Source organism: Salvelinus sp. IW2-2015, linkage group LG13, assembly GCF_002910315.2.
Source record: "Salvelinus sp. IW2-2015 linkage group LG13, ASM291031v2, whole genome shotgun sequence".
Lineage (NCBI taxonomy): Eukaryota > Metazoa > Chordata > Actinopteri > Salmoniformes > Salmonidae > Salvelinus > Salvelinus sp. IW2-2015.
The window spans coordinates 9,410,802-9,554,980 of record NC_036853.1 but is presented as its reverse complement, the minus strand read 5'-3'; the positions used below and the strand labels follow the sequence as shown (position 1 = coordinate 9,554,980).

Below are 144,179 nucleotides of genomic sequence, written 5' to 3'. Positions count from 1 at the left end.
GTATCCTATTGGTTCCCTAACTAATTAGGAAGCTCAAATGAGCCAGATAAGGTTCACGCGCATCATTCATAATATGAAGTTATTTACCAGCAGAGATAATATGATTATTTTCCATAGTATCAGGTCAACATGGTAGCCCTATTAGGTTGTGTCAGAGGAAGACCCTAAAAATGTCTAAAGACTACAGCCACCCAAGTCATAGACTGTTCTCTCTGCTACTGCACGGGAAGAGGTACTGATGCACCAAGTCTGGAACCAACAGGACCCTGAACAGTTTTTACCCCCAAGCCATAAGACTGCTAAACAGATCATTAAATAGTTAACCAAATAGCTAACCGGACTATATGCATTGACCCTTTTTGCACTAACTGTTTTGACTCATCACAGACACTGCTGCTACCGTTTACTATCTGTCACTTTATTCCTAGTTATATGTACATATCTACCTCAGTTACCTCATAGCCCTGCACATAGACTCAGTACTGATGCCCCTTGTATATAGCCAAGTTATTACCTCGTACCCCTGCACATCGACTCAGTACTGGTGCCCCTTATATATAGCCAAGTTATTACCTTGTACCCCTGTACATTGACTCAGTACTGGTACCCCTTATATATAGCCAAGTTATTACCTCGTACCCCTGTACATTGACTCAGTACTGGTACCCCTTATATATAGCCAAGTTATTACCTCGTACCCCTGCACATCGACTCAGTACTGGTGCCCCTTATATATAGCCAAGTTATTACCTCGTACCCCTGCACATAGACTCAGTACTGGTACCCCTTATATATAGCCAAGTTATTACCTCGTACCACTGCACATTGACTCAGTACTGGTACCCCTTGTATAAGTTATTGTTTCTCATTATGTATCTATTATTACGTGTTTAACGTTCCTATTATTTCTCTATTTTCTTTATCTCTGCATTGTTGGGAAGGGACCTTTTTGTAAGCATTTCACTGTTCGTGTACACCTGTTGTTTGCGAAGTATATGACAAATACAATTTTATTTAATTTATTACATTGTAATTACACACTGACAACATGGAGAGTCAGTTCAAATGTGTTTTAAAAGTTGACCAGTGGCGGTTGGAAGCCATCCAAAAGGTTGTGGGTCTTTATATTATGTGGCAATTTCTCACTCAAACCAAGACATGAGAGTACCAGCAAGACCACTTATGTATGACCTCTAGTTTGACCTTTGTTCTACTTATTTTATGGTAAGGCTGCCACCTATAGGTGATATAGGTCACACACACATGTCACACACACCTTGTCCTTAGTTTTTTTCAGTGGTGTTCATAATTTCGATATTTCGATTGAGATATTCTTAAATAATGATAAAATAGAAATCTGACCAAACATAAAAGTTATTATTCTCCCTAGAGAATAAATGATACAGGTTAAATGCCCAATGCAGCCATTTTTACCTCAATATCAAATCATTTCTGGGTAACAATTAAGTACCTTACTGTGATTGTTTTCAATTAAAATGGTCAAAAATAAACAAAAATATCTTCTTAGCAAAGAGCAATTTCTCAAGCAAGAATTTAGCTAGAACTGTCTGGTAGTGGTCTGAGTGGGGAGGGGAAAACTGAAAACTAGCTGTTATTAGCAGCGAGGTTTGAAATTCTCTTTCTTATTGGTAAATCAACTAATTTACCGCCTGGTGATGCCAGCAGGCAGGCCAAAACTCCATCCCACCAAAAACTGTAATGTCTTATGTTTCACCGAGCCGTGGCTGAACGACGACACGGATAATATAGAGCTGACTGGGATTTCTGTGCATCAGTAGGACAGAACAGCTACGTCTGGTAAGACGGGGGTGCGGGTGTGTGTCTACGTGTCAATAAGAGCTGGTGCGCCATGTATAATATTAAAAAGTCTCAAAGTATTTCTCGCCTGAGGTAGAGTACCTCATGATATGCTGTAGACCACACTATCTACCAAGAGAGTTTTCATCTATATTATTCGTAGCTGTCTATTTACAAACCGATGCTGGCACTAAGACCGCACCCAACGAGCTGTATAAGGCCATAAGCAAACAAGAAAATGCTCATCCAGAAGCGTTAGTGGCCGGGGACTTTAATGCAGGCAAACTTAAATCAGTTTTACCTCATTTCTACCAGCATGTCACATGTGCAACCAGAGGGGAAAAAACTCTAGACCACCTTTACTCCACACATACAAACCTCTCCCTTGCACTCCATTTGGAAAATCTGACCATAATTCTACCCTCCTGATTCCTTCTTACAAGAAAAAATAAAGCAGGAAGTACCAGTGACTCGCTCAATACGGAAGTGGATGCTATGTTACAGGACTGTTTTGCTAGCACAGACTGGAATATGTTCCGAGTATACCACCTCAGTCACAGGCTTCATCAATAAGTGCATCAATGACGTTTTCCCCACAGTGACCGTGCATAAATATCCCAACTAGAAGCCATGGATTACAGGCAACATCCACACCGAGCTAAAGGCTAGAGCTGCTGCTTTCAAGGGCCAGGACACTAATCTGGACGTTTATTTGAAATCCTGCTCTCAGATGAACCATCAAACAGGCAAAGCCTCAATACAGGACAAAGATTGAATCCTACTACACCGGCTCTGACGCTCATCGGATATGGTAGAGATTGCAAACTATTATGGACTACAAAGGGAAACCCAGCCGCGAGCTGCCCAGTGAATCGAGCCTACCAAATGAGCTAAATGCCTTTTATGCTCGCTTCGAGGCAAGCAACACTGAAGCATGCATGAGAGCACCAACTGTTCTGGAGGACTGTGTGATCACGCTCTCCGTAGTCGATGTGAACAAGACCTTTAAACAGGTCAACATTCACAAGGCCGCGTGGCCAGATGGATTACCAGGACATGTACTCAGAGCATGCGCTGACCAACTGGCAAGTGTCTTCACTGACATTTTCAAACTCTCCCTGACTGAGTCTGTAATACCTATATGTTTCAAGTAGACCACCATAGTCCCTATGCCCATAGTCCCTATGTCCACCGCGCCATAGCATTCACGCCGGTAGCCATTAAGTGCTTTGAAAGGCTGGTCATGACTCACATCAACACCATCATCCCGGAAACACTAGACCCACTCCAATTTGCATATCGGCCCAACAGATCCACTGATGACGCAATCTCAATCGCACTCCACGCTGCCCTTTCCCACCTGGACAAAAGGAACACATATGTGGGAATTCTGTTCATTGACTACAGCTCAGCATTCAACACCATAGTGCCCACAAAGCTCATCACGAAGCTAAGGACCCTGGGACTAAACACCGTCCTCTGCATCCGGATCCTGGACTTCCTGACGGGCAGTCCCCAGGTGGTAAGGGTAGGCAACAACACATCTGCCACACTGATCCTCAACACTGGGGCCCGTCATGGTTGCGTGCTTAGTCCCCTCCTGTACTCCCTCTTCACCCACGACTAAGTGGCCAAGCACGACTCCAACACCATCATTAGGTTTTCTGACAACACAACAGTGGTAGGCCTGACAGCCTATAGGGAGGAGGTCAGAGACCTGGCAGTGTGATGCCAGGACAACAACCTCTCCCTCAATGTGAGCAAGACAAAGGAGCTCATCGTGGTCTATAGGAAAAGGAGGCCCGAACAGGCCCCCATTAACATTGATGGAGCTATAGTGGAGCGGGTTGAGAGTTTCAAGTTCCTTGCTGTCCACACTATCATTGTCCAAACACACCAAGACAGTTGTGAAGAGGGGACAACAATTATTTTTCCCCCTCAGGAGACTGAAAAGATTTGGCATGGGTCCCCAGATCCTCAAAGTTTTACAGCTGCTCCATCGAGAGCATCCTGACCGGTTGCATTACTCCTGGTATGGCAACTGCTCGGCATCCAACGATAAGGTGCTACAGAGGGTAGTACGTACTGCCCAGTACATCACTGGGGACAAGCTTCCTGCCATCCAGGACCTACATACTAGGCAGTGTCAAATGAAGGCCCAAAAAATTGTCAGAGACCAGTCACCCAAGTCATAGACTGTTCTCTCTGCTACCACACGGCAAGCGGTACCGGAGTGCCAAGTCTAGGTCCAAAACGCTCCTTAAACCTGTTTGGGTGCATGAACCGCTAGCGGGACACCTACGACAACATCCGGTGAAATTGCAGAGCGCGAAATTCAAAATACAAAAATCGTAATATTAAACATTCATGAAAATACAAGTGTCATACATCATTTAAAAGCTTAACTTATTGTTAATCCAACCCCGTTGTCAGATTTCAAAAAGGCTTTACGGCGAAAGCATACCATGCGATTATCTGAGGACAGCGCCCCACATCAAAATACTTTTTCAACCAGCACAGGCGTCACAAAATCACAAATAGCGATTAAATAAATCCCTTACCTTTGAAGATCTTCATCTGTTTGCAATCCCAAGGGTCCCAGCTACACAATGAATGGTCGCTTTGTTCGATAAAGTCCTTCTTTATATCCAAAGTCTGTTTAGTTGGTGCCAATTATATCAGTAATCCACTCGTTCAACATGCATACAAACGAATCCAAAAAGTTACCGGTAAAGTTAGTCCAAACAAGTCAAACGATGTTTCTAATTAATCCTCAGGTACTCTAATATCTAAAAAACGATAATATTTAAGACGGAGAGTAGTATGTTCAATAGGGAAGATAAATAACGAGGAGCGCACACCTCATTCACGCTTCAACAACACTACGTTTCTAATGAGAGACACCTTGGAAAAACTACTACTTGCTCATTTTTCAAAAAACAAGCCTGAAACCCTTTCTAAAGATTGTTGACATCTAGTGGAAGCCATAGGTACTGCAATCTGGATCCTATCTATTTGTATATCCCATAGGCTAGCATTGAAATGGCCTGTGACCTAAAAAAAAACAATCTGGATGGATTTTCCTCGGGTTTCGCCTGCCATATCAGTTCTGTTATACTCACAGACATCATTTTAACAGTTTTAGAAACTTCAGAGTGTTTTCTATCCAATTATATGCATATCATAGCTTCTGGGCCTGAGTAACAGGCAGTTAACTTTGGGCACGTCAGTCATCCAAAATTCCGAACAATAACCAGTATGCTATAGAAGTTTTAACAGCTTCTACCCTCAGCCATAAGACTGCTGAACAACTAATCAAATGGCCACCCAGACTATTTACATTGCACCCCCCCCCCCCCCCGTTTTACACCCCTGCTACTCGCTGTTTATTATCTATTGCATAGTCACTTTACCCATACCTACATGTACAGATTACCTCGACTAACCTGTACTCCTGCATATTGACTCTGTACTGGTAACACCTGTATATAGCCTCGTTATTGTTACTTTACTGTGTTACTTTTTATTTGATTTTTTACTTTAGTTTATTTAGTAAATATTTTCTTAACTCTATTTCTTGAACTGTATTGTTGTAAGGAAGCATTTCACGGTAATGTCTACACCTGTTGTATTCGGCGCATTTGACAAATATTGATGTCATCTGTTAAAACCACTTCAATCAGTATATAGATGAAGGGAAGGAGACAGGTTAAAGAAGGATTTTTAAGCCTTGAAACATGGATTGTGTATCATTCAGAGGGTGACTGGGCAAGACAAAATATTTAAGTGACTTTGAACTGAGTATGGTAGTAGGTGCGAGGTGCACTGGTTTGGGTGTGTCATGAACTGCAACACTGCCGGGTATTCAAGCTCAGCAGTTCCCCATGTGTATCGAGAATGGTCCACCACCCAACGGACATCTAGCCAACTTGACAAAACTGTTTCGACACCTTGTAGAGTCAATGCCCCAACGAATTGAGACTGTTCTGAGGGCCAAAGGGTGTTCAACGCAATATTAGGAAGGTGTTCCTAATGTTTTGTGCACTCAGTACAAATTGCACAAATATTATGTTTACTATTATATTTCCTTAACAAATAATGTTCTACACTCCTTTCAATACATAAAAAACCTAATTGTCTTGTTTCTAAATCGACTCTTCGATTAATTAGTAGTCGTCTATCCTTGCCTATACTCTGCTCCTTTCTGTTCGATTAGCTTTGTCTTTTTCAAGATGGCAGCCTAGCGTGGAGAAGTGTTGTGCAGTTATGTAAACATGTCACTATTGAGACTGTGTGCCTTATCGAAGTGTCTGAGTGGTCGAATATTGTTTGAAAGAAGTCTTCGTCGTGTGTCAAATGCTGGCCATTGCCACTACTTTCTTACACTCCGGAATAACGTTGAAAGACGAATATCAGGTAAATGTTGTGGTCCCTTGCGCTAGCTAACTTGTTAAGTCAACGGGACGAGTGCTCAAGCATGCAGGATTCATATTTCATACAGTGTTGTCAGACCTGGAAAGCGCACGGAATATCACTTGTGATATGTCTCAATGTATACAGCTTGTTTGTAATGATGCATGATAAACGTTAGATAAATTAACTGACCAGCCACCCCCTAAATCCTGTCGTGTTTTTTGTAGCCATGCAGCTAGCTAACGTTAGTTAGTGAACTTTGAAACAGTTAGCTAGCTATCATCATGGGTAACGTTACATTACTTAGACATCAGAGGTCGTTGGCTAATAAATGCCAATATATACATTTATTTTTAAGACGTTGCTAATCCATACTAAATGGCAAATGAATTGACTCAAGTCAACCATTTACCTATGAGTTGGAATGTTTTGAAATGGCACATTTTGTCCATGAGCCAGATCCCCCAGATTTGGGGCGTCATGTCTCATAGTGATTTTTTTTAAAGGTCCATGTCCCTAGAGTTGGAAAATGTGTGATAGCAGTGCAGCAATGGTAGCTTTCTGTGTTAACACTCTTTCATACCTCCATCCCATTCATTTTTTCCAATAGGGATTTTAACCTATGAGAAAATGTCAGTATACAACAAGTTATTGCTCGCTTATTATACCCTTTAATCATTGGGCATTTTTTATTCACAACTATCCATCAGACACATTTTCAGGTAATTTCAGGTTAACAGAACTTTGACCTCTAGGGTATATACACAGTTGAAATCTGAAGTTTACATACACCTTAGCCAAATAAATTTTAACTCAGTTTTTCACAATTCCTAACACGTAATCCTAGTAAAAATTCCCTGTCTTAGGTCAGTTAGGATCACCACTTTTTTTTAAGAATGTGAAATGTCAGAATAATAGATTTATTTAATTCAGCTTTTCTTTCATCACATTCCCAGTGGGTCATAAGTTTACATACACTCAATTAGTATTTGGTACCGTTGCCTTTAAATTGCTTAACTTGGGTCAAAAATTTCAGGTAGCATTCCACAAGCTTCCCACAATAAGTTGTGTGAATTTTGGCCCATTCCTCCTGACAGAGCTGGTGTAACTGAGTCAGGTTGTAGGCCTCCATGCTCGCACACACTTTTTCAGTTTCTGCCCACAAATTTTCTATAGGATCGAGGTCAGGGCTTTTTTAGACATTTTGCCACAACTTTGGAAGTATGCTTGGGGTCATTGTCCATTTGGAAGACCAAGCTTTAACTTCCTGACTGATGTCTTGAGATGTTGCTTCAATATATCCACATCATTTTCCTCCCTCATGATGCCATCTATTTTGTGAAGTGCACCAGTCCCTCCTGCAGCAAAGCACCCCCACAACATGATGCTGCCACCCCTGTGCTTCACAGTTCGGATGGTGTTCTTTGGCTTGCAAGCCTCCCCCTTTTTCCTCTAAACATAAAGATGGTCATTATGGTCAAACAGTTCTATTTTTGTTTCATCAGACCAGAGGACATTTCTCCAAAAAGTACGATCTTTGTCCCCATGTGCAGTTGCAAACCGTAGTCTGGCTTTTTTATTGCGGTTTTGGAGTAGTGGCTTCTTCCGTGCTGAGCGGAATTTCGGGTTATGTCGATATAGGACTCGTTTTACTGTGGATATAGATACTTTTGTACCTGTTTCCTCCAGCATCTTCACAAGGTCCTTTGCTGTTGTTCTGGGATTGATTTGCACTTTTCGCACCGAAGTACGTTCATCTCTAGGAGAAAGAACACATCTCCTTCCTGAGCGGTATGACGGCTGCGTGGTCCCATGGTGTTTATACTTGCGTACTAAGGACGAACCATACTTGCAGAGGTCTACACAGAGGTCTTGGTTGATTTCTTTCATTTTCCCATGATGTCAATGCAAAGAGGCACTCAGTTTGAAGGTAGGCCTTGAAATACATCCACAGGTACACCTCCAATTGACTCAAATGATGTCTATTAGCCTATCAGAAGCTTCTAAAGCCATGAGATAATTTTCTGGAATTTTCCAAGCTGTTTAAAGGCACAGTCAACTTAGTGTATGTAAACTTCTGACCCACTGGAATTGTGATGCAGTGAGTTATATATTAAATAATCTGTCTGTAAACAATTGTTGGAAAAATTACTTTTCATGCACAAAGTAGATGTCCTAACTGACTTGCCAAAACTATAGTTTGTTTACAAGGAATTTGTGGAGTGGTTGAAAAATTTGTTTTAATGACTCCAACCTAAGTGTATGTAAACTCCCGACTTCAACTGTATCAGAATTACCTGTATAAATGGCTTTAAATCAGAAACCCTGATACATTTTAAATGTATAACAAGTGGTTCTGAAAGGTCATGAAATCACATTTGAAATGATATGTAATATAACCAACTTTGATAGCACCAGCTACAACTATTGTTTTGTAAAATCACCCATATTGTGCCATTAATATTAGAATGTTTGGAGCTTAGCCATAGAAATCCATGTAATGAGGCAGCTATGTTTTTGGGTTGTGTGCAATTTGGTGCTTATTTCACTTAAGTTACAATCCAAAAACATAGCTGCCTCATTACATGGATTTCTATGGCTACACTTCAAACATTCTAATATTAATGGCACAATATGGGTGCCATTTTGTATGGGTGCTCCAGCTCCTTCAAGTTGGATGGGTCCCGCTGGTGTACAGCAGTCTTTAAGTCATACCACAGATTCTCAATTGGATTGAGGTCTGGGCTTTGACTAGCCATTCCAAGACATTTAAATGTTTCCCCTTAAACCAGTTGAGTGTTGCTTTAGAAGTATGCTTATGGTCATTGTCCTGCTGGAAGGTGAACCTCCGTCCCAGTCTGAAATCTCTGGAAGAGTGAAACCGGTTTCCCTCAAGAATTTCCCTGTATTTAGCACCATCATTCCTTCAATTCTGACCAGTTTCCCAGTCCCTGCCAATGGAAAAACACCCCCACAGCATGATGCTGCCACCACCATGCTTCACTGTTGTGATGGTGTTCTCGCGGTGATGAGTAGTCTTGGGTTTGCGCCAGACATAGCTCAATTTTAGTCTCATCTGACCAGAGTACCTATTCCCATATGTTTGGGGAGTCTCCCACATGTCTTTTGGCGAGCACCAAACGTGTTTGCTTATTTTCTTCTTTAAGCAATGGCTTTTTTCTGGCCACTTTTCCGTAAAGCCAAGCTCTGTGGAGTGTACGGCTTAATGTAGTCCTATGGACAGATACTCCAATCTCTGCTGTGGAGCTTTGCAGCACCTTCAGGGTTATCTTTGGTCTCTTTGATGCATCTCTGATTAATGCCCTCCTTGCCTGGTCTGTGAGTTTTGGTGGGCGGCTGTCTCTTGGCAGGTTTGTTGTGGTGCCATATTCTTTAAAAATTTTTATAATGGATTTAATGGTTCTCCGTTGGATGTTCAAAGTTTCTGATATTTTTTTATAACCCAACCCTGATCTGTTCTTCTCCACAACTTTGTCCCTGACCTGTTCGGAGAGCTCCTTGGTATTCATGGTGCCGCTTGCTTAGTGATGTTGCAGACTCTGGGGCCTTTCAGAACAGGTGTATGTATACTGAGATCATGTGACAGATCATGTGACACTTAGATTGCACACAGGTGGACTTTATTTAACTAATTATGTGACCTCTAAAGGTAATTGGTTGCACCAGATCTTATTTAGGGACTTCAGAGCGTAGGGGGTGTGCACACCCCACTTTTCATATGCACACCCCACTTTTCCCCAAATTTTTTTTTTTGATTTTTATTATTCTTATTTATTTCACTTCACCGATTTGGACTATTTTGCGTATGTCCATTATAGAGGTCGACCGATTAATCGGAATGGCCGATTAATTAGGGCCGATTTCAAGTTTCCATAACAATCGGAAATCGGTATTTTTGGACACCGATTTGGCCGTTCTTTTTTTTTTACTCCTTTATTTAACTAGTCAAGTCAGTTAAGAACACATTCTTATTTTCAATGACGGCCTAGGAACGGTGGGTTAACTGCCTTGTTCAGGGGCAGAACGACAGATTTTTACCTTGTCAGCTCGGGGATTCAATCTTGCAACCCTACAGTTAACTAGTCCAATGCTCTAACCACCTACCTCTCATTGCTCTCCACGAGGAGCCTGCCTGTTACGCGAATGCAGTAGAAGCCAAGGTAAGTTGCTAGCTAGCATTAAACTTATCTTATAAAAAACAATCAATCAATCATAATTACTAGTTAACTACACATGGTTGATGATATTACTAGTTTATTTAGCGTGTCCTGCGTTGCATATAATCGATGCGGTGCGCATTCGTGGAAAAAGGACTGTCGTTGCTCCAACGTGTACCTAACCATAAACATCAATAATAAACGTTTTGTTTTCGAAATTATAGTTTCCGGATTCGACCATATTAATGACCAAAGGCTCGTATTTCTGTGTGTTATTATGTTATAATTAAGTCTATGATTTGATATTTGATAGAGCAGTCTGACTGAGCGATGGTAGGCAGCAGCAGGCTCGTAAGCATTCATTCAAACAGCACTTTCGTGCGTTTTGCCAGCAGCTCTTCACTGTGCTTCAAGCATTGCGCTGTTTATGACTTCAAGCCTATCAACTCCCGAGATTAGGCTGGTGTAACCAATGTGAAATGGCTAGCTAGTTAGTGGGGTGCGCGCTAATAGCGTTTCAAACGTCACTCGCTCTGACGGACGGAAGCTATACTGTTACACTGGCAATACTAAAGTGCCTATAAGAACATCCAATAGTCAAAGGTATATGGAATACAAATGGTATAGAGAGAAATAGTCCTATAAATACTATTTTAACTACAACCTAAAACCTTGGAATATTGAAGTCTCATGTTAAAAGGAACTACCAGCTTTCATATGTTCTCATGTTCTGAGCAAGGAACTTAAACGTTAGCTTTTTTACATGGCACATATTGCACTTTTACTTTCTTCTTCAACACTTTGTTTTTGCATTATTTAAACCAAATTGAAGATGTTTCATTATTTATTTGAGGCTAAATGGATTTTTATTGATGTATTATATTAAGTTAAAATATGTGTTCATTCAGTATTGTTGTAATTGTCATTATTACAAATAAAAAATAAAATCGGCCGATTAATTGGTATCGGCCTTTTTTGGTCCTCCAAGTATCGGTATCGGCGTTGAAAAATCATAATCGGTCGACCTCTAGTCCATTACATGAAATCCCTTTACAAACCATTTAAATTACAGGTTGTAATGCAACATAATAGGAAAAACTCCAAGGGGGATGAATACTTTTGCAAGGCACTGTATATAGTAATTCTCACAACAATCTTCTTACAGATCCACCATGGACATCACAACGAAGCCATTTCTCAGCTCTGATCCCAAAGAAAGAGGATGGGAAAAAACGAGTATGGGAACAATCTCAGCTGTTAGATGGTATGTAATAAATTCCTTTCATCATGCATGTGATCCCTCAAATGCCTTTACATGTTTGTTTTCTATTATATCACAATGCTAGTATTTTCTCTGTTTCGTTCTTTTTTCCAGTGCTTGAAGCCAGAATCCAGCAACTCCAATCTGACATTGTTTTAGATGTCCAACATGCAAAGGTACAATTTGTCAACGCTTCCAAGTCGGGGAGAGGGGCTTCTTCAGGGAAGAGTCACAAAAATGTTTCTGGGGTGAGGACTGAGTTGCCCAAGGTGGAACATACTATTAGTAAGGGAGGGGGCAAAGATGCTTCAGCCTCCAAATCCCGCTGGATGGAGAAACTGATTCAGGAGAAGACGACTAAAACAAAGAAACTGAACCTGAAGCTAGGCATAGAAGATAAACCTGTGAAAAGCAGAAAAGGAAAACTGATGCTACCAGGTACCGCACAAAAAAACATATCGACAAAAGCAGGAAAAAAGACTGCATCGACCTCTAAAAAGAGCAAGACTCTGAAAAACCAAGAGCCAACTGCAAACCAAGCACACACTATGGCAGATGCACCGGTTGCTGCTGCAACTGTGCCTATTAGAAAAGCCAAAGGAAAGGGGAAAGCCTCAAAGGAGCCGGCTCCTGAGTTGTCTGAGGCCAGGGACCAGGAGCTGGCTGAGGTGGAGAGGAAGGCGGAGGCCAAGGCCCAGGAGCTGTCTGAGGTGGAGAAGTTGGAGAGGAAGCTTAACCAGTGGGCTATGTCGGCCAGCCCGGAGCTCGTGCAGGATAACAGCGAGGCCAGGATGTACGAGGGCGTCCAGCTTAGTGTGCATTGCTACCTGGAGGCCTGTGTGGTCTGTGGCGACATTGACCGAGCCCAGCGCCTCCTGCTCACTCACCACCGCATGATCAGCCGACGCAACCTGCTCAACATAGGACTCTACAACGTCATGATGAGGGTCTGGGCCAAGAAGGTAAGTGCTGCTCACTCTTGTATTAGAATTCTACAATTCTAATACTTTGTCTACACAAGTCTCTAAATTCTGCATTACCTCCTTATTCTCCATGTGGACTGAGCACGTAGGCCAGCTGTGTGTGGAGAGGTGTTATGGGTGCCAGCGAAGCGTCTTTCCTGGAAGTGAGGAGGCGCTAGGCAGGCATCCTGAATGAGAAGTCTCCATTGATGAGTGATATTGCATTTAGGCCAGTGGTGGTGTCGGTGACTGCATGCTTCCTCCAGACAGATTTATTGCATGACATTTAGCATGGCGGCACACATTGTGTATACTGATATGTGTATTGATGTGTTTACAGGGCTCATCTGTGAAAGAGACCATGGTCTCAGCATGACTCACTGTCAAAATAAATGTTAATATAGACCTAGTCCTGGAAGAGGGAGAGAGATCTCGCTATATCTTAATGAATGTCCCTATCTGATGTAGGCCAGGACAATCTGCTGGCTGACTATACAGAGACCGCGCCAAATGGATTTCAGTCAGGCCAAATGGATTGTGATTGATACTGTATGTGTTTGTATGTGTTAACTTCTCTAGGGTACGGGGCAGCATTCGGAATTTTGGATGAAAAGCATGCCCAAATTAAACTGCCTGCTACTCGGGCCCAGAAGATATGATATGCATACAACTGGTAGATTTGGATAGAAAACACTCTAAAGTTTCCAAAACTGTTAAAATAGTGTCTGTGAGTATAACAGAACTGATTTGGCAGGTGAAAACCTGAGAAAAATCCATTCAGGAATTCGTTTTATTTTTGGTTTTGTGGTTTTCTATGCAATGCCATGACAGTATCCATTGACTTATGACTCAAATTGCACGTCCTGTGGCTTCCACTAGATGTCAACAGTCTTTAGAAATGGTTTCAGGCTTGTATTCTGAAAAATGAGGGAATAAGAGCAGTCTGAATGAGTGGACCTGCCGTGTCACAGAGATTTTTCATGCGCGCGACCAGAGAGAGTGCCTTTCTTGTTTATCTTTTATATTGACGACGTTATTGTCCGGTTGAAATATTATCGATTATTTAGGCTAATAACAACCTGAGGGTTGAATATAAACATCGTTCGACATGTTTCTATGAACTTTACGGATACATTTGTCTGCCTGTTTTGACTGCGTTTGAGCCTGTGGATTACTGAAGAAAACGCGTGAACAAAACTGAGGTTTTTGGATATAAAGAGACTTCATCGAACAAAAGGAACATTTATTGAGTAAATGAATGTCTTCTGAGTGCACCCATATGAAGATCATTAAAGGTAAGGGATTAATTTTATCTCTATTTCTGACTTGTGTAACTCTTCTACTTGGCTGGTTACTGTTTGTAATGATTTGTCTGCTGGGCAATGTTCTCAAATAATCGTAAGGTATGCTTTCGCCGTAAAGCATTTTTTAAATCTGACACCGTGGTTGGATTCACAAGAAGTTAATCTTTCAACCTATGTAAAATATGTTTTGTTTTCTGAATTTTTACAATTAGTATTTTTGTATTTGAATTTGGTGCCCTGCAGTTTCACTGGCTGTTGAAGAGGTGGGACGCTAACGTCTCACGTACCCTAGAGAGGTTTTAACAACCTGCTGTCAGTAATTTGATTATGCTTATTGGACAAGGATATAACAGTCTGTTTGGAGGCTTGGTGGAACTCAATTTGTAAATGTCAATATGCTGACTAGAACGTTAGGCTAATTCATTCAAAAGGAGATAAAAAAAAATATCTGCAAAAACTGGCTGGTAATGGATTCATGACACAGACTGTTCTATCAGATTTGGTTTCTAGCCTTGTTGTGTAGAACTGCAGGTTGTTTGAATACAGAGTCACGGCAGAGAATCCTGAGTCAGTCTTGGTCAGTATGCGGTTGTGGTGAAAGTGATTTCCTTTTGAGTGGTCTTTCAGACTAACATGACGCTGACCCTCTTGTCTCTGGCTATCCCGCCCTACTCTGCTGTCCCCCCTGAGGATGTCACCCTATGCAGTGTGGCCCAATGACAGAGCATGTTGCAGAGCAGTAGGGGTGGATAGGGCCAGCTGGTTGGTCCATCGATCACTGTATGGTGATACCAATGACATTGTTGTTCTGCACTGGTGCTCTCCTGCTCCCTCTTCAGCCCAGCCATCTTTCTCTCACACTGTTCTTCCTCCCCTTCCCCTGTTCGTCTCAAGTTCCCCCTCTCTTTCTGTCTCTAGTCATACTGTATCTCCTGGCCTGATGTGGGTTCCATTGTCCACAGTGGCACTGTGCCTGGTGGCTAGCATCCTTTTAAAGCACATCTCATTCCTACAGAACTAAAGTTTATCTTCAGCTTGCACAATTCAGCTATGTCGCTCTCTTGCTCGTCATCTCCCTGCGAGCTGATAGCAGTGTAATCCCCGCCCCTGTCTCTTTATTCCTCCAGACCACACTGAGAGAACAAGGCCTAATCTCCTCTTTGTTCAAGAGACACTGAGAAAATGACATGTTAAACAGTACAGGGAGTCTTTAATGGCCATTCCAATCTCTCTCCCGTATTCCGTTTGGTTCTGTGAATGCTATTTAATTACTGTCTTGCAGAAAGCTGTGGAGGGCAAAGGAATACTCTCTCATTGATGACAAATCTTCCCCCCTCCGATACCTCATCCCTTTGTCACTGTCGCAGTATTCTGTTGTTCTCCATTAGAGGGCAGTGCTAACACAAGTCCACCAGGGACCTCTGTTACCTCGGTTACATCGAGGTGTTACACATCACATGCCACAGCATAACTTTTCCTTCCTACTGACAGACGGCATTCATACAGTGCTCTGAAACAGTCACATATAGGAGCAATTGACCTCAACCCCAGAGTAGAGTAGGGTAGACGACTCACCTCATCATGGTCTAAGACACTGCATCTCAGTGCTAGAGGTGTCACTGCAGTACCTGGTTCGAATCCAGGCTGCATCACATCCGGCCGTGATTGGGAGTCCCATAGGGCGGCGCACAATTGGCCCAGCGTCGTCCGGGATTTGCCGGGGTAGGCCGTCATTGTAAATAAGAATTTGTTCTTAACTGACTTGCCTACTTAAATAAAGCTTCAAAAAAAAAATGGTTTAATCCCATGAGTAGAGTAAAATAGATGAATTCTTGAATCTATAGTAACTAGACTGGACTAGAATGAAATAGAACAGAACACTATTTCCAGCATGCCATGCGGCCATGCTGTCTGACACACAACATGCCCTTTCTCAGACATTCAGGTTGACTTAGCTTCGTAGTACACTTCAGCTTTGTCTCTTGCTTAGTTCCCAAAGGCTCCATCGGATATCCAACGGGCCGCTTTGAATTAGCCAGGCCTTAGTTTCCTCAATCCCTCTTCAGCTTCAGTTGTTGCTCCATACACTACATTTTGTATTCCACTGGCTGTGTGCACATCGCTATCTCCTGAATTCAACAGTCCAGTCATGGCAGGTATGGAGTCTCAGGATGACCATCATTTGAATTAAAATGACACAACGTGCTCTGTGACCGGTCTGTGGACTGCCTGATATTTCCAATGCTTCTGGGGCAAAAATTATGTTTGTTATGCTGGCATTGTCAATCAGCATAATAAAGCCATGCATATGATATCGGAGCCGAGGTGCTTTAAATATAATTAAGTCACCATGGGGCCACAGTAAACTAGATCCGACATTAGGCCTCGTTCACCTTCTGAAGACCAAGGTCAAAAAGTTGACTTCTATGTTTTTTATGCTGATGAAAGTACATGCCTAACTTTTTACTTCAAGCAAATAAGATAATATTACCAGAAGATTATCAACACTTGTAATCCATCCATTGCCTTTATCCGTCCCCAAGGCACTCATCTGTAAGTAATGGCTATTTGAAAGAAATATGCAAAATGCAACTTTCTAGGGAGTACTGACTGAGGTTTGCTATCTTGTCTCTGACATTTTTCCCCCTGTCTGTCCTCAGGGTCCTGCGTCAGATGAAAGAAGATGGCCTGTGTGTGGAAGAGCTGTTCAGATGCTGTGTGTTAAGGCAGGATGAGAGGGACATGGTGCTGAGGGCCATCCACACCGTGGAACCAGACTTTCAACCCAGCATCAACACTGTCCTGCACACTTGCTCCTCACCGCTGGTCAAAGACTTCTACACAGAGGTAGGACACATGTCAACATATGAGTCGAGTAGACACGTCAACCCATCTGTGGAGGATGCAGAATTGAGACTTGGCTTTTATTACTTGATCGGACCTGTCCTTTATGTTCGTTTTTTGCTTATGAAGCGTTTTGAGAGATCTATTATGAAAAGTGCTATATACATCAAATAAATTATTATTTATTATGAATCGAGTAAAATGTAATCATTATTGAATCTATAGTGACTGGACTAGACAGAAATAGAATAGAACACTCTTTCCATTGTTGGAGACAGAAATGTGTCTCTCTGTCCCTCTCGCTGTCATGCAGCCATGCTGTCTGACACATAACGTGTTTTTTCTCAGTCTAGGGGTGTATACGTCTTGCAACAGAAACCGTTTATTGTTTATGAACCAAACAGAGCAAATTGAACGAAACGTGGAGGGACCTACCTGAATTTGAGCAATATAAACTCGTTTTTGTTGCAAAACGTTTCCGTTTGGCGTAAACGGTTTTGCAACATACTAAACGTTTCGCAACAATCAGCGTAATAAATTCACCCCAGGCCTGGAGGGTTCTCTGGAAGCAGTGGTTGGACTGTGTCATGTGTTTGTCCTATAACAATCTCTATGTAATCATGGTGCAGTATCCAGCAGCATACCACCCTGCATCCCACTGCTCGCTTGCCTCTGAAGCTAAGCAGAGTTGGTCCCTGGATGGGAGATCAGATGCTGCTGGAAGTGGTGTTGGAGGGCCAGTAGGAAGCACTCTTTCCTCTGGTCTAAAAAAATTTAATCCCAATGCCCCATGACAGGGACTGGGGACATGACCCTGCGTAAGGTGCCGTCTTTCGGATGGGACGTTAAACGGGTGTCCTGAATCTCTGTGGTCACTAAGGATCCCATGGCACTTATCATAAGAGTAGGGGTGTTAACCCTGGTGTCCTGGCTAAATTCCCAATCTGGTCCTTCTACCATCATGGTCACCTAATCATCCCCAGCTTCCAATTGGCTCATTCATCCTCCCTCCTCTCCCCTGTAACTATTCCCCAGGTTGTTGTTGTAAATGAGAATGTGTTCTCAGTCAACTTACATGATAATAAGGGTTAAATAAATAAAATACATTTACAGAGCGACTTACAGGAGCAATTACAACCAAATCCAACTTTATTTGTCACGTGCCGAATACAACATGTGTAGACCTTACTGTGAAATACTTACTTACAAGCCCTTAACCAACTGCAGTTTGAGAAAGTGTTCAAATATTTACCAACTAAAGTAAAAAAAATAATAAAAAGTAACACAATAAAATAGCAATAACGAGGCTATATACAGGGGGTACTGAGTCAATGTTCTGGGTTACAGGTTAGTTGAGGTAATTTGTACGTGGAGGTAGGGGTAAAGTGACTATGCATAGATAATAAACAGCGAGTAGCAGAAGTGTTAAAAACAAATGGGGGGATGGCCATTTGATGAATTGTTCAGCAGTCTTATGGCTAGTGGGTAGAAGCTCTTAAGGAGCCTTTTGGTCCTAGACTTGTCGCAGCGCTACCGCTTGGCGTGCGGTAGCAGAGAGAACAGTCTATGACTTGGGTGACTGGAGTCTTTAACACATTTTTGGGGCTTTTTTCTGACACTGCCTAGTATATAGGTCCTGGATGTTGTTGCCTACCCTTACCACCTGGGGGCGACCCATCAGGAAGTCCAGGATCCAGTTGCAGAGGCAGGTGTTTAGTCCCAGAGTCCTTAGCTTAGTGTTGAGCCTTGTGGGCACTATGGTGTCGAACGCTGAGCTGTAGTCAGTGAACAGCATTCTCACATAGGCATTCCTTTTGTCCAGGTGGGAAAGGGCAGTGTGAAGTGCGATTTGAGTCATCTGTGGATCTGTTGGGGCGGTATGTGAATTGGAGTGGGTCTAGGGTATCCGGGATGATGCTGTTGTGAGCCATGACCAGCCTTTCAAAGCACTTCATGGTTACTGACGTGATAACTACGGGGTGGTAATCATTTAGGCAGGTTACCTTCGCTTCCTTGTGCACAGGGACTATGGTGGTCTGCTTGAAACATGTAGGTATTACAGACTCGGTCAGGGAGAGGATGAAAATGTCAGTGAAGACACTTGCCAGTTGGTCAGTGCATACTTTGAGTACACGTCCTGGTAATCCATCTGGCCCCGCAGCTTTGTGAATGTTGATCTGTGTTAAAGTCTTGCTCACATTGGCCACCGAGAGCGTTATCACACCATTGTCCTGAACAGCTGGTGCTCTCATGCGTGCTTCAGTGTTGCTTGCCGCGAAGCGAGCATAAAAGGCATTTAGCGTGTCTGGTAGGCTTGCGTCACTGGGCAGCTCGCGGCTGGGTTTCCCTTTGTAGTCCGTAATAGTTTTCAAGCCCTGCCACATCCGACGAGAGTCAGAACCGGTGTAGGAGTCAATCTTAATCCTGTATTGACGCTTTGCCTGTTTGATGGTTCGTCTGAGGGCATAGTGGGATTTCTGTTAGGGTTAAGTGGTGCTGCTATGCTTTCTCACACGATTCACTTTTTGCCATACAGGATGTATCTTTAGCTGTGCTTGTACCATGGGGAGAGAAGGAGTTGTTTTTTAACTCAGTGCCAAGTTTTCATAACACCGTCTCACGGGAAGTCGAAACTGCACATTAGAATAATATATATACTAGTACTATTTGCAAATTAGATGTGCAGAAATGCAGTTTGATCTAGTGTTAGGAGATGCTGTGTTCTCCTGTGAGGGGGATATTACATTTCTATCATTATGAGCCAACTCATTAATCTTGGTGCCCTACTGCACTTGATCTATGGTTTAGCTGACAGTTCTGCCTTTGCCAGGGGTCCTAGCTAGAAGAGAGAGTGAGAAGGAAAGGGAGGGAAGCTTGGTAGTTGTCCCATTCCGGTCCATGCTGGCTCTGCTCCGTCTCTGGACAATCTCTGCCCCTGGGCAGAAACAAGTGTCTGACACACTTCTACACACGCAAACAACAATACACATGAACATACTTATTATTCAGTCCTCTCTCATGGCCCAGCATGAACTGCCATAGAAGCACTGAAACAGAATGTTATAACATAAGAGTGTCCGCTAAATGACTAAAATGTAAATATATGCGTCCAAATACATCAGTGTATATACTGTAGTTCCTCAGCAGCAAAGCTTGCTCTTTAAGTAAGACTAGTATTGTGCCATGCTTTAGTGCCTTAGAGCCAGTGACCAAGTGACTTATCACCCGCGGAAACATTAGTTTTATTTTCGCTGCCGTTCAAGCGGCCTCTCCTTTGCGGACATATTTAGTGTGTCTTCCTGTGTCTCCCGGGTTAATAAAGAGACACCGTACATCAACCCTTCTATGAAGTGTTAACTGATAATACCCAGATGTCCTTGCACAGGTCACGGACGCCCACTTTCAATAATAAATTACAACATGAAAAAGTACACAGGCCCTCTCAGTATGTAGGCCTACTCAGTACCCTTCTCACTGGACCACTTAGCCAGCTGTGTGTTTATATAATGAGATATATGTGCCGCCACTTTCTATGAGCTTTTTAATTGGGTGCCAGCCAGACCTTTGGTGTGGGTTAAGCTTAAAGCAGCAGCATGTAAAGATGCAGTATAAGCATATTTATTTTTTAATTGGCCACGGGAGGGTGATGGGATGGATGTTAATTTGCATAGCTACTGGCTGTTAATTGAGGCTCTGGGTATGGTTTGCGTTAGTTTGGGCCCTCGTGTCCTCTTTATTTCTCTCTGTCAGGTGACTGCAGGCACAGGGGGAATGGTGGCATGGGCCTGCCTTAGTCCATTTAGTGCCTTTACTCCAAGCACCAAACACACAGACAGAGACACACACAGAGACCGACAGACAGAACTACACTGACCGTAAATGTGTTACCATCCAATTATAGATGTAAACATAGGAATATTCATACTCCTTTGTAAACGCATATCATTTGATTTTCAGTTTGATCTCAGAAATGAAATGCCAAGCAGTCAAGGTACCAGCCCACAGTAATTGATGGAGCACACAGATGTGACTACACCTTATTACGCCGAGCATAATGAGCCATCTGTTTACTTTATAGTCTTGTGGAGCTGAATGTCTAGTGATTAAGCCTGGGTCATGTTCTGTGTGTTGGCAGCAGACTAAGCGTTTAGTGCAGGGTTCCCCAACTGGCCAAATTTGGCCCGCGGGTGATTTTATTTGGCACCCCAAGTTTTCTGAGCAATTTTTGTGGGGTGTAAATACACCAGCACATCAGCTCCAAGTGATTTTGAATTTTGGAAATCTGTTCCAAAGTTTTCCCACACATAATAGAGAGGTATACACTCAGTGGCCAGTTTATTAGGTACACCCATCTAGTACTGGGTCGGACCCCCCCTTTGCCTCCAGAACAACCTGAATTATTCAGGGCATGGACGTGTTCCACAATTGGTATCAAGGGACCGAACGTGTGGCAGGAAAACATTCCACTCACCATCCTGTACCGTTGACACCAGGCAGGATGGGTCCATGCACTTTGCTTACTGCTTACGCCAAATCCTGTCTCTGCCATCAGCATGATGCAACAGGAATTGAGATTCGTCGGACAAGGCAATGTTTTTCCACTCAATTGTCCAGTGTTGATCGTGTGCCCACTGGAACCGCTTCTTTTAGTTTTTTTTAAACATTTTTGTCATTTAGCAGACTCTCTTATCCAGAGTGACTTACAGTAGTGAGTGCATACATTTTCAGATATTTGTTCGTACTGGTCCCCCATGGGAATTGAACTCACAACCCTGGCGTTGCAAGTGCCATGTTCTACCAACTGAGTCACAGGACTGACTTACCGACTTAGCTGATAGGAGTGGAACCCGGTGTGGTCGTCTGCTGCAATAGCCCATCTGTGACAAGGACCGACGAGTGTTGCGTTCCGAGATGCCGTTCTGCACACTCCTGTTGTACTGCGCCGTTATTTGCCTGTTTGTGGCCCGCCTGCTAGCTTGCACAATTCTTGCCATTCTCCTTCGACCTCTCTCATCAACAAGCTGTTTTCGCCTACAGGACTGCCGCTGACTGGATGTTTTTTTTAGTTGGTTTCACAATTCTCCGTGAACCCTAGACACTGTCGTGTGTGAAAAGCCCAGGACGATCATACCACGCTCAAAGTCGCTTAGGTCACTTGTTTTTCCCATTCTAACGTTCAATCAAACAGTTACCGGATGCATGTCTGCCTCCTTTTTATAGCAAGCCATGGGAACGTGACTCACGGTCTATAGGAGCGAACCATTTTTGTGAACAGGGTTGTGTACATAATAAATTGGCCACTGAGTGTATGCGATTGTATACAAATGTAAGAAAAGTTTGAGATTATGGTTTAGTCAAATATTATATCTGTTTGGGCATCTTGCGGTCAATTTGCAGTCTACAAATGATTTGTAATTGTGTTCCTGCCCCTTGACCATCCGCTAAAGAAAAAATTTACCCTCGGCTGAATCTAGTTGATAATCCCTGGTCTAGTAATTAAGGCTGCGTAATGCTCTGTGTGTTGGCAGCTGACTGCACTGTCAACACACACTTAACGACGCACCCTGACCTGACCAAACCCTCCCCATCACCACACACTCATATTATTCAGAATACACACACGCACTGGCTAGGACTGTACACACACACACAGAGAGCCTGGACAAACACGCTCGAATGTGCACACACGCATTCCAAAATAGCTATCTGAGTATTCTCAATGTATCTAATATTGATTCTGATAATAGACATTAGGTCTAATGTATGCTCCCTTCCAGTGTCTCTCTCCTGTGATGTAAAAGTCTCTCCCTGGAAAACCCTGTCTGTGTACGGCCTCTCTGAACCCTCTGACCTGTGTGTGTTTCAGAGGGCAGATGCTAACTACCCCAAGTTGGCCTTCAGCCTGGAGGAACTGCGGGAGAGGTTCAGCCGTCAGCTGAGTATGGAGCAGGCCAGCACCATCACCATTCACTCTGTGGAGGCCATGAAGCCTGTTACCCCACACATGGCCAAGATGGTAAACAAACTGCCCCACCCACCTAGACGTATAGTTTGGCCAAACTGAAATATACTACTATAGTTGTATGGGATAGTGACACACTGAAATATACTATGCTTTGTTTTGTTTTTAATGGCCCTGAAATGAGCAATTATTGGAGTTGTATAAGATCTCAAATCGCTTTACATTGAAGGGGTGGAATTGTATTTAATCCATTGCCAATGACAAAATCATATTTTCATTACGTTGATTTTTATTTAATTTTTTTATGTTCCATCAGTGTCAGCAGAGAGAGAAGTTTATCTCCAGACATCAGTCAAAACTTTAAATGTAATGCTTTGAGGCCTCTCCTGTTATCTCAGTGATCTGGGGCCAGGCATTTACGGTTTAAACTCTCCCTGCATCTCCAGACAGTGTTTCAGACTGGGAGCAGGAGGACGAGGGTCCCTGGTGGTCTGCAACATTTACAGCGGAATGATAATGTACAGCAGAATGATAATGTATTTTGATGGGGCTCTCCTGAGGAGGGGGCGGAGTCATCTAGAGTCCAGGTCAGCCTATCTGCTCTGTGTCAGCTGGGCTCTCCTCCTGGCATGGTCAGGCAATATGACAGTCCCCTAGATGGAGGGTTGACCCAGTTTCACAACCTGGCTGGAGACCTGTTCTGTTCGATCACAATATCTGAATCGGAACACATGCTGAATACCACAGATGGTTATTGGCTAGCTAGTCGAGTCCAAATGAGTTATAAGGTGTGTGTTGTTTAACTTGACATCAACTTTGAACTCATATCCAAAGTGGATCTAAGGCAGAACTTGCTTATGGACCATAGTTCATCATGTTTTCATCCACCAGAACCACACAGTACCATGCAGTATTACCGTGCTGATGGTGGTGTATGTGAATGTTTCAGAGGCCTCTACTGGCAGAGCAGCGGATGGTGTGGCACGAAGCCCTAGTTGGGGCCCTGAGGGAGAGCAATATGATCCTGGCCAGCATCACCCCGAAGGCCGTCAGACTCAGCCTCTACCCCTACCTCTGTCTGATGGACCAAAAGGACTATGTAGACATCATGATCCAGGTATAAAGCTATTATTATCATCATTATTATTATTATATAACCCACTTAATCCTCTCAACTATCTCTGACCTTGGGTCATATACACTGAGTGTACAAAACATGACATAGACTGACCAGGTTAAAGCTATGATCCCTTATTGATGTCACTTGTTAAATCCACTTCAATAAGTGTAGATGAAGGTGAAGAGACAGGTTAAAGAAGGGTTTTTAAGCCTTGAGACAGGGATTGTGTGTGTGTGACATTCAGAGGGTGAATGGGCAAGACAAAAGATTTAAGTGCCTTTGAACGGGGTGTGGTATTAGGTGCCAGGTGCACCGGTTTGTGTCAAGAACTGCAACGCTGCTGTTTTTTTTCACGCTCAACAGTTTCCCGTGTGTATCAAGAATGGTCCACCACTCAAAGGACATCCAGCTAACTTATCACAACTGTGGGAAGCATTGGAGTCAATATGGGCCAGCATCCCTGTGGAACGCTTTTGACACCTTGTGTGCAACTCAATATTAGGGAGGTGTTCCTAATGTTTTGTACACTCAATGCATATACTGTGTCTCTGTTGGTTCAATTCTTATTTTTCTGAGTGGTATCAAATTGTCTGAGCTGGTTGACAAATTATATGAACGTTCTAACGTTTAATTTGGCGTTCTGTGTTTGGACCCTTCAGGTAAAGCCCACTGCATCCCAGCAGTATGTTGGACCTTGACTCGTTTAGACCTCTGATGTATCTAGAGTTCTAAAGTCAGGTTTATTTAGCATCTTTGTAGCGTGATATCAAATGTAATGCTATAAAATACAGATGATCCTAATAATGTTGATATTTGTCAGAGTCTGTCTAACTTGCCATCCAGTGGGGAGTCTCTCCACATCCTGGCCAAGGAGCTGGGAAACAGGGTCCACAACAAGTTCTGCATCCGCCTGAAGAGCCACAACCAGATGGTGGAAGCTGGAGTCGGATTATAGCTCTGGTCCCTCCCTGCTGGGGGACAATACCCAATGGCCCCACACGGTGATGGTGGAGCTGGGCACCTACCTGGTGGACCTCATGGTCAAGCACATGAAGGTGAACAGCGACATCCTCAACCCTGCCTATGACAGGAAGTTCATCCCTGTCCTCTACCACATGTATACTTTCCGCAGTAACAAACAGGTAAATCGTACACTACATTTTGAAGTGATTTATGCCAGTAATTTTTTTCATCAGATTTCCAAGGCTTCGGGTCATTTTCGTGACATCTCATTTTGGTGTCATGACTTAGTCTTCACATTGATATTTTATGAGCGAAATCAGTTAGTGCAGCAGTGAGAAGGTGCCATAACATAACAGGCTACCTTGGTTTTGGAAAGGGCTGTCTGTTATAGCTGCTATGTCTGTCCCTTCAGCTCTCCTCTCACAGCCCAGCTCCCTCATATTATTCTCTGCCTGCACGGTCCGGGCTCATAAGCATATGAATAATAAAACCGCTTTCCCTGCAAGAGTGGACGGCGGTGCAGTTGACTAAAAGCCAATTTATGCTTCGTCTGTAAATGTGGTCAGAGGCTCCGTATGGAGGGTGTGATGCAGTTGCTCCGTACCACATCGCTGTGTGCCTCCCACATTTGTTTATAATGCGGAGGGCTCCGTATCACTCCGCATTGACTTGATTGGTTGACGGGAGGTCCTGTATAAACACAAACTCACTTCCTTGACAATTTTCTTCACAACAGCTCTACTCAACAGCTCTACGAAGCGTAATAATTATGAATTCCCTGACTTCTGTACAGGATGTGTCACTGTATATGCTGCACAGCCAATGCAGATGTCGGATTGACCATGCAGCGCATTTAAGATGTGTGGCTTCCGAAATAATCACTTTTTTTACTGTCCCCTTAATTGGCTGGCTGATTGACTGCTCTGGGATAACTGACAAGGAAATGAAGACACTTTCTATTTTGTCCTCTGAGCCTCGTTCCTGGTGTAAAAGAAGTGCCTGCCGGCATCCTAATCCGCTGTGGGTTTCAAAGCTGGCCTCTGGCCACTCCTCCCTCTGCTGTGCTGGCTCAGGGGGGTAGAGGGTAGGGCAGCAGGGGTGCAGCCTAATGATTTTTACAGCATGCAGAGTTGTTAGGCTGCACAATGCTTCTCTCATTTATTTTTCATGGAATATCTGCTTGGTTGATGGACTGGATTTGTTATATCTCTGGTTGAAGGACTGAATCTGTTGTCTCTGTGTGTGTTAGACTACACTGTTGGTTTATACAGTATGTTTTCTACAATGCTGTGTCTCTGTGGGTTTGGTTGGTGAAACCTTTCAGGTAGTAGCTAATTAGTCTCCGGCTGTCACACGTGATTAAAACTGCTATGAACCAGTTGCCTTAGCTGGTAACCACAGTATTTACATCATCACAATTACACTTAGTCAGGAAATAAATCAGCCGCATGCGCTCTCCACCAGAAGCCATGGTTAATGTGGTGGCGTTGTCACAGCAAATAAGGCTGCCTGTTTTACTGAAGCTTAATTAAAACGTTCAGCTCTGCTTTTGAGCAGACATTTGATTGGACTGGTACTGTACCTGTGTTTTTGTATTTCATGTATTTAATTGGATCTCTCGTGTTGTGATTGGCTGCAGGTCGGCTTCATCAAGCCGCACCCCATCCTAACACAGATGCAGCAGGAAGCCATGGAGACCACGCTGACCTTTGACTCCTACGTGATGCCCATGCTGTGCCCGCCCATGCCCTGGACCTCGGCCAAGTTCGGCGCCTACCTCCTCACCCCCACCAAGATGATGCGCACGGTGGTTGGCGCCAACCAGCATGAGATCCTGCTGGAGAAGTGCCAAGATGCTGACCTGCATGCCGTGCTTGACTCCCTCAACCAGTTGGGCAACGCGGCCTGGAGGATCAACCAGCCCCTGCATGCCGTGCTTGACTCCCTCAACTCAGCGTGGCAACGCGGCCTGGAGGATCAACCAGCCCCTGCATGCCGTGCTTGACTCCCTCAACCAGTTGGGCAACGCGGCCTGGAGGATCAACCAGCCCCTGCATGCCGTGCTTGACTCCCTCAACCAGTGGGCAACGCGGCCTGGAGGTCAACCAGCCCTGCATGCCGTGCTTGACTCCCTCAACCAGCTGGGCAACGCGGCCTGGAGGATCAACCAGCCCCTGCATGCCGTGCTTGACTCCCTCAACCAGCTGGGCAACGCGGCCTGGAGGATCAACCAGCCCCCTGCATGCCGTGCTTGACTCCCTCAACCAGCTGGGCAACGCGGCCTGGAGGATCAACCAGCCCCTGCATGCCGTGCTTGACTCCCTCAACCAGCTGGGCAACGCGGCCTGGAGGATCAACCAGCCCCTGCTGGACATCATCATCTCCATCTTCAACGATAAGGGCAATGAGAAGCTGGACGTCCCGCCGCCCAACTCCGAGGCCCCCAAGATCCTCCGCTACAGCCAGCAGGACTTGGCCACCTACTCCTGAAGAGGGAGCTGATCATGGCTAAGAAGAAGTGCAGTGAGATGCCTCAGGATGGATGCCCTCTATAAACTCTCCATCGCCAACCACAGGTCTTCTGGTTCCCCCACAACATGGACTTCCGCGGGCGGACGTACCCGTGCCCGCCCTACTTCAACCACCTGGGCAGCGATGTGACCAGGGCCATCCTGGTGTCTGCGGAGGGGAAGCGCCTGAGGCCGGGCGGTCTGAAATGGCTGAAGATCCACCTGTTCAACCTGACAGGCTTGAAGAAACGCAGCTCGCTGGCCGGCAGGTTGGAGTACGCCAACACAATCATGGACGACATCCTGGACTCTGGAGACAACCACCTCAACGTCAGTCTGCTAACAATGTGTCCTGTTTGTTATCATACTGTTACAGCTCATAGATTGTGGTTGTAATATTCTACCCACTGAGAGATAATCTAACCATTGATCTGTGGTATCTGATACTGTATTGTCTGTGGTTGTGTGTGTGTTTCCACGGCAGGGTAAGAAGTGGTGGCAGAATGCAGATGAACCCTGGCAAGCCTTGGCCTGCTGTATGGAGATAGCCAACGCTGTCAGATCACCTGACCCCACACACTTCATCTCCCACTTTCCTGTACATCAGGTAATGACACTGACCTCTAACCCCCACCCCTTGACCCTCCATTTAGATCTGAAAGGATTAGATAGGTATATACAATACGGTCATAGCTCCATATTACCCTCTGAATAGGTGAAAGTTTTGCTATATTGCATACTCCTAGGGTCTAGGGGTCCATTTTGTTTAGCTCCCCTCTAAAGGTTCTCCAATTTACAACCTCTTAACAGGCGGTGTCTCACTTACGCGCTATACTGTTATTTTAGAGGCCTCATCAAAGTTAACAAGGCAACAGCTCCCCTGACACCATTTTGGTGAAATGGTTGTTTTGTCACTTGACTTTGTGCTCAGTCACTGCCCTGTCTGGTCCATCCTAAACGGTGTGTTCAGACATCAGTTAACCTTTCTGTTGGTTGGGCTCTAGCTATGTAGAGCTGAGCAGCTCATTGACCTCGTCTGTCTGTGCTTCTTCAGGACTCATCCATGGCCTCGATTAAGCTTTTATTTGCCACCCCAATAAAAGTGTCTTATTTATATTTCTCTCGTCACTCCCTCCTTCCTCCCCTCAGGATGGTTCGTGTAATGGTCTCCAGCACTACGCAGCCCTGGGTCGGGACGTGATCGGTGCCACCTCTGTGAACCTAATTCCCTGTGAGGTGCCCCAGGATGTCTACAGCGGGGTGGCACAGCAGGTCAGTCAGCCTGGGCACCAGAGGGCGCCAGTGGGCAGTGGCGGGGAGATTGTATTGCTCTGCCCCTACCACCTATAATGTAGAATTAACACACAAGGTCGAAACAGTTGCTGAAATCCGTAGTTTATCAATTAATAAATAATGTTGTACTTGAAGAGTGTCTCATTATCGAGCTTGCTTCTTTATTTATCTGGGTGGTTGGATACCTAGTGAACAACAGTGTACTTTTTCCTTTGCACTTAGCACAGTCTACAATAACAGCACCTGCTCTCCTCAGACTAGTCAGAGCAGGCTTTACTTTACCTCTCACCCCAGGCCTCCCTGAGCCCCAGTCCCTGCAGCGCAGAAGGCACAGCCCAAGGATTTTGCGCTGACCAAGCTACATATTTTAGAATGGAGACAATTTGAGCCTGTTGATTTAAGCACCGGTGAGAGCGGAGAGCCACCCCTGAGGAACGCTTATTAGAAATCAGATGATGAAATCAGCTCCGCTCTGAGTCTTGGAGGACAAACACCTCCAGTACATACAGGGCACCAATCATCAAGGCAACAATGTTTACAGGAAGGATACACCTGGTGTGTCTTTAAGGTGATTGCAGTTCATTGATTTAGACTGTTCACTTGTAGAACTACTACAGCAGGTTCTGTACAGGCTATACAGCAAACTGCTGCTAAAGCCACTGGCCCGTTGAGTCAGATGTGTGATAACTGTGTCATTCACTGACAGTCTAAATCAATGTACTGTCTGCAGCACAATGTGGTTCTCTTATGCTCCCATGTTATGCTATGGGACTGTCAGAGTTAATGTATGATACTCTTGAGTCCGTGCGGTTCCCTTTGGACAAGATGACAGTCAGACTGTGTTTGGTGCTCTGTGTGTTTTCTAGGTGGAGGAGTTCCGTGCGCGGGACTCAGAGAAGGGTCTGAAGATCGCCCAGGTGCTGGAGGGCTTCATCAGCAGGAAGGTGGTGAAGCAGACTGTGATGACGGTGGTGCACGGCGTGACGCGCTACGGAGGACGCCTCCAGATAGAGAAGAGGCTCAAGGAGGTCGATGACTTCCCCAAGGTACGGCCTACCAGTCATCTATGTAATTGTTGGTTTTTGATGTGACTAGCTGTGGCCTTTCTGGATGAATAGTATCACATAATTATCTCCTATAACATACAACTGTGTTACGAGAAATGTGACACGTGCCATACTGACGGCTGTGAGACGTCTTAAACTGTATCTGTCTATATTAGCCATTGATTTTATTATTCTTTAGCTACGTCACATAAGCACACAGACCTATTATAATACGGTAGTAACCTAATCTTATAATGTGTGTTTCCCGTCTAACAGCCAGGGAAATTGTCTCATTAGTTGAACAGGGAATCTGGGAACAATGTAATGGGACATTTTTATTACTGTGAAAACCGCCTTATCCCATTGAAATGCAGTTGTTTGGCAGCCATATTGGAAAAAGGCTTCTGTGGGGTTAGAGTGAATTCTGTGATATACCTGTATCTACAAATCTTTTTAAAACGCTGTTTATTTTTTAAATCTTTATTTAACTAGACAAGTCAGTTAAGAACAAACTCTTATTTTCAATGACGGCCTAGGAACAGTAGGTTAACTGCCTTGTTCAGGGGCAGACCGACAGAATTTTACCTTGTCAGCTCAGGAATTTGATCTTGCAACCTTTCGGTTACTAGTCCAAAGCTCTAACCACTAGGCTACCTGCCGCCCCAATGTGACGTTCACAAAGCACTGTAATGTGACGTTCATACTTCTGATATCCATTTAGTTGAGCGCAGCAATATCATCATGAATTTATACCTTTTCTTTTCAGTCGAATTTTACACCAAAATCGTTTATCTATAAAAATGGTGATGGTCATAACCTACTGCAGCCATGCTCAATAGGCGGACCGCAGGCCGGATCCAGACCCCACAATGGGGTCAATACGATTCGGTTCGGGATTCGACTCCTGGTATCATATGAACATACATGTAAAATTGCAGGCAATATGTAACTTTTTGGGGGACACGACCAGTTCTTAACTGACTTGCCTAGTTAAATAAATACATTCTCATTGAATGCAAGTCTAAGAAGCGACAGATCTGTTCTATGTGCGCTATTTCTATGCTTCCCATTAAGTTTCATTTTTGAGTCTTTTACTTTCAGTTTTGTACACCATCTTCAAGCAGCTGAAAATACAATATTTTTGGTTATGGAAAATATATTTCACAACGGTTTAGATGGTACAATGATTCTCTACACTATACTTGCTTGTTTTGTCACAAACTACATTTAGGCGAACTATTAGAATTGCAGCAACCAGGAAATGTCAGAGCGATTTCTGCATAGTGCATCTTTAAAACTGCAAATGTTTTCTCTTTGCAAACAAGAGGGGTGTGAACAGTTCGGGGTTGCGAGGTGGCGGTTTGTTACCCCCCCTATTCAAATCAACCCAGGAATTATTTTATGGAACAGCACATAATTTACCTTGTGGGGTTCCTCTGGATTCTGTGCTTGGTCTTTTACTCATTTCGATTATGTGCCTATAAATAAATATACATGTGTTGCATTTGGATATATGTATTGTCCTGCCATTGAGATTGTGTTGTGATTGCAGGAGTACGTATGGGATGCCTCTCACTACCTGGTCCAACAGGTGTTCAGCAGTCTGAAGGAGATGTTCACCGGCACCAGAGATCCAGGTACCCTGCGTTGACACACATTACTAATATATCCATTTACCTGCTGCATATACCAGCTCCACAGTTGACCCAGCACTTATTATTAACGACTATAGTTTGCTTTACTATTAGCACAGTAGCCGTGCTCGTTCATCATATGCATTAAATGCTCATACTCATGCATTAAAACCATTAGAGAAAGAATGATCCGGGTAGCTTTACGGTGAGGGCACACAGCCCCAGCTCAAATGAAATATTCCCCCTTCATCTTGCTCCAGCTCCCGGTTCGTCTCTAAATTGGTCAGGTCCTGCTGGGTCTACACAGCAGTCTCAAGAAGAGCGCAGCGGTGGCTAGATACAGTACATGATCAATCCCTCTCTCTTCCCCTCCTCCCTGTACCTGGCTGGGAGTTCCTGGATGAAGGAGGGGGAGAGGAGAGGTAGGATGATTAGGAGGGGAAAGAGGGCCAGAAAGCAGGCAGACAGTCTGATTAATGGGCCAGCTTTGGGCCTGCCTGCTAGCTGGGTCGTGTGGCTCAGTTGGGAGAGCATGGCACTTGTAATGCCAGGGTTGTGGATTCGATTGCCATGGGGACCAGTATAAAAATGTACAAACTCACTACTTTAAGTCTCTGGATAAGAGCGTCTGATAAATGACTAAAATGTGAAATGTAAATATTAGTCTCCTACACTGAGGCTGTGGATGAGGACCTCTAGGACTCTAATGCTCTCTCTTGAATGGAAGTGATATATGTCAGGCTCAGCAACAGCCAGGCCAGCACTGTTCTGTTATATCTATGCTAGAGTTATATTGTCTGCAAGCAACAACGTTCCACCTGTTTCTTTGAAAACTCTCCATTTGTTTGCACGGATAGATATAATCACGGAAGAAACTGCATCTAAGTTTAAACTGATCATACTTCCAAGCTGCTGAGAGAATGTAATGTGTCTATATTCTCACATTTTCCTAAATTTCACAAACATCTTTATTTGAGCACAAATGTACTGTGGGTGATGGAAGTGAATTGAATCCCCTAGCTCTGTGTATCTACAGTAGCTGGCAGCAGAGGAGTAGAATGCTGTGACCTGTGAGTGGTGTTTCAAGTATCCTACTTTCACTCAGTAGCTACCTCTCCTTCCATTGGCTGACCCGTGGCGGTGCACTCTGTTTCAGGACTGGCTGACGGAGAGCGCCAGGCTCATCGCTAAATCGGGCAACACGGTGGAGTGGGTGACGCCCCTGGGCCTGCCCATCATTCAACCCTACCACCGGACCCGGACGCAGATGGTAAAACTAAATGTCGCTTACTCAAGATGTTGCTTAGTTAGAGCACAGAGAAGCATGAAAGTAACTCTCCAGTGTTTCCAGATATCTGGATATTAGATATCTAATATAACCTAAATTAATGACAATATAAAAAAAGGTATTTAAGTATGTTCTAAAGCAGCTTTTCTGTGTTGGAATGGTGTGGGCGTACTTCAACAACAGCATGGTATGGGCGTCTAATGGTCATTAAAAATATTCATGCGAGTAGGCCGCTGATTGGCCAGCTCATCCTCCATAAGGAAATAGTAAGCATTTTTGAAACTGTCTGTTTGAGATACAAGTTTGAGGTGGGGTTTTTGAAGTGTTTTTGTTTTCTCCAATGTATGCTTTGACCACATACGAGTATAGGATGAGTCAACAACATTATTTGGCTATGAGTTAACAGAATATTAACTTTTAAGTCTTTCACTGGACAGTTGAACGTCTTACACCCAAGCAGCGAGCCTTCCTTTTTTGTCCCGCTACACTTGTCCACAGTAACGTTACCCTGTACCGCTGCGCTGGTATACGAGCGCGTACATGTCAAACATAGTCCATTTCAAAGGGAAATATGAGAGTATTTATACATTATATGTTTTATAGCTTAATCAATCTGGCTGTGGTCACCATTAATGCCAGTCACATGTCCACTGGAGAGATCATGAAAATAACAAGCAAACTAAGGTCCCTTTTCCCCCTAATTGACCCACCTGGCAGACAGCTTATTGTTTGGCTATTGGTGTGTCTTGAACTGGTAGAGGGGCCTGAAAGCAGTAACCAATTACAGGGCTCTCTTCACCTCACTTGACCTCTGCTGACAGACAGGGGGAGGAAACCTCTGAAAGCTCCATCTCTCAAGTTATCCTCGGCACTTCAGGTCTCTATCAGCTGTTTCCTGGCCTGTCTCTGTCCCGGCTCAGTGCACTGCCACCTTGAGCAGGGCACCTCGCTCCTCTACTGTTCTGTGTGTGTGTGTGTGTTTCTGTATAAGCACTTTGTGACATCTGCTGATGTAAAAATGGCTTTAGAAATTGATTTGAAAGTGATGGGCTCCATTTTTCACCTCAGCCTGGTCAAAAGCCTCTCTTCTGTGACAGTGCCTAAAGTTGCTAGCGGTGTGTTTCTGCTCTGTCAATAGATGTTGTTGAGATATTGAGCACTAGTTAGAATCACTCCTAGGGGTCAAACTCTTTCTTAACATGTCTCAGTAGGCTTGTATTTAGCATACTAGCTCAAGTCAGGTTTTTACCAGTAATGAATGTCCTATTGTCATGTCTGTTACCTCTGAGCACTTGTAGGTCAATCAGAGGCATTCAATTAAAATGGACTCCACATTAATTTGATCTTCCATCAATTTGTTAGAAATAAGGACCAATTTGGGTGGTGGAAGTCTAATCCTAATCCAGTGTCCCCACCACAATTTCATTGAGTGAAATGACATCATCAAACCTACCTGACTCACTCATGTCCTCCCTTTTCCCCTCATGTCTGCTGCGGCTGAAGAGTACCATCCAGGACCTAAGTCTCCAGATCACCCATGACTCTAAACAGTAAGTTCTTCTCCATCCCACTGTTTTCCACCAGCTGCCTTATCTGCTTGGTCTGTTTCACTAGCGTTCCCGGAAATCTCGCAATGTTGTACCTCTGGGTTTAGGAACTCTGTGGCATGATGCTTCTTCATTGTCTCTGTGTGAATATCTGGGCTCTACAGTGCGACCATTTTACTCATGTGCCTAAAAATAGATGTGTGCGAACTGAAAAAGTAGCGTGAGCACATGTGTGAGTTGTCATACAGCATATAGCAAAAACATCCTGCCGTAACTATTTTCAAACTATTTCTGCTGTTTTGTTTTATAGCTGGTAGCTAATCACACAAAAAATCACATAAATAAGAATGATTTCTTATTTCTATGCAAAGAACTACGTAGAGTCCCATATATCCCACCTCGCACAGCAACAGTGCCTGGGTCACTGAGTGAAACACTGAAATATGTTTTTTTTTAGAAGCGCACAGGAATAGAAGTTGATATAATTTACACTAAAGTCTACTAAAGTGTGAATTTATCCTTGTATTTCTTAGCTATTTACATCATTTGTTCACTAGGTTGTTCAATGTTAGTTTGAGCTTGCTCAACTGCTACAAGCAAAGATGGACCTCTCAGACAGACATGCGAATCCCACGTTACCAAGGTAAAGGCCCGCACCTTAAAGGGGGAGATGAACATTTTTGTCTCACCCAGGTGACTCAAATGTACTTTCGTTGTGCTCCTAAATGTGGTCCTTGTTAAAAATGTCAGCGTAGAGCCTTGAATTTGCACATGTCATGTAGCCTAAGCGTTAATGATGAGTCAAAATCCACTTAGCCTTATTATTTTTTTCTGGTATATTCATTGATTTTCTTTCGCATTAAATATAGCAGCTCCCTTTTGAGCGTTAAGCTGTTTAATAGTTTTATTCATATCGGCCACAGAAAGCGAGATCACACAGTGATCCGGAACAACAGGGGCATTTATGCAAGACTCAGTGTTATTTTCTTCGACACGAGTATAAAAGGCATTTAGCTCGTTTGGGAGTTCTGCGTCACTGTGCATTTCACGGCTGGGTTTCCCTTTGTAATCCGTTATTGTCTTCAAGTGTCGGAGCCGGAGGAAAATGTCCATCGGAGGTCGTAGCGGGCTTTCTTGTATGCGTCCGTGTCCCATTCCTTGTAAGCGGCCCGTGACTGATGTGGTAAAGTCCTCAATGGACATTTACATTTCTCCAACCTTTCAGTTGGAAGACAGTAGCCAAAACAGCTGCAAAGACGGCAATATGTTTTCCTTTCTCGCCCACACCCAATTAGCTGTGGGCTTACACAGGACATCTAAAGGAAGTGGAAGTATAGAGTGCAGTTGTGTTTGCGAGCTGCCTTTATCAGTTGAACATCAGATTTTTTCCCCTTTGTTATTAATTCATACTGACCTACCTGTGCACTGATCCGTGGACTAAGACACTGGCTTTTCAGGTGCTTGCGTCATCAGGTGCTTGTGACTTAATTGTGTGTGGGTGCACGAGAGAGACCCACTATATGTGTGTGACTGTGCGCTTTCTCTGTGAACAACTGTTTTTTGTTTTCTGTCCACAGGAAGCCAGACACAGTGAAACAGAAGAATGCCTTCCCTCCTAACTTCATCCACTTTCTGGACTCCACACACATGATGCTGACTGCTCTCTACTGCTACAGGTACACTAAGTACTGACCTCTCACCTCAGAGGACGGACCTCTGATCACATTCCCTACCACACTCTATCACCATTCAGCTGATGCACTGTCTGCTCTCAAGACCCATCTGAATAACAATTTCTGTTTGATCCCATAAACTGTTGTCATAGTATGTCACGTTGATTCAAATCTCAGTATGTCTCACAGGCTGTGTAACCTCATATTACCGTGTCCAATTTCCACCACGATTACCTTCCACGGCGTCTAGCCCTATGTCTCATGTTTCTACTCTGTGTGCTCCTCTAGCGCCGGCCTGACGTTCGTGTCCGTCCACGACTGCTTCTGGACCCACGCCCTTACAGTCGACACGATGAACAAGGTACTTTAGTACAGTACAATCCTCACCTTCATTACTGTGACTTTTACGGTCTTAGCACACAGCTCCCCTGTATCCTACCTTTTTATAGGCCTTCCCTGATGTCAATTACTTTACACCACTGTCTGCCTGGCCCTTAATACATGCCGTTACAGCTATTGGCAGGCAGCGCCATATGTCCCGGTGTTGCGTCCTATCACAGAGGGCCCTTACGGAGTGGCTGTGTTTCCCTGCCCCTCAGGACATCGAGGTGTCAACAAGAGTAAATGGTTTCCACTAGATAACACAGCCACAAAGTCTAAATTTACTATATCGTCAAAAAATTCTGAAAACAAAGAGTTTATTTAAGCTTAGATTTAGGCTTAAGGTTAGCAATGTGGTTAAGGTTAGGTCTAAAATCAGATTTTAAGAAGAAAAATTGTACGAATAGGCAAGATTTAGGACTTTGTGGCTGTGTTAACTAGTGATGACCAGACTATTGAGATGCTCCGGTTCTATATTGAGATGCTCCGGTTCTATAAAGATCCAACCTGTCTGAATTACCATAATGGCATTTCTGTATGAATTTTGTGAAGAAAAGAGCTTCCAACTGTTATTTCTTCATCCAATCTCCAGTGATTAGTATTGAAGAGGTTATTTCACAGTATTGTTATTTCTTGTCATGTTTAAATCTGTGCTCTTCCCTAATTTCATAGCCAATTGAACAAACAAAATAACTAGGTCAGCACCTCAACATATGACATGGGATTTTATTACCCCTTAAAGATGCACTCCAGAATCTGAAACAACTAAATTTGTCACGAATTGGATTTGTAACATATCATATGAATTGAAGATTCATTGAACAACAAAAATAAGAAATTCAGGATGTAACATATCACGCTAAATGGATGACGTACTGTAGTACACAATTTGATAACGTAGTACACACAAAACGTGGCCCACTTTTGGCTCGTGACCACCACCTTCGGAACTACTGGCTGAAATATTACAAAAGTTTGAGTGCATCTTTAGGTCATTCTTCAGGAATGCATTAAATTGGTCCTGACCCGACAGCAGTAATGATTGGCACCAATCACTCTAGCTAGTCTTCTATCCCCTCCCTCCTCCTTTTCCACCTCTGCTTCTCTCCCCCTGTCAGTGTTGAATAGAGCGGTTGGTTGCGTGTTGGGAGTTTAGTAGAGTGGCTGAGCATGTTGTGCTCTCTTGGGTTGCCAGGTTTGCCGGGAGCAGTTTGTGGCACTGCACAGCCAGCCCATCCTTCAAGAGCTGTCCAACTTCCTACTGCAGAAATACTGCTCTGGGCTATCGTAAGTTTCTACAACACACACTTACACACAAACTAGACCACTGGCCCACCTCACTGGCAGAGCAGTTTGGTTTAATTTGCATTTAAGATAAGAACCAGACAGGAAAAGTTAAAACCCCCCACACTTTTATATAAATAAACATCATACTATTTTATCTCAGAATGTATGTCACTGTGCATATTTACTGAATACGTTGCTCAACAAAAAGTACATACAATGGCACCGACAATCCCACTGCCTCTCAGCCATGTATGCATAAAACAGCGTTCCCCAAACGTAAGGAGTCACGTCGCCTGATTTTAAAATAGGGTTGTGAGAGAAACTTAAATATATATTTTAAATCAAGCTTGGTTCTTAGAACCGGGAGTAACCTACGGTAGCGGTTAAATCTGTTTGTAATGAACACAGCGTATTCAGTTTTCTTCCTTCAAATGTGCCCACATAAAAAAATACTCTAGTGCTGAGTATGACCTCCGTGTTGCACTGTTAAAAACTGAGTCCAGAATAGACCTGCTTGTTGAAAACTTAGTTTAGTTTATTCTAGTTCAGAATAAAAAAATATGTATTCTATTTTAAACAGCAACAGTTCCAACCTAGATTTTCTTTCAACAATAATTTCTACAGTAAGATGTACACTGAATTTTTCTTCTGTACTGATACTTACACCCTGCCCAAACCGGCTGCGTGCGTGCGCCATTGTGCGCTATCGTGCATAAATGTATTTTGCCCCCCCACACCAAACGCGATCACCACACGCAGGTTAAATTATCAAAACAAACTCTGAACCAATGACATTAATTTGGGGACAGGCCGAAAAGCATTAAACATGTATGGCAATTTAGCTAGTTAGCTTGCACTTGCTAGCTAACGTTAATTTGTCCTATTTAGCTAGCTTGCTGTTGCTAGCTAATTTGTCCTGGGATATAAACATTGAGTTGTTATTTTACCTGAAATGCACAAGGATCTCTACTCCGACAATTAATCCACACATAAAACGGCCAACCGAATCGTTTCTAGTCATCTCTCCTCCTTCCAGGCTTTTTCATCGTTTAAATTATATGGTGATCGCATCTAAACTTTCATTGTATGACCACGACTACCGGCAAAACAGTTCGTCTTTCTATCACCCACGTGGGTATAACCAATGAGGAGATGGCACGTGGGTACCTGCTTCTATAAACCAATGGGGAGATGGGAGAGGCAGGACTTGCAGCGCGATCTGCGTCAGAAATAGGAACGACATCTATTTTAGCCCTTGGTGTCGCAGACGCTCGTTGGCGCGCGCAAGCAGTGTGGGTGCAATAATTGAATAACATGGATTTCTAAATTTATTTTGCGACGCTCGCGCACGCGACGTGTCCGGTCTGGTCAGCATGTTAGGGTTGCACTATCAAAAAGCCTGTGTGTGTGTTCTGTTACTCATCTGTGTGATGTGATCAATCCGTTTATTCCAGTTCAGAATTAAATTATTTATTGTATTTTAACAGCAACAGTTCCAACCTAGGCAGGTTGAGTGTTTTTAATGGGGGGAAATAAACATGAATATATATTTATATGAATTTTTCATTTCATTGTTATTTGTTTTTGTCTATATTGCATTTGTTTTAGGCATAAGGGCAATGAAATGTATCGATATATACATATAGTCCCAGGAAAACACCACATTTCTAATTTGGGTCCCAGGCTGAAAAAGTTTAAGAACCCCTGCTATAGAGTATTCACTAGTGTTTTTGCAGACTTTACTGTAGTATTCACTGTAGTGTATACTGTAGTATTTACAGTTAACTATAATATAAATACTGTAGTAAAATAACTATTATATACTAGAGATGCACCGATATTACATTTTTAGCCGATAACGATATCTGATATTTTCCTTGCCCCCCAAAAAACGATACCGATAACCAATTATATATATATATATATATATATTTGTGATCTTTTAAGCGTTCTAGTACAGTTAAATAGTTGAAACACACACACATGCTGACCAAATTAGTTTGTTGGCATTTACGTATGTCCCCATTACCAGTAAAACATCATTAAAACCCATTTCTTTCACTTACCTGCTGTGCTGTTTCCTTGTTAATTTGTTCAGTCTCAACCAGGATTTCATCATACATATCAATCAGTGAAGTTTCAGCTCTGTTCGTGGCCTCTCTTCCTCGGTGCGCACTGTCAGTGTGTATGTTTCCATCTTGTCCAGCTGTCTAACATTTCACGTAAACCCTGTTTCTTGTCTGCATCGAAGTAGCGGGCCTTGTACCTAGCATCGAGCAAGGTGGCGACACCGTAAAGCGGCTCAGAGAATGCCACCAAATCGCTTGTTCACAGCCTCTTGTAGAGTACTTTTGCAAGTTTTAACCCCACGGTCTGTCGGCAGTTTTGTTGAGCAGGCATTTCAATGCCATGACAGAGGGTATCACGTCTGCTGCAGTTGATGAGCTTATTTCTTGAGTTAGTTGTTCGAATGGAGCTAGGAGTGTGTTCATGTTTCAAACATGTTCTCAAATGCCATTGAAATGGCAGCAGCGGTATGAGAACCAGCACATTCTTGAACATGCAATACGGCTTTCCTCAGTACGAAATCCTCATCGACCCACTGTGCTGTCAGACTCAACATGCTCATGGGGCTGACATCGCTGGTCCAAATGTCAGTCGTGAAGCTAATAGCAGTAACACCCATAGCAAGCAGCTCATGGATGTGCATTTCAACAATACTGTGTAACTCCGGTAGGGCAACATCTGAAAAATAGCGCCTACTTGGTACAGTGTACTGGGGCTCGAGGTGCTCGTCCAGTCGGCGAAAGCCAACATCATCCACGACAGAGAACGGTTGATTGTCAAGGGCCATGAATTCCATTATCTTGGCGTTAATGGATTTCACCTTTTGAGTTGTCTTGCTGAAGTTTTCTTACTCTTTCAAATGACTGCTCGACTTCAACTTGTTTAGTTGTTGGAAGTGTGCCCTTAGTATTTTTCTTCTTTTGTTCTGTGTAGCGCTGTATTTTTTTGTGGCGTCATCTACCTACGTTATGTAAGTATGCATGTCAGCTTTGACATCGGTTTTACACATCAGCGTTAAACTAGACATCGGGCTGTTGGCATTTTTAGCTAATATTGTCTGATTCCGATATGCTTACCGATTTTTATCGTGCATCGCTATTATATACTATAGTAATGAATGTAGTGGTGTTGCTGATCGTAATATACTGTAGTATTTAGTGTAATGTATTTGGGGACATTACTGTAGTATTTACTATAGTGTTTTTGTTTTATTATCTTTGACATAGAAGTGGAGGCTTTCTCCTTCAGGATACCTACTGGAGAAATACTAAAAGAGCACATTTTCCGGCCTCCCGGGTGGCGCAGTGGTCTAGGGCACTGCATTGCAGCGCTAGCTGTGCCACCAGAGACTCTGGGTTCGCGCCCAGGCTCTGTCGCAGCCGGCCGCGACCGGGAGGTCCGTGGGGCGACGCACAATTGGCCTAGCGTCGTCCGGGTTAGGGAGGGTTTGGCCGGTAGGGATATCCTTGCCTCATCGCGCACCAGCGACTCCTGTGGCGGGCCGGGCGCAGTGCGCGCTAACCAAGGTAGCTAGGTGCACGGTGTTTCCTCCGACACATTGGTGCGGCTGGCTTCCGGGTTGGAGGCGCGCTGTGTTAAGAAGCAGTGCGGCTTGGTTGGGTTGTGTTTCGGAGGACGCATGGCTTTCGACCTTCGTCTCTCCCGAGCCCGTACGGGAGTTGTAGCGATGAGACAAGATAGTAATTACTAACAATTGGATACCACGAAAAGGGGGGTAAAAAAATAAATAAAAAAAGAGCACATTTTCCATAACCTGTAGGTAGGTAGGACCGGGGTCTAAACAGAGTTTTCTACAACCTGTAGTGAACACTGTACATGTACAGTATATGGTCTATACTTGACATGTAGGTTTTGACTTATGGGTGGCAAAAATTGGGATATGGGGTGGGGAATGGGCAGGGTATATGCAAATGAAACACTGTAGTATTTACTATAGTTAAACAAGTGTGTTTTTGCGGACATTATTGTAGTATTTACTACATTTGTTTTTTCTGGTACTATTTTAGTATTTACTATAGTATTCTATAGTAAGTGCTACACATGCTCGAGGGATTTTACAGTGCTTAGTATTTTATAATATACTACAAAATTCTATAGTAATTACTTAACAATCGAGGGATACTACAGTGTATAGTATTGGACAGTATACTTCAGTTTACTACAGAATTAGTACTGTAGTATTCTATAGTAAACTATAGTGTGTTTTTTTTCATGTGGGTGGCACTATCCTTTGAACACTTTAAGCTACAGAATATTATGACCCCATAATAAGACTCTCAAGCACTTGTGTTTTCTGTTTCCCTCTCCAATGCCCACAAGCCAGAGTGGACAAGACCAGGCTCTAAATCCGACTGGGGGGGAAAAGAACAATCAGTGTATGTCCTTTTCTACACAGAAGACCATACAAAATGATTAACCTCCCAATTCCTTTCTGTTGCATTTGTCACTTCAAACCATACTTCCTTCAAATTGAAATACTGTCAAAAGTACAGTCATACTGATTTGTAATAGATTGTAATAACCCCAATTTAAAAAAGCAAACATTGGCCGTTGATTACTTTTATTTACTTTGATCACATTTTTTTACATTGTGGGGTCGCAACATTTTTTTGGTCAAAATGGGTTCGCTGGCCAAACGAGTGTGTTAACCCCTGGCATAAACTGTAAAAACAGACATGTACAGTAACTATGGTAGATAAATGGTTCTAAAACATGTGGAGTTTCCTGCTGCGATCAGTCCCTCTCTCTCTTTTAACTATGCCATCAAATACAGAAATGGCTTTAAAAGTGCACAGATTCCCAGACTATACCTTTAAAAGTGACTGTTTAGAAGCTTGACAGACCACTAGTGGTTACAGTAAAAATAGTTTTTACGGTTAGGTTGCTTGTAAAAAGTTATGTTTTTACAGTAATCACTTGGTGTTGGGTTAAGTGTACATAGTATCCACACTGCTCCTTCAGTAGGGTAATTGGGCATCCAGGCCAGCCCCTCATCTCCTGTGCCAAGGCCCCGTGAGGTCATAGCCCCTAGGAGGAGAGGCGAGATGAGGCAGAGAGGAAGGCAGGAGCTTAAAGAGATGAGCCTAAGGAGACTGCACCACTGCCCTGCTCTCTTCAATAACAGGGACTCCTGATCAACCTCTCACCACAACAACAACTTAATAAGCACTTAATCTGTCATCCTTTCTCCTCCAGGAGCGAGGTCAAAAACAATACGTTTTTGGAGTACCGGAGGATGCTGCTGCTTCTGGCCAAAGTGCCCCAAACAGGTCAGTGTTTCTCTCTCTGCATTGTGCTCTCTCTCTTTCTCTCTTTGTCTGCACCCTACAGGACCTGTGTATTCGGTTCATCAGATCCATGGGATAATCCCGACAGCACAGGGGTTGATTGATTAAAGTGTCAGCACCACACCCATCATTACTGAAGAAGGCTTTTGTGGTTGTTTAACCTCTCTGTAAACCTGAGGCTGGTTGGTACCAGCAGCTCCACCCGCCATGCAAAGTCTCCTTACATGACTCGGGCAGGTGTAGTGGTGTCTGAACCACACAGAGGCCATCACTACGGTAACCCCTGGCTGTCTCCTCTAACAGAATACAGTGGAGTACTAGCTGAATAATAGCTAGACTTTGTTATACAACAGGGGTACTCATGTACTATTTGAGAAGGTCCGGTCACGCAAAGGTCCGAATGGATATAGTAATTTATCGGCGTAGTAACAAAGCCCCACCTCACAACCCATGCGACCCCAAACTGTTCACACCCCTCTTGTTGGCGGAGAGTAAATCTTTTGTAAATATACATACTAGTCAAAAGTTTGGACACATCTACTCATTCAAGGCTTTTTCTTTATTTTTACTATTTTCTACATTGTAGAATAATATTGAAGACATCAAAACTATGAAATAACACATATGGAATCATGAAGTAGCCAAAAAAGTGTTAAACAAATCAAAATATATTTGAGATTCTTCAAAGTAGCCACCCTTTGCCTTGATGACACCTTTGTACACTCTTGGCATTCTCTCAACCAGCTAAACCTGGAATGCTTTGACCAACAGTTTTGAAGGAGTTCCCACATATGCTGAGCACTTGTTGGCTGCTTTTCTTTCACTCTGCGGTCCAACTCATCCCTAACCATCTCAATTGGGTTGAGGTCAGGTGATTATGGAGGCCAGGTCATCTGATGCAGCACTCCATCACTCGCTTTGGTCAAATAGCCCTTACACAGCCTGGAGGTGTGTTGTGTCATTGTCCTTTTACAAAACAAATGATAGTCTAAGCAAACCAGATGGGATGGCATATCGCTGCAGAATGCTGTGGTAGCCATGCTGCTAAAGTGTGCCTTGAATTCTTAATAAATCAGACAGTGTCACCTGCAAAGCACCTCCACACGATCACATCTCCTCCTCCATTCTTCACGGTGGGAACCACATGTGGAGATCATCCGCTCTCCTACTCTGCGTCTCACAAAGACACGGCGGTTGGAACCAAAATCTCAAATTTGGACTCATCAGACCAAAGGAAAGATTTCGACTGGTCTAATGTCCATTGCTTGTGTTTCTTGGCCCAAGCAAGTCTTCTTCTTATTGGTGTCCTTTACTAGTGGTTTCTTTGCAGCAATTAGACCATGAAGGCCTGATTCATGCAGTCTCCTCTGAAGTTGATGTTGAGATGTCTGCTACTTGAACTCTGTGAAGCTTTTATTTGGGCTGCATTTTCTGAGGCTGGTAACTCAAATGAACTTATCCTTTGAAGCAGAGGTAACTCTGGGTCTTCCTTTCCTGTTGCGGTCCTCAAGAGAGCAAGTTTCATCATAGCGCTTGATGGTTTTTGCGACAGCACTTAAAGAACCTATAAAAGTTTTTTGAAATTTTCCGCATTGACTGACCTTCATGTCTTAAAGTAATGATCGACTGCCGTTTCTCTTTGCTTATTTGAGCTGTTCTTGCCATAATATGAAATATGGCTTTCTTCTGTATACCACCCCTACCATGTCACAACACAATTGATTGGCTCAAACGCATTAAGAAGGAAAGAAATTCTACAAAATTAACTTTTTAAGAAGGCACACCTGTTAATTGAAATGCATTCCAGGTGACTACCTCATGAAGCTGGTTTAGAGAATGCCAAGAGTGTGCAAAGCTGTCATCAAGGCAAAAGGTGTCTACTTTGAAGAATCTCAAATATAAAATATATTTTTTGCTTACTACATGATTCCATATGTGTTATTCATCATTTTGAGGTCTTCACTATTATTCTACAATGTAAAAAGAAAGAAAGAAAAACCCTGGAATGAGCAGATGTCCAAACTTTTGACTGGTACTGTATGTAAATAAGGTATTGCTGGGGTTTTTTAACCTTTTTTTTTTTTGCTTTGTCACTTTGGGGTATTTGTGTGTAGACTGGTGAGGGGTCTGAATACTTTTCGAATTCACTGTATATAATGGTAGGGAGAACATTGACTCCTCCTATACAGTGTTCTGTAGAAGTCAACAGCCATATGTCAGGGAAACTTTTCAGAGTTGAGTTCACTGCAGCTCCGAAGAGAGATGGATATTAGACTTGATCAATCACTCAGAATTGGACCACAATATTTGACCGATCAAAACGTAGACAATCATCACCCAGTAATGTATCCTCTACTACGTCCTACCCCTTTTCCCTGACATGAGGTTGTGTTCTGGTTTCCCAGGCGACTTTGATCTCCAGCGAATCCACTTACTTCTTCAGCTAAGAGGAACAGACTGACAATCAGACCAACAGGATGCAAAAGCCAATGGATGAGATGAGTGGGATTGACAGACTGTGAGGCTGAACACAGAGGGCTGTGTGGGGACTGGGAGGGCTTGTCTCCCTCAGGCATCAGATGATTGATCCACTGCCCACTGGGTGAAGCCAAGGCTTTCTGCAGCAGCTCCATCACACATAATGACCCACCCAGACAGACAGCCACAGACCAGTGTGGGAGGAGAGGCCTCCTCTGGAGAGGAGACAAGGAAATGAGAGCAGCTTCCCCACTGGACTGGAGAGGATCTCAACAGTGCACATTTAGGCTTTGACATTTCCCCTTTTACTGCTGTGTGTGTGTGAGAGAATGAATGATATCCCTTGTCAGAAAATGTGAGCGTTGTTATACGCGCAACTCTGTGTCCTCCCATAATGAACACCTTCACTATAAAGAGACTTCTAAGAGTGTGATTGATCAGTGTGTTCCCTAACTCCCTATCTCTCCACAGTGTTCTGATCTGCCTGTTCCCTCCCTCCAACACCTGGCTGAATAAGCACATGATACTGCCTCATTGATTGGGGCGCCCAGGAAGAGATGCCCACTCTGACATTTAGAGCCACACCTCATTTACCTCGCAAGTTTCCACTGGAGACAGTTACTCTCACTCACAGAGAGAGGGAAGAAAAATAGTAATAATGGATGGGAAGGTGGCTGTGAGGGAGGATGTCATGAATTGTCCTTACAAAAAAAGACCATGTTTTAGAAAAATATCTGCAGCTGTCATCTGTCTCCTGAGATTGTTTAGCAAGTCCTCATAATGTTCACAAGTGATTACAAAAATATATTTACTCTATAGGTGTGGATACATCCTCTTATTCTGAGAATAACTTTAACTCCAATGCCTTGTTTCATATCAGAGCCATCTGTATTCATGCTTCCTGCCACAGTTCTTAGATTGGGTCCATTTTCTAATTTAAACTGAACCGGCTGGTTTTTATTCGCCCGTCCCCGATATGCCTCTCGCTGTGCTATAGACCTGTTGATTGTGAAAGGTCTGTTACCACTGACATTTCAATGACAAAGCAAACCAAGTGAGGGTCATCGAATGGCATAAAGCACTCCCCTACATGTCTCTTCTCCCCAATGTTGAGGTTCAAGGAAACAGCTCTATTTGTTACTGTGAAGTGCTTTCAGGTTCTCAGACACTTACGCGTATCCCCTTTCACAAGTTGGTCACTGACGCATAGCAGGGAGCTCTGTCTGCAGGACCTGAGCCGAACACTATGGAGTGGATAGTGAAAGGGTTTAAGTCGTCAGATCAATAGTATTGACTCATACAGCATTGAGTTACTGAGGCCTGGACAACTGCAGGAATAGGATGTTGAACAGAACGATTTGCAAGGCAGAGACAGGTACGCTGTTAGGTTTGTGTTGTGAGGGGGGGAAATGGTTCACTTCTGAGAGGGATTTTTTTGTCATTGAGCATTTCTCCTTTGCCAAAATAATCCATCCACTTGACAGGTGTGGCATATCAAGAAGCTGATTAAACAGCATGATCATTACACAGTTGCACTTTGTGCTTGGGACAATAAAAGGCCACTAAAATGTGTAGTTTTATCACACAACACAATGCCACTGATGTCTCAAGTTTTGAAGGAGTGTGCAATTGACATGCTGATTGCAGGAATGTCCACCAGAGCTGTTGCCAGATAATTGAATGTTAATTTCCCCAACGTCGTTTTAGAAAACTTGTCAGCACGTCCAACCGGCCTCACAACCCCAGACCACGTGTAACCACGCCAGCCCAGGACCTCCACATCCGGCTTCTTCATGTAGCCTGGCGAAAGTAAACACTGCACAGGACACAAACTAATATGGGGTTTATTCTGTCGAAGCTTAAATTTTAAATAGGATAATGTAGAAGGGAAATATCCACAAGATGAAGTCGCCAAGTAAAGTTCAGTCTAAATTACAACCAAGTGAAATAAATCTGTTTTAATAAAGTGCATAAAACAATCTGAGTACAATAAGTACCAAGTGAAATGCCTAAACGATAGTGGCTCTGCTTTCTACAGAAAAACAAAATACAGAGACTACAATGTTCAGTTAGAATGTATTTTCTAACATTTCAAATATCTGGGTACAAGATGTCTATAAATTAAATGATATTGTGCATGACTTTATACATGTTTTTGTCATAAAAAAAATATGAATACTTAAACACACTGTCCACATGATACCCTAACCCCATATGGAACAGTAGATCCTCATCTCACCCATACTGCACTGGGAGAAATGTCATATCAACAGAAGTTACAATACAAAAATGAAACAAAATACAACACCCTGAAGCTTTACATGAAATAGAATGTCATTCTGATAATTACTCACGCTTCAAATAATGTTATCAACTCCACAATGTGGTTCTGAGAGCACTGGTATTCAGCTAGCAAGAAGCTAACATCCTCATGTCAATCTGAAAGTATCAACAGGTTAACATGACCGTCTGGCATAAATATTACAAAATAAACTTATACAGTGCAGGTGATGCAAAATCTGATATATTCCGGTACAAGAGTAAGACAAAAAGTATTATTTACCCATCTAAAGTAACGTTGGACATACGATGGATCTCAACAGCGCTCCAGTGTAATTGTTTGCTCTCACTCTTACGCACTGAGCATGCGCAATCCCATAACCGCTTGCTCACCTTATTTATGGATCTCTTAAAGGAACAGTGCTATCTAGTGGATATAACTGAATACAGGCTCTCAAGTGGGTGGGCCTATGCCCTCCCAGGCCCACCTAAGGCTGCGCCCCTGCCCAGTCATGTGAAATCCGTAGATTAGGGCCTAATTTATTTATTTCAAATGACTGATTGCCTTATATAAACTGTAACTCAGTAAATTTGTTGAAACTGTTGTATTTTGTGCTCATATTTTTGTTCAGTATGCAGTGCCCTCGGAAAGTATTCAGACCCTGTGACTTTTTTTCCACATTTAGTTTTTTTTCTCAGCAATCTACACACAATACCCCATAATGACAAAGTGAGAAAAAAAATATCCTAAATTTTGGCAAAAAAACAGAAATACTTTATTTAAACCAAAGTATTCAGACCCTATGCTATGAGACTCATTGATCTCAGGTACATCCGGTTTCCATTGATCATCCTTGAGATGTTTCTACAACTTGATTGGAGTCAACCTGGGGTAATTTCAATTGATTGGACATGATTTGGAATGTCACACACCTGTCTATATAAGGTCCCACACTTGACAGTGCATGTCAGAGCAAAAACCAAGCCATGAGGTCAAAGGAATTGTCCGTAGAGCTGCGAGACAGGATTGTGTCGTGGCACAGATCTGGGGAAGTGTACCAAAACATTTCTACAGCATTTTTGGTCCCCAATAACACAGTGGCCTCCATCTTTCTTAAATGGAAGAAGTTTGGACCTGCCAAGACTTCCTAGAGCTGGCCGTCCGGCCAAACTGAGCAATCGGGGGAGAATGGTCAGGGAGGTGACCAAGAACCCGATGGTCACTCTGACAGAGCTCTAGAGTTCCTCTGTGAAGATGGGAGAAACTTCCAGAAGGACAACCATCTCTGCAGCACTCCACCAATCAACCATTTGTTGTTGAGTGGCCAGACGAAAGCGAAAGGCACATGACAGCCCGCTTGGAGTTTGCCAAAAGGCACCTAAAGACTCTCAGACCATGAAAAACAAGATTATCTGGTCTGATGAAACCAAGATTGAACTCTTTGGCCTGAATGCCAAGTGTCACGTCTGAAGGAAACTTTGCACCAACCCTACGGTGAAGCATGGTGGTGTCAGCATCATGCTGTGGGGATGTTTTTCAGCGACAGGGACTGGGAGACTAGTCAGGATCGAGGGAAAGATGAACGGAGCAAAGTACAGAGAGATCCTTGATGAAAACCTGCTCCAGGGCGTTCAGCACCTCAGACTGGAGCAAAGGTTCCCCTTCCAACAGGACAACGACCCTAAGCACACAGCCAAGACAACGCAGGAGTGGCTTCGGGACAAGTCTCTGAATGTCCTTGTGGCCCAGCCAGAGCCCGGACATGAACCCGATTGAACATCTCTGGAGAAACCTGAAACTAGCTGTGCAGCAATGCTCCCCATCCATCCTGACAGAGCTTGAGAGGATCTGTAGAGAGAAATGGGAGAAACTTCCCAAATACAGATGTGCCAAGCTTGTAGCGTCCTACCCAAGAACACTCGAGGCTGTAATCACTGCCAAAGGTGCTTCAACAAAGTACTGAGTCAAGGATCTGAATACATATGTAAATGTGATATATATATATTTTTTAATGTTCATAGATATGCAGAAGGAAAAAAATAACTTTTTTTGCTTTGCCGTTATGGGGTATTGTGTGTAGATTGATGAGGAAAGTGTTTGTTAATCAATATTAGATTAAGGCTGTAATAAGGCAAAATGTGGGAAAAAATCAAGGAGTCTGAATACTTTCCGAATGCACTGTATTACTGAATCTCATCTGGGCCAAGGCACAGGAATTGTTTTGGGATGCATTTTGCATCATCATAATGATGTGGTCAGTGACACTTTGCTTCTTGAAAGTCCAATATCTTGAAAACTTGACTGCTGACATGTAAAACATTTTAGGACTATCAACAGTGGACTAGTAATAAAAATACAAAATAAATTGTTTTTGATTGGAGTTCCCCTTTAAGCAGTGAGAGTCAGTGTTGGTTGCTACCTCGGGATATTTGTGTCTGAATTAAAACTAGCTGGGGGAAATGGCTATATTTTCTGACCCCAGAGCTTTTTTCAGCTCCTCTGGGCTATAATACTGTACAAGCCTCATAGTGACAGTTCTTCTTGAATGTCACATGTCACTTCCAATAACAGACTTGTTGTCATTATACAATCTTCATTTGTCCTGTGCAGGAGCTATGACTGTTGACTTGTCTGGAAAGCATGTATTTCAATCATTGGGATAAGACCTATGATTTCAAGCATGAAGCATTCCCAGTCTGGCATGATCCAAAATGGTGAGAGATCACATCAATACAGACAATTGTTAATTGGGGCGGCAGGTACCCATCCTAGTGGTTAGAGCATTGGGCCAGTAACAGGTTGCTGGATCGAATCCCCGAGCTGACAAGGTGAAAATCTGTCGTTCTGCCCCTGAACAAGGCAGTTAACCCACTGTTCCTCGGTAGGCCGTCATTGTAAATAAGAATTTGTTGTTAACTGACTTGCCTAGTTAAATAAAGGGTAAATTAAAAATGAAAGATACTATTGTTAAGATACTTTAGATAAATATTGATAAGCCTATGGGCTTGTTACCTACGTGCTTCAGGTTTGCAATACAGCTCAATGGTAAGTACAAATCCTGCTTTTGGAATGGTTATTGGTTTGATTTCTTTTTCTTGGTGCCATCTGGTGAGCATGGTTGGGAATTACAGAGATTTTACCAATATATTAGTAGCAGTACTGGATCAGAACAGGGGATGTCGCTGTGGTTCCATGGTATGCAGTCTGGGGAGGCAGTAGACACATAGGTATATTTCTACATTCATCAATATACATTTTATGATGTCTATTTTTTTCCCTTTGGAGAGAGTGTACATCTAAGAATAAATATTCATACACCTTACTCAGGACAGTATTTTGAACCAGTTCCTATGGGGCAAAACAATCAAACAATCAAAACAAGCTCTAAATGCATCCAACAAGTTTGTAGTCACAAGCTTGATGTAGTCATTGCATGCTCGGAATATGGGACCAAATGCTACACTTTTTATTACTTTAATACACTAGAAATTAATTTGTCAAAATACTGATGACTTCTTCAAATAGGGGGACTGGATACATCAAGTGCTTTCATTTCTAAATGGTAAAACAGATATGTATGAAAATACCTTAAAATAAAAGGTGACATTTAGTACTGCCCCCTCATATGAAACATTTGATCACAAATCCAAAATCCTGGAGTATGGAGGTACAACCCCTGACATCTGGACTGAGCTGAAGAACCCGAGAGACATGGTGGTGGGACAGAGAATAGAGCTGAGGCCAGACTGAAGGACAGCTTAGGCTGACCTTGAACGAGCGTCACTAAGAGTGTCACTAAGGCTGAACTGCTGCTCCAAAAGCTCAAGGTGGAGGAGCAGTTATCTGAAGACAGATAACAGCCAGACCAAAGGTGGCCTTCTCTGCTAGTTTGGCTAATTTAGGACATGTTGGACCCTTCAATACTGACATTACATTGGTCCACAATAGAGACTTCAACAAACATTGGCACAGCCTACAACCCTACTTCAGATTCACTGACTATGATCCCTGCACTCCTGCATACATTAGTGTATTCCACAGGAGGCTGCTGAGGGGAGGACAGCTCATAATAGTGGCTGTAATGGAGTTAATGGAATGGTATCAAACACGTGAGGACGGGCTATTACTATGAGCCTGTTCTCCCCAATTAAGGGGCCACCAGCCGCCTGTGGTGGATTCATGTATCACAATACCCAGACAGTTATGTTTAATGCCATATACGATTCTAATGGATAGGATGCACCTGCGTCTAATGCATTGTCTTCAGAGCTAGAGAATGGGGATGTGGTCTACATGCTTCTCTCCCCAAAGGCTACAGGCTCTATTGTGATATTGATTCCCAAACCCCCTTCAGTGGCTTGTAATGGGAATTTCAATGTGCTTTCCTTATAACTCATTTCTGTGTTCTATTCATGGGTTGTTCTAAAAACCAATTTCTGTGTTCATGCAAGTGACTGATTTAACGAATCCTCACTTATCAGTATCTACAATTTGGCAGTACGCTCAGACCTTGTTTTGAGAACTACAAAAGATATCCCATTTTCAAGGTCTCAGCTTAGAGAGAAGAAGCCTCGTGAGATATTGGTTTGTCACATGTTATGAACCAGTATTGGTCGGTCACATGAATGAAACAAAATGGTAATGATTCATTAATTATGCTAAATCATGCAAATATAACTTGTCTGTGTATAGCCGTATATAAGACAACTGCTGGGGCTGCCAAAGGGGAGATTCATATGTGTACTATGCTGTATTGAGTTGGTTGGAACCTCGCCAGCGCTCTGACAAATAAAGGAGTATTCATTTACGATTGACTTCTGACTTAGATTATGTGGACAACTACAAATACCTAGGTGTCTGGTTAGACTGTAAACTCTCCTTCCAGACTCACATTAAGCATCTCCAATCCAAAATGAAATCTAGAATCAACTTCCTATTCTGCAACAAAGCATCCTTCACTCATGCTGCCAAACATACCCTCGTAAAACGGACAATCCTACCGATCCTTGACATCGGCGATGTCATTTACAAAATAGCCTCCAACACTCTACTCAGCAAATTGGATGCAGTCTATCACAGTGCCATCCGTTTTGTCACCAAAGCCCCATATACTACCCACCACTGCGACCTGTATGCTCTCGTTGGCTGGCCCTCGCTTCATATTCATCGCCAAACTCACTGGCTCCAGGTCATCTTCAAGTCTCTGCTAGGTAAAGCCCCGCCTTATCTCAGCTCACTGGTCACCATAGCAGCACCCACCCGTAGCACGCGCTCCAGCAGGTCACCCCCAAAGCCAATTTCTCCTTTGGCCGCCTTTCCTTCCAGTTCTCTGCTGCCAATGACTGGAACGAACTGCAAAAATCACTGAAGCTGGATACTCATATCTCCCTCACTAACTTTAAGCACCAGCTGTCAGAGCAGCTCACAGATCAATGCACCTGTTCATAGCCCATCTGTAAATAGCCCATCCAACTACCACATCCCCATACTGTTATTTATTTATTATTTATTTGCACCCCAGTATCTCTACTTGCACATTCGTCTTCTGCACATCTATCACTCCAGTGTTTAATTGCTATATTGTAATTATTTCGCCACTATGGCCTATTTATTGCCTTACCTCCCTTATCCTACCTCATTTGCACACACTGTATATAGACATTTTCTATTGTATTATTGACTGTATGTTTGTTTATTCCATGTGTAACTCTGTGTTGTTGTTTGTGTCGCACTGCTTTGCTTTATCTTGGCCAGGTCGCAGTTGTAAATGAGAACTTGTTCTCAACTAGCCTACCTGGTTAAATAAAGGTGATAAAAAAAAGTGTTTTAAATGATGGGTGTATGTACAGTATGTACTTAGATGACAGATTCAATTAATTCAGAACAATGACTGCAGCTTCAAAACCACACATGTCAGTATTTATTCAGCATGGGGTTATATTTTATTTATCTTATTCGTGGGTCTTGTAATGGCTTAGCTTTGCAGTGTTACTGCAGTGCAGTGCCTGCCTGCCTCCCCTCCTCTGGCTTCCATTGTGTGGGTGTGCACAGAGCTCGCTCCCTGGCCCTCACACTGAAAGGCCCCGACCATTCATCCTCCACACTGAAGCTCATTAGAACTCTATAGAAGCACAATTGTGAGCCCCACATTAGACACTTCCTCGCTGCTGCCCCAGACACCACACAAAGTGCCAGTTTGCTGCTAAGCTAAGCGCATTGTCTTCTGATTCATAGAGTCTGGACCTCCATTCATGATATTAAGTTTGAGTGGTGGAATATCAATTGAGTGTGCAATGGCCCAGTATATTTTTTAGAGACCAGGGACAGAAAGGGGCTCAGCTGGTCTGCACAGTGCTGGATCTCAACAGGACCATTGTGGAGCTCTGAATGGGGGACCCCGCTTTTTCTCTCCAATAGAGAGCAGAATGGACATCAAATGAATTCACAGGAACTTGTTTTCAGGGTATTTTCAAGAGCCGCAATCCCAATGTCTCAATTATACCTCCTTCCCTTGGAATGCTACCTTGGAATCGGTCCCATTAACAAGTTGTGAATCCTAACGATGCTTTTCATGCCAAATATCAAGTCTTACAAGATTACAATCCATGTACAATCCATTTGTTGATAAGCACAGTCAATATCATCAAGGAAATAATCATTGTTGTTAATTAGCAGAGGCATAGCCTTTTACCCCCTAGATTTATCCAATGCGTTCAACACAGTTGATCATGAAATATTATTTGCTAAATTACATTATTACGGTTTTCATGATCTTATATAATTATGTTTATGATAGAGAACAATTTGTATATGCAAATGGTTGTGCACCTACCAGGGCCAGGATATTCTGTGGCATTCCACAGGGTTCGATCCTTAGACCTGTGTTATTCCTAATCTATATCAATGACCCATTCTCTTTGCTGATGATACCAACTTGGTTTTATCACACAAGAATTTCGATTCACTAATCAATGAAGCCAACTGAGGCATGACCAAGTTTTCTGAATGGTTCCATATAATCAAATTATCTTGAAATGTAAAAAAGAATACAACTTCGTTGTATTCACTGGTAAGAATAAGAAAGAAAAAAATGTAAGAATCTCAATTGGTGGGAATGAAATGGACCAGGTTTAATTCACTAGATTCCTAGGTGCTGTAGATGATGAAAAGTTATCCTGGAAAAAGCATATGCAGCAAATTTGTATCATCAGAAAGATTAGTGGATTAACATCAGCCTTGCTTCCTAACACTATACTACAGCTTAAGTTACCCATATCTCATTTACTGCAATATTGTCTGGGCTATTACACATGCGTCCTACCTACACAAACGACTCATCACACAGAAGACATTTGCTGGACTAGCCACCTCCTCTAACTACTTGGCTCCATCTGCCCCTCTGTTTAAGAAACTCAATATATTGTCCATTAATATACTCCATGAACCTTCATCTACAAATACATATACCTCCCAGACAGCCTATCTAAACTTTCAATGGATTCTACCAAGTTAATTCCCAAAACCATGCATACAACACATGGCACTGCAATAACCTTCACTCTTCCGTCTGCCGCACCTCCACATTGCTCTAGCTAGCAGATACAGAGGTTCCATACTCTGGAATTCCTATCTTCACATTGACAAAACGTCATCATCACTCAATAACTTCAAGTGAAGACTAGGGGTCAGCCTGATGATCCAAACTACCCAGTAGTCTCCTCCATGTAGCCTAGCTCTCACTAACACACACACATGCACACATACACATAATCAAACATGTTTTTTCTTGTATATTCAGTATACTATCAACATTTGTAATTAGTATTCTTTGTTTAACTGATTGAACAATCTTTTTTTTTTACTAATAGTTGTATATTGTTTTTTGTGGTGTGGTTTTCAAGCCCTTTTGGGTTTCCAACCTCACCTGCACACCCGTTTTTTATCTGTACTGTTTTGTCTTTAACTTGTTTTCTTTGGTGCAAATATATTAAACCTAAAACCCCCAAACCCAAAAAAGAACAAATTGTTTATCCCTTAAACTGAACAATCTTAAACACATTGCAGACAAAAACAACATTGCACTCATCTTGCAGGCAGTATCATCAGAGATGCAGCTTATTGTACTCTATGATTTTTTAATTTGCAATGTTTACTTATTTAGAGATAAATAGTCCCACACTGCTGCCTGTGGCTCACTGTGTCATGAACAAATGGTTCCTGTTGGCAACAGACAAAAGCCTAGGGCAGTATCACAAACAGCGGCCAATGTGGAGCATGTAAACAGGCATTATGTACACACAGAGGTAGATAGCACAGCCTGAGCCCACTAACACCCCTCAAACAAGACACCACAGTCGCTTTTTCCACCAGTCTGGAGAATATAAAACCTCAAATCTGATTACAAGCAACCTTTGGCTCCCTGGCGGCCAGACAATGGGCCTGGCTGTCTGGGGCATTTTCCATGCCCAGCATGAGGTGTCCCCCGAACCGTGCACACCCTCGCCTCGCTTTGCCTGGACATGCTTGTTTACTGTTCCACAATTTAATTTCCTCCTTTCCCCCAGCTCCTCTATTATGAGGCTGAGTATCATTAGCCGGAGCAGTCAGCTCAGGGTTATATGGTTACACATGATGCCAGCCACCCATTGGCTAATATATACCACACACGCACACACGCACTCACGCATACACCCCCCCCCACACACACACAAACATACACATATAAAATCATGCTCCACACATATCACAACTATTGCCAATACTGCAAAATGTAAACACTTGCCCCCCAATCCCCCCTTCCCCAAAACACGTGTAAATATTGCACTATAAATTGTGCCTTCCTGTATTATACTTATTCTAAAATGTCTAGTCTATTCTACTGAACCATTTACTTTATGTTCATATTCTCATCTTTTATTATTTCTTGCTGTATTTGCATTGTCGAGAAGGAACCTGCAAGTAAACATTTAATTGGACAGTGTATACAGTACTATACCATGTATATCCTGTAAAGCTTCAACTGTGCCTCTGAAATTCAATAAATCTATAACAACAAACCCGGGTTCGAGTTCCAGTTCGGCTTCCCCTGAATCAGTGGAGGCTGCTGACGGGAGGACGGCTGGAAACCATGTTTTTGATGTATTTGATACCATTCCTCTCATTCCTCTCCAGCCATTACCAAGAGCCTGTCCTCCCCAATTAAGGTGCCAACAACCTCCTGTGCCCTGAATTTGTTGTAGTATTATATACAGCTGCTTCTCACATAACCAATACTATTTCAACTACACAGTTCTATCAATGTTTACCTCTTACATTGTCTCTCACTTTCGTCCACATCAGACCCTAACGTTAACTGCTGTAGATCCTTCACAGCTTTTTTGTGCATATTTCTGTCAAGCTGGACGGAAGGTATTTTTAAAACAGACGGAATCGATTCTCTATCTCAAGTAGGAACCAATAGGCCTGTCAAGTCTGTGAGTGACAAACCATAGCAGGCCAACCAAGTCACTAAAAAGAGGAGGAAAGTGGTGGGAGAATACCACTTAGACCATTACAGAGGCAATCTGAAAGACGTATTAATTTGGTTTGAATTCATAGAGTAAAAAATGAAATATGAATGACCTGATGAATCGGTCATTCACAACATTCGTATTCTGTATCTGGTGGTCAATTAAAGTTAAGTGTAATTGCGATCAAATTCCGTTCTTGACCAAAACATTTAATTTAAAAAATGTAATAGATATTTAAATTCTACGTCAAATTTGCACAGTATTACTCTTTCAGAATAATTATAAAATGATTAACTCTTGAAAAGTAAAGACATGAGAAGGCAATGTACAGGATCACATTCTTTGTTGGAATTCACTTTTTTTCTAGTTCTGTTATCTTGCATCAAAATGAATACGTAAACAGTGACCTAGATCAAACCAAACCAAATAATATGATTATGCATTGTGTGCACAAATGAGCTGCAAACTATTTAATTTTCATGCCTTTCTATGGGACACAATGGCTGCTCTAAGGTAGCTGCAGAAAAGAGAAAACTATTTACTGCAGGACTGAGAAATATGCTTGGTGCACGTTAAACTTTGGCCAGCAGTCGGGTGTCTATCATTTAATAGGCAAGTTGACATAATGAATGGAGACGGACCACCCTTCTGCCACTCCAGAATGCACCCAGTCTTATCTGAATTGAGAATCACATTAGAGCCTCTTAGCCAATCACGCGGTAGCTCTGGAGCAAAGTGCAGACCCTGGAGGAGAAGAGAAGGAGAAGAGAAGAAGAGAGAGAGAGAGAGCTTTTCTTTTCCTGGGACTTTAATGAAGTTGGCCCTGGTCTAGGGAGTCTTGGAGGGATTATATCTCAAATTTGTGTCTCTTCTGTCACTTGGCTCTGTGACTGCTGAGACTAATGGGCTGTGCTGTGCTGTGAGGTGAGTGAAAGGGAAAGGGAAAGGGGGATACCTAGTCAGTTGTACAACTGAATGCCTTCAACTGAAATGTGTATTCCGCATTTAACCCAACCCCTCTGAATCAGAGAGGTGTGGGGGTTTCCTTAATCGGGTGAGGGAGCGTTCCTTAGGGTCACAGTGAACAGGATGATCGGTGGTCAGAAGGAGAATATGGCGGCAGGATCACCTCCTACTCATCCAGGCTTTGGCATCTCTGGGAAGAGCTTCCTCATAGACAACCTTCTGCGCTCGGCAGGGCCATCCTTTTCCTCATCCTCTTCCTCGCCCACCTTAGGTGGACCAACAAGTGGGCTCTTCAAGGGGCCCTCGACCGGCCCCTACAGGAGCACCTGGGGCACTCAGCATGTTGTCTATGAGGGCCAGAGTAAAAACTGTGAACGAGTCAAAGACAGAGGGCTTCCTCCTCATCCACACTCAGGTACAATGGTATATAATACACCACATGATGATATTATTATATTATATTAGTGATTGTGAGATCTAATGTGTAGGCCCTTGAAACCAGACATGGGGGAAATGTGATTTGATTTTATATATATATTTATAAAAAATGTATGTGCTTTATATTTGACAAAACCAGTTGTTTCGACTCTCCCTCATGTCAAAATACATGCAACATGATTTGAAACCTTTAGAATCAGTCGAACTAAAGCACATTTTCAGAAAATACTTATTGTTCAGAACAAATCCTATTTATATAGATTTGTCATTAAAAAGACACTGTAAGCAAGTGTGACCTCTTCATCCTATCAACGTATTCTCCCATGCCTTCAGTTCACAATGTCTGAAAAGTATATCAGATACAAACTCCATTTGATATACTGCCATTTAGGTAACACTTTATTTGGATAGTCCATCTGCAGATGCTCTATAGACTATTAGTAATATTTCAACTAACTATCTACTAACCCTAGCCCTAATCCTTATTCTAACCCTAAACGTAACCCTTACCCTAGCCCTAACCCTAACCTTAATCTTTGTTCTAAACCTAACCCTAACCATAAACTTAGCCAGCAGTTGTTTATCAACAGATCATTTTGTTGATAGTATGACCGTCTGTAGAGCATCTACAGATGGACTATCCAGAAAATAAAGTGTGACTGACATTTTCTTTATGTGTTTTACTTTCAATAATAAAGTAAATACAATTCTAAAACATTAGAAACTTCATCTGCAGGTTATAATGTATATTTACTACAAATAAGAACCATTCTAAAAGATAACACGTAGTAGTTATACACATGACAATTATGAAAGTCAGAGTCATTTTTTAAAACTTTTTAGTTGCTCCTCTAATGTTTACCATTTGACTACCCAAAACATGCAATATGTAATATTTGTATTGAATGAATAGATTTTGGCACAGAGAAATGTACATGCTTACACACCACATGTCGTAAATGTATCTCATACCAGCTTCCATCTCAAATCAAATCAAATTGTATTGGTGGCATACACATATTTAGCAGATGTTATCACGGGTGCAGCGAAATGCTTATGTTCCTGCAGCAGTGCATTAATACCTGACAATACAAAACAATACACACAATACACACAAAGAAAAATAAAATAAATATGATGGTGTGTATAGACATAATGGCCAGTATATGAATAGAAAAGGTGTGTACAGCAGAGGTTTTATAGGATAGGCCTTGACTAGAATACAGTATTGTAATGAAACAGGCAGGGAGCGGGTCTCGAACCCTCGACCTTCTAGCCCGAAGTCTGGCGCGCTATCGACTGTGCCGCAAAAGCATGCTCGTGCGGCAGAGTCGATTTCCGCGCTTATAAACCCAGGGTCGTTACAGTATATACACTGAGTGTACAAAACATTAGGAACACTTTCCTAATATTGAGTTGCAGCCCTTTTGCCCTCAGAACAGCCTCAATTCGTTGGGGCATAGACTTTATAAGATGTCGAATGCATTCCACGAGGATGCTGGCCCATGTTGAATACAATGCTTCCCACTATTGTGTCAAGTTGGCTGGATACAGTGTTCCAGTTCTTGACTCACTCAAACCGGTGCACCTGGCACCTACTACCATACCCTGTTCAAAGGCACTTAAATCTTTTGTCTTGCCCATTCATGCTCTGAATGGCACACATACATACACAATCCATGTCTCAGTTGTCTCAAGGCTTAAAAATACCTCTTTAACCTGTCTCCTCACCTTCATCTACTCTGACTAAAGTGGATTTAAGGGATCATGGCTTTCACCTGGATTCACCTGGTTAGACTACGTCATGGAAAGAGCAGGTGTTCCTAATGTTTTGTACACTCAGTTTACATATAAAGTGGGTAGCATCCACCAGTAGTTATAAAGTGAGAGAGGCACTCTTAACTGCACCATTAAGTATCTCTCCTATTTCCTTTGAGCTACTGTAGAGAATAATGGAACATGTGGGGAAAATCTACCAGGAAACTCCAGTATATAAAATCCTGTATAATTAAGTGTGCGGGGCTGGGGGTGTAATAAAACCCACTTAAAGAGATCCTGTGTTTCCTCTGAAATTCACCTTATATGTCTCTCTGCCCATGTAATTTTTTTACTTTAACTTACCCCCTCCCCTCTCTCCCCCTCTCTCCATATTGTCTATCCCTTTCCCCCTTCTTTCTCTCTCCCCCTCTCTCTATTCCTCCTTCCCCCTCTCCTCTCTCTCTTCTCTCTGCAGGCCTGTCGAGCAGTGTGTTTCTACGGGGCCCTCAGTATGTGCTGGCAGCAGTGTGCTGTGGTGGGTCCAGCCCTCCACCTGTCTTCTCCAGTGAGTGTTTAATAGTTCATCAGCGATGCCTCAGCTCCTCTCTAAGCATTAACAGCAGGGTCTCCCATATTCTCTACGGCTAATTACTGATGCAATGCCAAGGAGCTAATTCTCCACTCAACTCTCTGCACTGCTATTCATGACCATTCACGGCTATTTAGACCATTTAGGGGTGGGGAGGAGGTTGTGGAGCGGGGTGGGGGGTGCTTTTATGGCCATTAAGGCCACCATTTGGAGTCATATAGATACGCACACAGGCCCACTCAAGTGTGCAGAGCGTCTCGTCGCTGTCAGATTAGGACTGTAATAATAAGTGGTATGCCACTGTAACTGTTATTGGTCTCTGTGTGACATTCGTATTGCATCTCTGTGAGCTGAGCCTCAGCACATAGGACAGTTTGGCTGATAGTTGGTCCAACTGTGATAATTGAATCCGTGTGACCAAACTGCTAATGTTCCAACTTGCCAAAGGAGGGGATTTATTTATATAATGAGGCTCCTAAAATTATCTAGTGTAGGTTTCATGGAAAATATTTCCATGAAATCAGAATCTATATGGATTTGAATTGTGTTATGTAATTGGATTTATTGTGAAATCTGTATTAACCTTTCATAGTGAAAGTCTCATGATGAGGGCAGCATTGAGTTCTCCTAACTTCTGTCAGGGTTGTGATGCTAGTTGCTAGGTCCTTTGACTCCTGACAAGTGAGGCAGCAAATATAATCCCTCAGTAGACCCCCTGGTACCCCCCCCCCCNACACACACACACACACACACACACACACACACACACACACACACACACACGTCAGAAACTGCTACTTACTGTCTGTAATAGTGACTCAGTCACATCAGGGTGTGCATGGCTGAGCTCCCTGCATGGTAAGCTCAAACAAATAACATTGTTCTTTGTTTACTATAATAACACATACACGTTACTGTCACATAAGTGACAGTAACGCTAAATATATGTACATTCAATTCAGTCAAAACAATGAAACCACACATTTCAGTATTTACCCACTAGGCACAAACTGGTTGAATCAACGTTGTTTCAATGTCCTTTGTCAACATATTGTGACGAGGAATTTACGCGGGGAATACATTGGATTTGAAAAAAGTAATCAACTGTTGTTTTGAGGGTGACATTTCAACCAAAGGATTATGTCATCATGGTAACCAAATTTCAACATAGACAAACCTTGCATAAAATATGTTGAAATTGTGACTTTCAGATCGTCAACGTTATATCTTCTATCAGAAAACAAGCAATAGGCTGGGCAGGTCCTCCTACTGGAGAATTGATCTACTGTATCTACAGCTACCATCTGGTCTCCCATCCAGGGTTTAACCAAGCCCAGCCCTGCAATGATATTTGTACCTGACTACTACCAATGTGCTATCTTGAGAGTGACCGTTGAGAGATCACCACTTAAAAACGAAACAGATTCACTGTTGCAAAGTCATTCCAAAGAGTAGGTATAACAAAGCAAATGAAATGTGACCATACTTTCTCACTCATATATCATCAATGATGCTATTTTATATAGTATTTGCAAAGTCATCAACAGCTTTTGTTTCAATTCAACACAGAATTCAACAAAAAAATAGACAATACAATAGGGCTAGGGTTTCAAGCTCTGGTTGATTTCAAATGTAATGATATTTAATGATATTGTTTGTGGTTGTCAACACAGACAAATGTCAACATTTGAAACATCTGCTTGGATAGTTCCATCTGTGCAACTGACTTAGTCTGTCTTTAATTCCAGTTTGTCTACATATTAATAATTGATATGTTGGATTTACGTCTCCATCTCAACCAAGAATGTAAGTTAAAGAATAGGACTAAATCACATCAAACTTTATTTAAAGCACATTTAAAGTTTGATTTGATTTAGTCCAATTTTTGTCTTTGATTTTTGGTTGAGATGGAGATGTGAAATCAACATATAAATCATTCATTTGACATTACTGTAACTATAAATATCTTCTTACGTAATCAAATAAAGCTTGCACCGTGTACTTTTAATGTATTCTCAACTGTAATCCGGGTCATTTGGTTCTGCTATTAGATGAAGTACAGTAATAACACATTCATCTGTTGTATAAATAAACGAAATATCTGACATTGTATTCCCTTTTGAACTTTGCTTTTAAATGGTTGAAGGCGCAGTGATAGACATTTGCGTGACAACTAAACCAAAAATCAGACCTAATTTTTTTTGCACTGGAATTTGGCTGTGCTTTTTAGATGGTTGAAAGCATAGTGAGAACATATTGAACATGTGTCCAACTTTTATCTAAATTAATCTAATTCTAACACCTGTTTGAGTGGGTGAATATAGGTTGTAATGTCATTGATCAACGTCTCAACCAGATATTACCCAATTATCCACGTTGAAATGACGTGGTGTGCCCACTGGGTATTCAGCGTGGGGTTATATTTGATATATCTCTTTCTCGTTGTCTTGCTATATATTACAGACTGTCATAGCTTTGCTTGGCAGTGTTCCTGCAGTGCAGTGCCTGCCTGCCTCCCCTCATCTGGGTTCCATTGTGTGGGTGTGCACAGAGCTGGCTCTGAATGGGCTTGACCATTCATCCTCCACGCTGAAGCTCATTAGAACTCTATAGAAGCACAATTGTGAGCCTCACATTAGACACTTCCTCGCTGCTGCCACAGACACCACACAAAGTGCCAGTTTGCTGCTAAGCTAAGCGCATTGTCTTCTGATTCATAGAGTCTGGCCCTCCATTCATGATATTAAGTTCGAGTGGTGGAATATCAATTGAGTGTGTAATGGCCCGGTATCTTTTTAAGAGGCCAGGGACAGAAAGGAGCTCAGCTGGTCTGCACAGTGCTGGATCTCAACAGGACCATTGTGGAGCTCTGAATGGGGGACCCCACTTTTTCCCTCCAATAGAAAGTAGAATGGACATCAAATAAATTCACATGAACTTGCTTTCAGGGTATTTTCAAGAACTGCATTCCCAATGGCTCAATTATACCTCCCTCCCTTGGAATGCTACCTACGGAGTCTGTCCCATTAACAAGTTGTGAATCCTAACGATGCTTTTCATACCAAATATCAAGTCTTACAAGATTACAAGCCACGCACAATCCGTTTGTTTATAAGTGTAGTCAAAATCATCAAGGAAATAACCCTCTTTGGTACAGAGCTGAAATGGAACAACTCAAAGAAACATGCACGTTACATCATCAGCTTCTCAAATGACACCACTCTTACACAAACAACATAGCACTCATCTTGCAGCCATTATCCTAAGAGCTGCAGTGTGCTTTATGAATGTAATACTTTGCTTTTGCAGTATCTATTTATGTGGAGATTAATCGTCTCACACTGCTGCCTGTGGCTCAGCCTGTGCTTCACTGTGTCATGAACAAATGGCTCCCTTCCGCACCAGACAAAAGCCTATGGCAGTATCACAAACAGCGGCCCATGTGGAGCATGTAAACCCGCATTAGGTACACACAGAGGTAGATAGCACAGCCTGAGCCCACTAACACCCCTCACACGAGACACCACAGTCGCTTTCTCCACTAGTCTGGGGAATATAAAACCTCAAATTTGATTACAAGCAACCTTTGGCTCCCTGGTGGCCAGACAATGGGCCCGGCTGTCTGGAGCAATTTCCATGCCCAGCATGAGGTGTCCCCCGAACCGTGCACCCCCCCTCTCCCTGCCCGGACATGCTTGTTTACTGTCCCCCAATTTTGTTTCATTTCAGTCGGCCTCCTTTTCCCCAGCTCCTCTATTATGAGGCTGAGTATCATTAGCAGGAGCAGTCAGATCAGGGTTACATGGTTACACGTGACGCCAGCCACCCATTGGCTAATATATACCACACGCAACCTCACTGTGTTTGTGTGTCTGTAGGCTTCAACTGTGCCTCTGAAATTCAATGAATGTATAACAACAGGTCTGGGTTTGAGTCCCAGTTTGGCTACTATGGAATTCGCTGCAATATTATATACAGTGATAAACTGCAGCCGCTAGTCTAATTCTTCCCACATAACCACTTAATTTGATCTTTGATATTTCAACTCCACAGTACAGTAGGAGTAGAGTCTATAGTTCTGATCTCTTACAAAGTCTCTCCCTTTCGTCCACATCAGAACCTGGCGTTAACTGCTGTAGATCCTTCACATACAGTACTGTATCAGCTTTGTGCATATTTCTGTCAAGCTGGACGGTAAGTCTTTTTTTAAACAGACAGAATCTGGCAACCGGGGGCAGAGTAATTTTCTATCTCAAGCAGGAACCAATAGGCCTGTCAAATGTGTGAGTGACAAGCCATAGTGGAGTGGTCCAAATAGTCACTGAAAAGAGGAGGGAAGTGGCTGGGGAATAGCACTTAGGACATTACAGAGGCAAACTGAAAGAGGTATTAATTGGTTTGAGTTCATAGAGTCAGAAGTTGAATATGAATGACCTGATAAGTTTGACATTTGACTAGAAAACAAAGGGGGAAAAATGTTCATTTAAATGTCAAGGATATTTCAGTTCTATGTCACACTTGGACAGTATTACACCATCAGAATAATTATACAATTATTGACTTTTGAAACATGTATTAATGAGAACGCAATGTGCAGAATCACATTCTATGTGGGAATTAACTTTTTTTTCCTCGTTGGTCGTCGTGCAACAAACTTAACACAAACGGTGACCTAGATCAAACCAAACCAAATAACATTATTATGCACTGTGTGAACGAAGCTGCAACTATTTAATTGCCTCCATGCCTTTCTATGGGACACAATGGGTGCTCTGAAGGTGGCTGCAGAAAATAGAAAACTATTTACTGCAAGACTGAGAAATACATTTGGTCCACGTTAAACTTTGGCCAGCAGTCCATTGTCTCGGGTGTCTATCATTTAATAGGCAAGTTGACATAATGAATGGAGACGGACACACCTTCTGCCACTCCAGAACGGACCCAGTCTTATCTGAATTGAGAATCACATTAGAGCCTCTTAGCCAATCACAAGGCAGCCCCGGAGCAAACTGCAGACCCTGGAGAAGAGAAGGACAGCAGAGAAGAAGAGAGTTAGAGAGAACTTTTGTTTTCCTGGTACTTTAATGAAGTTGGCCCTGTTTAGTCTTGGAGGGATTATAGCTCAGACTGGAGTCACTTGTGTTACTTGGCCCTGTGACTGCTGTGCTGTGAGGTGAGTGAGGGAGCTTTCCTTAGGGTCACATGAAGGGGATGATCGCAGGACAGAAGCAGAGCGGGAAGAAGAGCATGAATATGGCGGCAGTTTCACCTACTCACCCAGGCTTTGGGAGATCAGGGAAGAGCTTCCTCATCGACAATCTGCTGCGCTCGGCGGGGCCGTCCTCTTCCTCATCCTCGCCCAACTCAGATGGACCAACAGGTGGGTTCTTCAGGGGTCCCCTGACCGGCCACCACAGGAGAACCTGGGGCCCTCAGCATGTTGTCTACGAGGGCCAGAGTCAGAACTGTAAACGAGTCAAAGACAGGGGGCTTCCTCCTCGGTCACACTCAGGTAAAAGCCTCATATGATACAAAACATCATGATGAGTATTATGTATGCTATTCTATCATATTATTGATTGTGAGATCTAGACTGTAGATATTTGAAACCACACTTGGGGAAAATGCACGTTTCTGATTTTGTTTAGTGTATAGATTGTAACAAACTTTTTTGAATATATCTTGTCTAATGACAAAAGATGTTCTTCCCATTTGACCAAACCAGTTATTTAACATGATCTGAATCATTCAGAGTCAATCAAGTTTAGTGTATTTCCAGAAATAACATAAAACATTTTTATAAAGATGTATCATTAAAAAGCTACTTTAAGGAAGTGCAAACACTACAATATCTTACTTTATTTGTCTTTCCTGTGTTCAGTTCAGATATAATATTTATTTTTAGGAAGATAATATCAGATAAAAATGTATGCACTGTACTGGCTTTTTCTTAATTTGCTTTCTTTTTTGTAAATATAATTCTAAAACATTAGAAATTGTATTTATCAAAACGTTTACAGAAGAAGGCTCATGTTTAAGATCTATTCTAAGAAATAAGACATAACATAGCACTACACATGTAAAACATTGTGTTAATCCCAGTCAAAGCAGAATATTACAACGGCAATCAACAGTTGAAACAATAACAAAGAAATGTCCCCGCCCTTGTTTTGGTAAATAGCTGAGGGATAGGTCTGGAGAAATGTAACCACTCTCAAATTCCTAGACAGAGCTATGGATGCAAGGACTAACCGTCCATGCTATCAAATTATAGTTTTAACAAATAAGACAAGCTTATATTTTGTTTTCTGATGGGGTACAACAGTTGAACTAAGCTCATGAGACATATATAATATTCTTAAAGAATCATTGAGTGTGTATCATTAATTTATAAGTCCAAAAATGAATGTAGCAAACTACAGATTGCCCCTTTAATGACATACTGTATAACCAAATGCTGTTATGTTCTACCACATTTAATTTCACTACAGCCATTAATTTATTTTTAATACATTTCATTTCCAGACGATAATCATTTGGCTACTCAAAACATGATGTATGTAATTGTTTTTACACTGAGTGGATGGTTTAGCAGAAAAATATATATACTTCCACCACAGTTCATTCATGGATTTTCACCTGCCAGCATTTATTATACATTTACAGTGTAATTTAATGAAACTCCCTCCCACCCTCCTCTCTACAGGCCTGTTGAGCAGTGTGTTTCTACGGGGCCCTCAGTATGTGCTGGCAGCAGTGTGCTGTGGTGGGTCCAGCCCTCCGTCTGTCTTCTCCGGTGAGTGTTTTATGCTTCATCAGCGATGCCTCAGCTCCTCTCTAAGCATTAGCAGCAGGGTTTCCTATACTCTCTACGGCTAATTACTGATGCAATGCCAGGGAGCTCATTCTCCACTCAACTCTCTGCACTGCTATTCATGACCATTCACAGCTATTTAGACCCAGGGAGTAGGGTGGGGAGGAGGTTATGGAGCGGTGGTGGGGGGGCTTTTATGGCCGTAGAGGCCTCCATTTGCACTCATATAGATACACACACCGACTCACTCAAATATGCAGAGCTAATAAACATTTTGTCTCTGTCAGATTAGGACTGTAATGATCAGTGAGATGCCACTGTAACAGTCTGTTATTGGTCTCGGTGTGACATTTTTATTGCCTCTCAGTGGCATTGAGCTCAGCCTCAGCAAAAAGGAACGCTTGGCTGATAGTTGATCCAACTGTGATAATTGGTCCAGTCTGAGGAAACTGTTTATGATCCTGCCAAAGGAAGGGATTGTTTGTGTTTATAATGATGCTCTTAAGATGATTTCCTGTAGCTGATTATCTGAAAAATGTAGATCAAACCAGAATCTATATCCCCTGGAATATGGATCTGAATTATATTATGTAATTGCATTTGTTGCGAAGTCTGTACTAACCTTTTCATAGGGAACGTCTCATTATGTGGACAACATCGATTTATCCTAACTTCTGTCAGGGTTGTGATGCTAGTTGCTAAGTCCTGTGACTTCTGACAAGTGAGGCAGCAAATAGCATCCCTCAGTAAATACCCCCTGGTCCCTCTTAGTGGGCTGACACTTTCCCACAGTGCCCAGCAACAGGACAATGCCATGCCCGGCCGTGACCAATCGGCACTTTCACTCCACCATCCACACGCGACCCCGCTGCAATTTTTCCCCGCAGCAATGAATTCTGCGAAGCACAAAAACACAGAAAACACAGCCATTCCTCTGCAGAAAGGGGGCTGTGCCCGGGAACAGCCCACTAACCCTTTGTGTGGCCAAAGAACCCAGTTTCCCGACTCCCTCCTTTCTCCTGTCAACTCACTCTCATTCCTGGCCATTTACAGTCCCCTGACTGGAACATAAAACACTCAATGAAAGTGTATAGACTTATTCGAGCTCATCTTCCCATAGAACCGGGCCCATACCTGCAAGATAAAATATTTAGTGAGGAACGCTGAGCCAGCGAGTAGTGTCCTTTCAATGAACAGCCTTTGTGGCAGGACCTTCAGGGTTGTGCGCTCAGACCATGAAGCCCTTGGGAGTGACCTGTTAAAACTCCATTTATGTGATAGCCATTGAGGCCTGAGGAGCGCATCTAACCGGTTACTCGCACACCAGAGGTGGTCTGTGTGCAGATTTGTCGTACAGATTAAAAAGGCATTGCTCAATGGGATTTGGTCAAATGTTCCACTTGACTCTTGTTGTGCGTGAGTCAGGCAGTGTGGGATTGCTCTTCACCAAATCTCTTTCTCCTCTGTGAAAATGGGTCTCCATTCTCTCTTTAGTCACCCCCATTTTGTTAAATTAGACAGATTGATGCAAAGTAAGTAGTGGAGAGTAAGTGTGTATAAGATTGACGGAAAATGGACACAACCCATGTAGATAGTGAGTGACGAAGTGAGCCAGCCTTTTACACTGACCAAAACGTGTTGGTCCCATGTTGTTTGAACGAGTGTGCAATTGACATGCTGACTGCAGCAATGTCCACAGAGCTGTTGCCAGAGAATTGAATGTTCATTTCTCTACCACATGCCGTCTACAATGTAATTTTAGAGAATTTGGCAGTACGCCCAACCGCCATCACAACCGCAGACTACGTGTATGGAGTCGGGTGGGCGAGTGGTTTGCTGACGTCATTGTTGGGAACCGAGTGCCCCATGGTGGCGGTGGGGTTATGGTATGGGCAGGCATAAGCTACTGACAACAAACATAATTGCATTTTATCGATGGCAATTTGAATGCACAAAAATATTGTGACGAGATCCTGAGGCTCATGGTGAGGCCCATTTTTTTTAAGGTAACTGTGATCAACAGATGCATATCTGTATTCCCAGTCATGTGAAATCCATAGATTAAGGCCAAATTCATTTTTTTAAATTGACTGATTAACTGATATGAACTGTAACTCAGTAAAATCGTAGAATTTTTTTATATAATCAGTATAAGGATGTATTCAGTGCTTTGGACTGGACTGGATATGATAGCCAGAGTAATAATGCATTTGAATACCAAAATGCCCATTCATTAATTAGGATGATTTTCTATTTCAGTCCACTTGATGTGGGAATATACAGTAATACATTTGTCTTGTGTATTAAAATACTTTCTTGTTATTGACTTCGTTCACATTACATCCATTTCCATATTAAAATATTGGTACTTGTATCTAGTAGGGCAATGTTCCATTGCATTCATGCAACAGAGAACATATGTCAATGAAAATGAATTTACTCATCCATAATAACCCAATGCAAAAAAATGACATTTGCCTTTCCTCAAGTCAGGTTATTTTTAGTTGGAATACAAACATTAATATGAATGATTCTGACCTCTGACCTTCCAGAGGGAGCCTATATTCCGATGTGGTCCCCGGATACGAGCCCCAAATCCCGGCGAGGGATCCTGAGGAGGGCGGTGTTCTCGGATGAGCAGAGGAAGGAGCTGGAGAAAACGTTCAAAAGACAGAAATACATCAGCAAGACAGACAGAAACAAACTGGCAGCAGAACTCAGCCTGAAGGAATCCCAGGTAGGATACCATATACTGTATCTACAGTCTAGGTTGGAGGTCACCATTACAACCCCACCTCACCTCTTCATTGAATGCAAACACATCTTACTGGGTCTGGGTGCTCCAGCCTAGATTTAGTAAATATCTAGAGTCACTTCTATTGTAAATGTCCCTCATCTTAAAATGTTATTACAATACTGCTATCACTACTGTGATAATTGTAAGAAGTAGACCAAGATGTCATACCCTCTAAGCTTTTGTCTAAAGAACGGAGAAAGTGGTCAACATTTCAGTTGTAGTTGAGGTGGTTACTAAAACAGCTGTAATGTTTGATTGGAAGAAGATATTTCTGTTCTTATTTTAGATTTGAAAAGCAGAGAAGTAGACTATAATTGCATATGCTTTAAGTGTTTGTCTAAGTTAGAAAAGTATAATTGTGGCACTACTTAGAAAAGTATAATTGTGGCACTACTTAGAAAAGTTTAATTGTGGCACTTCAAACAGACTGAATAAATAGAGATAATGCTCTCTGCTGTATCATAGTCTTAGATTTGACTAAACAAAACAACTGGCACCTCAAAATGAACCTCTCACTGACCTGTGTGTCTACTGTAGGTGAAGATCTGGTTTCAGAACCGGAGAATGAAGTGGAGGAACTGTAAGGAGAAGGAGGGCCACAGCTGCCGCTCCCCCATGGAGGAGCTCATGTCCCGGGCCTGCAACCAGGAAGAGGAACACAAAGGGGCACCAGAGAGCACGGGCACGCCATCAGACAGCTCACCATCACAGCAGCAGGACACGGACACAGGAGTTGTGTCATGCAAGGAACCTGAGAAAGAGAGAAAGAGTCATGCACAGAGAAAGAGTCATGCAAGGAACCTGTGACTTTGAAACAGCTACTGAGTCCGCACAGACACACTATGACCTCTGACCCCTGAGAGGATGAGAGACTGAAAGATGGGCGTTGAGCATTGGATAAAACGACTAACACTCCATAACAAGAAAATACTTGTCATTTTAATATTGTGTGGATTGCTATTGTGTAGTAACATTTTGTAGACTGACTACAAGTGTTTTGGATACTTTATTATATCATACACTGTATATAAACACAAACTGAAGGTTAGTCAGCTACACACAACCATGTACAAATGCTTTAACATGTAAGACTGTATTCAGAATATTTATTTTACTCTTTTAACTGAAACAATTTCTGTAAATAAAATGATTCATTAAATGCTGATTTCTTCATTCCATGTTAATATTCAAGATGTTGAGTATGCAATAGTAATACAAGACAACCGTAATAAGTTATAGTATTTAAAAGCCCAATGCAGGCATTTTTATCTCAATATAAAATTATTTATGTGTAACAATTATGTACCCTACTGTTATTAATTAAAATGGTTAAAAATAGCTTCTAAGCAAAGAACAACTTCTCAAGCTAGAATTTTGCCAGGACTGTGTGGGAGTGGTCTGAGGGGTCTAATTGGATGAGCCTAATGGGCGGGATATGTAACCTGAAAACTAGCTGTTACTGGCAGAGAGGTTTGAAACTCTCTTTGTTATTGGTCTATTAACTTATACTGTCTGATGATGTCACCAGGCAGGCCAAAACGTCTTTTCAACCAGCTCTTACACTTAAATGACATTATCATTTTCACAGTATTATTCGAACCTCAAAGTGTGGAAATATATATAAAACACAAGTTTTGGGCAGCACTGGGCCTTTAATATTCACACAAAAATACAGTACATCAATAAAGATAGTGCTTCCTACCAAGGACTTCAGGGACAATATCAAATAAATGACAGATTTTACAAATATGAAATGCCAATTAAATGTAACATTGTACAACCATGTTATGCTGGAATTGTGTTGTTTGTAAGACAATTTTATTTTTGGACTTTGTCTTTTTCTCATCCATTCACTATCTGGACATCCTGCACTCCTGCACCATTCTTCATTCACCTACTTGGCTGTACGGTTCTGGCTATTTTACATGCTGTATGAATCATATAGAATAACCAACACTAATTCAATAGAAATAGGTTAAATATTGACATTTTATTATCGTATCATTTTTACTCACTTAACAGGAAAATCCAACATACAAAACACATAAATGCGGCATTATCTAAATAGAAAATAATACTCTTTAGAAATAATTTACATTTAGCTATTACTATGTACAGTTTTTAGAGTGCATTCTATTACTGTGTGCTGTAGCTGAGCTACTGTGAAGGAGCAGAGGGCAACAGAGGGCCAATGAGAGAGTCCAGCTCTAACACCTCTGACATCAAGTCAGTAACTTCAGAAAACATCATATACTCAACCGGCCTTCTACTCAGGACGCCATTCTAAGCAACACAGATTCAACAGAGATCATATTTTTCATTATATCACTCCTATCATCCAGTCACTCAACACTTGTGGTGTTTCCACTTGCGCGCAGCCACTGTGATGCTGTTGTTCTTCTTGTGCCAGGGGAAGAGGCGGGTGAGGGCCAGGGTGCCATCGGACTGCACAGCGCCGGTCAGCAGGTAGAGCTGAACACGGCCGGGCCGGACCAGTACGTTGGCACAGGGCAGGTTGATGAGCAGCCACTGCTGGAGGAGGTGCTGGGTGTCGTAGGGAAGCAGGGGGCCCTGGCGGATAAACTCTACCCGGCCTTCCACCTCAAACTCTGGCTCCCCTGAGGGCAGGCGCCGGCGAGACAGCTTGGCTGTTACAGCTGAGGGAGGAGAGAGAGCACAGAAGGTGAGTATGCTAGCTGAGACAGAACTACACACATATGTATGGTACAAATATACACACTAATAAACTTGCATAACATACTAATCAATGCAAACATACACATACATACAGTACATTATTGCACATGCTTACCAAAATCATCCTGGCACAGAGCGTCCAGAACTGTCTTCAGTGAAGGGTGCTCCTCCACGGAAGGACATGCTTGGCATGCAGGCTTAGGCAATGCTTTGGCGAGGTGGCTGTTGCTGTGTTTGGGGTGGGGGGTCAGGCACATATCTTCTTGGGTAGGGAAGCGGTCACAGTCTAGCGCCTCTGGCCAGATGTGGCCCTGACAGGCCAGTACTGGGGCACAGCTGTCCCTGACGGCCACACACAGGCTACGGCATGGCTGGATAAAACTGGAGATGGAGAGACAGACACGGGGTCATGTTCCATTGTAAACACACCGACGGTGAAATATAAGTGATGGAGGAGTGGATAGTTCCCTCTTGAGAAGGAGTTAGCAGTGGGATGATCTCAAGGGGAAGGTAACAGGGAAATAGACAAAGAGAACAGCCAAGTTGACAGAGAAGGAAGAGAGCAGCCTAGTATTGGACAACAACACACACACACACACCACACCACACACACCACACACAACACACACACACACACACACACACACACCACCACACACACACACACACACACACACACACACACACACACACACACACACACACACACACACACACACACACACACACAAAACACACAACACACACACAACACACACACACACACACACACACACACACACACACACACACACACACACACACACACACACACACACAAAGGACATAGAAAGATAGAAGAGGACATGTATAGGTAAAAGGCAAACAAAAGCTACAGACTTACGCGTCGAGGCAGACGGGGGCGATGAGGGAGCAGAGGAAGGCCTGGGCCTGGGGATGGCAGCCGGTCTGCAGCAGGGGTCTCCAGTCCTCCGAGCGGGGAACCACCTCGCCCTCTAGGCTGCTGTGCCCCAGCAAGTTAGGCAGCCTCATCTCCGAGTAGCCCACGTCCTGGCACACACTCATCTGGTGGGGGATAGGCACGCAGCGGGTCGACTGACCCAGGTCGAAGCCCCAGGCTGGGGACAGGACAACCAGGAGAGTCAGGGTGAAGGAGAAAAGATCCATAGTGAAGAGAAACAAAGTCCTGACTGAAAATCAAATTAAGGAGAAGACAGGTGCTGCTGTTGCTTGCTGCAGGAAAGGTAATGTCTCTCTGTGCCAGTGGTCCCCCTCTATATATACAACCAGCCCAGCCCCATCAGACTGTTATCAACTACCTATCAAAGAGGCTGGGACGAGGTGTGAGAGGAGACAACAGCTAGTTTTGTGATGACTGCAGACATAGAGGGTAATAGTGAATGGAGGCGGGTGGCATTATGAGAGCAATCACAGCCAAGGCATTACAATGCAAAACTATCAGTCTCCGGGGCTTATTTTCGCCATTAAATCTATTGACTTTTACATTAGAAATACCTCCTGCTGATTAGTTCACATAAGCCACTTTGCTGAGCAGTTATGTATTCATGTATATATAATTTTTTTCTTGTGAGCCATTGTTTTGAGAACACTTCTGTAACGACAGAAGTACATAAAACACACATTTATATTTGAGACAAAGTTCTGAAACATTGACTGGCATTTAAATATGACATGTGAAATCAAGAATGTTTATAATTCATATTTTACTCAGGGGAACCAGTGTAGGCGTATTTCTTCTGTGTAGACAGACAGGCAGTCTCCTCAATATTGAGTCTCTTTCATGTCTCCTCCTTTGCTAATTTGAGGGTTTCCTGAGAAGAAGGGTCCTGATCAGAGCCCAGCTCTGATCACACTCCCATTAGTGGAGTCGTGTTTCTGTCTGGCTCACTGGGCTTTGATGTGACCCTAGATTACAGTCTGATGCACATGCTAAATGCTACAACAACAGCAAGCTACAGCTCTGTCTACCTACTGTAGCAATCAGATCAAACTTGACTGCAGCAGACAGACAGACACATACTTCTTAAACCAGGCAAGTCAGTTAAGAACAAATTCTTATTTACAATGACGGCCTACCCCTAACCCGGACGACGCTGGGCCAATTGTGTGCCACCCTATTGGATTCCCAATCATGGCCGGTTGTGATACAGCCTGGAATCGACCCAGGTATGTAGTGACGCCTCTTACACTGAGATGCAGTGCCTTAAACCACTGCGCCACTCGGGAGCCCCCAGACAATCATATAATGACATACACTCCCCTCCATATTTATTTGGACAGTGAAGCTAAAATGTGTAAATGTTGCTCTGTAATCGTACATAGTAGTGATGATTAATGATCTTTGTTCCTCTGTAAATTTCTCACTCATCGTTATTCAGGATTCATTAATTGATAGATACAATTGCACTGTTGGTGCTAAGAACACAAGCGTTTCGCTACACCGGCAATAACATCTGCTAAATACGTGTATGTGACCAATAAAATGTGATTTGATTTGATTCATGTAGAAGTGTTCAGAAACATCTGCTGTTCTTATTTACAAGACAAGTGACTAAAAAATGACACAAGAGGTCTATATTAATGTCATTCAGTTCCTATTGGACAAAACATAATCCGAAAAACAACCAAAACAAACTGCAAATGCATCCAACAAGTTTGTAGAGTCACAAGCTTGATGTAGTCATTGCGTGCTAGGAATATGGGACCAAATAATACACTTTTGAGTACTTTAATACAGTATAAGTGAATTTATCCAAATACTTATGAACAACAAAATATACATAAAAAAATACTAGATACATGAAGGGATTTCATTTCTAAAAGGTAAAAGATATATATATGAAAATATGCCAGCAAATAAAGGTGACATTCTGTACTGTTGCCTCATATGAAACATTTGATCTCAAATCCAAAATGCTGTATGTTGTCAAATTTTAGCTTCACATTCCAAATAAATACGGAGGGGAGTGTAAATCTTGTACCTTATGTTGCAATGACATTCAAAACATACAATTTCTCTTGACAATTATTGACACTTTCAAATCATAGAGCCAACTTCACAATTTTACTTTTAAAAAGCTTGTGCAAAAAGTAACTATGTAATTTCCTACCTTTTCTGCTTTATATCTCACGTTAGGGCAGTGGTTCTCAACTCCTGTCCTCATATACCCCCAACAGTACACATTTTTATTGTAGTCCCTGACAAGCACATCTGATTCAACTTGTGAGTTAATCATCAGGCCCTCACCTAGTTGATTCAGCTATGTTTGTCCGGGGCTACAACAAAAATGTGTTTTGTTGGGGTTACTCGAGGACCGGAGTTGGGAACCACTACATTAGGGTATAAAAAGTATTCAAGGAATTCCTGGAGAAGGATGATTATCACAGAAAAATTATTTCAATACAGTTTGGGAGGAACACTGTGTCATATTGGTGGCAGACAGCCACAGGATGCTCCTACCCTCTCATCCTACCTTCTCATCAGACAACTAGAAGAGATCTCCCACTGTGATGCAGACTGGTGGTCCAGGCTCCGCTTCTAATGACATGCTGCTTCTCTCACTCCCTCCGTCTCGCACAAACTTCTAATGGCAGCACAAAATTAAAGCACAGTTTATAAGTAACTCAATTCAATTGTTGTGTGGAACATGTCTTCCTCCACAACCACGTTCAGATGTGTATCTCTGATGGGCTTGTGCCCAGAGGGCTTGAGTCAGTAATAGGGCTTGGTCTGAGTGCTGCCACATGCACAAGGAATAGTACCAAGGCTCAGGCTGTAGAAGTGCCAGGCAAATCAATCTAAGCCCCAGGGCCTGTATTCATAAAGCATCTCAGAGTAGGAGTGCTGATCTAGGATCGCATTCCTTACGATATTAAATGCAAAACTGATCCTAGGGCAGTACCCCTGCTCTAAGACTCTTTCTAATCTATTCTACTGTATCTTAGTCTATGTCGCTCTGACATTGCTTGTTCATATATTTATATATTCTTAATTCCATTCCTTTAATTAGATTTGTGTGTCTTGTGTGTATTGTTGTGAAATTGTTAGATATTACTTGTTATATAATACTGCACTGTTGGAGCTAGAAACACAAGCATTTCGCTACACCCGCAATAACATCTGCTAAACACGTGTATGTGACCAATACAATTTTATTTTATTTTATTTATGCATATAGGCTCAGTCTGGCTGGCCCCTATCTCTCCCACAGCCTTCATTCTCCAGTCAGAGTGCCATCGGCCCCAGCCTAGCAGCCATCTTGTAAGGCTTTAGTGCCTGCCCAGCCCCAGTCTGATCTGAGCCGGGGCCCTGGGTTCAGACGATGAGAGCTACTGAGGGGCCTAACTGGGCAATTAGAGTCACAGACCAATTTTTCAGAACAATAGTGCCATACGTTTAACAAGCTCCCTCTGCCATTATCCCTGCAGGGGACTGTTTTTCTTTCTAACGGCCCCCCTGCCTATCTGTAGACGGTGTGTTTGTGTTGGTAATGGGGACTACGGTTCCTTTGGGCACCTGTCTATCAAAGACCAGTAAGGAGTCACAGAGGCACACTCCCACACAGACAAATATGTTCACTGATGATCACATTGGTTAACATAGTAGTCTTTATGTTAATGGACATCTTATTCGGTATGGTTTTATTGTACAAAAGGTGTTCAGACTAACTGGTCATTGATTCAGTACTACACTAGCGGAATGAGCTCTATACACTTCCAACCACTTCTCTACTGTTAAACCTATATGTCCATGTCAGCTAGCTCTCATTTATGAATATGGCAACACCTCTCACCTGGCAAGAAAAAAAAATGACAAACCAGAAACTCTTTATATTTAAATGTCAAATAATAGTACTTGGAGCTGTGGATCATTTGTAGGTATGTTAGCTTGGCTATCCTGAGAGTAGTCAGTCAGCATGTTGCCCCTTCCATACAGAATGCCTAAAACATGGGAGTAACGCATTAAACTGTTGTCTTTTCCACCTCCATGTAGTCAACACAACTTCTTAGCAAGGTTAATATAGTAAACTAAAAATAATATAAAAATAATAATGAAAAAAACGATTTAGTCAACCGAAATAAAATAATTAACAAACCAGTTTGAAAAATTCAAACTACACTGAAACTATTATCGTTGAAACCAAAAATAAAATAGAAGTTTGAGTTTTTTCCCCCTAAACTTTGGTCAGAAATGGGGGTTTTGTGAAGTTTTCAAGTTGTTGAAGCTGGCAGGTAAATGTTGTTAGGAGATGGTGGTTTCAAATAGCCTTAGAAATTGGTAGCTAACTTGATACTTCTTACAAGTTAAAAACCATTGGATTGGTGTAAACCCCTACTCCTCATTGGTGTAAACATGGGCGAGAGAGTTACCATATTTTTTGCACCAGTCTCGGCGCTATTCCTTTTAAATCCAAGTCACAGATACTTTATCATATAAACCTAACCTATGGTCTGACTCATTACTTTATATATTACTTCACCCCCAGTTGCAAGAAGTGACATCCCAAAAACACCATACAACACAAATGTCTTCTAGCCTCCCAGGCATGTGTTCTGTCCCAAATACTAAAACTAAATTGCAAACAGAAATAAAAACTAGCAAATCAGATCTGAAAATATACTGAAACTACACTTAAAACAAATATAAAAACACATACTATAACCCTGCCTCTTAGGTCCCTGGTTGCTGTCATATTTAGGCTGCTGGCAGTGAAGGGAGACCATTCTATTGAGGGACTATTCTTTTGAAGTGTCTCAGACACTTTTGAGCAATGTGAGTAATAGCATATGCTAGGCTGCAGGAGACAGAGTGTCTAAACACCCCGGTGGGGCAGGCAGGCAGCGTCTGTCTGTGTCTGCCTATAGGTCCACCCGGAGACTGGATGTGACAACTGAGTGCTACTGACAGGCTGACTCTCCTGTGACAGTCAGCCCTGGTGGAGCCCAGCGAGAAAGTAGAGGAGAGGGGGTGGTGCTGGGACTGAATCACAATAGGACTCTAATGAGTAGGGAGGAGACAGCTTTTATTTGAATGTGCCACACTGCCAGGGAGCTTCAGACCCCGTTTACCTGAGGAGCTCTTTGATGTGGGACTCAGGTACCATGGTACGGTCCCAGTACCTCTCTTACTCATGATAGGTTTCTCACATGTAACCACTGGCACCAGTCCTCTTCTATTATAGCAGGATGTTTCTAAAGCACACCTTTGGAAGTGTTGCTAGATATAGACTCATTGTCAATACAACACTGACCTAGCTAGCACAATATGAAATAGACACTGGTGTCAAAGTCCAATAACCCAATAAGAAGAAAAATCAACACCAAAGGTTTGTATCATCATATGTACTACTGCCACCCAGTGGACTGCATGACAACTGCATCTAAAGTTTGCTCTTAGAACAGTTTGGAATTGGAGTGCATTCTCCAAAGACATCTCCATACATATTTCCATTGATTAACACATATGCAGCTCTCTGTGTAGATGAACAAATGTAGAGAGCCAAGTCATGGTAATGTGATAAATGAATGAAGAAAACTCTATTTGAACATAATAGGACCGATAGTGTTGGAGTGATGGACAGCTGGGCAGTAGTGAGCACAGCAAACTCTCTCACTCCTCTTTCTCACTGGCAGCTCTGAGGAGAAAGTAAGAGATTTGCATGTTTTATTACTGACAAATTAAAGTTTCTTGCTTTGACTCAAGTTTTATGAAATGGTGTGTGTGCATGTGTGTGGGTGTGTGGGTGTGTGTGTGTGGTGCATAATACACTCTAAACACACCTATGTGCAGCCCTGATAGAGGTTGGGGGTCTCCGTTCAGGAAGGCCTTGTTTTCAAAAGAGTACTGGAGGAGAGGGTTGAAGCATGGGTCCTTGACTATGGAGGTGCGGGTTTCCCATGACGATGAGCAGGGCTTTGGGCAGAACGACTGCCATGTTGAAGCGCTTGGGGTTGGACAGCAATCACAGGACGCTTTGCAGGTCGTCGCACTGCACTGACTCATTCGCCCTCACCTGGAACAAGAGGTCATTTATTTAGATGTATTAAGATAGGTGTCAATTGCATCTACAATTCAGTCAATTCAGCAAGTGAAGTGATATACAAATCAAACAAAAGTGACACATTGTTTTTCCTGAATTGAAAACGAATGGACCTGAGACCCTGTAAAGGGAGAAATTAGTCAAGTTCAATAGTTCAATAATGAAGGAGGGTAATGTTACCGTGGACAAGATGAGGACCAGGAACTCCTGTCCCTGGAACTCCTCCACAGAGCCCAGCTTGATGTCAGACAGACCCACCCTGTGGAGCAGCACACGGATCTTCTCTGACTGAGGAGCAGAGGTTCAGGTGGTCAGACCGGTGTTCAAGGTTAAGGGAGAGGGACCACTGTACTAGTTGTGAAAGAATAATGAACTTGTTATGGGTTTTTTAGGCTTTTTACAGCAATACTAGGTGAGTAACAAGCAAACTGTAACAGAATGGTACCCACTGTTGACAGTCTAAATGGTCATGCCATACTGACCTGTTTCCTGTAGGGAGCAATAATGCCAATGTCAGTGGCAGCTACAGGATTGTAGAGCTTCTTGGCCAGCTGGCAGCAGTACAGCATCATCTGTACCGCCTCTCCAGGGTTGAACCACAACGGGTTGTTGCCCTCCCTCATCTCTGTGCCCTGAGAGAAGGAAAGCTGACTGGCATTATTGGTGTTCACGTCTAGGCTCGGTGCCGACAAGATAGGAAAACCTGTATTTGTCAAAATGTTCTCAACATGTCAGTGGGAAACGAGGAGAGGAAACGCAGACATTGAGAAATGGGAGGACAGAGGACATGACGAAGACACAATCAATCAATGAAATGTATTTATAAAGCCCTTTTTACAACCCCAAACAGCAAGCAATGCAGATGTAGAAGCACGGTGGCTAGGAAAAACTCCCTAGAAAGGCGGGAACCTAGGAAGAAACCTAGAGAGGAACCAGGCTCTGAGGGGTGGCCGGTCCTCTTCTGGCTCTGCCGGGTGGAGATTATAACAGTACATGGCCAAGATGTTCAAACGTTCATAGATAACCAGCAGGGTCAAATAATAATAATCACAGTGGTTGTAGAGGGTGCAACAGGTCAGCACCTCAGGAGTAAATGTCAGTTGGCTTTTCATAGCCGATCATTCAGTTAGAGACAGCAGGTGCGGAGAGTAGAGAGAGTGAGTCGAAAACAGCAGGTCCGGGACAAGGTAGAACGTCCGGTGAACAGGTCAGGGTTCCATAGCCGCAGGCAAAACAGTTGAAACTGGAGCAGCAGCACGACCAGGTGGACTGGGGACAGCAAGGAGTCAACAGGCCAGGTAGTCCTGAGGCATGGTCCTAGGGCTCAGGTCCTCCGAGAGAAGAGAAAGAGAAAGAAAGAGAAAGAAAGAGAAAGAGAGAGAGAGAATTATAGGGAGCATACTTAAATTCACACAGGACACTGGATAAGACAGGAGAAATACTCCAGATATAACAGACTGACCCTAGCCCCTCGGCACATAAACTATTGCGGCATAATTACTGGAGGCTGAGACAGGAGGGGTCGGGAGACACTGTCCGACTATACCTCCGGGCAGGGCCAACCAGGCAGGATATAAGCCCACCCACTTTGCCAAAGCACAGTCCACACACCACTAGAGGGATATCTTCAACCACCAACTTACTACCCTGGGACAAGGCCGAGTATAGCCCACGAAAATCTCCCACATGGCACGAACCCGAGGGGGGCGCCAACCCGGACAGGGAGATCACGTCAGAGACTCAACCCACTCAAGTGACGCACCCCTCCTAGGGACAGCATGGAAGAGCACCAGTAAACCAGTGACTCAGCCCCTGTAATAGGGTTAGAGGCAGAGAATCCCAGTGGAATCCCACAAGGATTCAAGGAAAGACTATTGAGAAAGATCCCATTGACTTGAGTCTATTTTGGACAGAGAAAGACAGAAAGAAACATAGCGAGAGAAACAGATAGAGCCCTCATCCTGACTCCATGGAATCCCTTGATGGGCAGACGGCCCTCTGGGCCCTGACACACAGCTCCCCACTGTAAAACAGTCTAAAGGGCAGGGCCAGGAAGGCCTCCTGGGAATGGTAGTTATACACCAGCTTGGGCACCTGGAGGGAGAAGAGAGGACACCATGAGAATGCAATAATCTTTGGAGCCATTTATTTACAATGTGATCCTGTGTGGCTCAGTCGGTAGAACATGGTGCTTGCAAAGCCTAGGGTTGTGGGCTCAATTTCCGCTGGGGCCACCCATACATCGCTTTGAATAAAAGTGTCTGTTAAATGGCATATATTATCATATATTATATTACAATGCAAGTCAAAACATTATGTTGATAAAGATGCATCATCTGGATTCAGTTGGTGACTCACTGTGCATGATTTAGATGACCATGGCACTGACAGGGAGTGTGTGTGTGTGTGTGTGTGTGTGTGTGTGTGTGTGTGTGTGTGTGTGTGTGTGTGTGTGTGTGTGTGTGTGTGTGTGTGTGTGTGTGTGTGTGTGTGTGTGTGTGTGTGTGTGTGTGTGTGTGTGTGTGTGTGTGTGTGTGTGTGTATTCACCAGCTTTGTATCCCCCACTCTCTCTTGTGTACAGGGGGTTGGCCATCAGTCTCTCCAGCATGGACACCCCATGGCCCAATGCCTGCGCCAGCTTGGTCTTCACAATTGGACCCATCTGCCTGGGGTCTCCAGACAGAACTATGTGAAAGGTGGGGGTAGCAACAGAACATATGATTCACTTTTTGATCAAGAGGCCACAAAATACAGTGACTGTTAGGACTTCTGTCAGTTATGTGATGTGCAATGTTTTTTCAACGGTTGCACCACTTTAGTAAGGGTGTTCCAGGTGTTTTTGTGGTTGTAGTGTACTCTGTTTAGTCTAACCTGTCCGTCTCTCTCTGACAGAAGCCCTAGGGGGACCAATGCCACACTGAGGAAAAAACAACAACTTTCATTATTTTAATACACGTTGTATTGTGATCATCTTCAGAGTAGTTCTTCCAATGCAATCAAAAATGTGATTTTCCTGTGTTATATATTTCCACACTATGAGGTTGGAATAATACTGTGGAATTGTGAAAATTATGATACTGCACTTTTACTGTAAGAACTGTTTGAAAAGATGGCCTGAAATTTCAGCCTGTTTTGATGGGAAGGAGTTTTGTTAATAGACCAATAGACCAAACCTTTTCCAATAACAGCTAGTTTTCCATTTTCTCCACACTCAGACTGCTCCCCGACAGTCCTAGCAAAATTCTTGCTTGAGAAATTGTTTTGCTAAAAAAGCTATAGATTTTTTTCTTTCTTACCATTTTAATTAACAACTATTACTACAGTAATGTACTTAATTTTTACCCATAAATGATTTGATATTGAGATAGAAATGGCTGCATTGGACCTTTAACATAAGGGCCTTGTTATCTTCTTGTCCCTTACCGCAGCCCAACCTGGTAGAACATGCCAGCGCTGGTACAGGTGCTGACCACGAACCTGTCGAAGGAAGCATGTCGGATGTCCTTCCCAGCCCAAGAGTACTGCCTTATAATCTCAGGGATGGCCTACAGGAGATACAGACAGAGGCATAAACTGGTAGAGAAAATAGGATCGAGGCGGTGGCGGTGGGTGCAGTACCTCTTCCTGTCGACAGGAGGTGCTAACGCGGTCCAGGCTCGTAAGCATGCAGGAACCCACTGTCATGGAGCTGGATACAGATGAGGTCAGCAGCACTGTTGAAGGGAGTGCACACCAGAACATAACTACTGGGCAGGTGGTAACACACCTTCAGTATGGGAACAAGAGGAGACATTTCACTGTTTATCCAGAGAACTAGAATGAGGGCAACTTTTGTAAATATCCAAATACAACCAATCACAAGAAACTTGACTGAGCTTGCCAGGTGCAATGTAATCAGTGGAACATAGTAAACGTGCAACTCCTGCTCATCTGGCACTCCAGGCAGGGCAGGCTGAACCAAACAGTCCAGTATTTGAATGAAAACAAATACTATTTGAACGCGGATCTGGTTGTCAAAGCTCTTCTTTGTCCTTGCACCCCAATGGTGGAACGAGCTTCACCCTGATGCTAGGACAGCAGAGTCCCTGCCCATCTTCCAAAAACCTCTGAAACCCTACCTCTTCAAAGAGGATCTTAAATAAGACATCGCAGTCTTATCACCCCCTCCCCGCACTATAAAATATCAAAACCTTGCATGTGTCTTTTCCTACTATCACTGATTTGGCTTATAACTGAAAATTGTACTGGCTACGACTGTGATGTGTGGTTGTCTCACCTAGCTATCTTAAAATGAACACACAAAGTCGCTCTGGAGAAGAGTGTCTGCTAAAATGAATCAAATGTCAATGTAAAAGGTTGTGATATCCATTGGGTTGAGAAGTGTACAGTACAGAACCTGCAGTATGGCCTCCATGAGGGGGATCATCTTTCCTGTCCCTGGGGATCCAAACAGGATGTACTGGGTGGGCCGGCACTCCCCTGCCAGGATATGCTTCACTGCCTCCCTCTGAGACAGGTTCAGCTGCTGGTTGAAGAGCTGCCTTGAAATTGGGATGGGCTTAGATGGCATCCTGGAATCGGAGAGGATAAAATAGGCTCAATTCTCATTCCCTTCATTGATCAGTCTCAAAGGTACTGAACTGTCCTAGTTGGGACAAGTTTTGATGCTATTTATGTTTATGACACTTCAGTAGCTTCAGTATACAGAGAATCTGTGCTGTCAGAAGGAAGGAGCCCAAATGCTCACCTGTTTTGGTTTGTGTGGCCTTTGAGACTATGTCAACAGGGATGCTTGATAGGGTCATCTCTGTTATCTCCTGTTATCTCCTGGCCCCCACTCACACGTCCATAAAGGGGCCTGGAGCATCCCGGCTGTGGGGAAGAACACTGGGAAGAGTAGAGAATATACCATAAGGCATGGACCAGACCAGACAGCAGAGGAGGCTGGTGGGAGGAGCTATAGAAGGACAGGCTCATTGTAATGGCTGGAATGGAATAAATAGAACAGTATCAAACACATCAATCATAGGGAAACCACATGTTTGACTCCATTCCGTGTATTCCATTCCAGCCATTACAATGAGTATGTCCTCCTATAGCTCTTCCCGCCAGCCTCCTATGCCAGACAGGGAATAAATCTGGGTTGAGAAAAAGAAATAGTGAGACAAAATACTAAATATACTGGAAATGGGATTGAAAAGAAAATGCAACCCAAACTTACCACTCCCCCCAAAGTGCTTGGTATGGGTCAACCCGTCGACACAAATATTATCATACATAATCCATATACTGTCAAACCCCCTCAACACTTCCAGGAACAACATTTTTTCTTAACGTTTAAACTGCACTTTTTTATCATTTAAACAAAATCTTAAAATGACATGAATTCACAATTCAGATATGGTTCTGCCAGGGGGCAATACAGTTCAATCTACCTCAGTCCTGGTTACCTACCTACCGGTTGTCACTAGTTCCCACAGTCACACATTTATAAAAGATGCCTATTTCTACGATTTCTCTTCTTAAAATCTTATTTTAAACCTATTCCTAAACTTAACCACACTATTGACCTCCTTATGCCTAACCTTAAATTACGACCAAAAATATGTTTGTTTTCATGAATTTTTACAATATAGCCTATTTGACTTTGTGGCAACTATAGGAAACCCTACCAGACGACGCTCCCCTTACTGCTGTTCCCCCACCCACTCAGCAGCAACGGTATTAATACAGTTTTAGGTTCTCTGTTGTGTGCCTCTCCTCTCCATGATCTCTGTTGTGTGCCTCTCCTCTCCATGATCTCTGTTGTGTGCCTCTCCTCTCCATGATCTCTGTTGTGTGCCTCTCCTCTCCATGATCTCAGTTGAAGTCCCACTTCTCATCAATATGATGGCTCGTTGCAGTGATGTATGACAGCATGTTCATAGACATCCAACAATCTGTTGTTAATGCCACATATGGTGTTTGAGAGCTCGTGCTTTGTGCTTGCTAAGCAACCATTGTACAATTTTTCCATCAGGGTTGTCACAGTTTTTCAAAATGGCATCTTGTAATCTGGTTCTACCATTGAGAAAAGCTGAATATCAACTGCAATCACTTCTGTAATCAGAAATGATTTTCTCACTCCATCCCTTATCGCACTGCTGCCAACAACGGGTTGGGTGTCACAGTGCCTCCCTAACACCTGTGTTGTCACTGTAGCTCAATTCAACCTCACAAAGTTTGCATTTCATCACCTTCTCAATAAACTTCTCAAAGTATTGCCACTACAGGACTTTGCTGCTGTCGCTTTCCTGTCTCACTCTTCAATTGTTCCAACTGTTAATGACGATGACGTGTGGAGAGCTTTATATACGTGGCAAATAATTTAAAAGATGCATATCTTATCCTACTAACGTTACAGCATTGTTGCATGAGGTATTTGTTGAATTTTTATTTCACCCTTTATGATGATGATCGGGACCTGTTAGTGGTCGTATTGTGATAACTGCCCTGTGATTGAAATTTGGAGAAGGATTTTTTCTAAACGTTAACGATCCCAATGTCGTTTAAACAATCACACCCCTACCCAGAACCAGGAAGGTACCTGTTGAAGGTGAACCTCTAGAAACTCATGTTCACCCTCATACTCACTTCATTATTGATCTGTGAAATACAACATAAGAAGTCATAGGCTAGGGACTTCATCTAGCTACACAGGAGAGAGGTGTAATTCAACAATGTGGACCAAACTGTCATCATTCAACATGTCTGTCATGGGTACAGTAACTAGGTTAGGGAAAAAAACATTTCTGATTATACAGAATGTTAGTGGACAGCGTAATCAAGGTTATCTTTATTATTCCATAGGGAAATGTGGTTAGTAGGCTGAACATACTGTACTTCATTACATAATACAGAACAGAGACAGTGAGGTGGATGTGAAGCCATCACAGTGACCATCTGGGCAGCTTGAGGGAGCAGTGGGGCTGCCGAGCAGTAGGGAGCAAAGTGCTGGAGAAGACACTCCTCTTTACTGCCAACTGTGACCTAAAGGCACCTCCCCATGGTGAAAGAGGGGAAGTGCAGAAGCAGCTCTGCACAACACCCCAAGTTCCTAGAATAGGACTTTTTTTTGTTACCTTTATTTAACTAGGCAAGTCAGTTAAGAACAAATTCTTATTTACAATGATGGCCAAACACAGAAAATGCTGGACCAATTGTGTACCGCCCTATGGGATTCCCAATCACAGCCGGATGTGATACCGCCTGGAATTGAACCAGGGACTGTAGTGATGCCTCATGCACTGAGATGTAGTGCCTTAGACCGCTGCGCTACTCAGGAGGATGGAGGGACACAAATCATTGTTCAAAAAACAGAATCTCCATATGCAATTGATTCAGTCAGATAATAGATAAAAGACAGCATTACACGTGATCCCACCAGAAATTGACAACCATATCAGATGTATGTTGTAGCGGCTAGCTAAGCATGACTTACTTAGCTCGGCAGCCCACTTTCACAGATAACTTCTCCCCTGGTGCGATCTCCACGTCTCTCTCTTCTGCTCATACGGCAGGCTTGTGAACAATGTCCTGATGAGCCTCGGCATTCTCTACAACCACATCTCCATTGATCTCACTCATCTCCTTCCCAACACTATTGAGCAGTGCATTAGGCCCAGTAGACCTAGTAGGCCCGGGAAGCCTGGACCACGGGTAGAGAGCAGGGCCCACTATGGGGGTGCGCTTTCCGGATAGGCCCTGAATATCCCCATATTGGATCTGTGTTAGAGCAGGGTGCTGTAGGACTCAATTTCTTTGTACCGGTGGGTCTGTCACAGTACCTAGGGTGAAGTGCTCCTCTGAGTCTCAGCCAGCAAACTCACAGCACTTCAGTCTATGGGTCTCTAAGCCTTGGTTCCTGTCAAGAGAAAAATAATGATAAAACTCATAATAAAATGATATTCAGCAACTCTTGGTAGGACAATGGTGCTAGAAATAGTGCATAAATGTTATTAAAATCAACAGATCAGGGTATTTACAGATTGACAGGGTGGTTCTATGTAATTTAATACAGGTAGAAACTCAGTTACTGACCCCACTGTATCAAGACCACCAGCTCCCGGCTCTCTACCAGCAGCAGTGTTCCGAAGTGTGTCTTGTCGCTGACCACCAGGTCCCCCTTGTCCTCCAGGAGACTATTGATTTCCGCCTCTGGGATTGACCTAGTATTGGCAGCATTCATACTGTCAGAGTAAAAAGACCAGAGTAATGGTGGAGGTTAGTGGCCGAGTCATCATTTATTATCAGCCGTTAAAGCGTCAATCTGCAGTTCAAATATAACACAATAAAAAAAATTAATGTACACAGTTTACAGCAGTTATAAAAGGTGCAGTGAAATGCTTGCATGTTAGCTCCCTCAACATTGCAGAACAATATCAATAATTATAAAAAATCTATCAAAAATAACAAATAATTAGGGGAGGTAATGTATAGTATTAAAACTGATATGTACACTATATGATACAGTATAAATTATAAATGTGCCAGGTATGTGTAATGATCTCACACCTACACCTGGACGTGTGCTCCGGGCATGTGCTGACCAACTGGCAGGTGTCTTCACTGACATTTTCAACATGTCCCTGATTGAGTTTGTAATACCAACACGTTTCAAGCAGACCACCATAGTCCCTGTGCCCAAGAACACAAAGGCAAACTGCCTAAATGACTACGGACCCGTGGCACTCACGTCCGTAGCCATGAAGTGCTTTGAAAGGCTGGTAATGGCTCACATCAACACCATTATCCCAGAAACCCTTGACCCACTCCAATTTGCATACCGCCCAAACAGATCCACAGATGATGCAATCTCTATTGCACTCCACACTGCCCTTTCCCACCTGGTCAAAAGGAACACCTACTGTATGTGAGAATGCTATTCATTGACTACAGCTCAGCGTTCAACACCATAGTACCCTCAAAGCTCATCACTAAGCTAAGGAACCTGGGACTAAACACCTCCCTCTGCAACTGGATCCTGGACTTCCTGACGGACCGCCCCCCAGGTGGTGAGGGTAGGTAGCAACACATCTGCCACGCTGTTCCTCAACACTGGAGCTCCCCAGGGGTGCGAGCTCAGTCCCCTCCTGTACTCCCTGTTCACCCACGGCTTCATGGCCAGGCACGACTCCAACACAACCATTCAGTTTGCAGACGACACAACAGTGGTAGGCCTGATCACTGACAACGACGAGACAGCCTATAGGGAGGAGGTCAGAGACCTGTCCGGGTGGTGCCAGAATAACAACCTATCCCTCAACGTAACCAAGACTAAGGAGATGATTGTGGACTACAGGAAAATGAGCACCGAGAACGCCCCCATTCTCATCGACGGGGCTGTAGTGGAGCAGGTTGAGAGCTTCAAGTTCCTTGGTGTCCACATCAACAACAAACTAGAATGGTCCAAACACACCAAGACAGTCGTGAAGAGGGCACGTCAAAGCCTATTCCCCCTCAGGAAATTAAAAAGATTTGGCATGGGTCCTGAGATCCTCAAAAGGTTCTACAGCTGCAACATCGAGAGCATCCTGACCGGTTGCATCACTGCCTGGTACGGCAATTGCTCGGCCTCCGACCGCAAGGCACTTCAGAGGGTAGTGCGTACAGCCCAGTACATCACTGGGGCAAAGCTACCTGCCATCCAGGACCTCTACACCAGGCTGTGTCAGAGGAAGGCCCTAAAAATGGTCAAAGACCCCAGCCACCCCAGTCATAGACTGTTCTCTCTACTACCACATGGCAAGCGGTACCGGAGTGCCAAGTCTAGGACAAAAAGGCTTCTCAACAGTTTTACCCCCAAGCCATAAGACTCCTGAACAGGTTACCAAATGGTTACACGGACTATTTTCATTGTGTGCCCCCCCCCCCCCTGTTTTATGCTGCTGCTATTCTCTGTTTATCATATATGCATAGTCACTTTAACTATACATTCATGTACATACTACCTCAATTGGCCCGACCAACCAGTGCTCCCACACATTGGCCAACCGGGCTATCTGCATTGTGTCCCACCACCTGCCAACCCCTCTTTTTACGCTACTGCTACTCTTTGTTCATCATATATGCATAGTCACTTTAACCATACCTACATGTACATACTACCTCAATAAGCCTGAATAACCGGTGTCTGTATATAGCCTTGCTACTGTTATTTTCAAATGTCTTTTTACTGTTGTTTAATTTCTTTACACACACACACACACACCTTTTTTCACACTATTGGTTAGAGCCTGTAAGTAAGCATTTCACTGTAAGGTCTACTACACCTGTTGTATTCGGCGCACGTGACAAATAAACTTTGATTTGATTTGGACTCTATGTAAACTGGAAACCACATATCCTGAGGCTGCATTCATTGTAGCTGTGGATTTTAACAAGGCTAATCTGAAAACAAGACTCCCTAAATTTTATCAGCATATCGAATGCGCTACCCGGGCGGAAAAAATCCTGGACCATTGTTACTTTAACTTCCGCGATGCATACAAAGCCCCGCCTCGCCCTCCTTTCGGAAAATCTGACGACGACTCCATTTTGTTGCTCCCAGCCTATAGACAGAAACTAAAACAGGAAACGCCCATGCTCAGGTCTGTTCAACGCTGGTCCAACCAATCTGATTCCATGCTTCAAGATTGCTTCGATCACGTGGACTGGGATATGTTCCGCATAGCGTCGGAAAACAACAGTGACGAATACGCTGATTCGGTGAGCGAGTTCATTAGCAAGTGCATCGGTGATGTTGTACCCACAGCAACTTTTAAAACCTTCCCCAACCAGAAACCATGGATTGATGGCAGTATTCGTGTAAAACTGAAAGCGCGAACCACTACTTTTAATCAGGGCAAGGCGACCGGTAACACTACCGAATACAAACAGTGTAGCTATTCCCTCTGCAAGGCAATCAAACAAGAAAAGCATCAGTATAGAGACAAAGGATATTCGCAATTCAACGGCTCAGACAAGAGAGGTATGTGGCAGGGTCTACAGTCAATCACGGACTACAAAAAGAAAACCAGCCCCGTCGCGGACCACGATGTCTTGCTCACAGACAAACTAAACAACTTCTTTGCTCGTTTTGAGGTCAAAACAGTGCCAACGACACAGCCCGCTACCAAAACCTGCGAGCTCTCCTTCACCGCAGCCAACGTGAGTAAAGTATTGAAACGTGTTAACCCTCGCAGGCTGCCGGCCCAGATGGCATCCCTAGCCGCATCCTCAAAGCATGCGCAGACCAGCTGGCTGGTGTATTTACGGACATATTCAATCAATCCTTATCCCAGTCTGTTGTTCTCACATGCTTCAAGAGGGCCACCATTGTTCCAGTTCCCAAGAAAGCTAAGGTAACTGAGCTAAATGACTATCGCCCTGTAGCACTCACCTCTGTCATCATGAAGTGCTTTGAGAGACTAGTCAAGGATCATATCACCTCCACCCTACCTGACACCCTAGACCTACTCCAATTTGCTTACTGCCCCAATAGGTCCACAGACGACGCAATCGCAATCACACTGCCCTAACCCACCTAGACAAGAGGAATACCAATGTAAGAATGATGTTCATCGACTACAGCTCAGCATTTAACAACATAGTACCCTCCAAACTCGTTATTAAGCTCGAAACCCTGGTTCTCGACCCCGCTCTGTGCAACTGGGTCCTGGACTTCCTGACGGGCCGCCCCCAGGTGGTGAGGGTAGGAAACAACATCTCCACCCCGCTGATCCTCAACCACTGGGGCCCCACAAGGGTGCGTTCTCAGCCCTCTCCTGTACTCCCTGTTCACCCATGACTGCGTGGCCATGCACGCCTCCAACTCAATCATCAAGTTTGCAGATGACACTACAGTGGTAGGCTTGATTACCAACAACAACGAGACGGCCTACAGGGAGGAGGTGAGGGCCCTCAGAGTGTGGTGTCAGGAAAATAACCTCACACTCAACGTCAACAAAACAAAGAAGATGATCGTGGACTTCAGGAAATAGCAGAGGGTGCACCCCCCTATCCACATCGACGGGACAGTAGTGGAGAAGGTGGAAAGTTTTAAGTTCCTCGGCGTACACATCATGGACAAACTGGAATGGTCGACCCACACAGACAGCATGGTGAAGAAGGCGCAACATTGCCTTCAATATATCCACAGAACGCGTCTCCGTCCTGAGCGGTATGACGGCTGCGTGGTCCCATGGTGTTTATACTGTGTACTATTGTTTGTACAGATGAACGTGGTACCTTCAGGCGTTTGGAAATTGCTCCCAATGATGAACCAGGCTTGTGGAGGTCTACAATTTATTTTCTGAGGTCTTGGCTGATTTCTTTTGATTTTCCCATGATGTCAAGCAAAGAAGCACTGAGTTTGAAGGTAGGCCTTGAAATACATCCACAGATACATCTCCAATTGACTCAAATGATGTCAATTAGCCTATCAGAAGCTTCTAAAGCCATGACATAATTTTCTGGGTTTTTCAAGCTGTTTAAAGGCACAGTCAACTTAGTCAACAGTAAACTTCTGACCCACTGGAATTGTAATACAGTGAATTATAAGTGAAATAATCTGTCTGTAAACAATTGTTGGAAATATTACTTGTGTCATGCACAAAGTAGATGTCCTAACCGACTTGCCAAAATTATAGTTTGTTAACAAGAAATGTGGAGTGGTTGAAAAACCAGTTTTAATGACTCCAATATAAGTGTATGTAAACTTCTGACTTCAACTGTATGTATTACCAGTCATGTGAAATCCATAGATTAGAGCCCAATGAATATATTTAAATTGACTGATTTCCTCAAATGGACTTAAACTCAGTAACATCTTTGAAATTGTTGCATGTTGCATTTATATTTTTATATCTAGCATATTGGCTGATATAGCCCAGTAATACAATATAGGGGCCATGTGAGAATCTCTTGTAATTTAACCTATTTCTTAAGTTATTTTTCCACATTTGATATTGACTATAGGGCACAAAATTGCAGGGACCATGGTTGGCAAGTGAGCAGCGTCACATATGCCAAAAATGACATTGCGGGAATGTGGTTTGGTTTGGGACCAGTTCTTGCAGTAGCGGGTGGGAGTCGGACAGAAAGCCAACAGGTGCAAGCGGGAGCTGGATGAAGAAACCGGTCCCATGCAGATCTCTACTGTACACAATGACTTTGAATCCTGTAACGCTAGAGCTGTTTTTTACTGTGTCAGTGTGAAAAGTAGGTAATTAGCTAGGGAAACCGACAGATCATTAACGTCACATTGCCATACTGACTCATAAAACTCACACTGCAATGAAAAAACATCAGAATATTCAATAGTTTGGCTGATGGTTTCATCATTTGATTCCGGTCTAGTGTGATTGAGGCAAAACATTATAGCTAACGTTAGCCAACTTTTGTCCAGCTCTCTCTCACGGTACATCAACTGGGGATAGCTAGCCCAGTTAATTTACTTCTGAAACGGAACAAAACAAAGGCTACAAAACATTTCCATACAAACAAAAGCTGTTAGGTAGTAATATTAGCCACCTCATATCGTTATCTGACCGATAACTAGAGGCTAGAGCTGACCTGGCTGTGGTAGATACTACCTTGCATACCTTATTAATTCACAGTCAAGAGGGGATGAAACATTAGCTGATGTTACATGTCAGTTACAATACTAGCTCAGCACTGCGAAAAAAACACTAGTTTTGTTTCATTCTGTTAAAGAAAAAGCAATTTCAGAATGTGGGGGAATATGACCCACACCGTCCCCAGTGAAAGTTGCACCCCTGTATATATATTTGAATACGCCTCTGAATCTCATCTCTCTCACTCACACTCGCTCTCTCTCAGCTTTCCATGTCAGACAAGTGGGACATTCACTATCTCAAATTTATGATGAGGTGCTTTGGTGAGTCAGTAGGAGTCAAGATTGTATGACACAGATTTCTCATTACAAATAACAATATCCCGGACATCCAATGTAACTCAAAGTTTGTCCGAATTCTTGAAGTGTGGATCAGTCCCTATTATGGGCATTCTTAAAACCTCTACCGAATCACCCTCCCGGATCCGGGATCCTCCTCATCAGAAACGCTGACTAGCATAGCCTAGCCTAGCGCCACAGAGAATATCATATAATATAATTTCATGAAATCACAAGTCCAATACAGCAAATGAAAGATAAACATCATGTGAATCCAGCCAACATATCCGATTTTTAAAATGTTTTACAGCGAAAACACAACATATATTTATGTTAGCTCACCACAATAGTGCAACACACAACGCCATTTTTTCACCACAAATATAGCTTTCACAAAACCCACAAATAGAGATAAAATGAATCACTAACCTTTGAACAACTTCATCAGATGACAGTCTTATAACATCATGTTATACAATACATTTATGTTTTGTTCGAAAATGTGCATATTTATAGCTACAAATCCTGGTTTCACATTGGTGCCATTATCATAAATGGCACCAAAACAGCCAGAATAATTACAGAGAGCAACGTGAAATACATAAATACTCATCATAAAACATTTATGAAAAATACATGTTGTACAGCAAATGAAAGATAAACATCTTGTGAATCCAGCCAACATGTCCGATTTTTTAAATGTTTTACAGCGAAAACACAACATATATTTATGTTAGCTCACCACAATAGCACAAAACACAACGCCATTTTTTCACCGCAAAGATAGCTTTCACAAAACCCACAAATAGAGATAAAAATAATCACTAACCTTTGAACAACTTCATCAGATGACAGTCTTATAACATCATGTTATACAATACATTTATGTTTTGTTCACAAATGTGCATATTTATAGCTACAAATCCTGGTTTTACATTGTGACCATGGCGCAAAAATGCTCCAAATTGTCCGGAGAAATTTTGGAGAGTCACGTAATCTAACAGAATAACTCATCATAAACTTTGCTGAAAAATACATGTTGGACATATAATTAAAGATACACTGGTTCTTAATGCAACCGCTGTGTTAGATTTAAAAAAATAACTTTAGTAAAAAGCACAGCATACAATATTCTGAGACAGCGCTCAGCCATTCTCCGCCATGTTGGAGTCAACATATTCAACAAAAATACGAAATAACATCATAAATATTCTCTTACCTTTGATGAACTTTCATCAGAATGCAGTGCCAGGAGTCCTAGTTCCACAATAAATCGTTGTTTTGTTTTAGAATGTCCATTTCTTCTGTCGAATTAGCAACTTTGGCTWGCATARTGGWGCKCACRTGTCCATGAAYGTTTGGCGCATGGAACGAAAAATTCCAAAAGTCATAATAARAGTYGAATAAACTGGTCAAACTCAGTTGAAAATCCATCTTTAGGATGTTTTTCTCATATGTATCCAATAACGTCCCAGACGGAGCATTTCTTCGTGTCTACCTAACGCATTGCAGAAAAAGATATGGTGCTCCCAGGTGCGCAGCAAAATACTGCCAATATGGCTGACCTGTCACTCCAAAAGCTCTCATTYGGTCYCACATCAGGCTAGACACCTCATTCAACRTTCTACTGCCTGTTGACATCTAGTGGAAGGCGTATGAAGTGCATACATATCCATAAATACAARGCAATTGAATAGGAGCAGCCCTTCACAGAGACCCATTTCAGAATTTTCACTTCCTGTTTGGAAGTTTGCCTGCCAAATGAGTTCTGTTTTACTCACAGATATAATTCAAACAGTTTTAGAAACTTCAGAGTGTTTTGTTCAGTAATGTTTTGCATCCAAAACATCCGGTGATTTTGCAGAGAGCCACATATATTTACAGGAATACTCGTCATAAATGTTGATGAAAATACAAGTGTTACGCATGGAATTACAGAGCGAGCTCTGTTCCTTTTCATTTCTAAAGACAAAGGAATTGTCTGGTTGAAACATTATTGAAGAATTATGATAACAACATCCTAAAGATTGATTCTATACATCGTTTGACATGTTTCTAAGAACTGTAATATAACTTTTTTGACTTTTCGTCTGGACTTAGTGCTCGCATGTTGTGCATTTGGAATACTGGACTAAAGGCGCGGACGAATAGGAGGACATAAATTATGGACTTTATCGAACAAAACAAACATTTATTGTGGAACTGGGATTCCTGGGAGTGCATTCCGATGAAGATCATCAAAGGTAAGTGAATATTTATAATGCTATTTCTGACTTTTGTCGACTCCACAACATGACGGGTATCTGTATGGCTTGTTTTGGTGCCTGAGCGCTGTACTCAGATTATTGCATGGTGTGCTTTTGCCATAGAGCTTTTTTTAAATCTGACACAGCGGTTGCATTAAGGAGAAGTATATCTTTAATTCCATGCGTAACACTTGTATTTTCATCAACATTTATGACGAGTATTCCTGTAAATATATGTGGCTCTCTGCAAAATCACCGGATGTTTTGGATGCAAAACATTACTGAACATAACGCGTCAATGTAAACTGAGATTTTTGGCTATAAATATGAACTTTATCGAACAAAACATACATGCATTGTGTAACATGAAGTCCTATGAGTGCCATCTGATGAAGATCATCAAAGGTTAGTGATTCATTTTATCTCTATTTCTGCTTTTTGTGACTCCTCTCTTTGGCTGGAGAATGGCTGTGTTTTTCTGTGACTAGGCGCTGGCCTAATATAATCAGATGGTGTGCTTTCGTCGTAAAGCCTTTTTGAAATCGGACACTGTGGTGGGATTAACAACAAGTTTATCTTTAAAATGGTGTATAATACTTGTATGTTTGAGGAATTGTAATTATGAGATTTCTGTTTGAATTTGGCGCCCTACACTTTCACTGGCTGTTGTCAAATCGATCCCGTTAACGCGATTTCAGCCGTAATAAGTTTTTAAAGAGAAAATAACAGTCATATTATGATAAATATTATATTTTGGATGCCTACTGTGTGCCGAAGTAGTTGTGTTGATCTTGAAATTGTTATTCTGAGTGACCTCTGCCAGTGGCCCTGGGGTTCTATAGTAAATACCTGCCAGGAACACATGGGCTGTGTCTGAAATGGCACCCTATTATCAGCTTTCATGGTACGACCCAAGTGCATACTGTGTGAAGTAACAATGTTTATTGAAACAACAGGGGAAGGAAAACGACAGGTCAAAGCAGGCAGTGGTCAATAATCCAGAGTACGAGCAAAGGTACAGGACAGAAGGCAGGCTCAGGCAGAGTTCAGTAATCCAGAGGTACAGGACGACAGGCAAGGGTCAAAAACTAGGAGGACGAGAAAAAGAAAGGCTGGTAAAAGACATGCGCTGACAGGACAACCACTGGTAAGCTTGACAAACAAGACAAACTGGCACAGACAGCCCGGAAACACAGGTATAAATACCCAGAGGATAAGTGGGTAAGATGGGCGACACCTGGAGGAGGGTGGAGACAAGCACAAGGACAGGTGAAACAGATCAGGGTGTGACACTTATTCCCTATATAGTGTGCTACTTTTGAGCAGGGTCCACAGGTCTCGGTTCAAAAGTAGTGCACTATAGACCTATAGGAAAATGGGTGCCATTTGGGATGTAGCCATGCACTTCAAGGAGATCGATGCTCCAGAGTTCAGAGATATTCTTTTCAGATTCTTTAAGAGCACAATGTGAAATTGCAGTTTAGAAATTATTACTCATTCATTTTATTTGGTGTTTTGTAACCATGAAGTTAAAGAAGGTATTTTATAAATATATTTTATAACTTTTTGGTTGAGTACATTGCAGAGAAAAAGGAAATGGACATTTGGAACAGGACAAGTGTCCTTGTGTTAAGTGTCATAGCTTACTATTATTGAACACACTGGCATGGAAACTTAAGACTTGTCTTTCTTTATCATGTTCCAGTGTTATGAAAATGATCTATAGTGACATCTGTTTTAGAATATTCTTTGTAAAATATGATATAAGGGTACATATGTTCCAAGAGGCGGCTGCGACAAATACAAGAATATTAACATCTCTATTTTTTTATGTAGAAGCCATTACATTTATTTCCACAGGTGCTGCCCAGAATATATTTTTATGGTCGTTTGGCAGCCATGCTCGTCTGTCTGATGGTTAATTCATTGAGTTCTGACAGTCTGGGAACTCTAAAATCATAAATTCGTAAATCAGAAACCCTAGTGGAGAGGAATATATATTTATTTGGAACTGCTGATATTGTTTTGAAAGAAATTCCGTCAGGAGAAAAATATGACCATTAGTTATGTAAAGACTGGACCTCTTGGTTGACTTTGGGAAATGTTGAGATGAGTTTCTGGGACGTCTCCATACCTCTCCACAGTAGAGGGCAGTATTTACATTATATATTTGTCCAAGAACATATTGTCTGAGAGTGCAAATAAGGCCGTCTTTGCATCATATCAGATACACATCTCTGACTCAGTCAGTGTTGCTATAAATGGATACTCCGATTACCATGTTTAGAGAGAGAAAAATACCACAAATGTTTTAAATGTATTCATCTATTGTAGAGATCAAAGTAAAACGGGTCACTCTAATCAGATGCTGTTTGACATAAACTTCCCCTCTCTCTGTATAAATTACACCATACACAACACAGCTATAACAAGAGCCATTACAGTAAACCCAATGAGATGCTTCAGTGAGGAGGCGGCAGGCTCCATCCGGTCATCTCCTGGTGACCTCTGGGAGTCTCGGTCTAGATTAGGACCAGAAGTGAGTTGAGGAGCTCTGGGCATAGTAGGTCTGTTCAGGGGTGTGCAACACTTGGATATAACAGTCGGCTATATATGTATTGTGTTGAACTATGATCATCTGTCAAGTAGAATTTAAGGTAGATTTCATTTCTAGCTGCAACTTGCAATGTTTCATTGAATACACTCCCAGTGGACTGGTGGTGAGGTTCCCGGGGCAGATCGGCACTGGTCCATCTGATGCTGCAGTTGGCTGGAGGATGAGGGCCCAGAGGAGAGGAGTAGCCTTCCATGGCTATTATTGGCAAAGAGACATTACAGTAAAAAATAAAGGTAGTAGGAAAATCTTGAAATAGTTAATACATTTGAAATATAATAGTCAATAAAAAATTTACAAATATAATATGTGTTAGTTGTATTTAAATAGGCAAAAGCCACACCTTCGTTTGATCTCGGCTACTTAATTGATTTGATTTAATACAATTTACAATACAATGTATCTCCACTAAGTGGCCATGTAATAACAAGAGATATTCTTGCATGCAGTGCTCAGTAGTATTATCCAACGTAGCCTTCAGCAAAATGGTCTAGTAATTAGATCATCTCTTCTGAGATTCTGTTGCATTCCATTCTAAGAACCAGATGTAACAAAAATCTAATTCATTATGCATGATGACATAATGCTAAGTTGTTCCCAGGGACAGACAGGAACACTGAGCCAGATTCTGAATTCTGAATTCTGCAGAGCCAGATTCTCAATGTGTCTCACTGCCTGTCTTCCATCAATGTCATCAGAGAGGATGAATGCACTTATGCAACATTTATTTAGTGATAACATTGCATTGGACTACCTGTTCTTGTTTTTCCTTACGGATTTGTGGTATAGCTGCTGACTCTGGACTGACTGACCCACAGTACATGGCACAGTTGTTATATTATTGATGAAAAAAATCAACCAGTCAGAGTTTGCACTTGCAGGACTAATTTCATAAGGCTTCATTAATGTTTCAGCAATATTAATAATTAAAACGAATGTATTAAACTTTGACTCTGTCTGAGTTTCCCTTGAAAACTGAACTCTCATGTTTAGGTTATAGTAAAATGACTGTAGCTTGCCAGAGAGAGGGCTATGCTTCCACAGCCTCAGGGTGAAACGCAGTCAGTCAGTCAGCAGCAGTCGCAAACGGAGGGGAGAGGTAGGGAGCACAAACAGAGTGACAGAGGGGAGGAGGACTGTAACTCCGCCTCCGGACTCGATCATCTCACATTCCTTATTCACAGCCCCTGACGTTAGAGAATAAAGAGAAAGAGATACGAAGGGCACACGATTAAGGAGAGCAAAACGACCATGGCAATATTCAAAACGTCTGAGCTTGACATATCTGATCATAGCGCATCTCTAAAGTCGACTTGGGCATGGAGCACTCGCGCCATACACAGAGTTCAGCAGCTGAATGACGTTGCACCTGAGGACAAAATGAGGGTGATCTTCATCCAGAACGCCGGTTTCGTCGCTGCTTTCTCGGGAGGCAATGACGCTGAAGGTTTCGCCTGTTAGTTTAGAGTTGACGATGTTGGCAGCACTTTCACGGTAGATTATGTGAACGACCCAGAATAAACGAAAGACTGCGAGATAGACAATGCCAGTTACTATACGGATAACGAGAATAGAATAGCCCGATGTTTTAATTAACCTAAATATGTTTTCTTTTTGGATTGCTCAATTTTGAGCACCATTGTCTATACCCGAAGAGACATCAATCGAAAGTGGATTCAGCTTCTGACATGCATTGGTCTGTCGAATTCTGAATACATATTCAGAGGACTGTTGCCCTAGAATATACCTTTATAGTTAGACATACATAATATACATTGCATTATGTATCAGACGCGTCAAGATAGATGATGTTTCCTTTGTAATATTTAGATGTTTTATTTAATCATATAATAATGACTCACTCTTATAAGGCGACAAATGGATGAATAGATGTGGAGAGAATTCTTTGATCAGAAAAAAATGAACAAAGGCAGTGATCATTAGACAATCGGAATAATGTATATGTTTATTAATATAATATTTACGCATTGTTCCTTGTAATTTATTGTATTTATTACGACTATTATTAGGCCTATAATAAAGTATTACTATAATATCAATATTTGTAACAAATAGCTTAGTTTAAGATCTTTAACTGTGGGAAGTTAGTTTTAATACTTCCCTAGAGAAGATGGATACAGCTTTTCTCTCGGCCCACCGAGGGCTGACCCGTCCTGAGTCCAAACAAACCCTCACCTCATCGGGTAAACCATCTGGCGGTGACCTGTCCCCTCCACCGATACCTGTCGGTCATTCAATGGCAGAGACACCGGCAGCTGGCGATGGCAGCACGAGAAATTCAGGCTTCAAGAAACACCACCACAAGCATAACCTGAAACATCGCTACGAATTGCTCGAGACTTTAGGAAGAGGGACCTATGGCAAAGTAAAGAAGGCAATTGAACGGCACTCAGGGAGAGAGGTGAGCCACTTTACAACTCTCTTTATGGATAGGGGTAGGGGTTAAAAACGCTCTTTCCGCATAGGGGTTTGAAGCACCCTGTACATAACCTCTGTAAAGGTTATTAGAATGCGGCTCATATCATTTAGGCCTACAGACTGCAGGCTACTGTTGAGGCCCAATCCGGAGTCATAGAAAACATAGCTACAACAAAGAGGCCCTAAATACCCAAATAGCTACTTTGTTGCGCTCTAGGCGTGTGAGTCTTTTTCCCTCTCTGGGAATTCCCCCGTGCTCATAGGGCCCTAGAGGCCCTGGGAATCTCTGCAGCACGCGCGCTGTCCCCAGCAGTGCCTCGCGAACGGATGCTTAAGTGCAGATGTTCAACTAGCTACTGATTTATTGATGCAGCTTAAATGAACCCAACCATATGCAGCATTGAAACCGGCCAACAGTCCTCCAAGATACTTCCCCCTACTCACATTGAATGGGCTGGAATTGTGCAAGGTATTGCTTTAAGGTGAAGAGGTTCCTAGTTTGGCAAACTCAAACGTGAGAACTGGCCTAGAACAACAACTCTGTTTTTTTTATTTAACTGCATGTTAAAATAATAGCATCCTGAATGACCTGTCATTTTGACCAATGTCCCTTAACTGTTTGGTTTTTGTTTGTGTCTTGGTGCTGTTTTGATCAATATGTTCTTCATGTTTCTCTATGACTTTTTTTGTCATTGAATGCTCGCCATCTGCCCTCATGCACCATACTTGGAGACCAGATTTTTCCTCCTGCTGCAGAATTTGACCCATGTTCCCCATTGGCAGAATGAGATGAACTTTCCATATGTGTGTTCAGATTCAGAATGCCAGAAGGAAAACTCAGTAGGGTCAGCATGTCCAACGCTCCTGACACACACATGCATGCTTGGTGGGGGCACCATAAACCCATAGCTCAAATAGCTCCTCCAGCCTGCCTGCCTGGTGACTGGTGCTTTATGGCAGCCAGTGCTTTATAACACATTTCTCCACTCATTAAACACACAGGGTGCTTGGGTGTTTTGAAAATGAAGGGTGTGTTTGGGTCTGTTTAAGTAGCCTAATCACATCTTGTGACATTTTTAGGCTATTATGTTATATCCCTTAATAACCTCTGCAATACCACTTTGTATGTCATTGCCATCTCCACATGCCCTGACATCATTCTAGAAATGTATGGAGTGATGGTATTCCCTGATCCCCATGCATTCCTCCTCTATCAGTGAGCCTGGCCTAGCTTAGTTCTCCAGCCCTAAATGGTTCCATTTCAAATGCCAGGCAGCAGAGCTGATCCTGGAACAGTGTTGAGCTAATAATAAATCAACCTGAACCATTTCCATTGAATGTGTCACAACATTATTAGCAGTACAAGTGGCCATGGGCCCTTTGTAAATCAACACTTGAGTACATTCGGTTAAGCATCACCCAGACAGAGACACAGAGAGAGAGAGAGAGAGAGAGACCGATCGAGAAGAGACGGGAGAGAGAGAGAGAAGAGAGAGAGAGAGAAGGAGGAGAGAGAGAGAAGAGAGAGAGAGAGAGAGGTAGTGTACAGATCAGACTGTGGCCAGAGTGTGCTGTGTCTGGCCTGGCTGTGTTAGAGAGCGCTGTTACACTGTCCCTGGGCCTAAAGAGCCTCTGGTGTCCATATGATAGAGATTAAAAGCAGGTGCACAGACCGTTATGCAATCCCTCTGCTCTGGCTCTGCTGTTCTACTTTCCCTGGTTGGCGTGCCGGCTTCTTTAAAAAAGCTAGACTAAATGAGAAGAAGCAGAAGGGGAAAGAGATTGAGAGAGTGTGTTGTGTGGGCTTGTGTGTGTGCTTGCGTGTGGCGGCGTGGTGTGTGTGTGAGAAGCTGGAAGACTTGTCATTAAAGAGACATTGATTAGATGTGTGGGTGCATGAAACATATGTGTTAGTGAAAGTGACTGAGCCTGTAGACATAGGGATCTGCAAACCCTTCTCTTGTGTGTGTTGGCTGCTTGGTTTGGATGGAAAGTCAGTCTGTCTGTTCTCATACTGTATGCGTTGGTCTGTTGGACTACTGTATATCTGGGCTGATTGGACGACTGTATGCTTTTCTGATTGGACTAACTGTATATCTTGTCTGATTGACTACTGGTATGTCTTTCGATTGGACTACTGTATATCTGGTCTGATTGGACAACTGTATACTTGTCTGATTGGACAACTGTATGTCTTTTCTGATTGGACAACTGTATATCTGGTCTGATTGGACAACTGTATATCTGGTCTGATTGGAACAACTGTATATTTTCTGATTGGACAACTGTATATCTTGTCTGATTGGACAACTGTATATCTGGTCTGATTGACAACTGTATGTATTTTCTGATTGGAAAACTGTATATCTGGGCTGATTGGACAACTGTATATCTGGTCTGATTGGACAACTGTATATCTGGTCTGATTGGACTACTGTATATCTGGTGATTGGACTACTGTATGTCTGGTCTGATTGGACACTGTATGTGGGCATGAGCTTGGATGTGCAAATGTAAATGTGTATGCAATTCTGACTCTTGCACAGCTCATGTGCATTTGTAATGCTGTAGATGTTGCCAATACGGAGGGGTGTGTGTGGTGTTTGTGTGTGGTGGTGTGTGTGTGTGTGTGTGTGTGTGTGTGTGTGTGTGGTGTGTGTGTGGTGTGTGTGTGTGTGTGTGTGTGTGTGTGTGTGTGTGTGTGTGTGTGTGTGTGTGGTGTGGTGAGGCGGTGTGTGTGGTGTGGTGTGACTGTGTGTGGTGTGTGTGTGTGGTGGTTTGTGTGTGGTGCTTGCATGTTATGGGTGTCGCACGTTGTGAGGCTGGTGTCGTGGGTGGGTGTGTGTTCCTGAAAAGGTTGTGGTGACAGCAGGGCCCAGAGGGAGCAGTGACACATGAAAGGCCATCCCCAGCAGGAAATGAGACAGGGATGGAAAGTTAATATCCTGTGGGGGTCCAAAGCAGAGGGAGGGGAGGAAGGAGGGAGGGAGAAAGGGGAAGAGGGAGGGTTTGGTGGGTGAGGTAGGGAGAGGTAGAAAGGTAGGGAGAAAGGAGGAGGGAGTAGGGGAAGGATGGAGGGAAGGGAGAGCAGTTTAAAGAGAACTCCACCATAATGGTAGGGGTGGGCTTCACTTAAGGGGTTACAAAGTCACATGAATATGAGTTTAAAGCACTAGATTACCTCACCCCAAACAGTGGATTCAGTGAGGATTAACTGGGAGGAGAAAAATACATAGATTCACTGTTATTGGCGGTAGTCGTGAAGTTATCAGCATTCTTTCTTCTTCTCTCTGGCTCTGTGGTAAACATACTACACTGAGAGATGGCTCTGCTCTCGTAATCAGTCATAGGGTCCTCCCTGCTATTGTCAACTCCCCTAATACACACACACTATCTCTCTCTCCATCCACACACATGAACATGATCTTCAGAGAGAAAGCGGGAACTTGTGATGTATACCTCATCTATTTTAATGGGCTGAGAAAACACCGGCCGCTGTCAGGCTCTAGTGGAGCGGAGCGTGGCCTCTCACATCAAACACACTGCAGCACACAGCCTAGCAGGAGGAGTGTACCTGGCAGAGGCTGGCTGAGCCAGGCCGGCAGGGCAGCGATCTGTTTGACTGACAGTAATAGCCCACCACTTAAAGACAAGCGCAGGGCTGCACTATACTGTGACAGCCAGCTGGCAAATGGATGATTCACAGTAGAGCTGGGACAATAAACCGAAAATGATCGACACCAACCATGCTGATCACTTATCGCAGGCATTTTGCTGATATCGTTCATTACGATAAGTAGCCTATACTAGGGAAATAGTTTAAAGGATAATACAAAATAGACTGTGGTGCACATTCATGTTATAAAATTATAGCGTAGCACCCCAAATTATCGGCATTTTCAACAGCATTTAAGAAACATATTACCTTCAACAGTGTTATCTTGTGATCAGCATTTAATCAATGTTTTGTGATTATTAATGTCGTAAAAATGTTAGCTAATGGATTAGCAATTAGCATGTTTGACATTTCAGTGGAAATACTACTACTATCAGCTTTTTGATAAGCGGTTTAGCAAAAAAATACGTCCTGTATTATCGGCATACGGTCCCCAGTTATTTGCCACCTTACTATTTTGTTCAATTACAGTTATTTTGTTCAAAAAAGAGACACCAACCTCGTATCCAAAGTGTTTACTAGATAGTTGACTAGTTGGCTAGCCTTCCTGTAAAAAAAAATGACTTGCCTATCAACTTTTCATTGCGTAGCCCGGTGCGCCCTCCTGTAGACTCTTATAAATGGTTTTCCACCAACATCTTCTTCAGTGTTGTAACCAAATAATGTCTCATTATTTGTTTTACAGATTAATAGGATGTTTTGAGAAAGTATATAATAGTTTAATACTAACATATAAATTAATAGGAATAATTTAGGTCAAAAGTTGGATATTAAATGATGTGTGGTCTGTCGGCAGTCAAATTTTACAATATACAGCGTGTCCCACAATGTGTATATATATTACTTTTTGGAAACAATCAAAACCTAACTTAATTTACATAAACTGCAATGAAAATTGGTGGTCAGCTAGCAAAATGTACCGTTATTTTCTAGGCCATTTAAATGTTGAACTCGAGGTGATTTAATCTTCCAACCGCTGGAGAGAGTCTGAAGTTAGGGGGTGTCCGATGTTGGGGGAAAATGAGCTAGTTTTTATTTATCATTATCGTATCAATTCAGGCAATTTACCACTATATGGATTTTGTCCATATCGCCCAGCTCTAATCTACAGGCCTGCATGTTTAGTGACCCACTACAATACAGGATCCCAGGGGAATAAAAGATGAGCCTAGGCGGATGGAGGGGTGGATCTCTTTGTCTGCTCTCTGTATTGTTGGGATGCTGTCTCTCTAAGCTAATGAGTTTACAAACAGTCTAATTTGAGGGTCAAAGAGCAGGGCCTGTTGATACTGTACTCTACTGTACTATCTGCCATGAGAAAGTTCAACCCGTCCACATATCTCTGTAGAAATTAAACCCCACACACACACCACTGTACCCATGACTTTAGGGCAGGTGTGTCCAACTCATTCCATGGAGGGCCGAGTGTTTGCGGGTTTTAGTTCTTTCCTTCCAATTATGACCTAGACAATCAGGTGAGGGGAGTTCCTTACTGATCAGTGACCTTAATACATCAATCAAGTACAAGGGTGGAGCGAAAACCCGCAGACACTCAGCACGTCGTGGAATGAGTTTGACACGTGCTTTAGGGTCATGTCAGACCTTTGTGAATTGATACCGTACCGTCTCCAGGTAGACTACCTTCTCCTGTACTGCATTTTTATAGGAACTTAAACCACACCCTCTTACTTTTAAATAAAAAAACGCAAATGTGAAAAAAGTGACCTGCAGTGCAGACAGTGTGCTGCTTCACATGGAGACAGACTGTGGGCTTACAGTCCTACTAGTTTAGGATTTGGCATGACATGAATACAGTACTATTGCTGTTGATGACCCCATGAGGTAATGGAAAACACAAAACAATGGAGGTACAACACTTACAATAAAGACCAGTGATTAATTAACAGACTAAAGACTACCACTCAGCATGTGAAAACAAAACAGGGCCTTTACTTGTTAATACGTATATATATTTTTTATTCTATGTAATCAAGTCATGCTCTGGATGAGGAGTTTTCCGACCTGGGTTATTTTTATTAAGGTACACCGTAATTAGCTTGGAACAGTGACTGTATGTGGTTTCTACTCGTGCCTGGCCCTGGAGTAGAACTGGCCTTCACTGTAATGGACCTTTATCTTAGTAAGGAAAGTTTTTGTCCTCCCTAGCTAACAGAGGCAGTCTAAATTAATATACAGTACAAGTATACAGTAGTAAGAATAATCCATGGGGCTCAAACCTGGATGTTTCGTATTAGTGAATTCTAGGGCTGTCTGCGACTAAAACAAATATTGGTCGACCAAGAGTGGTATGTTCTTTCGACCAATCCACTGGTTGAAATTTTAAAACATGTACTTTTCCATATATAGACACACCTTATGTGTTTTAATAAAATCAACTATATGTAGGCTACTGAGCTTGTCTGATGCTTTGAGCACAGTGTGATTAAATAATTAAGACACAAATTACTCAAGAGAGCCTAACCAGAAGAAAGAAACTCTCTTCCTCTTCCTCCTGCTGCTGCTGGCCTTTGCAGATTCTGCCATTACGCTCCCGAAGTTGTCGGTAATAGGCTACACCAGTGGTCGGCAACCTTTTCCATTTGGAGTTCCAATTTATCTAAACCTAAATGAAAATTATACAAATCTAAAAGTAACTTCTATTGCCATTGCCAACAATGTAAAAATAGCCTACATAAAGCCATCAAATAGAAACATTGCAGCCTGCAGTTAGAAAATATCACATTGGCTACACATGGCTTGTCTGCAAGGAACTTGAAACAAAAGTATGAACTATCAACTTGGTCCAGAGTGAAACTTTCTCTAACAAACTTGCAACATTGTATAAAGTATTCTGAGCCCTCAAATTTTCCTGTGTCAGTGAGCTCCGGACAGACATACGAAGTAATCAGGTAGACCTATTTTATGTGGTTTCCACCAGATCAGAGCATGACATTTTTCCCCCCTTTCATGCTGAGTGGTTATCGAAAGGGAAGGAGCTGGAAAGATTTTTCAAATAGGCTACATTGAGGAACTATTGTCATTCTGAAATGATGTAAAAACAGACTTTGTTTACTTGCTGTTTGAGGTGAAGAAGAAATTACTTTGAGAAGTTCCACCGCTCATTAGTGGTGTTGAGTTAGGACAATCAAAAATACTATCAGATCCCCAAATGGGCACAATTTATAAGCCTACATTTGCGCGCAGGCCAGGTAGCCTAGGCCTACTTCTAGGCGTAATCAGTTGCACATCCTTACTGAACAATTCGTAATTGGAATGAAATAAACCATCACTTTTTTTCTCACAAGTGTAGCCTGGGTTGTGCACTCTGCAAACAAGATGTCCACTTCGACAATGACAACGGTAAGACTGTAATAATAATAGATTGAATGCATTAACACAAATTACGGTAAACAAACAATGTAGATTAGAAATGATGGTAATTACCGGTAGATGTACTATTGGTGATACTGTTGTGTCATCCCCGTGGCCTCCACAATGGATTAGTCCACTAAATTTGACCAGTGGACTAAATGGGGTCAGCCCTAGTGGAGTTTATATTATATGATGATAATAATATTATTAGCTCTCTGATGTAGATGTAGGCCTACACACTGTACGATGTGTGTAAGTGTTTGTGAGCGGTATGGTATAAATCAACACCATCTGTTTGCCAGTCACTCGTAGTGTCTTCATGGACTAGTTTAGAAGGTTCAGCTCGATCATCAATCCACTTCCCCTGCTGGGACACACACATACACTGCCAGGAGTTGCAGTTGCCATGGAAACCCACAGCACAGAAACCCCCTATTCTTCTTGATGTGCTACCTGATATATCCATAAGACTGGGGTCAGGTTTGGGGGAGTTGCCCCGCCCCCCCACACACACACACACACACACACACACACACACACACACACACACACACACACATCACAGACTTTGAGAGACCAAGCTGTCTGTTAATACCAGGGTGAACACAGTACAAAGGAGTCCTCCATTACTGCACCACGTGCCAAGTTGTTTTTCCTCAGAGAGCACCTTCATTTTCTCCTCTAAAGAGACAGTAAATTACACAGCAAGAGCCTGTGATGACTGTGATGACTGAGTCTCTGTGTCTCTCAGTCAATTGACCCACTCCTGTCTGTGTGGACTGGATAAATGGGAGAGTAGAGGTCAGAGGTCACAGTGGGCAGGTCACTATAGGGCTCTGGGGAGGAGCGTTATGTGGTTGAGGAGGTTCAGAGAGTATTCATTTAGATTATGTTATGTAAGACATTTTGCAATGGTCAACAGAGTGTTCTTCATTCCCTGGCTGTCCAAATGTGTTTGCTGATGTGCGATCACTGTGATTAGTTGTCTGTGATTTGCTGTGTGGGTGTGTTGACTCACCTGAGTTGGTTCATCATCACAATCAGTTTGGAGGTATTGCTGATTTTGATTGACCTACCCCACTAGTCATTTTGTCATACTTGTATCCATGTGATTGTTAGTCCACTTTAACTGACAAGAACACGTGTCTGTCCTCTCTGTCCTCAGGTGGCTATCAAGTCCATCCGGAAGGAGAAGATCAAGGATGATCAGGAATATGGTTCACATCCGCAGGGAGATAGAGATCATGTCATCCCTAAAACACCCCCACATCATCTCTATTAATGAAGGTGGGTCTCTGTCCACACAACACACACACAACACACACACAACACACACACACACACAACACACAAACACACACACACACACAACCACACACACACACACACACACACACACACACACACACACACACACACACACACACACCACACACCCACACACACACACACACACACCAAATTCACTCTCTCTCTCCCTCCCCCAGCCTCGTCCCGCTGTAGGACTGTCATGTTATGACAAGCAGATGTCATAATAAGATCCGACCTCAGTTTTTGGATGTTACTTATCTTTTCTTCTTTATCTGAGCCCAGCCAGAGAGTGGATCCATTGTGTGTGTGTCTGTGTGTGTCTGTGTGTGGCTGCACATGTGCGTTTCTGGATGTCTTTCAGAGAGTGTATGTGGTGTGTGTGTGTGTGTGTGTGTGTGTGTGTGTGTGTGTGTGTGTGTGTGTGTGTGTGTGTGTGTGTGTGTGTGTGTGTGTGTGTGTGTGTGTGTGTGTGTGTGTGTGTGTGTGTGTGTTTTGTGTGTCAGGGGGGTGTCCGTGAGGTTTGCCTCTCTCTCCCACATCTGAGAGGCCTCTTCTTATGTCTTCCCTGGTCTTGATCTCAGGGCCAGACATCTGCTGGTACTTAGAGAGATCTCCAGCTGGGAGCCAGACTGAGACTGAGGGCAGTAGAGGGAGAGAGAGGAGACTAACTCTACCCTGCTAACCCTGAGTCTGACTCCACAGTTATGGATAGGGAGAGAGGGAGAGAGAGGAGGCTAACCCTGAGTTTGACTCCACAGATATGCACAGGGAGGAGAGGGGGAGAGAGAGGAGGCTAACCCCACCCCACTAACCCTGAGCCAGGCTCCATAGATATGGACAGGGAGGAGAGGCCCTTAGCTCATGCTAAAGCCGCCTCGGCATACAGTATATCTGTCCCACTAGACCAGTGGTTCCCAAACTGTAATTATTATTATTATTTTATATATGTTTTTAGGAACTCAGTCCGGCTTTCAACTTACTCTTGAAAGTTCTGATAGTAGAATGCACAAGGTGCAATTTCTAAATTGGGTAGTGCATCATCAGTTCTTCTTGTCATGTCAGTCATTGCATACCTTAGAGAGCTATTTATAACTTGTCAGAAATGTCCAGATCTACGAGCCCATGTCAGCTAGCATTTTTTCGCTAGGTTTTTTAACCCATAGATTTTGTTGTAATGTTTGAGTCACTCAAATATCACATGAATACACATTAGCATTAGACATAGCAAAATGTATAGAATTGCAAGAAATCTCCGCCAACAAGAGGGGTGTGAACACTTTGTGTCATGAACAGTGCTTGTGCCCATAGAAAAAGACGTGGCGCGCACGAGCAATGGGGGCGCGATATTTTCCCCAATATTGGAAGGGGGACCTGAGTGAAAAATGTAGGAAACCCTGCACTAGACAACCCTCCAGAAGTCAAAGGCTTCACTCATATTGTGTGTTGCATATCTGCTCTTTTGGTTTGACCCCACATCTCAGTTTGAGAGGGGAAGTGTGATTTACAGAGAATGTTGATGGAGGTGACGTTACCTTACAATTTCCATCACCAGTTTGACCCACAAATGAACCTCCATCTCAAAGGGCAGTTGAACCTAAAGCACGTAGACGTGGTAAATCAGATCTAGTGTCTGTTTTTATATCTCACGTCATCAGAACTGTTGATCTAACAACACTGCTTAAACAGGTTGACTTATGACACTGCTTTGATTGGGTTCAAAGTCTGTCAATCTTTATTGGCCCAACAAACAGTCAAACGGTGCTATTTGTCATGGCAACTTGCCGGTCTTCAGTGCGTGTTGTGGTTGCTATGGTTCAACTTTGTTTCTATGTGTCTGAAAGGCTGATTAGGAGAACACTCCTATAAACTATCCTATAAGGAGTTGGGGTGCTGCTCCCTCCTGTAAACTATCCTATAAGGAGTTGGGGTGCTGCTCCCTCCTGTAAACTAGCCTATAANATAAGGAGTTGGGGTGCTGCTCCCTCCTGTAAACTAGCCTATAAGGAGTTGGGGTGCTGCTCCCTCCTGTAAACTAGCCTATAAGGAGTTGGGGTTAAGTGCAGCCTGCCCCTCTGTCTGCTACCAACCATTGCTGGTCAATTTTTTAGAGAGGTTGCCTGATTTCTGGTGTTTCTCTTTAACCAGTGATTACGTTGTGGGCTGGCCCCTGCCCAGAAAAGTGTTGCAAATGTATAGGCCCATACAGTATGTGTATCCGGCAACACCCGTGTCAACAGACAACTGCTTGTGTGGAACAAAGCTGAACCAGATGTGCAGCGTTGAGATTTTCCTGCTCTGCATCCATTCTGCATCCATCAGCAGGCCTGTGAGCATTTTAAGCACATTTGCTTGTCACTTCCAGCACAATTCATAACCTCATAACTGGATCTTAAAGGAACATTTTCCAGAGAGGACTTCCTGAAAGTCAATTTGGTTCATTCAGTTTAAATGGTATTCACGTCATCTATTTGTGTAGTGTATTGTGTAATGCTATTTGCCCCCAGCACACTTATAGGCTGTCAAACAAGCCTGGCATGACAGGGATAAGGACCTCCCTCTGGTTTAGAGAAGACAGGACTTTGAGAAAGGATAGATTTTCAAGGGGGTAGCCCTCCTCCCACTCATTTTCTGGTTTGAATGGAAAAAGCACTGCATTATGAGTACTGTCACTATCCCTCCATGTAAAATACAAGACAAAACACTAATGGGGGAATTCTGACCCGAGTTAAGCACTCGTAGTTAGAATGTCATTTCTTTTTTAATGCACTTTTCTCTCTACACGTATTCTGAACTTGAACTTAAGCATGTATGTGGATGCACTGTAATTTACAACATGATAAGAGGTAAATGAGTAATCTGTTTGGATTAGGGAATTGTAAATATATGACACTTGTTTATATCTATTTTACCTTATCACTGGAGACAAATGTGAAACTAGGCATATGGCAGTAAACTGAAGCATATCAACATATCAACTTTCCCACAGTAAAGTTTATGAAATGCTGTGCCATTATGCCGAATTAAAATTGTAAGTCCTTTTAACTTGCAAGAATGGGCACTCTCGAATGTCTTAATTATAGGTTACCCCAACTTACTCAGTTTCCTATTTTTATCATGTTAAATAAACACCTTTTTTCAGGACCCTGTCTTTCAAAGATAATTTGTAAAAATCCAAATAACTTCACAGATCTCCATTGTAAAGGGTTTAAACACTGTTCCCGTGCTTGTTCAATGAACCATGAACAATTAATGAACATGCAACTGTGGAACGGTCGTTAAGACACTAACAGCTTACAGACGGTAGGCAATTAAGGTCACAGTTATTAAAACTTAGAACACTAAAGAGGCCTTTCTACTGACTTTGAAAGCACCAAAAGAAAGATGCCCAGGGTCCCTGCTCATCTGCGTGAACGTGCCTTAGGCATGCTGCAAGGAGGCATGAGGACTGCAGATGTGGCCAGGGCAATAAATTGCAATGTCCGTACTGTGAGACGCCTAAGACAGCGCTACAGGGAGACAGGACGGACAGCTGATTGTCCTCGCAGTGGCAGACCACGTGTAACAACACCTGCACAGGATCAGTGCATCCGAACATCACACCTGCGGGACAAGTACAGGATGGCAACAACAACTGCCCGAATTACACCAGGAATGCACAATCCCTCCATCAGTGCTCAGACTGTCCGCAATAGGCTGAGAGAGGCTGGACTGAGGGCTTGTAAGGCAGGTCCTAACCAGACATCACCGGCAACAACGTCGCTGGACCAGACAGGACTGGCAAAAAGTACACTTCACTGACGAGTTGCGGTTTTGTCTCACCAGGGGTGATGGTTGGATTCGCTTTTATCGTCAAAGGAATGAGCGTTACACCGAGGCCTGTACTCTGGAGCGGGATTGATTTGGAGGTGGAGGGTCCGTCATGGTCTGGGGCGATGTGTCACAGCATCATCGAGCTGAGCTTGTTGTCATTGCAGGCAATCTCAATGCTGTGCGTTACAGGGAAGACATCCTCCTCCCTGATGTGGTACCCTTCCTCCAGGCTCATCCTGACATGACCCTACAGCATGACAATGCCACCAGCCATACTGCTCGTTCTGTGCGTGATTTCCTGTAAGACAGGAATGTCAGTGTTCTGCCATGGCCAGCGAAGAGCCCGGATCTCAATCCCATTGAGCATGTCTGGGACCTGTTGGATCGGAGGGTGAGGGTTAGGGCTATCCCCCCCAGAAATGTCTGGGAATTTGCAGGTGCCTTGGTGGAAGAGTGGGGTAACATCTCACAGGAAGTACTGGCAAATCTGGTGCAGTCCATGAGGAGAAGATGCACTGCAGTACTTAATGCAGCTGGTGGTTACTTTTGATTTTGACCCCCACCTCCTTTATTCAGGGACACATTATTCAATTTCTGTTAGTCACATGTCTGTGTAACTTGTTCAGCTTATGTCTCAGTTGTTGAATCTTGTTATGTTCATACAAATATTTACACATGTTAAGTTTGCTGAAAATAAACGCAGTTGACAATGAGAGGACGTTTATTAGCCACTATCAATATCGACTGTCAGTAGACCTAATAACCACACATATTCAACTGCCAATTTACTGTTAGTTCCTACAGTTGGTATTGCCTAAATTATCTTTCCATTTAATTATATTGTTTAGTTTACCTTCATTTTCTTTCTCTCTAAACGCTGTCATGGCCGTGTGGTTGTTGCTGAGGATTATTAGTAACAGTTCAGTTCAAAATTTTTTTGAAGACGTAGGTGTAAAGGACGTCACACTGCTTGCTTTGTGAGTACCTCTTCCTCCCGATTCGGCCCGTACCTGACACAAACTCGGGATCTCTGCCTTGCTAGCACACGTGACCGCCCTCCTGAAGCGTCTTACCAGTCGACGCCACCCGAAAAGCTAGCTATTCGCTGGTGCAAGTGGCGACATTTTCGGATGAGGCGTAAACTTCGCACATCTCCATGTGCTACATAGGCTAATTAAATCATTATGGAGCAGACCAAGCCGTAATAGTTTGAACCCCACGCACGGCGCAATATTTGACCATTTCATCACACAGTTTCATGCTTAGTGCAAGCAATAGTATAGCCTACTGTTGTACACTATTCTGTCTATTATAATTCTATGTACACTAATCTTCCAATATTAACATGAGTTGAAGAACTGAATGTGGCAATTTTCAGAATGATTCAAACCACCGTTTTCTTTCTGTCTAGTGTAAATGCTCTCCAAACCTGTTTTTTATTATTAATAAACACTTTCCTAACCCTAAATAATCTACAAGATCAGAGTATTTTTTATCTACCAATTGGTGCTGAAACAGAGACAAATATGGATCTATTTAGATGGATTCTTTCATTGATCCCTAATATTCTCAACGTTCTCTCCATATACAGTGGTTGGCGAAAGTATTCACCCCCTTGGCATTTTTCCTATTTTGTTGCCTTACAACCTGGAATTAAAATAGATTTTTGTGGGGTTTGTATCATTTATTTACACAACATGCTTACCACTTTTAAGATGCAAAATATGTTTTATTGTGAAACAAACAAGAAATAACACAAAAAACAGAACTTGAACTTGCAGAACTATTCACCCCCCAAAGTCAATACTTTGTAGAGCCACCTTATGCAGCAATTACAGCTGCAAGTCTCTTGGGGCATGTCTCTATAAGCTTGGCACATCTAGCCACTGGGATGTTTTGCCCATTCTTCAAGGCAAAACTGCTCCAGTTCCTTCAAGTTGGATGGGTTCTTCTGGTGTACATCAATCTTTAAGTCATACTACAGATTCTCAATTGGATTGAGCTCTGGGATTTGACTAGGCCATTCCAAGACATTTAAATGTTTCCCCTTAAACCACTTGAGTGTTGCTTTAGCAGTATGCTTAGGGTCATTGTCCTGCTGGAAGGTGAACCTCCGTCCCAGTCTCAAATCTCTTGAAGACTGAAACAGGTTTCCCTCAAGAATTTCCCTGTATTTAGTGCCATCCATCATTTCTTCAATTCTGACCAGTTTCCCAGTCCCTGCCGATGAAAAACATCCCCACAGCATTATGCTGCCAACACCATCCTTCACTGTGGGAATGGTGTTCTCGGGGGGATGAGAGGTGTCGGGTTTGCATCATAAATAGCGTTTTCCTTGATGGCCAAAAAGCTCAATTTTAGTCTCATCTGACCAGAGTACCTTCTTCAATATGTTTGGGGAGTCTCCCGCATGCCTTTTTTCTTTAAGCAATGGCTTTTTTTCTGGCCACTCTTCCATACAACCCAGCTTTGTGGAGTGTATAGCTTAAAGTGGTCCTATGGACAGATACTCTAATCTCCGCTGTGGAGCTTTGCAGCTCCTTCAGGGTTATCTTTGGTCTCTTTGTTGCCTCTCTGATTAATGCCCTCCTTGCCTGGTCTGTGAGTTTTGGTTGGTGGCCCTATCTTGGCAGGTTTGTTGTTGATTTGATTTGGTGCCATATTCTTTCCATTTTTTTACAATTGGAATTAATAGTGCTCCGTGGGATGTTCAAAGTTTCTGATATTTTTTTATAACCCAACCCTGATCTGTACTTCTCCACAACTTGTCCCTGACCTGTTTGGAGAGCTCCTTGGTCTTCATGGTGCCGCTTGCTTGGTGGTGCCCCTTGCTTAGTGGTGTTGCAGACTCTGGGGCCTTTCAGAACACTGAGATCATGTGACACTTAGATTGCACACAGGTGGACTTTATTTATCTAATTATGTGAAGGTAATTGGTTGCACCAGATCTTATTTAGGGGCTTCATAGCAAAGGGGGTGAACACATATGCACGCACCACTTTTCCATTTATTTATTTATTGAATTTTTTGAAACAAGTTCTTTTTTTCATTTCACTTCACCAATTTGGACTATTTTGTGTATGTCCATTACATGGAATCCAAATAAAAATCCATTTAAATTTCAGGTTGTAATGCAACAAAATAGGAAAAACGTCAAGGGGGATGAATACTTTTGCAAGGCACTGTATTCTAGTGAGTCTGTTGACAAAATTCAAACTAAAATGCACACCGTATTTAAAGGGAATTCTTAAGATAAATGGACTGAAAACCCTATTGAATGAAAACTCCACAAGAAAATCTGTTGGCCAGCAAGTGGGAGGGGTTTCAGCAGTTTAATGCAATTTATTCAGTGCGTGCAAGGTAGCCACACCTGCAGAGCGCATTACGCAACTGAATCAGGTAAGTCTGAATGCCAAGTACTGATAAGTGCGTAGGAAAGGTGTAAATGGCTCCTAAATGTTTATATTAAAGACCTCACTTCAGACATTAACACACTATCAGGGTGTTTTTTTTAGCTTTTATGTTCAAATATAGTAATTCTTCTTATTTTTTTTTACATAAAAGCTGCTTCTTAATAACTTCATTGTCCTCTATCTAACTCTGCTAAGACAGTGATTAGCAACCGCCTCCCCATGTTAACAGCTCAGAGGCCTAGCCTAGTGGACCCAGCGGATAGCAGAGCAGGGCATTGGGACAATGGGTGCTAATTAGTGTGATCTGAGGCCTGCTGGCCTATTGAACAAAGACCGAGTGAGTGATGGACAGAGAGGGCACCCCATTATGTAAGCCAGGTAATTACCCCAGTGAATCATGGGGGAGGGTGGCACGAGGGGCAGGGGTCAGAGGTAACGAGCGCCCACGCTGGGCTCTCAAACGGACCCCCACCACGGATCGCCGGAAGGGTCGTCCCGGGTCACGGCTCCGTCGGCCAATAAGAACCAACCCCCAGGTCGACTGGCCCGGTTCCCGTGCTGCCTGTCCTGCCCAGCGGAGCAGTCACAATCAGGGAGGGTTGCCATCAATCAACATCAACATGTTTTTACCACAGGATTATTCTCTGAAAGGGAGGGGCGAGTGGGAGGAGAGGAGAGGGGATGGGTGGGCATGTGAAGGTGCTCACTCATGGGTGCAGAGAGTTGACTAGGCCTTCACCCCTGGAGCCCCTGTAGTGTGGGAAAATACACTGACAATAAGAAGAACATGGCCGATGGTTGTGTCATCATCCCCTCTCTCTCCGCCTGACTAACAGTTCTCATCCCCCATGTGATGCACTGCTGTTGGGTCAGCAACATGCCCTGGCAGTAGGTGAAATGATACATTGGAGGCTAGATAGATAGTGGAACAGTACAGGACAGGTTGTCCTGTGTCTAGTCTGTATGGCGTTCCTATCTCTTACCCAAGTAATGCACGCGGAAATGGAACTTAATTCAATTTTTATGTACTTTTCTCTCTATGCGTACCTTGAACTTGAACTGAGGCATGAAGTAACAAATGTTTCAGCCAGCTATTCTTTTGGGGTGGAGATAACAGAAAGGAAGGTGGGGCAGAGGTGTGTCTACAGATAGGCCGTATTCTGACCTTAACTTAATTCCCTCGTAATTCCACCACCGTTATGCATGATGGAACAATGAATAAGGTCCAACGAACTGTCAGTTCCAAGTGAAATAGCATCTACTTTCTTTGTTCCGATAGAAATAACACCATTCTCCATGCACTGTAATTTACAAGTTAATAAGAGCTATTGATAAGAGCTATTGATAAGAGCTATTGATAAGAGCTAGCTAAATGATTAAGCCGTTTGGATTTGGGAATTGTAAATATAAATGACAATTGTTTTAATTATTTGACCTTATGATTGCTGGAGACAAATGTGAAACACTCATGTGGCAGCAAACTGAAACATATCAACATACTGTGCCTTGCAAAAGTATTCATCCCCCTTGACGTTTTCCCTATTTTGCTGCATTACAACCTGTAATTTAAATGAGACTGGTGAAAGTTAGTGACATGATGAGATGTTGATTTACTGTCCAGGTCAGGATGACACTATGGACCTTCTGTTAACCATGCTCTTCTCTTATTTTCCCTCGCTCTCTCCCTCTCTCCCTCTCGCTCTCTCTTCGCCTTCTCCTCTCCAAGGGGTTTGGGTGTTACTAAAACACCCCCCCCACCCTCTCCCTCCCAGTTGTGTTGTTAAGACTCAAGCCAGACACATGAGGTGGGATTGGTAATGTAATCATAGAAGCAGTGCAGAGAGAGTGTGAATACAGCCAGTTGGCTCTGAAACTGGGAGGGGTACTCTTCTCATTTATTCAACAAAATACTGTCCACTGAAACTATGAAGTTAGTTGTTTCGCTTCCTGAATGAATATGATGAAACCTCTGCTGTGAAACAAATGGTTGCTAACTGTTTGTCCATGCAAACTGTTTGTCCATCCTAACTGTGTGTCCATTCTCCTCCAGTGTTTGAGAACAAGGACAAGATCGTGATCGTGATGGAGTACGCCAGTAAGGGTGAGCTGTATGACTATATCAGTGAGCGCCGGCGCCTGAGCGAGAGAGAGACGCGACACTTCTTCAGGCAGATAGTCTCTGCCGTGCACCACTGTCACAAGGTAAAATTCTCCAGAGAAATGTGCACACGTGCACGCACAAACACACCCACACATTTCTGCTAATCAGATGCAGGGCAAAATATCGTAACCTTATGACTATAACCGTATATATTCCTCACATAGAGAAGAAGTCTGCAGTATGAGCTATGCTTTTAGTGGCCTCTTGGTGTTAAGGAGGACTGTAAGGGACTTAACACAAACCAGTGTTGTCCATCGTGCACACAGTCCCAGCTCATCTGTTGTCATGACTCCATATCCCTGGATCCCCTCATAGCTCCCCCAGGGCCCCCCCCCCCCCCCCCCCATAGCATGGATCCTAGCCCACCCCTCTCCTCTCCCTCATTAAACCATGGTCCCCCAGGGATGGGGGATGTTTGGGTGGGCTCCCCACTAGTCATCATCTCCACAGCTGGGATGGGATGATGTCATCTTCCCAGCATAAGGGGGAGCACCAGACACACAGCCAGCGCGTAGGGATGAGCCTCTAGGGGCAACCGCACTGAGGGGTGGAGTACCATGGTGTATTGTAGTGGGGTGATATAGGTGTACTGTGAGAGTGCTGATTAGACCCACCTCATCCCCTCCATTTATAAGCATGTGAACATGTGTTCCCTATCACATCCTAACCAATTGGAGGCGCACAGTACAGTGTAGGCCCGGCTGTTACAGCTGTAGTGAAGTCACCCCATCACTTCCAGATCTGAAATGGCTGTGTGTGTTTCCTGTTTCTGTGTGTATACCACATGTTAATGCATGCCTTGAAAGGGCCACTAAACAACATAGTTGCTTTTTTTGTGAGAAGATACAGTACCAGTCAAAAGATTAGAAACACCTACTCATTCAAGGGTTTTTCTTAATTTTAACTATTTTATACATTGTAGAATAATAGTGAAGACATCAGAACTATGAAATAACACATATGTAATCATGTAGTAACCAAAAAAGTGTTAAATATATCAAAATAGATTTTATATTTTATATTCTTCAATGTAGCCACTTTTTGCATTGAAGACAGCTTTGCACACTCTTGGCATTTTCTCAACCAGCTTCATGAGCAATTATTTTCCAACAGTCTTGAAGGAGTTCCCACATGTGCTGAACACTTGTTGGCTGCTTTTACTTCACTGTGCGGTCCAACTCATCCCAATCCATCTCATTTGGGTTGAGGTCGGGTGATTGTGGAGGCCATCTCATCTCCTTGGTCAAATAGCCCTTACACAGCTGTGTTTTGGGTCATTGTCCTGTTGAAAAAGTGTCCAGTGTCATCAGCAAAGCACCCCCCCCCCCCCACTATCACACCTCATCCTCCATGCTTTATGGTGGGAACCACACATGCGGAGATCATACGTTCACCTACTCTGCGTCTCACAAAGACACCACGGTTGGAACCAAAGATCTCAAATGTGGACTCAGTCCAGACCAAATCAGACCAAATTTCTTGGCCCAATCAAGTCTCTTCTTATTGGTGTCCTTTAGTGGTTTCTTTGCAGCAATTCGACCATGAAGGCCTGATTCACGCAGTCTCCTCTGAACAGTTGATGTTGAGATGTGTGTTACTTGAACTCTGTGAAGCATTTATTCGGGCTGCAATCTAAGGTGCAGTTAATTCAAATGAACTCATCCTCTTATCCTCTGCAGCAGAGGTAACTCTGGGTATTCCTTTCTTGTGGCAGTACTCATGAGAGCCAATTTCATCATAGCGCATGATGGTTTTTGCAACTGCACTTGATGAAACGTTCAAATTTCTTGACATTTTCTGACCATGATGTCTTAAAATAATGATGTACTGTCATTTCTCTTTGCTTATTTGAGCTGTTCTTGCTTGGTCTTTTACCAAATATGACTATCTTCTGTATACCACCCCTACCTTGTCACAACACAACTGATTGGCTCAAACGCATTAAGAAGGAAAGAAATTCCACAAATTCACTTTGAACCAGGCACCCCTGTTCATTGAAATGCATTCCAAGTGACTACCTCATGAAGCTGGTTGAGAGAATGCCAAGAGTGTGCAAAGCTGGAATAAAGGCAAAGGTTGGCTACTTTGAAGAATCTCAAATATAAAATATATTTTGATTTGTTTAACACTTTCATGCTTACTACATGATTCCATATGTTTTATTTCATAGTTCTGATGTCTTCACTATTATTCTACAATGTAGAAAATAGTAAAAATTGAGAAAAACCCTTGAATGAGTAGGTGTGTCCAAACTTTTGACTGGCACTAAATTATCCTGGTCCATCATTATAGGCTCTTGTTTATGTGAGGTGAGTTAGAGGGGAAATCACTACAGATGTCAACACACAGACGATAGAGAGCCAGGCAGGGCAATTAAACCTACTAGACCAATTGGCCCACTCTAACTATATCCCCTGAGAACAACACTGGAGTTTGGTCTCACCTCACCGCCAGCAAGCGAACAAACGAACAGCGAATGAACGCTCCCCTACTGTACAGACCGGCAATCGGTCTAGTGATTTTTCTTCTAGAGCCAACGGATGGACTGTTTGTCTTTTACAGAATGGGGTGGTGCACAGGGATTTGAAACTGGAAAATGTGCTACTGGATGAAAACTGTAACATTAAGGTAATAAATAGTCATTTTTATTCAACTGTACAGACTCTTGTCCATACATTGTAACCTTTGAATCTGTAATTGAATCTGTAACTTTGAGTGCTACTTAGATATGGAGGCACTACTAGACAACTTTCTTTTTTAGAATCTGTAACCTTGTCAATGCCATGTTGATGTTTTTGATGTTTTACCAAACCTCAATGTGTCCCTGTCTCCCACCAGATTGCTGACTTTGGACTGTCCAACCTCTACCACAAGGACAAACTGCTGCAGACGTTCTGTGGCAGCCCACTCTATGCATCACCGGAGATAGTCAATGGAAGACCTTACTGCGGCCCAGAGGTAGGCACTAGGCAGGCACCACAGAGGTCAGGGGCCACAGACAGACACAATGAGACTGATTTTCTTTTGTCCCTGGGAGAAGTTATTACTAATCCCCAGGACCTGGCACTGTTGGGTGGGAGTCCCAAAGCAGATATAGAGAGGGAGGGAGAGAGATAGAGAAGGCTGGTGGTAGAGGGAGGGAGTGGAGGGAAGGGAGGAGGTGTAACAGCATTGTTTCCGTCCTTCTCCTCGCCCCAACCTGGGCTTGAACCAGGGACCCTCTGCATACATCGACAACAGTCACCTTCAAAGCATCGTTACCTATCGCTCCACAGAAGCCTTGCAGAGCAAGGGAAACAACTACTTCAAGGTCTCAGAGCGAGTGATGTCACCGATTGAAACGCTCCTAGCACGCATCACTAACTAGCTAGCAATATCACACCGGTTATAGAGGCATGAGGTATCCTCTTTGATGGGATGCTCCCTACTCAGTTACTACTCCCAGCAACTCTCACATCCTTAGTGGAAGGCCACAGATGGTGGCTTGGCTCCCTTTGAAGACTATAGTGTTGTTGCTCATAGTATCCTGGCGCCGAAGATCATGGCTGACATTTAACGTTCTCCCAACCGATTGTGCTATTTTGTTATTTTTTTGTGTTTGGTGTAACTTTTTTTTAACTTATTGTGTACATAATGTTGCTGCTACCATCTCTTATGACCGAAAATAACTTTTGCACATCAGAAAAGCGATTACTCACCGCGGACTGGAAGAAACTTTTTCCTGTAACGAGTCCGAGGAGAAGTATATCCTGCTTTCACTGGAACAGGCCCAGATCCGAGCGAGTAAACTCCCACTGCCATCCGTTCTTCTTGCTAACATGCAAACATTGGAAAATAAAATTCATGACCTACGATTAAGATTATCCTACCAACGGGACATTAAAAACTGTAACATCTTATGTTTCACCCAGACGTGGCTGAACGAAGATATGGACAATATAGAGCTCGCGGGATTTTCCATGCACTGGCAGAACAGAGACGCTACCTCTGGTAAGACGAGGGGTGAGGGTGTGTGTCTATTTGTCAATAACAGCTGGTGCGCGATGTCTAATATTAAAGAAGTCTCGAGATATTGCTCGCCTGAGGTAGAGTACCTTATGATGAGCTGTAGACCACACTATCAACAAAGAGAGTCCTCATCTGTATTATTCGTAGCCGTCTATTTACCACCACAGAACGAAGCTGGCACTAAGACCGCTCTCAACCAACTCTATAAAGCCATAAGCAAACAAGAAAATGCTCGCCCAGAAGTGGTGCTCCTGGTGGCCGGGGACTTTAATGCAAATTTTCCCAGCATGTCACATGTGCAACCAGAGGTGGAAAAAATCCTAGACCACCTTTACTCCACACACAGAGATGCATACAAAGCTCTCCCCCGCACTCCATTTGGCAAATCTGACCATAATTCTATGCTCCTGATTCCTGCTTACAAGCAAAAACTAAAGCAGGGAGTACTAGTGACTCGCTCAATACGGAAGTGGCCAGATGACGGGGATGCTACACTACAGGACTGTTTTGCTAGCACAGACTGGAATATGTTCCGGGATTCATCCAGTGGCATTGAGGAGTACACCACCTCAGTCATTGGCTTCATCAATAAGCGCATCGATGACGTTGTCCCCACAGTGACTGTACGTACATATCACAACCAGAAGCCATGGATTACAGGCAACATCTGCATCGAGCTAAATGCTTGAGCTGCCCCTTTCAAGGAGCGGGAGACTAATCCAAACGCTTATAAGAAATCCCGCTATGCCCTCAGACGAACCATCTAACAAGCAAAACGTCAATACAGGATTAAGATTGAATCCTACTACACCGGCTCTGAAGCTCGTCAGATGTGGCAGGGCTTGAAAACTGTTACGGAAAGGGAAATCCAGACGCGAGCTTCCCAGTGACGCGAGCCTACCAGACGAGCTAAATGCCTTTTATGCTCACTTCGAGGCAATTAACACTGAAGCATGCACAAGTGCACCAGCTGTTCTGGATGACTGTGTGATAACGCTCTCGGTAGCCGATGTGAGCAAAACCTTTAAACAGGTCAACATTCACAAAGCCGCTGGGCCAGGACGTGTACTCAAAGCATGCACGGACCAACTGTCAAGTGTCTTCACTGACATTTTCAACCTCTCCCTAACCGAGTCTGCAATACCTACATGTTTCAAGCAGACCACCATAGTCCCTGTGCCCAAGGAAGTGAAGTTAACCTGCCTAAATGATTACTGCCCTGTGGCACTCACGTCGGTAGCCATGAAGTGCTTTGAAAGGCTGGTCATGGCTCACATCAACAGCATCCCAACCGGACACCCTAGACCCACTCCAATTTGCATACCGCCCCAACAGATCCACAGATGACGCAATCTCAATTGCACTCCACACTGCCCTTTCTCACCTGGACAAAAGGAACACCTATGACTACAGCTCAGCGTTCAACACCATAGTGCCCACGAAGCTCATCACTAAGCTAAGGACTCTGGGACTAAACACCTCCCTCTGCAACTGGATCCTGGACTTCCTGAAGGGCCGCCCCCAGGTGGTAAGAGTAGGCAACAACACATCTGCCACACTGATCCTTAACACTGGGACCCTCAAGGGGTGTGTACTTAGTACCCTCCTGTATTCCCTGTTCACCCACAGCTGCGTAGCCAAACACGACTCCAACACCATCATTAAGTTTGCTGACAACACAACAGTGGTAGGCCTGATCACCAACAATGATGAGACAGCCTATAGGGAGGAGGTCAGAGATCTGTCAGTGCGGTGTCAGGACAACAACATCTCCCTCAATGTGAGCAAGCAAAGGAGCTGATCGTGGACTACAGGAAAAGGCTGGCCGAACAGGCCCCCATTAACATCGACAGGGCTGTAGTGGAGCGGGTTGAGAGTTTCAAGTTCCTTGGTGTCCATATCACCAACAAACTATCATGGTCCAAACATACCAAGACAGTCGTGAAGAGGGCATGGGTCCCCAGATCCTCAAAAGGTTTTACAGCTGCACCATCGAGAGCATCCTGACCGGTTGCATCACCGCCTGGTATGGCAACTGCTCGGCATCTGACCGTATGGCGCTACAGAGGGTGGTGAGAACGGCCCAGTACATCACTGGAGCCAAGCTTCCTGCCATCCAAGCGGTACCGGAGCACCAAGTCTAGGACCAAAAGGCTCCTCAACAGCTTCTACCCCCAAGCCATAAGACTGCTGAACAGTTTATAAAATCACCACAGGACAATTTACATTGACCCTCCCATCCCTTTTGTACACTGCTGCTACTTGCTGTTTGTTTGTTATCTATGCATAGTCACTTCGCCCCCACCTACATGTACAGATAACCTCAACTAGCCTGTACCCCCGCACACTGACTCGGTACTGGTGCCCCCTGTATATAGCCTCGTTATTGTTATTTTTATTGTGTTACTTTTTGTTATTACTTTTTATTTTAGTCTACTTGGTAAACTAGTCTACTGTTGGTTAAGGGCTTGTAAGTAAGCATTTCAAGGTAAAGTCTACACTTGTTGTATTCGGTGCATGTGACAAATGAAGTTTGATTTGATTTGAATAGAATATGAATGAGTTACACAGACAGGCTCAGCAACTTCACTTCCAAGGATGGGTGGGATTGAGAAGTTGTTTGGTTAAGAAAAAGGGAGAGAATGTGACAAACAGCCCCAAAACTATTTATTGACTAATTTGAAAGTAATTCTTTATTGCGTTTTCCAAATTGCAAGAAAAGTTGTGCATTATAAAGCAAAGTAAAAGTCGTATTTTTAGACTGAAAAGTCCAACGATTCAATTTAGTATAATTCACTGTCATTTTCTTCAGTGTGCTAAAAAAAACAACTCAGATTGTAATGAAAATTACAGAATCCAGTTGGGGAAAAGCCGCAAATTACAGCTAAAACTGGAAACAAAAATAGAACACAACAATGGCACTCACCCCGTCTCGCCCTCCCTGCAGCCCTGCCAGTTGACCAATCACAGAGGAGCGCTCTCAGTCATTGAACCAATGACAGAGCGGCTCCAGTGTGAGACATTCCAAGCATGGGCCCAGAAGGAAGTCCAGTCTGCCCAATCGCAGACCCCAGTCTCATAGCTCAGTCCCAGACATAGGCTGGCTATATCCCCCTGACCATCAACAAGCAGCCCCATTCCTCCAGGAGTCTTGTCCTCCTCTTCCAAAGCCTGACGTCTGGCTAATCAGTGACCGGCATTGTGTCTCCTGAGATCTGTCAGGGCCTCACGGCTCTGCCACCTCTGCTGGACTCATTACACCACTCTCCACCCCTCTGTCCCCCCTCCTGCCCCCTCCATGCCCCAGACAATGGTCTTGCATAACCCGTTTACTGAGACAGTCACATTGCAATAGATTAGTGGTCACAAAGTGCAGGTTGACACATAGAGAAAGACAGAGGGAGAAATAGAGTTCTATGTTCATGGAAACAAACTGGCACACTCCGAACTCTGGTTCAATGGCTGAAAGGATGGAAGTGGAAAGCAAGGCTTAGAGCACAGCCCATTATCAGCCTGAAAACGTCATCCTGGCACGTTTTTGCAGAAAGGTAAAATGTCACAGCAGCTGACGTTTTTCTCAATACATTGCAGCCAAGGGGAAAATATGAGCGTCACAGGGTTGATGTTTTTCTCGTTACATAGCCATCAAAGGGAAAAGATGGGCTTTAACCAATTTAATCTTATGTCAATAAATTGCAGTCAATGAGTGTCACAGTGTTGAGACCTAAGTGAATAAATTGCGGTCAATGGGGGAAGACCTTCATCACAATATAGAGGTATAGAGAAAGCCATCACAGACATGACACCTCCCTCTCTCTCCCTTCCTCTCTCTCCCTCTCTCTTCTCTCTTTCTCCCTTCTTCACCTTCTCTTTCTCTCCCCCTTCTCCCCCCTCCATTCTATGTCCCTACTCCCCCCTCTATACTATTTACATTACTCCTCTCTCTACCTCCCTTTTCTCCTACCTCCATCTCTCTCAACTTTCACACCCCCACAGGCAGGATATTGAAGCATTGATATGCATCAAGGGTATTGGCACATACTAAGTCAATATATTGCAGTCAAGGCAAAAACATTGGTGATAAAGCTACAATGGGTAAATTGGTGAAAGACGGACGGACGGACGGACAGACAGACAGACAGACAGACAGACACAGACATGTCCACATCCCAGCTCAACCCTAGCCATAACCCTAACCCTATTCCTAGCCCTCCACATCTTGTCTCTTGAAGTTAGGGTTGAGCTGGGAGTTGATATGAAGCTAGGGTTAGGGCCTCAACCCTAGACATAATCCTAACCTAAATCCAATTAACAATGATTTAATTTGCCCCTCCCTCCACTACATTGCAGAATGGTAGGCCTTGAAGCCTGACCTAAAGTTAGTGTGCTTTTCAGTGACATCAACAGAACAAACAAAATGTATGTATGGAATCATTCAACATACGCTTTAGATGAACGCAAACCTACATCTGACCATGAGAAATGAACTCTTCACAGTGAAAACTTGGTCCCACAGAGAACAAGGCCTTTCTTCCATAGAAAAGCATTACCTACAGCCCTCTATTAACCATGACGCCCCTGTTGACTGTGATTGATCTAGCTATCCATCCTTGCACACAACCAATAGTGACCTTGTAGGGATGCCCTGGGTTAAGGTTCAGCTTCCTGTGGCAACAGGAAGTGTCTTAATTAAAGGGATACTTTGGGATTTTGGCAGAGACATAAAATTGTATCCACGAGTTCATCTGACTCTGGGGAAGTAGATAAGGAGCCTCATTGCCAAAATCCTGAAGTAACCCTTTAATCCTCAACATGGTCCTTCATTCTCTCGCTGCAGTTACACAAATACATTGTCTTCCATCCTCTCTATAGAATGGTCAATTGTTAACATAAAGACTTGAAACTCAAGGCATCGTTAAAGAGTCTCTCCATACATTGAATTTCAGCTTCCTGCTATTACAGGAAGTGACTTAATTGGGGGTCATTGGGGCCGTTTCGAAGGTTTAAAAAGGTTTAATCTTCCCAAAGGTTACATATTTGTGACTGGGGAACTGCATGACCCGGCATATAAAATTTGAAGTCTATTGACCCGAGAGCATTTTTTTACCTCCGTTGGACACAATCGTTTTGCAGTTCTAGAAACGATAAGAGCCTTGTTATTAATTCTTAATTGAATTTTGAAGAGGATATTGGTCAATTTTTAAAAACTTTTATTAACTGCCTGTCTGCTTGCCTTTCTGTCTCTGTCTGCCTGTGTCTGTCAGCCTGTCTGTATGTCAACTTGCCTGTCGGCCTTCCTGCCTGCCTGCCTGCCTGTTTGTCTGTTTGTCTGTCTGCCTGTCTGTCTCTCAGCCTGTTTGAGCGAATGGAGGGGGAGGTGGGAGAGAGAAGAGGGGAGTGAGGGAGGGGGAGAGAGGGGAGCGAGAGAGTCAACAGACAGATAGAGGTGGGGGAGAGAGAATAGGGGGTGAGGGAGGGGGAGAAAGGGGAAAGAGTGGAGAGAGAGAGTCAACAGACAGACAGAGAGGAGGGAGAGAGAAGAGGGAAAGGGAGAGAGAGAGAGAGAGAGATGAGAGGAAAGGGAGGCAGGGAAAGGAGTATGAATGGGGGGAGGAGGGAGAGAGAAGGGGAGAGTGAGGGAAGGGGAGAGAAAGAGGGAGAGGGTGAAGGAGGGAGAGAGAGGACGGGGAGGGAGGGAAAGTAGGTGGGAGAGGGAATGGAGGGGGAGGAGGGAGAGAGAGGGAGGGAGAGAGAGACTCATATTTTCAAATTGACTGCAATGTGTTGAGAAAAATATCAGATTACTGTAACCTTTTGCCTTTTTGCAAAAATGTGCCAAAATGAAGATTTCCTATGATATTATGTTGTAGAGCAATATGGTACACTCTTAGAAAAAAAAGGTGCTATCTAAAACCTTAAAGATTTCTTCGGCTTTCCACATAGGAGAACCCTTTGAAGAACCCTTTTTGGTTGCAGGAAAAGCCCCTTTGTGTTCCATGTAGAACCCTTTCTAGAGTGTATAGCTGTGCAGTGCTTACACTGTTTCAGCTGTCGCTACAACATATGTCGTTTCAGTTCAGATACAGTGCGCTCCTTGTTAATGTTTTAATGATCTGTTGCTAACGCAGTAATGGCATTGAGCCTCATTTACCAGTTACTGGGAATTGGAAAAGGGAAATGAGAGATTCCTATTTTTTTCAACTGCGTCTCCAGTGACGGATTTTACTGCCTGACCTCTCACATTCAGTCTATCTGATCGTGATCGTGATCTGTGTAGTGACCCGTGTGTGTTGTTGTTGTAGGTGGACAGCTGGGCTCTGGGGGTGCTTCTCTACACCCTGGTCTATGGGACCATGCCGTTCGATGGAGGAGACCACAAGAACCTCATCCGCCAGATCAGCAATGGAGAGTACAGAGAGCCCACCCAGTCCTCAGGTACAGAACAAAACCCTCTACCTATAGTCTGAGACAGGGCCCAATTACATTCCTCTGTGGGCCGATGTTTCCTTGATCGGATGGTCGGGGGGGCACAACATTGTTATAAATCATTTGTACACTGCAAATTGAGTGCAAGAATCCCAAACAGAATAATTTCAAACCTTGATTACATTGGGATCACAAAAGCCTCTCTATTTATGCGTGGGAATACTTGGGAACAGAATTCCTAAATTAAAATCCCTTTGAGCTGATTTTCTGGTGATTTTACATCAGGAAATCGTCTTTTATGTCCAACAACTATTATTTTTTTCCGAAGAATTGGGAACCCCTGGTCTAAGATCTAGTTTCCCTCTACACACTAAGTATAATGATTATTAGATAATAAATGCTCTGCAGCAAAAAACAACAGTGAAGTGTAACCCAGCTCCTCTGTTGTGCTCAAATCCAGAATGTTAAGCTATGCTCCCCTCCTGTTGCCCCTCCCAGATGCCCGTGGTCTGATCCGCTGGATGTTGATGGTGAACCCAGAGCGGCGGGCCACGGTGGAAGACATCGCCAACCATTGGTGGGTCAACTGGGGCTGGAAGAGCAGCGTGTGCGACTGCGAGACCCAGCGGGACAACGGCACCTCCTCTCCCATGCTTGCCCGCTTCATCGACTGGCAGAACCGCACAGAGCCCCGGCCGGGCAAACCCACCGCCCTGCTGCCCCTGGTCCTCCGCCAACGCCCCAAGAAGTCCAAGAAAGAGAACGAGGTGGGAGATGGGCCCCATGGTGGAGGGGAGGGGGAGAAGCCCGGGCTGAAGAGGCCCAAGGGGATCCTGAAGACCCGGATGATGGAGAAGCAGCATTCGCCCAGCCTGGAGGAGGTGGAGCTGGGGAGTGGTGGAGCGATGATGGGCCTCAGGCCAGCCGAGGGAGAACCAGGCTGCTCTAGCCCCGACAGAGAGGAGGAAGAGGAGGAGCCCGCCCTGGCAGGGGGCTCGCCGGCCAAGATGGTGCCCACCCTTCCCAGGAAGGGCATCCTGAAGAACAACCAACAACGGGAATCAGGGTACTACTCCTCCCCGGAGCGCAGTGAGTCCTCCGAGCTGCTAGTGGGTGCCACCATGTCCCTGGTTGCTGCCTGCAGCTCCCCGCCCAGGAGAGTGGTGGGGAGGAAGGGCATCTTGAAGCGCAATGGGAAGTATTCCACCTACAGCGGCCCTCCCTCGGCTGGTGCTCTCGGGGAACCCTCCCAGGGTGACTCTGGCCTGTCCCGCAGCCAGAGCCGTCCATCCAGCATGGTGTTGGAGGATGGCGTCGTGTCCCCCAGACTGTCCCCCGACTGGCCCCCCACAGCCCCACACCGCCCCAACATCAGGGCGTGTGTGTCAGCCGAAAACCTGCTGCAGCTGGCCAGCTTCAAGGGCTTCCAGGCAGCCCCTCTGCTCCACGGGTCAAAGTTCAGCCGGACCCCCAGGGCGCGGGGGTCCCCGGGGGACAACGGCAGCTTCTCCCTGCTGGGGGATCTGGACGACATGACTCAGGTGTACCAGCAAGCCCTGGACATCAGCAGCAACCTCACCTAGCCGAGGAGGGGATAGAGGAGGCAGCCAGGTGGCCAGGCTGAGGCTGTAACATCTGTCTCTGTTGGTGTGTGTGTGTATGTGTATGTACATGTATGTGTATGTAATTGACGACCAGTGACCCGTATGTTGCTGGGATAGCCTACCTAAACCTTTTGGGAGGTTATAGTTTTCTCACCGGGGTTCAAATCCTTGTTGGAAACTATATTATACACACACTCATACATACAATACATGACTATTATGCACTTCTCAGGCCAAAGGACATTCAGTTAGCAGGGTTTTCAAACGATGTGAGTGGAGTGAAAAAACAACTGGCATGAGAGAATTCCGCCCAGCCTTCCTCCTCCATCAGCCCGTAGACTTTGCTATGTTCAAATGTTTACATGTTCAGCAAAAGGCAAGTTAGAATCACATACGCAGCAACCAGAAACTGGTTGGCTCTCGAAGCGAACCATGAATTGAGTTTGAGTTTACAAAAGCACCTTAACTCACACAGAGCACATGTTTTTGTGATCTTTTACTTCCTGTAAAAAACAAACCAGGGTCTTGCTCCATAATAACTGACGATGTTAATTATTTATTCATATTTGCGTAGATTTAGTTTGAATACAAAACTGGTGGGTTCTGGCAGTACTGGAATAGTCCAAAGCTCAATGTCTCCAACCCTTTGTGTGGATTGTGGAACTGACATATATAATTATTATGTTACCCAAGAAAGTGAAACATGTATACATGATATATTAATATGTAAAACATGTGGCTATGTATATCACCATAAAAGCGTATGTCCTATATATGAGCATATGATATTAGGGAATATGTAGGAAGTGCCTTTTAGGATCCAAATTCAATTATGTAAGTCATTTCCTGAAAGTGGAGCGAGATGGATGCCAGGCCAACCTGTCACCATTTGTGCTGTTTTGATTCTTATACATGTGAATGTGGTGAGAGAGAGAGAGACCCAGGACCTTAACGGAACACACTGTGGCCTATTGCATTACATAGTCACAGGTCAGGGGTCACACAACGGCCTATAGCCTTACACAGCCACAGGTCAGGGGTGACACAATGGCCTATAGCCTTACACAGTCACAGGTCAGGGGTCACATAGACATTAAACAGTAGTTGAGATGAAACCGTCCCGTCTCCATCCCAAAATACACACTGTCAGGAACAAGAACCAAGCCCAGAGAGATGACAGAGTCTTAAACAATTAGGCTTTTCGTGCAGTGCTTTCTTGCTTGATGTGTCAGCAGTTTGATGATTTGGTTAAACACCAGGCCTGGTCAGGTCAGCTCGAGGGGTCTGGAGCTGCTCACCTTAGAAGGTAGATGGCCCAGACACCCTCTCATAGCCCTGAAATGTTCCTGGCAAATAAACAGCCATGTCTGTGGTTGTTTTGTCTGTCTGCCTGTAGTACAGTGTTGGAGTTGCCTCTGCTGAGGCCTTCTCACTCAATTGGCATAACTTGGCTACAGAGTCATACCAGCTGGAAATGGCAGAGAAACCCTACAAGTCGTGTACACAATGCTCAGGTTGTTATCTGTGGATATTGTTATAGCCTAGTTTAATTTGTTTAAACCATCCCCCTCCAACTCCACAAAGGGCTTAGTAGAAGGATTTGTTTCAGTGCTCTGATGACACTGCACATTCCACAGACAATGGCTGGAGACGTGTTGGTGCGGGACATGTTATCCGCAATGGGCAGGTGGGTTCTGTGGTCTGTGCTGTCAGGTTTCCAGCTGTGTGTACAGGGCCATTTTGTCAAATAAGCACCATTAGCCAGCTATTGTTTTTATTAGAGGGAGGTATAGTGTAGTAGAGAGAAACAGAATAATGGTAGAGAGAGGTAGAGAGTAGTAGAGATTTTAGAGGGAAACAAGTGTTTGAGTGAAAGAGAATGTTCTTAGTGAAGGTGAGATTTGAGAAGCCTTTCCTGTCGGAAAGTGTGAAAGAGTTGAGTTGCTGAGTTGAAGGAAACAGAGATGTAGACGAGAGAAAGTAACAGAGAAAGTGAGTTCTGAGTAGAAAGGAAGGAAATGGAATGTATTTTATTGCATTTTTTACCAAATATGAGAAGAAGCTTCATTGATGCAGGGGATGAAATGGATTGGGTACTGTATGTGCCCCTGGAACCTTTATGATAGCTGGGAAACCCCATCTGAAAATGAATTCGTTTTTGCAACAATAATAGCCTGACAGGCTTTTATTCTGTTGTTAGTTTTTTGTTAAGAGATTGTTTTAGGCCAAATGCTAGAGGCTGGCAAAGCAACTTGTGTCATGGGCTGAGTGTGTTCTATGGAGTGTGTTTAAAATGGCCTTAGTGTGCAACACATTTAAACTGGGATGGAGAGGGAGATCTGTGACTGATACATTGATTATACTGTATCATCAGAATATGTGTATGGAAAACCATAGCAACCCCCAAGCAACAGAATTAACATGTTGAATGATTTCAAAGGTCCGCTAGTGCAAAGTTCTGGTTATTGATTGAAACGACAGACCCGTTCTCTATTATATTGCATTTTATTGCCCTTTGTATTGCCTTTTATTGTCAACTGGATTTACAGTGATGAAATTATACTATGTTAGTATTTTGTTTTATTACGCTTCTGTTTTTGATTCTCCAAAATATAGAAACTTTATATTGCTTTATGTTATGGCAGAAAGTATTTCTTCCCTGAGTTTGGCCGTAAGAGATCAGGGGACTGATCTGATGTCAGTGAGATCTCAGTGTTTCCCCTGTTTTTGGTACACCTGAGGGGTCAGAGCAGCTGACCCGAGTTCAGTCATGTTGCAGAGTGTTTACCTGTGAACTTACATCAGATCGAGAGTCAACTTACTAATACAGCCTGGTGACCCAACCACAGAGAACAGGGCATTTAAACCTACCCCCTTCCAAAGAAAGAGGTACCCATTGACACCACCCAATGGGGAAATGCATGGGTTATTATGATGATAGTAATCTTTCTAAAATGCTAACACATATTAAGCAACACAGAGATAAACACATACATGTATGTGCCATCACATTGACAACCCCTTGTTTGATCCCAAAGAAGTAGTCAGAGCCCATCTGTACCAAAGCAAGGAGATCCGAAACGAAGGAATGACATCAGGAGAAAACAATGGAAAAAATCTGATTAAAGTCTCTATCTGCCAAACTGGAAATAACTGGTGCATATACATTAGTTAGTAGCAGAAAGTCTAATCATAGGAAAACTTGACTGGATATTGTTATTAAGACAGTAATAATAGTATTATTATGTTATTTAAGTATTATTTTTGTTGGCTATTGCCACGGTTATGATTTTGTTTTGGTATCAGTTGATGAACCTGGACTGCTAAAGTGGTTTAAGTTGAGTGGCGTTGCTATCTTTTATGATCATGTTTAATTTTATGATAATGAGAATTATTATCAAGGTGTTTTTTATACTTGTATTTATTGGTGATTAAGCCATTTTCATTTGACGTATAAAGCTACTCTGTCCATGATTTGGCCTGCTTGGGAGTGTGTTGACTGCATAAATGGAGAGATATCATTGTCTGGGGTATAGCATCGAGGGAGTGAAGATGACATTTCATTGTGAAAGCGTTGGTCAAGTATACGTTTTGGAGTTACAACCAATCAGATTTCATCATATATGACTAAGTCTTAAGAAATGTTCTTGGAAGGAACCAAACTTCATCGATCCCTCTACTTCAAACCATGCTTCTGTAGTACTGGACCAAGTCAAATAAATGGATCACGTTAAAGAAGTTGTTTCCTGTCTGACTTTGTGTATTCAGTGTTGTTCAGTTTCTCTCTTTCTTGCTTTTATTGGCATTTAACTCCTACTGTAATCTACTTTTGAGAATTGGAAAAATATCTCAGAGAAACTTCAGGGACAAGAAAGTGAGTAAGCGTGTCTGTCTGTCTTGGGGAGAAAGAATAGTCTGTTTTTGAGAGCAGAACAGAGACAAGCGGTTGGTAGTCAAGAGAGAACATTGCTGCTGTTAGGCTAATTTGATCCACATTTACTTTTAGGGGGAGTGGGTGGCTGGCTGGCTGGCTGATCTGGCCGTAGGTAAGGAGTCTTTGGGGCTTCGGTGTTGATATGTGAGACGGCACCCCTGCCTCATGCTGTCCAGACCAGACAGGGCAACAGGCCCAGGAAGAGAAACTTGGTTTATCTACACTGATCTAGGAACACCTAACCAAATCTCATGCTAGGTAGATAGCTAACTTTATTTCTATACAGGGTATAATCTGTCATGTGAGATTATATCTACAGAAAGAGGTACTGTAGTTATTCCTCTCACATAGTTGAATTTATGTTTTGTGCTTCATATACTGTAGCCTTAGGTGCCCAGAAAACAGTGTAACAAAGTAAAGCATTCATTAAACACCACTATGAATCAGTCTTTTTAATATGTTTCTAGTTGTGGAGATTCCTGGTTTACCTAATATGTGTTTGGGAAAGCCTCAGAGGGAAAATAAGAGGTGAATGAACAAGAGCAGTGAGCAGTTGAGGGGAAGACGGCTCATAATAATGGCTGAAACGGAGCAAATGGAATGGCATCAAACACATGGAAACCATTTGTTTGATGTATTTGATACCATTCCACTCATTCCGCTCAGCCATAAACACGAGCGTGTCCTCCCCAATTAAGGTTCCACCAACCTCCTGTGGCTTAGAGCCATCTTTACCTCAGTGCACTAAGAGCAATTTTCAGCCAATGGTTTCCGAAATGAACGGCAGGTCAGAACAGAGATAGGAAGTTACAAAAAACTGTAGCTAGGTACTTAGAGTACAAAGGAATAATACAGCATTGTGTAATACATTGGATGTCTGTCATCTATGTAAGAGAATGCAGGCAGTCAGTGATGGCATGGATTAAAACGGCAATTGTCAAATCAGGACTGCACACAAGAACTACACCCGTGACATGATATTGACCTGAGTTTCAAAGGGATTTTTTCCCTTCTGGCTTCTTCAGAAAAATCAGGTTCACTTGTTCACCCTCAAATAAAATGCAGCTGGCAAACTTTCTGAACTACTCCCCTCTCTGTTTAGGTAAGCCTGTGAGTATCCAGACTCAAACCCCCATCCGGTCCTTTACTTTGACCCTGAGTCTGCCTTGGAGAGATGGAAGTTGGCACACTAACTACACATTAGGGGCTTGATCCTACTTCAGCTTGCCTTGGAGGGTCCACTCTAAAGAGGCCACTGCTTTTCCCACTCAATTTAACTGAAATGTAAAGGACAAAAGACATCCCATAGAGAGGATTTTAGAATATAAAGAATCTATAACGTTTAATTAATACTTCAGTTAAGTTTACCAGTCTTTTGCTGAAGAAAAGGGGTTTTGAATGAGGACAAGTGAGGAGCATTTCTACCTACAGAGCAAAAACAGCAGTTGAGATCTGGCCTAGTCAGTGCTGCCTTGGCACGTTTGGCTGCTGCTGCAAGCAGCCGTCAGGATATTCCACATTGAGGGTTTTAGGGTGGGTGTTGTAAACCGAGCTGCCCGTTCATGGCAGGAAAAATAAACACAGGGCGGGGCCTAGAGCAGGCCTGGGTACAGGGAAGCGTGTGTTCCTCAGATAGCTGACACATATTGTTTTAAAAGGAGCTAGGGGCTGTGAGTGAAGGCCACTCTACATACACACCGGTCACATTCAGATCTCTCCGGCACTCCTTTTCCTCTGAGCTGCTGTGATAACATTGTGAATGGAGGTGGAATAAGCCTCAATCACTTTTCCATTCCCTCTGCTCTCCTCCTGTCCTCTCTCATCTTTTGTTCCCCCTATCCTGCACTCGTCCCGCTCCCTCCCTGGCTCTCCTGGACAGAGGACTATTTTTAGTGACGGCGCTGCTATTCTGGAATTTGGTGCTGACTGGCTGCTGCTGGATGTCTGGGCGGCGATCTCTTTAGGAATGTCTGGCCTGCTCTCAAACCACTACAGAGCCGCAGCGCAGGGCGGACGGCACGGGGCTCTGATTACAGACCCTCGATCTGCTCTGCTCGCCTTCTCTTTCCTCTCCACCAGCGCAGAGCTACAGACCCAGAAGAAAATAAAAGGAGAAGTGCATATGTGTCTATTTTTCTGTCTCTGGATCCAGTGTGTGTATGTTTTTGAGGAAACTCATGCTTGTATGATTTCATGTTGTTTATGATTGACTTCCGAAGAGGATGTGTCGCGTGTGTATGTGTGTGTGCGTGCGTGCCATGTGTAAAGTAGCAACATGCGTGTGTGGTGCGTGTGTGTGTGTGTGTGTGTGTGTGTGTGTGTGTGTTGTGTGTGTGTGTGTGGTGTGTGTGTGTGTGTGTGTGTGTGTGGTGCTTGTGTGCGTGGTGCGTGGTGTGTGTGCGCTTGTGTGCGCGTGTGTGTGTGTGTTGGTGCGTGCGCGTGTGTGTGTGTGTGTGTGGTCCATGAGAAGAAAATAAGCAGCACTAATGTGACATTCTTCCTGTCTTGGATCAGCTTTTCAGTTTCAAAGAAAATAGTTTGCAGTGGAAGTAAAGACATCCAGCCCACCTGTTGTTCAGGATCGCTCAGATCCGCTGTAGCTAGTCTCTGTGCGGAGAGACACACTGCATGCCACTCAGCTACATCAATGGACCAAATCTCTTCCACACGGCTAGTAAACCATAGAGGAAGATGCTCTACAATGCTGGGGAACTCTGCAAGAACAATCGATGTAGAGCAGCATTGACTAATTGATTGAACAAACAGAACTGTTGTGTACAGTATGTCAGTTGTTTGAAGGGAACTTTGCAAGAAACATAAATGTACAGCAGTCGATTGAAGTCAATTGGTTGAGTTGTCAACTAGCGCAAATTCAACGTGAAATCAAAAAAATATGTCACCATGTCATTGGATTTAGGTTCAAAGTTGGGTGAAAAATGAAATGTGAACAGTCTGCTCTGTTAGCATGTAGCCTACAGTGTGTGTCTCAGTGGGCCTGCCTCCCAGTGCAGAAGGGGATGTGGGTTAGCTCCAGTATGCAGCTAGGCCGTGGAGACCGGCCGGCCCGGGCCAGAAGGGAGGAAGCCTGTCAGACAGACGCTGCTGTGGCCGATCCTGCCGGCTGGATGGGCCAGTTAGGTAACTAAACAGCCCTGCCATCTGCCTCTCCTTTCCTTTCCTTTCCCATCCCCTCATCTCATTTCCTTTCCTTTTCTGTCCTCTCCCCTCCTTCTCCCCTCCTCTAATCTCCTCTCCTTTCCTCTCCTTTCCTCTCTCCTCTCCTTTCCTCTCCCCTCCTCTCCTCTCCTTTCCTCTCTCCCCTCGTCTCCTCTCCTTTCCTATCTCCCCTCGTCTCCTCTCCTTTCCTCTCCTTTCCTCTCTCCTCGCCTTTCCTCTCCTCTCCTCCCTCCTCTCCTCCCCTCCCCAGGGTGTGAAGACCAGAGGGAAGGCTGAGAAAGGGAAAGGAGTCTTGACCAGGGCCCAGAGATGTGCGGCCGGCCTGCCTCCAGCTCTGCACCTCTGGGACCCAGTCCCGGCCACAGGGTTTTAGCTGTGCTGGTTTTAGCTCATCCTTCAAATTGGCTTTTGTTTGGGACCTTTCCCTTCCCCCCACCACCATCCTCTAGCTCACTCCTGCCTCCCATTAAAATGCAGCAGAATGGGCTGGATGGGCTAGATGCATCCCCCAGCTGGCTAGCATTCCTCTGGTTTCCACTTGTGTCTGCCTCTCCTTTTTTCTGGGTCTGTGTTTCTGTGATTAAAGTCTATTTTCCCCTCTTTCCATTCACTGACATTTTCCTTTCTGACACGCAATTTTTCAGATTAAGTTTAAGTCTCAAAACTGGAGAAGGAAACTCCACTCACGATACTAGGCCTGAAATACAGTATAACAACAAAGGATAGGCCTGCAACACTTCTACTTGGGAATGTGCTCATTAGAAGGTAGAGGAGATCAGAAACAACTCTAAAAGTGCCAGCTTTATTAATGTTTTAGTTATCATAATAGAGTTTCCATAGCACAATTTATGTTGATTTGTAGGATTTTAGTCATACCAGGATGGGGTATGTGATAATGTACAGTACTGTACTGTCATATCCTCCATCCTCCATCCCTGACACTCTTTCTCACGCTTTGCCATCTTGTTCCTGACACAATGGCTCTTGTTACACGCCCTTATCAAGACAGACTGCACATCTTCAAACTGTCATGCTGATGATTGATGTGACCAGTCCAGGGGTGTGGCCTCCTTGTTTCACTTCCTCTTCCTCTCTGTTCTACAGAAGTGGCCATTCACACGGGGGGGAGGGGGGCTCTGATATGACCCACCATCCCGCAAAGATAGATGGAGGTTCCCGCTTTGGAGTAGAATATCAGCAGACACAAACAGGTTAGTGTTTTGGCAGATAAAAGGCCCTGCTAAGCAGGGGATGGAACCAGTACAGGGAACAGTACCGAAAACCGGAAAATAACATTTTCCGAGGAACAAAAACAGAACCGAAAACGGAAGTGATCTAATCTGTTCCAGAAAAGAACTGGATTTTAAAAGCATGGGAACCGGTTAATAAAGTTATTTTACATTCCAGTAATTTTTTTCAAGTCCCACAAAATCGCAACAAAGCACCTATGCAATGCCCTCACTCTGTCACTCAGAAACTTCTTCTAGTGTCTGCCTGCCAGCTGAAAATCTTTGCCAGTGTGTGTGTGTGTTGGCTGCCTGCACCTACCTCTGTATCGGGTGTCTAGATCTTCCTCCTCCTCGGACGAGGAGAGGAGAGAAGGATCGGAGGACCAAAATGCAGCGGGTTGTGAATACATAATGAAGTTTATTAAAGTACAGACGAAAACCGAAAACACTTCAACAAACTACAAAATAAGAAAACGACGTAGACGAAACCTGAACATGGAACTTACATAAAGACACGAAGAACTCACGAACAGGAACAGACTACATCAAACGAACGAACAAACCGAAACAGTCCCGTGTGGTGCAACATACACAGACACGGAAGACAATCACCCACAAACAAACAGTGTGAACAGCCAAGCTATATATGTGTCTCAATCAGAGGAAAACGTCAAACACCTGTCTCTGATTGAGAACCATATAAGGCTAATTACAAGTGACCTAAACATAGAAACACAAAACATAGAATGCCCACCCCAACTTACGCCCTGACCAACTAAACACATACAAAAATAACATAAAACAGGTCAGGAACGTTGACAGAACCCCCCCTCAAGGTGCGAACTCCGGACGCACCACCAAAAGTCTAGGGAGGGTCTGGGTGGGCATCTGTCCACGGTGGTGGCTCAGGCTCTGGGCTGGTTCCCATCCCACCATAAACATCCCCGCTTCTTTATCCCCCTCACAATGACCACCCTCCAAATAACCCCACCTAAATTAAGGGCATCACCAGGATAAGGAGCAGCACCGGAATGAGGGGCAACACCGGAATGAGGGGCAACACCAGAATGAGGGGCAACACCAGAATGAGGGGCAACACCAGAATGACTGGCGGATCCTGGCTGGCTGGCTCTGGCGGATCTGCTGGCTGCTCTGGGGATCCTGGCTGGCTGGCTCTGGCGGATCCTGGCTGGCTGGCTCTGACGGATCCTGGCTGATGATGGCTTAATGCTGGATGACGGTCTGGCTGGTCATGGCTGGATGACGGCTCTGGCTGGTCATGGCTGGCGACGGCTCTGGCTGGTCATGGCTGGCTGACGGCTCTGGCTGGTCATGGCTCGCTGACGGCTCTGGCTGGTCATGGCTCGCTGACGGCTCTGGTGATCCTGTCTGGCGGAAGGCTCTGGCTGATCCTGTCTGGCGGAAGGCTCTGGCTGATCCTGTGGCGGAAGCTCTGGCTATCCTGTCTGCGGAAGGCTCTGGCTGATTCTGTCTGCGGAAGGCTCTAGCGGCTCCTGTCTGGCGGACGGCTCTAGCGGCTCCTTCTGGCGGACGGCTCTAGCGGCTCCTGTCTGGCGGACGGCTCTAGCGGCTCCTGTCTGGCGGACGGCTCTGAAGGCTCGGTACAGACGGACGGCTTTGAAGGCTCGGGACAGACGGGCGGCTCTGACGGCTCGGGACAGACGGGCGGCTCTGACGGCTCGGGACAGCGGGCAGCTCGACGCTCGGGACAGACGGGCAGCTCTGACGCTCGGGACAGACGGGCAGCTCTGACGGCTCGGGACAGACGGGCAGCTCTGACGGCTCGGGACAGACGGGCGGTTCAGGCGCCGCTGGGCAGACGGGCATTTTTGGGGTTTACTCACAGGCTTTTCGGGCTTCCAGCCACGTCTCCTTGCTGCCTCCTCAAACCACCGCTCCTGGGCTTTAGCTGCCTCCCTCTCTTCCTGAAGGCGGCGATTCTCTCCTGCCTTAGCCCAGGGTCCTTCTCCATTCAATATCTGCTCCCAAGTCCACGAGTCCTGTTTCGCTGTTGAGCTCTCCCCCGCGCTTGGTCCTAGGTTGGTGGGTGATCTGTATCGGGTGTCTAGATCTTCCTCCTCCTCGGACGAGGAGAGGAGAGAAGGATCGGAGGACCAAAATGCAGCGGTTGTGAATACATAATGAAGTTTATTAAAGTCAGACGAAAACCGAAAAACTTCAAAAAACTACAAAATAAGAAAACGACGTAGACGAAACCTGAACATGGAACTTACATAAAGACACGAAGAACTCACGAACAGGAACAGACTACATCAAACGAACGAACAAACCGAAACAGTCCCGTGTGGTGCAACATACACAGACACGGAAGACAATCACCCACAAACAAACAGTGTGAACAGCCAACCTATATATGGTTCTCAATCAGAGGAAAACGTCAAACACCTGTCTCTGATTGAGAACCATATAAGGCTAATTACAAGTGACCTAAACATAGAAACACAAAACATAGAATGCCCACCCCAACTTACGCCCTGACCAACTAAACACATACAAAAATAACATAAAACAGGTCAGGAACGTGACAACCTCTTCCGAATCATAGGCTACTGTGCTGACGTTAGAAGCATGATTCAGAAGATAGGGAGTTCAATTAGAGAAGAATGGATACATTTATTCAATGCTAGTTAAGTATACTATAGTTATCACGTTTCACATTGGATATATTAACTACGAAAAGGTAAGACATGTTTTTAATTCTGCTTATTAGAGCTCTGATCCTGCGTTATGCCAACTCTAGCAAGTTCAAAGGACATTCAAAGTTTCTCCATAGAAGCCGCTCCTCTGTAGGTGTAATTCAGTGGGCCTAATTCAGATAATACATGTCATAACAACATGCCCAGTGCTTCAAGCCAAGCCTCCTCACCCACCCTCTCTCGTTCTCTCCCCACTCACAGACATTTCAGTCGCATCTCGCGCCCTGCACTTGTCTGTCCATCACGCATGTAAACGACTGACTGGTGAAGTAATTGAATTACTAAATGTAAAAACTGTCGATTTCACAGGTTAAAAAAGGAACAGAAAGGAACGATATAATCAGCACTTTATTTTGCTGGTCAGAACAATGTAATGGAACAAGTGGTTCTGTTCACTTCCAACCTCTGCTGCTAAGTGTTGATGATTTGCTTGTTAGATGCTAAGAAACTCAGGTTTAGTTTAGCCTGCTAGCCACGTCAACAGACCTGTCCACTCCAAGACAACTGTCTGCTCTAAATACAATACAACTGTATTAATCCCCAAGTCGCAATTAGAGTATAAAAAATGTATATTAACATTTATTAAGAATCAGTTAAAGGTGCATAGTGCAATTTAAGAAAGTAAAACTTCTTGTTAGCCACAATGTCTAATGAATTGCAGGGATAAACTATCTCTAGAATAGTCCCTAGGTCTTCCTCAATGGTCCTGTTAACCAAGCGGATGGCCTCGGGCACAAACGAGGCCCTACGCCTATTAGTGGGGCACTTGAGACAGCGCAGGCGGGGTCCAACGGGGAGCAGTTGGAACTTCGGGTTGAAGACATGGGTGCAGGCCCCCAGGATGTCATAGGTCTTACTCCTGGCCTGCCGTTCAAAGAACGAGGTCAGAATTCTGAGAGGCCTACACCGGTGATCTTAGAACAGGTGTTCACAATGGATTGGAGGCAGTTCCTGTTCTTGACAGAAAGGGAATGAACCAGTAACCAATATTGATTTATAGACACTGAATGAGTTCAGTTTCCTGAGGAAGTATTGTCTCTGGTGAGCTTTTTTGATAATGGAATCTGTGTATTTTTTTCAAACTTCAGGGTGTTATCAAAGATGGTACCAAGATATTTACACCGGTCCGAAATGTCAACCTCCTCACCATGGATGATCACCTGGTCCATCTTGGGGGCTTCCTCCTGAAGTTTACAACCATTTCCTTCGTCTTGGAGACATTCAACTCCAGCAGCGCACTGTCACACCAGTCAATGAATTCCTGGAGGGCTGGGCCGTGATCCTGCTCAGACACCGAGAGGAGTGAGAGGAGGACTGTGTCATTGGCAAACTTCACAAGATGGCAGTGGGTGTGGGCACTCTGACAGTCATTGATGTAGAGAATATCAGAAGGGGTGACAGTAGACACCCTTGTGGTGAACCTGTGCAAGTGAGCAGGGTGTCTGACATGGCATCATTAGCATAGACTCTCTAAGGCCTATGAGTTCAAAAACTGAAGCAGGATTCAGCATGAAGCAGGATTAGCTGGCTTGCAGAATCTGCTGAACTAGCGGCTCCAGGTTGCCTGACACCAGGGTGGTCTATGGGTGTCTACGGAACAAGGGGGAAAAGAGTGAGTATGTGGGGCCTGACATCCCCTATCCTGTTACAGCCCACCAAAGACACAGTGGTTCACATAAAACAACATGAGACACAAGGTAATGAAGTGCTAACAACTGAGGTAATCCCTCTCTCTTTCTCTCTCTCTCTCTCTCTCTCTCTCTCTCTCTCTCTCTCTCTCTCTCTCTCTCTCTCTCTCTTCTCTCTCTCTCTCTCTCTCTCTCTCTCTCAGAGCAGAGAC

The 144,179-nt window shown here is 43.6% G+C and overlaps 3 protein-coding genes, 1 long non-coding RNA gene and 2 pseudogenes across 6 annotated transcripts; 3 read left to right on the top strand and 3 right to left on the bottom strand.

Annotated features, from left to right (window-relative positions):
* Positions 1 to 6,049: 6,049 nt before the first annotated feature.
* LOC111972079 (DNA-directed RNA polymerase, mitochondrial-like) lies at positions 6,050 to 45,770 on the top strand (annotated as a pseudogene).
* Positions 45,771 to 57,881: 12,111 nt separating this feature from the next.
* LOC111971584 (homeobox protein DBX2-like) lies at positions 57,882 to 71,648 on the top strand. Of its 3 annotated transcripts, XM_023998427.2 has the most exons (5): positions 57,882 to 58,051; positions 58,156 to 58,508; positions 60,765 to 60,854; positions 70,245 to 70,429; positions 71,027 to 71,648. In XM_023998427.2, the coding sequence occupies exons 2-5, from the start codon at positions 58,217 to 58,219 to the stop codon at positions 71,294 to 71,296; spliced, it is 837 nt and encodes a 278-aa protein (XP_023854195.1). In that variant the 5' UTR covers positions 57,882 to 58,051; positions 58,156 to 58,216; the 3' UTR covers positions 71,297 to 71,648. The 3 variants fall into 3 exon arrangements, with proteins under 3 accessions (XP_023854195.1, XP_023854194.1, XP_070302217.1); XM_023998426.2 differs by having other exon boundaries at positions 57,883 to 58,508; XM_070446116.1 differs by lacking the exons at positions 57,882 to 58,051; positions 58,156 to 58,508; positions 60,765 to 60,854 and adding exons at positions 65,885 to 66,390; positions 67,585 to 67,674.
* A 760-nt stretch (positions 71,649 to 72,408) lies between these two features.
* Positions 72,409 to 74,266, bottom strand: LOC111971822 (secreted frizzled-related protein 5-like). Its single transcript, XM_023998631.2, has 3 exons — positions 74,070 to 74,266; positions 73,302 to 73,567; positions 72,409 to 73,146 (listed from the first exon to the last, which is right to left on the bottom strand). Exons 1-3 carry the CDS (start codon positions 74,249 to 74,251, stop codon positions 72,836 to 72,838), a joined length of 759 nt encoding a protein of 252 aa, XP_023854399.2. The 5' UTR covers positions 74,252 to 74,266; the 3' UTR covers positions 72,409 to 72,835.
* Positions 74,267 to 77,667: 3,401 nt separating this feature from the next.
* LOC111971821 (RNA helicase Mov10l1-like) lies at positions 77,668 to 85,106 on the bottom strand (annotated as a pseudogene).
* A 2,021-nt stretch (positions 85,107 to 87,127) lies between these two features.
* Positions 87,128 to 101,327, bottom strand: LOC111972078 (uncharacterized). Its single transcript, XR_002878367.2, has 3 exons — positions 101,238 to 101,327; positions 88,328 to 88,476; positions 87,128 to 88,151 (listed from the first exon to the last, which is right to left on the bottom strand). It is a non-coding gene; the product is annotated as an uncharacterized lncRNA (long non-coding RNA).
* LOC111972077 (NUAK family SNF1-like kinase 1) lies at positions 100,177 to 134,999 on the top strand. The gene is given in 8 exon segments (XM_023998919.2): positions 100,177 to 101,463; positions 109,694 to 109,741; positions 109,743 to 109,815; positions 119,113 to 119,264; positions 121,786 to 121,851; positions 122,062 to 122,181; positions 129,534 to 129,666; positions 130,156 to 134,999. Coding segments are annotated over 8 exon segments (1,968 nt in total). The 5' UTR covers positions 100,177 to 101,172; the 3' UTR covers positions 131,241 to 134,999.
* Positions 135,000 to 144,179: the final 9,180 nt, after the last annotated feature.

Excerpts from the sequence above, each read along its gene's own strand:
- LOC111971584 (XM_070446116.1), top strand. The coding sequence starts at position 66,081 with ATGAAGGGGATGATCGCAGGACAGAAGCAGAGCGGGAAGAAGAGCATG. Across the intron at positions 66,391-67,584 it reads TCCTCCTCGGTCACACTCAG|GCCTGTTGAGCAGTGTGTTT; the intron begins GTAAAAGCCTCA and ends TCCTCTCTACAG. Across the intron at positions 67,675-70,244 it reads CCCTCCGTCTGTCTTCTCCG|AGGGAGCCTATATTCCGATG; the intron begins GTGAGTGTTTTA and ends CTGACCTTCCAG.
- LOC111971822 (XM_023998631.2), bottom strand. The coding sequence starts at position 74,251 with ATGAGTGTGTGCCAGGACGTGGGCTACTCGGAGATGAGGCTGCCTAAC. Across the intron at positions 73,568-74,069 it reads GCCCCCGTCTGCCTCGACGC|TTTTATCCAGCCATGCCGTA; the intron begins GTAAGTCTGTAG and ends CTCCATCTCCAG. Across the intron at positions 73,147-73,301 it reads TCTGTGCCAGGATGATTTTG|CTGTAACAGCCAAGCTGTCT; the intron begins GTAAGCATGTGC and ends CTCCTCCCTCAG.